Raw genomic sequence first — 142,569 nt, forward strand, 5'->3', positions numbered from 1 at the left:
CCGAGCTGGACAAAGACATCAAGACAGATCTCACACATTTTCACCTCCCCCCAAAACACGGGACGGTGCTTCTCACCTATTTGGTCTTCAGGAATGAGGGATTCGATTGGAGGATCGAGTTCGGAGCTTTGGGACAGATAGTTCTTGACTTGGGTCATGAATTGACGAATTGTTTGCAGCATATCGGTGCTGGAAACGTGGCACTCCTTGTTTTCTTGGAGAAAGCTGACATAGTCCTGCACTAAGCACCCAAAATAGGTTCTTTTGTCCCGGGACATCTCTGCAATTCTCTTAATCATCCTCTTCTCGGGGGTCATGAAAGAACTGAAAACGCCGCTGACTTTCCGCAGCTGAGATTTGACTATCTTGGGGAGAACAAACGAACTGCTTCTCTTCTTCTTGGGCTTCAGCGGGGGTGCCATGCTCTCCTGGTCGCTCTCCGCCTCCAGGTCCTCCAGGCTGCTGTTGGTGTCGCCCTCGTAGCCGAAGAGCGGCATGCTGCGCTCCAAGTCCAGCGAGTCGGAGGAGGAGGTGGAGATGCTCATGTCGCTGAGGCGCTGGCGGCGCTGGCCCCAGCGCGCCGCGGGGCTGGGCTGGCCGGGGGCAGGGGGCTGCGCCGCATCCCAGGGGCTGTGTGACTCCCGGGGGGCGGCGGGCAGGGCCGCGCTGCCGCCCGCCTCGGGGCACAGCGCCCGCTTCTTCAGCCGCGGAGGCGGGATCGGGGCGGGCTTGCTGCGCAGCACATCCCAGCCGCTCTCCTGCCCCCGGCCGCCCGTTTCTGGCATGCTCGCCCGCTGCTTTAGCGTGCCGGCGGCCTGCGGGCTCGCCGGGCTGTTATTAACAGCAGGGGGAGGCGGCCGCGGCGGCGGGGAGCGAGGCCTCGCTGCGCCGTTCGCCTCCGCGGCTCTCGGGCTCTGCCTTTTCAGACTTCCACTGACATCCTGGCTGTGCACTTTCAGGAAGAGGGGGTTAATGAAACACAGCGCTCCGTTGGTCTGGCTGCACTCCAGCTCTGAAGGCGTCCTGGTTCGTATGGAATGCACCCCATTGATAAGGCAGAGCTGGCGTGAGTCTCGGCGAGCGCTGTCCAGAGGCACAGGCCTACAAGGAGGTGAAGGATCCGGGGGTTTGCTGTTAGCCAGGGAGCTCCAAAAGTCTGAAAATCATCATTGCGTTAACGTAAGAATGCAAAACGGCATGCACATGGCTTGCAGAACATTCAGCCCGACAACACCGGTCTAAGTAATAAAGTATCAAAAAATTCAGGCAGGATTTTTATTAATTCAAAGGGGAAAAGAACCCCAAGTGAACCTCATAAGGCACCACCAGACTTAATTGCATGATGCATTCCTGGGGCTGCTCTTACTCATTTATAAATACCATGACCCATGCATAGCTTCCCGTCAGCCCACTATGCTTAAAATTAAACTGAGAATCAAAGAAAGGAATGGAGACTGTAACAGAATACTTCTTACTGCCTTGAGACTGAAATGACACAAACTGCTGCTAGCATCTCACTCAGGAGAAATAAAGCAAAAATCTCAGCTGGTATCAATAAGCTCACTTCATTAAGGACAATAGTTAAGCTGATTTACACCAGCTAGAGGCCACTTATGGAAACTGTCCAAGTATCATGGTTGGGCTCCTTTTCATAGTGAAGCCATGAAAATACACATGAAAAGGCAGCCCGCATTGTGGGTGGTGGATGCACACATCCCCTTTAGCTGTGCACACCAAGGGTTCAAGTGCCCAGAAAGGGCACTGGCCTGAGAACACAGACACATGAACAGACCCAGTGACTTTCTGGTGTTCTCTTCTGCATGCGGGCACCTAAAGCTTCATCAAAATAGCAACTTTGCTGCCTGGAAACTGTGATCTCAATCTGGTGTATATCAGGTAATTGATCCCAAATACAGCAACCACACAGCCACTGATCCATCCATCTCCTCCTCAGCCTTCCAGTGTAGTAGCTAAAAAAGAACCACACAGAATGCAGAGAGCAAGACTATTTCTGCAGCAAGCAGGCCACAGTGCTCTGGGGTGGGTACTGCTGACAAGTGCAGTTTTTCTGGAGAGCCTGATCAATATTATTACCATTATAGTCTCCTCTGCAGAGACTGCATCCCAGGCAGACCTTTTACTTTCTTTTTGCCATCTGAACATTGACCTCAGTAGTACTGTATTTGCCTCTATTTCCATGGTAATCCACAGTTTCACCTGACTACTTAAACTTGCAGGCAAGCAGTGCAGAAGTAATTTCTCTCCTCTCTAAAACAAACCCTTTAATTGCATTGCTACTGCAGCCAAACAAAGTGCAAAGCACTCCAATACCTCCCTGGGCATGGCTTTACCAAGTCCCACCACACAGTTCAAGAGATCCTCATGCTAACACTGATTTAGAGAAAAAAAATCAAAGAGATAATTTAAAAAATCTACTGCAACAAAGAATGCTGACAGTCAACCTTCCCTTCCTGGAGAAGGAAATGAGGCCACCACTCAGCACTTTGCTCAGTGTGGAGTTGCTCAATGATTCATCTGGGTGGTGCCCAGCTTTCAAATGCCACCAGGCTTTGCATCCATCTCCTCTGAGCTCCAGGTGTGTTTTACAATGAGCCTGTGTTTGGCTGTAGCAGCTGAGCAATGCAGGGACATGTCCTCGTGTCGTCTTTGGCTATTTTAATATTTTGCCTAACCCCTGCCTGTGGGTACAACCTACACATCCTACCTACACACTCCTCGTTTTCTAAATATGCCACTTCACTGAGGTATTGGTCTCAAAACTCACCATTTTGTGTTTGCATGTCAATCTGAACAGAAGTTTTATTACCAGGGGACCTCTGTTCCTGCACTCTGCTGACAATAAATTATAAAGCCAGTGCCTGCTATGGGAACATGCACATAGCAGGTCTTGCAGCAGAAGCCACATCCACCTCTGTGTGTGGGGACTGTGAGATTTGCTTTGCCCAAGGGCTGCCCAGAGAGGGGAGATGAGGGGAGGAAGAAACAGCACTAACAAAAAGATCAGAGAAGGCACAGAAGGAAGGAAGAGCACAACTGCTTGGGCAGAAGAAGGTCTGGCCTTCCCAATATGAGAAGCTGCTTTTCTAAATGGAATGTGTATCATCACTAACCAACACCAACTATTTACTGATACAGCCTATTTTTCCAGTGTTACAGGAGAGCTACAGGGAAGGAATCTATGCAGAGAGCTACTTACTCAGTCCAAGCTGAGCAATCTCTTCCAGTTCAGCTTCTGTCTTTGCTGCAGCAATTGCATGAGGCAACTTCAGTGTGAATGGAAGGACATCCCTGTTTCCAAAGAGAAAAACCATTATGCTTTTCAGCAACAGCCATAGTTTTAAAAGCTTTTTTTTTTTTTTTTTTTTTGAACACTGGCAGTGAGTGATCTCTGATTATTTTCTTCTTGAGCTGTGTCAAGTTAAACACAGAGCATAGTTAAACATTGCATTATCAACCCTAGGGCTGCTCTACACTGCAGAGTGTAGGGTCAATGACAGTCCAGTGCTCAGGACATTCCCCAGGATCATTTCCACAGAGCATCCAAACTTGTTACCTGCCCCTAACAGAGACACTTGCTTCCAAGGCTACCCAGGAATATTTTCAGATTGGCAACATAAGTATCATGCTGAACCAAGTCCTCAAAACTCAAATTTTGATTTGGAACACAGCACCATCTTACCTGCTAATACAGTAGAAAGCAATGAGTCTGAACAAATCAGCAAAACTTATCCCAGAGCCCTCCAAGGAAAATGCTGCAAAGGAAGTTATGAGAAAGAATCACACATTAATCCACTGCTTCCTAAAACAGTTTAATAAAACACATCCTAGATTTTTAGCATTAAGAAGTTTTCACCTTAAAACTAGCTACTCTTTGGTTAAGAGAAAACAACTCTGTAGAGGAGTACATATCCCTGCTGAAGGCATTTTCAAGAATACACTGATAATCTTGGTGGCAGGTTTGCTTTTGCATCCCAAGCATATGGTCTAATTCCTGTAAAACAGATTTAGTGTGGTGAGGCCTGCACAATGTTTTGCTGATAGACAACAAACCAGTAACTGAGGCTTTGTTTGCCCAGTGTACTAATACAGCTGATTTTGAATCTATTTCCTCCTCTTGAATTCTATTCTGCTCACTTGAGCAGAATACATTTTCTTGGAGATGATACATTTTCCTTCACTCCAAGAAAACTTTTTAACCTGAAAACCCTTAAAAGCTCTGCCAATTCTGCTGCATGTCATTGCCTTGCACGAGGAGAGAGGAAAACATGAGCAGTGCCTTTCCCTTTTCCCCACTGTTTCTTATTGACACAAATACTTGTTCTCAGTAATAATGCCATTTACCTCAGGCTCTCTCTGATGCCAGTAGCAAATCTCACCCAATGACTACACAGATCAAGCAGAAGCAGCTCCTAGAGTCAAACAATCCACATCTTTTGCCTCTGGTCTAAAACCTCAGCTGTGACAAATGGCTGAAACTATCAGTAAACACTTCCCCCTTGTGGAAGAATGCTGCTCATAAAAGACAGCATGTAATTATTTTCTAGATGGGAATTTATTAGTAGAACAAGTCTATAAACACAGCCATAGACCACACTTAGATCAACTATTACTGACAACTTTCTCTTTTCTTTGCCTTGCCTTGCTTAAAACCAGACACACAGAATTTAACTTTTGTTCCTGGGTGCAGGGGAGGGAGAGATGAAAGAGGAAAAACTCAACTAAAATTATGTCAGTTTACAAACAGAAATAAAAGTTAACTACGGACTCTCTGTTTCAGGGATGTTTAACTGAAATTGCTGGTAATTTTCTCCATTTTTCTCTTTCTTGTTAAAATTAAATATTTGCTCCACTTGCAGTTTCAGCACCACATACACTCACCAGCTGCAGCTTCCTTTGTTCATTCCTAAATCTCAAACTTATTTTTCACACCCTCCCTTCTAAAGATATGAGGGGCATTATTGGTTCAAAACAATAACATTCACTCATTTCTACTAAAAAAAAGAAAGAACAAATATATTTGAATTAAAAAAAGAAATCATTGATCTTGCAACAGAAACAGTTCTAAAGGGTTAAAATCCATTTAGGTACTATACAAAGAAACCCAAAACCTAACAACAAAAATAAACCCAACAGCCCATCCCACACCTAAAGTGCAGACAGAGAGAGCTCATGGCAAAGCTGCATCCAGGAACAGTCCCTAGAGTGCAAGGAAATGCAAGCACATTCCATTGAAGGCAGGCAGGATCTCAGACTGTGTTTCTGCAAAAGACACACAAGTTCCTGAGAGGATAACTACCCATGAAAATAAATGAATCCTGGATTCAGCAAGGTACACAATGGAAACATCCCATTTGTGGGCAGCAGCCCAAAGTCTTTCTGTATATCTGTATTTCCCTACAGGGAAAATGTACCTTAGGAGCATCATAAAACTGCATCACTCACAACTTACTGTATGTACTTTCTTTTATGGCAAATTCTTTCAGGCAGGACCCAGAGTCACTGGACAGACGCAGGGAGATGACTTTCTTCTGCAGCCTTGCAGATTTCCTAACCAGAAATATCTGTTGTGGAGAAGACACAAGGACATGGTTTTAGCTTTATCCCCCATGCCACAATAAATACAGATCATATACAAAGAGGAATCAGAACAACATCATGATGTCTGCCCTAAAACATACCATAGTTTTACTTGGTCATTACTGTACTGGCTCCAAAACCTGGCAGCACAACATTTGGGAAAAGCATGTCCCCAAAGAACCTGAGATTCTTCTTACCCCAGGAGGCTGTGTCTGCAAAATTTCCATGGCTTCAGCATCATTCAGACCAAGCTGCAGCCACACAGGGTGAGTATGCAGCAGCTTGTCCAGTATGCTGAGCTTGTTGGACAGGCTGTCATAGCCAGAGTCCCTGGGGCAGCTCTTCACATCATTCTTCTCAGGAGAGACATTATCCATATCCTTTATCAGGCTGTGAAACATTCAGAGAAAAAATCAATTAGACATGCTAACCTCCTATGAACAATCACTCTCTTCAGAATTAGCACAAAGCTCATGGCTCTGCTGACACTCTGGGCTGGTACTTCTGCTGAGAATTCTTCTATTTAGCATACACAAAAATTCTCTTTAAAGGTTCTCAATTCAAAGCCAGCTTGAAGATCAGCCTTAGCATTCTTCTGTGAGGTTGGAGAAATTCAGCCATCACTTCAGGTGCAATTTCTGTAAATCCAACAGCCCCAGTGCTGTCCCACGTGCTCCTGGGCTGCCACTGCCTGCAGAAGCTCTGGGGAAAAGGCCAGGCACCAAAAAAGTGGGATACTGAAACAGTCCCTCTTAAAACATATTTTTGCTAGGCTTTTTTTTTTTTTTTTTTTTCCTGATTTTCACATATTTACAAGCCAAAGTGCTAAGCCCTTGAATCATTCCTGATACTACTTGGGCCATATATATTAAAAGGAAAGATGAGCCCAAAATAAAGGAGTATATAAGGTGAGGAATATAAATCTCAAAGTCACCACACAAGCACCAAAAACTCCCACACCACAATGCCAAGGTTGCAGATATGTAACTTCATTTTTCTGAATTCAGCTGAGAACTCTGCAACTGCTGCCTTTCCAGAACTGCTCTGTGGATACCTGCTAAGGTGGAAACAGACTGAGGAAAATGGACATTCCACTGAGCTCAAATTTTCCCAGGTGCAAACCCAAAGGTCATATCAAGACAGCAACTTCTGAACACCAGAACACACAGTAAGAAGAGCAAACTACCTTAATTGCCAAGATTAAATTAACTTCAAAGAAATAAAGTTATTACAGTAAACACAGCCTTGTGAGGTGTCTAATTTGAACAAGAACTCTGTAAAAACTTTGTTGAAATTACTATAATCTTGCTCTTCAGCTCTATAATAAAAAAAAGGTGTCAGTGCATAACTAAATTACATCATTTATACCAATTTTGATACAACTTCTTCCTTACATAGAAGCATGCAGCTCAGAATATTGTAGTCACAATAGGTTTGACTTTAGCTCATTTATTCTGACTTCATATTTCACATTATCACCTTGAAGTGACAGAAAATAATTTTTTTGATGGCTGTAATATTTTTCATGGCAATTGCATTATTCACCTTTTTATGTTAGGTTTACTTGACATATCTTAAACCAAAATATATTTTGCAGTCAAGATTAACAAGTTAAGATTAAAAATCCTTTTTAAAAAATGGGTAAAAACCTCAAGATCTGTAAAATGGGGAGGTTTAGCTGACTGTTTCCAGCTCAGTGCTTCCAGCAAGATTTTAGAATCAGTACACCTTAGCCTTTCCTGCACATGATGTATTCAAAGAAACAAGAAACCCTTTCTTAACTGAGAAGTAGCTGATGATCTCTGAAGTAAATTAGCTGAATTCACAAAATGAACAAACTATTCTTTCTACTCCTCTCAAAGAGCTGTGCTCTCAAAAGCTTTAAAAATTGAGTGATGTTCAACCAGGGCAATAGTCAAGGACTAAATTAGTTCAATTGTCTGACATTCTTTATCACTTGGGCAACAAAGCTGCTGCTGCTTAATATTTTTGCAAATAAGCTAAATGTGCTTTGTAGCAAGTTCTAGCACATTTCAAGAGAATTCATCGGAAGAAAAAGAGCTAAAAATCATGGATGCAATTCTAAAATCAATTTTCCACTTTTTAACTCACTGCTAGAAGAACAAAGCCCACCAGCTCCAGGGCTGGCCAGGAGCACCTACATTGGCTGCACTCCCCCTGCAACAACAAATACTTCTACTAAGTCCATAAATATGAATGTGTTCTGTTGTTAACACAAGTAAAATGCTTGTTAACACAACCAAAATATTGATTGTTCTCCAGATGTCAATTTAGCAGATGTTACTATTCAGGAAAAACCAAAATGCAGGGGTCCCATCCTGCCTACTTCAAGGTACAAGGTATAACTTTTTTTTTTTTTTAATGCCCAAGTTACTCATATATAAATTAACTTAAATACACAACCCACATATGCATCAGCTCCTAGCAGCCAATATTTTACTTCCTAACCTCAGAGCATAAATAAATGATGCTCTTGTATCTCAAATCTTCAAAGTGCCTCCTGAAGCAATGGACATTTTGTCTTTATGAAAGCAAAGCTGTGCCACAGACAATGGTAATAATATCATTAGTTTCCAGCTTTGGACATCCATCAGTATCCAAGGTTTTTAACAAGGAAGTAGGGGTGAAGCTCAGCTGCAATCAGAAGATATTAAGGCAAATATACCAAACAACAAAATTCCCTGGATCAAGAGCAATGATCCAAAAATCTTTTATGCTGCCAGGGAGACAAGTGCTAGGACATAAACCAGCCAAGAATAAACACAATGAAAACATTCCTGCCGTGGCAGATCCTCCAGAACCAGGAGATAAACACTGTCATCACCTCTGCCAATCTGCAGCTTCATCTTCCACTGTCAGATCTGGCTGCACCATCTCCTGTTTCAGTTCTCCGATTTCCGAGGCAATTGTGTCAATGAGCTGGGAAAACACAAAAACAGTGTGACATCAAGAGAGTGCAAGAGGCGTGGAAAAGAAGCCAGGGCAAGTTTAGTCACCAGAGATTACAAACTTTTCCTTTTTTTTGTAAAATTGCATCCTACTTGGACTTCCCCTTGCAAAGGAACAATTGAGGGTTGGGGCCACATATGGAGTTCTCAGAGGAAGAGTCTACTAAAACTAAATCCTGTTCTGTACCAGTGCAAAACCATCCAGTTTGGCTGGCAGCTAGCCTTTTAATTTCAATGGATTAAATGTGCAGCCTCTGTGTATTATACAATATCCTACAACAACTGAATTATTTAACTGTTCTCTTAGCATTTACCTTCTCAAAAAAAAAAAAAAAAAAAGTGACTGTAAGCCAGCATTATGATATGGTGGAGGGTGAAAGGCAATGAGGCCAGAAGGGAGTGGGTGGCTGCTTTCCACATCAGGTTTTGGATTCCACCTGAACACAACAAGTCAATTAAAAAAGAATTGCCTTGCAACCCTTCAGCTCAGGTAGAACAACCCTTTGTTGCAACAGACTTGAAATAAACACAGCAAGAGACAACTTTCAAAGGAAAACGGAACTGAAGTGGATGTTTACATTTTTCAGAAATCACTGTCAGTGTAAAACAGCATAAGTGAGCCCAAAAACTTAAAAAGCAATCAGAAGAAATCTGCTGGGGACTGTTTAGGTCTGTGAAATAAATACTACCATGCTATGCTATAGAAAGAGGAAGTATTTGGAAGTATGACATCTTCTCAGGTGGCTAATTAATCAGTATTTCTTAAAAAACAAAAATAAAATGAGATCTTACATAACATGATAAACCAGCTATTTTTATATGTAATGACTTTCCTTTGGAATTGATTTCCAATAAAGCACTGATCTGTAAATTCAAAAGACACTCCAGTATAACCACTGTAAACCCAAACAATAATTATGACTCAGGCAACATGAATTCACATAGCAGCCCAGTACAGTGTTGCCTAATCAAACCTATCCTAAACATGAGATTGCCAAACACCCATGTACTAACTGTTTCCATTCCTAGCATCCATGAACCAAATAATGAAATGCAAACATCTTAAACCACAGCTGACATCACTGCTGTGCACCAGGGAAAGCACCAGACACAGACAGTGCCTCTCCCAGAAGCCCAGCACATCTACAGCTCTCTCTTGACTCAAAGAGTTTGCTGTTCCCAAGAAGAAGACAGGTGGTTTTCATTTGATGTCTGTTCCCAGATATTTTTAGAAAAAAAGAAAAAAAAAAAAAGCCTGACAACTGAACTTCTGCTTTTTGTGTTGGAATGTCAAATAAGGTTGTGTACAGAGAATTAACAAAACTGCCATCATTCTGAGAAGGAACTGAGAGGGTCAGCCAAGATGAGCACTGCAGGATGTTCCCAAGCCCTGGGATTCACCAGGGCTCAGGAGGAAAAGGTAAGATGGGTGCTGCTACTCTGGCAAGGGCACAGGGGCTGAAGACAGAGATCAGTATCAGCCTGGACAAACAGCCCCAGCACTCAGCACTCCCCCTTCCTGCCAGCATCTCATTTTTCATTCTTTCTGGAGACCTGCATCCTCTTTGGCATCCCATCTTTTCCTTCCTGTTTTGATAAGCAGAACGTGGCAGCCCTCACAGAGAGCCCTGTGTGATGGGGTGGCCAGGAGCCAGAGAGGAGCCTGACTGGGAACTGCTTCTGGACTGGGACAAGCCTCTGAACACAATCCAGGACTGGAGACAAGGCTGCAGATCCTGGTTCTTCTGCACAGTGAGCCACCAACGCTCAGGGCCACTGACACTGTTCACTGCCTTACTCATCAGGAACAAACCTTTACCCCATGCTTGGGCTTGGAACAGGAAAGCTTCGCTGGTGTAAAAACTCTCTTCAGTTCAGTAAACACCAGAACATTGTGATGAGGAGGAGGACAATTCAGATACTCAGCCCCTTGCCTTACCAGAGACTCTCTCTGTAACCACTGGCAATCTATTCAGTCCCAGAATTATCCAAGACTAACCTCATCTTTGTCTCATTCTTACTGCATGCTGCCTCTGAAGAGACCACAGAATTTAGCCTCTAAAACTAGACTTCTGCTCTGAAATGGGGATAACACTGTTTTCCTTGTGTGCTAACAGTCAAAGAATAGCCATTAAAAAAATAAGAGACTGTTAGAAGCTGCAACAATGAGAACTACTTAAGAGCCAGAAAAAAAAAACGAAAGATAAAGTTGGAATTTCCCAACTGGTATTTGTCAGCGATTTTTCTGGCAAATGTTGCTGAGTATGGTAAGACACTTCCTTAAAAAGATTTAAGTGCCCTGAGAATCTGCCTACCAGCGTGGTAAAGGTTTCTTAGGCAACTGCAAATTAGCAAGCACAACGTGAGAGCCACATGCAAGTCCAGAGGAGAGCACTCTGAAGAACAGATTAGCAGGGATAAAAGGCCATTATCTTGGTTACTAAACACAGGCAGACAAGGCAAATTAAAATAACACTAACTCCAAAATCTAATGTGCCAAGTAAGCAAACAAATGCAACTGTTGTCACAATTCTGCTCACGTGGCAGAGGGAGGGAAAAATAAGGTGATTCCACTGTACAGACACAAGGTACCAGGTGCACTGCACACAGGCTGGGCATAGAGCTCCCAATGCCTCACTCTGTGCTCAGAACCATGGCACAACAGTGCAGCTTCCCAGGGATGGGGAGAGCTCTGGAAAAGCAGATTGGAGGCATCTGTTTCCCTGCAGCATGTCCTTAAGAGAATTTAGGACCTTAGCTGTCTAATTGACAATGCTTCTTGAAATTGCCTGGCAGACTGCATTTCTACCTATTTAGAGTGTATCCCCATCACCATGAACAAAACAGCTGCTCCAGCATCTATTTTCAACCTGAGAGTTACACAAGGAGATCCCCAAAGACTGCAGAAAATGACTGGCTGCTTGCTTACAGTCCCATCTGGCATCAGGATGGGAGTGCAAACCTTCAGCATACACCCAAGAGACAACCTAGAGATGTTTCTTTGGAAAATAGGGCTGTTCTCCCTGCTTGGCTGTGCAGTGCTGTCAGCAAGGCTGATGTCTGCACTCGTGAGTGAAGAGAGGCAGCTGAAGCTGGAGTGGCAGAACTGAGAGGTGGCTCCTGTCACTGCATGACCGGATATTTGCTGGGCTCTGAACTGCTGGGGAAGACAAAAGGAAAACACGATGGGACACTGAGCACTGACCCTTCAACTCCTAAAGATCGTCCTAAGGGAAACTGCTGCCCCAGGGGAAGAGAAAGAATGGAAACAGAAGCACCCCAAGATCGAAGGCATTAGCATCTTTCACTGGGAGAAGCTGCAGTAGGCCATGAACACCCTAAGGATACAATTCAGTGCTCAGAAGACCCGTAAATTTACTTTTTTTAAAGCAAAACCCTGCCCATCAAGGCAGCCATTGCCATTCTGGCAAGTAGTTTAGGACTCAGTCATCTTTTGAAAACAGCAGCCTGGCTTTTTGGGATGCCAATTGTTCTCAAAATAGGCAAGGAAGTTAAAGCCATTTTCAATCCAGTAATGGAAATCACAAACCACAACCTTAAGGGACACAAATACAGTTTATGAAGGCTCCAATAATTTTATGCCTGTTTATAATAAAGCTTATGTTCTCAGCATTAGCAGCAAAGAAAGCCCTGACCTATTTTACACAAAACATTCTATTCCACGTAGAGAAAAAATAAACATGTGAAATACTGGGGGGCAATCTAGTCAATGTAAAAAGAAATGCTCAGTGAGTACTTCCCACTTTACAGAAAAGGCTCACTATGTATCACAGGGAGTACTGCACATTCTGTGCTCCTTTCACATGAAGCTACATACTTTATGCTCTGTCTAAATATCCCATTTACCTTAAAGAAACTCCCTCTTTTGTCCACACAACGGGTTTTCATTGTCACAGACATCTTCCCTGAGCAGACTCCGCCGATCTCCTAGAAGCAGACACATATTTGTGATGGTTAGTCCAGTCTGTAGGAAATTCCTCTGCAATTCTAAGCCACAGAAACAGTCACAACAAGCCTTCTGCCAAGCCCTTTCCATCAACAACATCGTGCCGTTTATTTCCTACCAGAAATATCTCTTCAGTCCAATATTTTTCCATAAATTGCTTCCAAAACACAGTGCTACTCAGAGTTCTGTATCTCTCCCTTCTTTTCACAGCTGATCCTGTAGCTGTGACTAGATTTTAATGTGCTCATTAAAAAAGAACGCTAAAACATAATGATTGCTTTCTTTGTTTACTTGACCTCAGTCTGCAGTACAAACAGAACAAAATGTTAGATGTCATTACAATCCACTCTCAAATATTACAGTATTTACAGGAGGGATGGAGGGGAAAAAACAGTTTAAAATCACTCAGAAGGGAGAAAACACTCTGCCAGCAAAGTAAAAACCAAGGAAAAACAACAACAAAAAGCATTTTCTGCTGCCAGGTAAAAACCTGATTTTTACACCTACACCACACCAAACACACGCCTGCTTCTGCTTCCCTCTAATGCCTTAGGAATAAAAACTGACACAGGTAAGGAAGACCAAGGCAGGAGGAGCAGCTAAAATGAAAAAAAGGGTTAAATAAAAAACCCTGGCAAGCAAAAGCACATGAGAAAACTGAGAGGTACAAGCAGGGAAAAAGAAACATTTTAGTTTTAACATGTAGCAGGAAGCTTTAAATAGTTCTGCCCTGTTTCCAGAGGTCCCACCACAAGAGCTCTAGAAAAGGTTCTATTTTTCCACTTGGATTCTGGTTAAAAAGCAGCCATGCCAGGAGGCTCAGGAACATGCCTGTTTTCCAGGCAGGGTTTGCACACCTTGAAGGCTGAAAGAAAAATCTTGAATTCTGCATTGTTGTGAAAACCAAACACTAGGGGATGAGCAAGACAGAACAAAAAAACAGTGCTGGGAAAAAAAAGAAAAATAAAAAATTCCAACTTTCTTCCTAAATCAGAATATTTAAAGAATACACTCCTGGTGAAGCTCTAAGAATTGTGGAGTGTATTTCTTTACCTACAAGTGTGTCTAAATAACCTGACTGTACTAATCCCACAAGAGATGATGCTCAGTGAAGTGTGTGGTTTTGCAGGTGAGTTGAGTTCTGTCTCTTCATTTCCCACATACATAAGAGTACAGAGCAGTTCTTCCCCTCTAGGGAGCATAAGAAATTGTATTAAAAAAAAAAACCCAGTCTTCTTTAAATCAATTCTGGAAAGAAAATTCGCACCTGAGAGTGTTAAGGCAGAGGGAGACCCAAGAAACAAACAAGCAAAACAATTAGAACAAGCAAAAAATTTCCAAGGTGATCCTATTCCCTTGATGGCAACACCAAATTAAATGACACAGGGAAAAAACCCGGAGATTTTAAAGGAGTTACATCGGAGGGTTATGAGCAAGATCCTGCAGTTGTGTGTACATCTTTAGTCTCAGTCATGAATCACTCTATTTGCAAACAACCTCTTCACAGGAAATCTCATGGGTTTTAATTATTGATTTTTTTTTTCTCAATTTGACCACAAGGATGTCTGCATGCAATCCTATTACCAAAAAGACCATTCTGGGATTTCTACATCTCCACTCAAACATAGAGAGGAAGGAAAGCACACAAATACACAGGAGAAAGCTCAAATAACACCCACTGCTTATTTCACTTGGGAGAGGTTCTGCAGCTCTAAACTTCTATTACTGTCACTATTTGTACAACATCAGTGCTACCTGCAGAACCTGAACTCTGAGCCCTTCTCAGCTCCACACAGACACCTTTTGTGCTTACCACAGAAATTGCTGACAGCAAGCCTCCTTCCAGGAACACAGATACAACTGAGCACAGTATCACTTTGAAAATCTATCAAACGAGACCTTCAGTCTGCAAACTAGCACTGGTGCCAGGATCTGGCAGATCTCTCAGCTCAAATGTTGCATTGTGTTAACACAGCTGTATCCACAAGAAAAATGTGAGGGGATTATGTACAAAGAAATTCTAATTTCCATCATTCTTCTGGCTGCAGAAAGGGTTTAGTCTTTTTTTTTTTTTTTTTTTTTTTTTTAATTCAAGTAATGGAAGGGCACATTACTTTTAGAATAAAAGTACGACATACAGCAAAAATGGCAAGTCACTTTTTACACACTGGTGGATTTCTGTATTTTGCCAATTTACAGAGAGTTTAAAAAATACTTGAAAGTATTAAAAATCCCTCAGCATCCTTTTCCTTCAAGCACTCTTTATACTTTTATCTTTGCTAGCTGAACATAAAGTGTTTGTGTGAGCTGCTCCCCTGAAGAAAGCCTCTGGCATGATGTCAGTGAGTGCTTGGCAGTCAGTAATTGTGCTCCCCATGTAAAAACATCTTACAAAGACAGCCATTCCCTCCCAGCACAGGCAGAAGGGCCGAGCTGCTGCCATCTCTTCAGGAAACAATGGACTGCAAAGCAAACGCCCATAGCAGCACTCCCAGCTTTTCAAAGGCAATGAGGGCTCCCAGGTAAACTGCAGGGACGCTGCTCATCTCGCTTAACACAACAAGGCTGTCAAAGGACAGCAGCTCTGCCAGGACACACATGAGCCACCAAGCACCAGCCAGTGCTCAGCGAAGTGTCACCGGGACAGGCTGGACCTCCAGGGCTGCGATTAGATCGGGTTCCAGGGCTGCGAGCCAGTCTGTGCTTCAGTCATGGCATAATCATCAGCCTAAAGTGGGACCATCATGCCAGACTTACCCACCCATCTTCCTACATCTGCTTTCAGCCACTCATCACTCCTGCCTCAACTCATCTTTTGCCTGCAGGCTTATTTTTTCCTCTCGCTTCCAGATCCTATTTGCTGGCAGCCTTTTCTGAGACTAAAGGATAAAGAGGAGTTATGACTTTGAACTTGTTTTAGCACAGCATTCCCAGGAGAGGTTTTGGGCAGATCCACCGTCTCGCGTACCCACTCCTTTTATCTAAGAAGCCATAAATTCAGGAAGGAAAGGTGTGAAAATGCCATCTGCAAGGGTGGCCAGAGCAGCCACGGCATCACAGTTTCCAGCAGCAGCATGCACCATGCAGACACTGAAGCCAGCAAAGGCACTCCTGGGGCTCTGCAGAGTTCTGCTGCTGCACCCCTGCCCGAGCTGCTTCTTCCTCTCTCCCACCAAACAACCTCTTCCTGCCTGCTCCCATGGCATACTTTCCACATTACTGAAAAGGAATAAAACCCCAAGTCACTTCCTCTGGCACAGCATTTAGTCATGGAGGATACTGTCCAGTGACTTATAAGAGAGTGATTGTTTGTTGATACATTCATGTCTTGTTATGCCTCTGGAAATGTCAGAGAAGAGACTGACTTTGATTTGGATAACCTTTCAGAAGGTTTTTATTCTTCCCTAATTCCCTGGCCTAGATACCTCACAAAAACTAGTGTTTCTTGCAGTATTTCTGTCATTTCCAATGATTATTCCTGCAAAAACCACTCAATAATAAAAACTAAAATATTCACAAGTGTTTTCAAATGTCTTACCAAGTCTAACATAGAGCTGCACTTCCCGGAAGAAGCAAGAAAAAGTAATCGCTTTAATTACAATATTAGCTTCAGTCTAGAATCCATAGTGACACTTGAATGCAAAGGGACAGGGGGCTCAGAACCTGCATCCAGAGGGACATGGACAGGAAAAGCAGCTCTCCCCTGTGTTGGCAGAGCATTATGTGCATCAAAGCTTGTGCTCACTTTGCTCCATGCTTCCAGAAAAGCTTCAGCTGATTTCCAGTAAGAGCAACTTTTTCGATAAATTATTCTTCACACAATTCATTCCAAATTATTGCATTTGTTTACCTCAAGCAACACACAAATGGGAAAAAAAAAGGCAGACAGATGTAAAAATTGTTTGACCGTAAGAGTAAATACGAGACATGGATTGTGAGACAGAAAAGTGATCTTAAAAGAATGGCAAAAGCTGTAACTTTTTTAAAACCCTAAAAATCTTTCAGGCTCTTTACTACCACTACAAAAAAAGTTAAACAGTTTCTACACCATGAACAATGACAATAATATAGCTTCTTTTAATTCTAACACAATTGTACTTTTAGTTGTGTTTGTTGCATAACCAACAGACTTAATAGGTAATAAAATACCTCCTTAAAATAGCAAGCAATGGTTTCATTATTCCCTATGAAACGTTTTGCAAAGCAAACTGTTGTTCAGGAGGCAGTCAATGGAACCAACAAAAACATTTCCACTGATGGCCATAATTACTGGAATGAGTCTGGCACAGCACACTAAATGGTGTTTAAGATCAGGAGACCCTCAGGCTGATATTCCAAACTCCAATCAAAAGCGGGTGCTCCTCAGATTAATCAGGGAGCAAACATCCCTCTCTTTATTCCAGTGTTAACCTTGTGCTCAATTGTCCTCGGGATACATTAGAATGATAATATGCAAATTGTGCCACTAATTTAATGGTTGAGCTATTAACTAAGGAACTAGATTATCAGAAATGCATTGCACCGCTTAGCACCTTGTTTTTTGGAGAGCTCCCGTGAGAGCAGCTGCTCATTTCCAGCACAAAGGCTGCTCTTCCTCTGAGCCTAAGTAAAATAAATACAGAGCACTTTATTTCAGCTGAGTCCGTGGTAAAGGCTAACACCTGAATACCTTCATCAAAACTGCGAAGATGCAATCACCTGGGACACTCCTCAGTTTAGCCCTTAGCGTTAGTTAGCACAACTGTTAACTTATCTACCACTGGAAAAGCTTTAAACACACCCTGGGCAGCTCACTTAGTAAGTGATATTCATCCAAGTTTAAACCAATGGGGGGAAATTGCAGTGACTGAACCTGATTTTTCTCCCCCTAAAGCAAGTGCACCAAGAGTGTGAAGCCACTGAAAATGCTTGAAAGGATCCATTTCCACGCTGCCTGTTCGGTAATGCAAAGCAGCCCACACGCTGAACCACACCAGGTCAGCACCAAGTGACACTCCAGCTGCAGCAGTGGCTTTTGCTTTCTGTTCATGACAATTATATCTGCATGTCATTAGCTGTATTTGCACTGGTGCCTTCTGACCAAGAGGTTCATGCAATCCAACAGACTGTATGAGGAAGATCACATGCGAGTTTTTGTGGTTGCACTGTTTATTTTAAACAGCTGGACATCAGACATGATGGACAGTTTGCTTCTTTATTCACTCAGCACTCACTACTGCTTATTGAAGAATGCTGTTGATTGCTTCAAGAAGCAATTCTTGCAGCAATCTCCAGTGTGCTTCCCCACCCTCGGGGGTGCACAAACACTGCAAACCACGAACCTGAGCACCAAGCACAATATTTATTCCTCAATTAACAACAGATAATATTTCCACTAGAAAAACTTGACGCCTTCTGCAGCACCAGGGCACAGCAGCGCTCACCTGTGTTATGGAGAGGGAAAGGCAGTGCTGGGCTCCGAATGTGCCACTTGCTCCTGAGGCACACTGGCACTGGAATATCAACAGAGGCTGGAAAAAGCAGGCTGAGGCAGCACTGTGTGCCAGCACAGCAAGGACACAAGCACAGCACTCCCTGCCACTGTCCTGCCAGCTGTGCCACACTCACCATGGGGCTGGAATGCCTAGACAAAGTGCCTGCACTTATCTTGTCTTACCAGGAGGTTAAAAACCAAAACAAAACTGTTCTAGAAAATCCATGCACAACTTGGACCGTTTATGCCCTGAAATATTAAATTTTCTTTTTATTTTTTCATACAACTACTGAACTACTGCTTATCTGTGGGACTGGGGAAATGGAGAGATTCACCCTGGAGATGTTTTCTTTTTGAGGGACGAGAGAGTTCCAAATATTCAAGTATTTAGAATCTACAATTTAGTTTCTAAATATATGTTCACCAAACAAAAGTGAAAAATCAGTCATAAGACTCTGATAAACAGTGTTAAATGTTTCTTCTTCCATCTTATTTCTTTATGGAAAAAAAATATTAAATAGTTCAAAACAAGGTTATGACACACAGCAATGAAACCCAGGAAATTCAAAACTGATGACTGTTGAAATATCTGCCTCAAGTCAATTCCATTCTTCCTGTTTTCTATACATTCACCATGGGACTGGCAATGTCAGCCTCAGCCAAACTTCCTGGCTCGGGTCCCAGCCTGTGCAACTTCAAAGTCACAGGAAGGAGCACAGCTTCAAGCCTCTCCCAAGTCTTTTTCCACACTAGGAGGAATGAAGCTCCTCCCTAGGTGTTGGGATGAGCACTTTTCCTTCCTCTAACTTCATTTTGATCCTCCAGGTGAATGGGGGGGATCATCAAAACCAAACTTTCCTTGCTCAGCAGCATCAGCAGTCATGTCAAGACCCGTTCAATTAGAAGTAAAAAGTTTCTCCTTACTCACTAGATTAATGAGTTCATAGAAACTCCTAGCAGGGGAACTCCTGAAGAAAGAAGCGTGGGTGTCTAGTTCTTCTCTGGTAGTTTGCTTGTGTAAACAATTTGTTTTCTCTCTCCTGGGACCACACTGTGTTTTGAAATACGCTTTTTAGAAGGCAATAAACAATCTCATTGCTTGAAATGGTGAAACTGGGTCCAAGTACTGCCAAAAGCAGAGCATTCCAAACATATTGGTGACTCCAACATTTACTGCACTGGGTGAGAGAGAGATTGTTGGTGTCACCTTTTTCTTTCAGACCAGAACCAAATGCAATCAAACCCAGGAAGAAAGGCAGCAGTCAGGTGACAGGCTGCTCCCTAGGTTTAATTCTTGCTGACACACTGGTACCAAAAGATTCCCATGACTGCCAATAACAACAAGATTGCCATGATTGGCAACAAACATTGGCAACCACTGTGTATGGGGAGCTGCCACTAAGCGTAGTGAGATACATCTTATACTCAGTCCTTTCAAAAATAAAACAATTAATTGTTCAACAGCTACTGAATCCCATCACTCTCATTCTGCAGATAATAAAGAGGAAGCTGCCAATAGGTGAAAATACCTCTTAGATTACATAGCACAGTTTCAAGACTTAACACAGCATCAGTTTATTGCTTCTACATCTGGTGCCAGTTATTTTTATACAGCTTCTCTGTATAACTTCAACAACACGCAAAAAAAACCCCTTCCAGGTCTATCAACCACTCTTAAAATAAACACCAACAGTCCATCTCTGTCTTCTGTACCTCAGCTATGACATATCCCTGCACAAACACGAACCCATGTCCCTGGGGAGTCACAAATCTCTTGAGTAACTTGACCTGCCGTGACTGAGCTAGGGGAACTCAGCCCAGCCCTAAAATTCATCTTTTTGTTCCCAGTCAGTCTGCCTTTGTTCCAAACCCACAGCTCCAAAGGGCAAATCGAGGAGAAAACAAAACGTTTTCCACAGTTTGTGGAGCATGACCTCGAGTGGCCAGGACTGCATTCCTGCTTCTTTTCCTACCTGCAAACTCCTATTCCTGCACACTGGAGAAGGAGAACATGAACAATGGCCAGCAAGGAGCTGCAATCAGCCTCCCCCTCTGCTCTCTCCATCCTTAGATTAAGCTTCCAGCCACTGCTCCTGTGCACACGGGCTACCCCCGTGCCACCAGCACTGCAGAATTCTGCACAGGACCTCCTTGTTTGAAACCTGCATGTTCACTGAACCTCTGGCAATTTCTGATTGTTAACTGCTTGATAGAAATGGATTCCAAGCCCAGCAGCACTTTCAAACAGCTGTCATGTCTCTTAGCACCTGGCCACACAAAAGCACCTCCCTCCAACCTCCTAAAACCTCCTATTTAAAAGGCTGAATTTAGACATGGCTCTCAGGGTGCCATACTAAAAAGGAGAGAAAAAGTAGCTGCATCCTCCAGCTCACTGTGGGGTAGTAAAGCCGTAGTTCCCTGTGACATGGCAAACAGAAGGGCCCAGGAAGGTGCCAAGTGTGTGTGTCAGGAGAGAACATCACTCCAGCAAGGATCAAATCCCTGTGCACACAGGAACACACAGCAAGGATCAAATCACACAGCATCCAGCTAAAACACTTCTCTGGCTTCCAGAGCTGTTGCAAACAGCTATCATGGTGTATCACCATGAGTTATAGCTAACATATGCCCAGGCATTCATGAAATACCAAGGGATGAAAAAATATTTTTCATATAAAGATCAAGAAATGAACCTGTGCTATAACAAACCAAATATTTACTTTGGCAGATCATATCTTCTAGCAAAAAACTTTGCAATAAAGTTAAACATTTAAAGAGACATACTGCAAAACAGATGCTGGAAATATCTTTGTAGTGCTTCCTGCCAAAGTGGAGGAACAGTGCATCTATCAGTGCAACAAACATGAACCAAGAATTTTTATGGAACTGCTAAATAGAAGCTTTGAACTATCCAGAGGAAAGATGGCTGCTTGCTTGATGGTGAACTCATTTCTTCCTCTGCTAAAAATTCCAAGCTAAACAGTTTGCAGACCATACACTACATAAATGAAGAACACCAACACAAGTTAGAACCGAGCATTTCTAACTCCCCAAAGACAATTTCCTCAAGTTCCAGTTACTTAAAAGCAGCAATACTTCAGCAGCAATTCCCAGATCCAACACACACTCAGAGAAACACTTCAGGATGAGTTTTACTGCACCTACTGTCTAAGTCAATCGAGTTCAAGTTACCAACACATTTTGTACTTCCACCTTCCAAAACAATCATCACTTTAACAGCTGTATGTAGGCAGATCTAGTAAAACCAAAGTAAAAATGCAGGGATATGCTGTGGTACTGATGCATACACAGTTTAACCTAGAGCAGCCTAAAGGTTCCCAGCCATGCTTTCAGACAGTTGTGGCCCTTAGCAAACACACCACATGAACCCTGCTTCCTTCTCCCAAGATATTCAGTGTCCAAAGTCTGATTTCTATTCATGCATTAACTATCAAGAACACTGTAAATTATTCTTTTTTTAAATCCCCAGCTGTAGCTAAAATAGCTTATTACAACATTTACTGAGGGCTGACATTTGACAGTTGCCAATATCTAACTGCTTTCCTAAGAAATGACAGTCTCAGCAAGTTATGCAGCATAAAGCATGCCAAGGCCCCAGCTGGCACAAGGATGCATGTTTATTTTTGTGAAGATTATGGTTTGGGTTTGTGGCTGCATTGAAAAGAAAAAAAAGATCAGTTTAAAAACTTAGCTGGGGAATTCAAAATGGCCTGTACTGAGGCTTGGGATGCCTGCTGCCAGTTCTGCTACATATCCACGGTCAAGTTAAGAAAGGAATGTCAGCATATGCAATGCACAACATGCATGAAAGCAAAACCAGCCAGGTTTTGGGTTATTTTCACATTGCAAGTGTGTATGTTTCAGCAAAGTCAGCACTGAGGAGCCCTGGAGTTCATTCCTGGGAAGCAGAGATTTGTATTTAGCAAATGTAAGTATAAAGTCAAAAGCATAATTTTTGATTTAAAAAAAAAAAACAAAGTGCATAAGAACCATTTAAAAGCCAGAAGAGTGTCTGGCTATTGTGGTTTCTTCCTTTTCCTGTACAAGCCACTTGTGAGACCTTGTTTAGAGCACTGTATTTAGTCCTGGGCATCTGGCCAGATGGCAGTCACATTCTGGAGCTGGTGGAGTGAGGAAAAAATCGTTTTGGGGTATTTCTGAGAAAGCTCCCTCAGAAAAGAGTTGTGTCTCCTTCAAGCATGTATACCTGAGGCTGGGGAGGTGATTTAATATCTCTCACCAGAGCCACTCTGCAGTGCTCTGTTGGCTGTCATGGAGCAACAGCAATTTGCAGCAAAAGCTTTGTCCTTTAGTTTCTGAATACTGCACAAAAGGATCCAGTGCTTTCAGACTTTTCAGGACTCAGAAACACAACACCTGCTTATGTGCAAAGCAGGGCTTTTACTCTTCAAAGACATGTTATAGATAAGACCTCTTCCAAGAACATTCATTTACAAGGCTGTCTTGAAAACCCTGTTCCAAGATTAGGAGGAAAATTCCCTTTTCTCATCCTACCCTCTCATTACACACAGTGTTCACAGACCAGAATCCTTCATTACCTGTTTTCTCACACAACACCCAACACAAATGGCTGCACTAATTCCAAAGAGTATGTGATGATTACATGTCACAAAATACTGTTATTCCTGCCAGAGGACGGGTAGGACTCCAGGAATTCCCTTTTGCTACTTCCACTCTACCATGGTGAGATCCCCATACTCCTCTCCCACATTCATGCTGATGGCAGAATCCTTACCAGCTCCAAAGGAAACACTATAGCATTAATGCACAACCATTCCCAACTGAGATAATTGTCTAGATCAAAATTTCCAAAAAACAAGAATGAACCTAATGACAGAACATGAGTACAGCTCCACAATTTCTTTTCCTTTATGTGTAATTTTGATCTGCTGATCTGAAGGCAGAAATACAGCTTTAGCCATTCAAAAAAAAATTTTCAATTTTACTTAGAAAAGTAAACAATAGGTTCTATGTATGCAGGCTCATAAAATCCATATAAGGCAACCAAAAGTTACATAGATAGGTCTGATTCAGCACTCACAACAACATAAATTCAGAAGCTACTCCCCTGAAGTCAATAAAGCATAAAGCATACTGTCAACAGAGCAGAACTAGGGCCACCCTCTTTTGACTAGAGAATGATCCTGCTACATTATCCAGCACAACAGCCCGGTGAGAGCTGTGCTTCCACACTGCTCAAACCTCTGCCTGGCCAGTCACATCATCAGCTGGAACAGGGGATGGGGAAAAGCAGGCAGCCACCGACTGCTGGGTGCCCCTGGCAGCTCCTTCACCACCTTCCAGCTCTGCAGAAGCCTTGTAGAACAAGGAGGCAGAGAAAGGACTGTGTTTGCCTTGGTCTAAGCACACAAAGGGTCCTTGAAGCCAAATAAACACAGGCTGGGTAATGGCACAGCATATCTCCCCTGCCAGGTAAGGATCACACACGGCCCAGACCAAAATCAGGAGCAGACCACAGAAACACTTCAGACTCTGCAGCAAGAATGCAAAGCAGCAGCAGCTGTCCTTCCACAAACCAAACATGTCATGGCTCACAGCAGCTGAGACAAAGAGAATTCCATGTCCCTGCCAGCTCCTTCTCCTTGTCCTGCTCTAGCTGCAAATGCTCAGGACTCCTGAATACGTATGGCAAGGTGAACCAGAGCACCTCAGCACAGGGAACTGCAGACTATCAGCTACCAGCAATGTCCACAGCAGTCCTACTCTGCATCCTCTAGCTGCCTGTAATGTGCTCCATAAGAAGACATGGGATAACTGTATTGCATTAACTGTCTTGATGCAGCATTTAAAGTGTCAGGAGAAATTTATTTTCAGTGTTCTGAAGTAAGACATGTATTGGAAAAATAGAGCATCATACCCATCTAATTCATACTACATCATCTCTGTGTCTTGCTAGACAGTGATTCAGTTTAATGCAGGGTACTGAATATTCAGTTTCACTCCCAACCCCTCTCCTGATAGGCACTACCAATTAAATGATAAGTGACTTCTGTGCATGCCCTCTTCTAAGTGCCAATTAAGGCAAAACCTGTACAATGACCCAAACAAAAAGGAAGGTAACTGGCACCCTGACTCTGCCCAGCATTGTCTCCACAGCAACTCTGCACTGAGCAATTTTAGAGGGTTTTTTTTTGACACATCTTGAGAAATCTCCAGTTGCACATTAGAGGTACCTAAAGCCTCTTACTCTCTTAAACCTCTTTACTCTGGAGATCTGTATGGTATGCCAAGTATTTATTACAGCCACAGGCAAGAGCTACACAACCACAGAGCCTGCAATACATTTGACCACAGAACCAGTTTTCTATGTATTGCTCCACCTGTGTTAGAAATTACCTTGTGTCAGCTGCTCCTTTTTCTGCTCCTAATGCAGAGTCTCTGGGAGATCCTACAGCAACAATAAACTGTGGCTGTGGTTTACCGAGACGTTAAGAAAAGACCCGAGTCCATATCTACTTGATACAGTAGCTCCATCAATCCCCTGCTGCTGATGGCAGATGAATTACCTCGCTTATCGCTGCGCTGTCACAGCCACGTTATTCTTGCACCAACAGCAGCTCTTTAACTGCTATAGGAACGGCGCTGCTCTTTTCTTTTTCAAGGCACTAGGTCCCTTCTGAAAGAAATGTAGTCATCCTGCTGTTCATTCAGTCTCTCGGTAAGCACTGCTTGAACTAGCTTTAAAAACAACTGAAAAATGCCCCGATAGTTAAGCAGAAGAGCCAGTCCAGACCAAGAGCAAGAGGAGCCCGGTCCTGTCAGCTACACACCAGAACACCTGCCCAGCTGCCCACTCACCACAGGAACAGTTTCACAAAGACACCACAACCACTTTCCCAGAGGCGGGGTGAGAGACACGGAGCCGGCCGGGAGAGCAGCAGGGTGACAGAGTGATCCAGCAGGGTCACCCCCAAGACACTGCATCCAGCTGTGCCAGCAGCGTGGGCTGCCAGCAGACCCCTGGCCACAGCAGCCTGGTGCCACCTCCTCCTGCTGACCTAATGAAATGGCCGAGTGCTGAGGAATCCCACGGGACTTCTGGAGCTGAACGAAGCTGACCAACCGTAATACAGATCTGGCCTGAGGAAAGTGAAGGGCTTGGGTGCATGGCTCTACTGGCAAACTTTCACCACAACAAAGCACAGAATTACTCATGGAACCAGCGCAGACACAGCAGAACTAAACACAGAGCTGCTGTGGAGCAGCAGTCACGGCTGCTGAGCCCTTGCCTTTCCGAGCACTGCCCTATTCACCCCCGGGCTGTCTGCTGTCATGCAAATACCTGGTGGGAATTCTGTTCTGCTCACTCCTCATCAACTCAGCTGGGCTGGCAAAGGCACATAAAGCCGTTCCTTACTCAATAAGGCTTTTTGGGAAATCAGCGAATACAACAAACGAGAGGTGAATAGCCTGGAAAGACGGGAAGGTGAGCTCACAAAGTATACCATCACAGCGTATACCATCTGTTCCTCTACCCCTACCGAATCACACCTGATCGATCTACAGCAAACATTGACGCGATATTTACAAGTAAACATGGCAGAGGAGGACGCAGCCAGCCACAGCCCGCACCCGCGTGTCGGGCCCCGCCTGAGGCGGCACGGGGAGCGTGCCCGGACCGAGGGCTGCCCGCAGCGCTCCCCTCAGCCCGAGGGACACCGGCAGGCTCCGGGCCGGCCCCCTCGGCTGGGAAAGGGGCAGAGCCTGCGGAGGGCGAGGCGAGAACAACGCTGCCCCGCGGCAGCGCCGGCTGCCGGGGCTCGGCTGGGCCCGGCCCTCCCGCTCCCGCGGCGCTTTCCCGGGGCCGCTTTCCATCGAGCCCCGCGACCCCGCGCTGCCGGCGCCTCTCCCCCACTCACCTCGCTCCGCTTCGCCTCGCCGGGCAGGCAGTCGGAGCCGCCCCGGCCGGCCGGGCCGGGCGGAGGCGCGGGGAGGAGCCGCCTGTGCGCCGCCGCTCCGCCGCCGCCGGGCCCGCACCGCGCAGGCGCCGCTCCCGCCCCGGGGCGCCGGGCCGGGGCCGTGGGGGCACCGGGGCCGTGAGGGCACCGGGACCCTCGCCACGGGTGCAGTTCAGTCACTCGGCGCAAAGAAATAAACGGGTTAACACTCACAGCCTGGGCGCTGTTAGGTGCGTGTTTCCGCAGCTCTTTCCATGTATATTTCAGTGTAAGTTACCTCAGTAACAAAACGATGAGAGCGGCGTTTCCCTTCCGTTCTGGCAGCTCCCAGCAGTGTCTGTTTAAGGAATGCCAGAGACCACAGTGAGGAGCAGCTCGTGTCAGACCCGCTTACAAACACTTCACACACAACACAGCGGCAAAATCTGCTTCAAGGGGGTGCAGACAATTCCAAAATCCAGACTGTTAAAATGAAAGGGGAGTGCTTAGCTGGCTGTGAGGAGGAAGAGCAAATGCTGCCTCATGACCGAGAGGATGATTTTTATATTAATTTACGGTTTCCCTGGAAGTTCCCATTTATCCTCAGCCCCGGAGCCCTGTCTGGCCCTGCTGAGCAGCTCCTGTTGCTCCTGTCCACGCAATGTATTGGTGCCTTTTGAGCGGGGTCTGCCAGCCACTGAGGAAAACAAGAACCGAAAGGGCAGAAAACAAGAGGCAGGTCAGGACAGAGCCGGCCCGGCCAAAACAGAGCAGAACTGGGCTCTAAGGACTGGGAAAAAAATCACTGGAAAAGCCTTTGCCTTTGAAGAATCTGAGATACGGCATCCAGTTTCATGGCTCGTGTTTCTTATTTATCTCTGAGAGCCCTCCCCTCAATCCAGCTGTGAGGTGGGCTTGGCATGGCTTCCCGTACATCCAGTAAACCTGGAGAACAGCAGGTTGGGTTCTTTTTCCAAGCCCTGGGTGGCTGGGGCTGTATTCCTCATCACACAGGTGTGGGTCAGAGAGCATAGTGTGGGTTTAAGGATGCCCTGAGCACCTGACTAGTCTGGACAGGACAGGCACACAGCCTTCCCCAGGCTGTGTTACAAACCATGGAGAGGTGAGGGAAGCTTTCCCATGGAATTTGGGGTTGGCTGGGCCAGGGCAGATGTACTTTAGCTATAAAAATCATGTCCTGAGTAGGAAGGAAAAGCGTGTTACTGGGATGGATCTCCAGTGTCCTGAGCAGAGATTTGCTTATCCATTGTCACACCGTGGCAGCTGCAGCAAGGAGCAGAAACTGTTAATGCCTTTGGCTAGTTGCTCTGTTCTGTTGCCCCCCAATGCACAGTGAGGCAGAATCTCTCCTTGTTCCACCTCTTCCCTTTCTCTCAGCCTTGTCCCATGAAGGCAGATCTGGCCAGGAGCTTTCCAACGCTCCCTCACACCAACCCAGATCTCCATGGTGAGGTTCTGATGAGAGCTGACAACAGCTGAACTTCCTGGCCAGCCAGGAAATGAAAAAGTGGAAAAGCCTCATAACTGTATTTCCCACTCAGCAGCACTTACTTTTTGCATTCCCTCTCTCTGAATTCCAAGATTTTTTTGACAACAGTACTCAAACAAAATGTGTACTTATACAGGGATGTGTAAACACTTGGACATCTTAGCTCCCAAAAACGGTGTGCAGCAGAGTCAGAGCAACACAGAAACACCACACACATCCTGCCCTCTCTGAGCACGGTGTGAGGAAGATGAGAGAGCCAAGGCAAATGATCCAGCTCCTCACCAGCAGCCTCACTGCCTCGGGAAGCAAGAAGGGAGGTGCAATAATGAGCCTCCAGCTGCCAGTGAACGCTCATTCCAGCTGTGTGTTTGCCAAAACTTATTCCTTTCTCCACAGTCCGAGCCAAAGAAACAGGGCAGGAGTGATGAGAGCTCTGTCAAGGGAGATGATGACTGCCAGACACTAGCTGTGAATAAAGCTCAGGAACTGGGAATGATCAGAGCCATATTCTGACCCCACCACTGAACGTGTATCTTTATTTTAGGTGGCACTGTGTGGCTAGGGGAGAAGCAGTGGCAGGACCTGTGTTAGAGCAAGGACTTCTTCCCTGAGTTCCATCCCTGATGCTGTCTCTGACCCACCACAGCAAGTTGGGTTGATCCAAGGTAGGACTTGGAAGTGCCATCTGCTGATGGAGTCCTGGCAAAAACCAGCATGCTCTCATCACCTTCAAAAAAACCAGGCTGGTATTTCCAGTCTCTCACAGCTGTCTTAACTTGCAGGAAAGTGATGATTGCGATGCATCCTTTTATCCTTACACTGAAGAGGGAAAACCACAGCCTGTTTGTAGCCTGGCTTTAAAACTGTTTTCTAAATAAAGCCATCTGTGCTGCAGATCTCCAGTTATAGTGAGTGACACACACCATACCAATTTACTGGGCAACAGATTATTAGGGAGAACTGTGATGAACCAATTGTCACTCCAGCATCGTGTTTAGACAGTGCACTGTTGAACTAGATGTTACAAAGAATTAATTAGTAATGTGCTTTTTGCTTCTTAATTAATACTATTAACATCTAACCCTTCCCCAGCCTTGGAGTGCCCACAGACAATGCTGTTCTAAGGAGGCAGCAGGCATTTGCTTTATTACCTCTAGGCAGAACCTGGGGGAGAATCAGGCCCCCTCAGCACTCAGAAAGCAACAAGACTGCCATTATTCCAGGGGAGGGGAAAGAATTCCTGCAGCTACATTAAAAGCTCTGGTGTTTATTGGTGAAAGCACTAACATTTCCCAGTATGCTTTCAAATGGGAGTCAAGTATTTTGCCTTTGGCTTGAAGCTGCTTGTGAAAACATGAAAGTCAGACGAGGCCAGTAACTTGAGGATGCTCAGCTGCAAGTGCAACTCTCACAGGTTGTTACCTTGTGTTTGGCACTTCATCTTCAGCCTGGAGAGAGCATCAGGACAGGCTGTGACCCAGGGTGTGCTCAGCTAGCACAGAGCAGCACTCCAGAGCAGCCTGGCCTCAGCAGCACAGTAAGGAGCTCTGAGTGAGGATGGCAAGATCTGGCCTGTTAGGTTTAATATTTTAATCTGCTGCCCAAGTGGACTGCAGCTCTAGTCACAGCCAGGGCGGATTCCTTGAGTAGCTGGAGATTAGAGACCATCAATAATCCCTGCTGAGCTGCACGGATGAAAGCTACCGAGAGGATTTAAGGGGGAAATAAGGTATATCCAGAAATCCATTATATTTCAGTTGGGACAAAACAATCCACTGATAGCTGACACTGAGCATCGTCCAGAAAAAATGGAAGCAGATACTGAAAATGAGCAAATTTCAACAGGCCTAATGCAGATGTGATGAACCAGCTGTAAGTATTAAATCCAGCCAGCTCTGTCACTAAGGATGGATAGCGTGGTAAATGTAAGGCTCTGTGCCCTAGATGGCATTGCTCTGCAACATTAGAAAATACACTTCCAAAATCCAAGCTCTCCCTGCAGCCAGCACAAAAGAATTTCAGGCAGGACAAGCGTTGATTTAAATTCACACACAAAGGAGACTTCTCTTTTTAAAATGTTACTTGAGACATTTGCACTGCAGCTGATACATTCATTATGCTACTTTTTCTTTTCCCCAGTTATTTTTTAAAGGCTCGCTTGTAAAATCTTCTTGTGTGCAGAGTTTAAAGTGGTTTCACTGCACCTGCTCTCTCCAGGCTGTGGCATTCAATTGTTTTTATTCTGTGCTGCTCTTCTCTAGCCATTTGCTTGGCACAGTAAAGAGAGTGCTGTTTGTTCCCCACAGCCAGGGGCTGAAGATCAGCCTCCTCCTCCTCTCTGAATGCTGCAGCCTGCTCAGGGCAGCTGGAGGGGAAGTGAGCAGATGCTCAGCTGTGCCAGAGGGCTGATCCCTGCTGCAGCAAGGGAGAACAGCCACAAAAACCAACATACCTGCAGCTCATCCCCAGCCCTGTGTCTCCACACTGCTCTCACACTGCCTCTGCTTCAGCTTTCCAGCAGAAACAGGAGTGGGAGCAGCCACTGCATCCCTGCGCCTCCCAGCAGGGACCCACAGGCTGCCCAGCTCTAGGCAGCAGAACAATTCCAATTTGGCACTTTTTTTTTTTTTAACAAAGCAATGAAACCCTCGTTTTCCAGGCTGTGGTTGGCATGTCCCTGTCCTGGCATGCCCGTGCAAAGATGGGGAGAAGCCTCAGGTGGGAATTCTCACCTGGAGCTGGGAGGTGAGCACAGAGCTGTGTGGAAATGCCCCAGCAATTTACAGAGAACAGATCTCTTATCTCTGCAAGTATTATTTCAAAGCAGCTTCTGAGATGGCAAAGACACAGGTCAGGCCTCTAAAGCAAGGTAGGAGTGGCCTCCAAAGGGGAGAAAAACTGGATTTGTGCTCTGGTTTTGCATATTTAAGGTAGTCATGTGGGAGAGGAGGGTTAGTTCTCTTTTAACCAGTCTGTACTTTCGCTCTGATGCTTCATATTTTTTTTTTTTCCATACTAAGAATTCACATTTTTGCTTAGTCAGCGTTTGTGATGGTTGAAGAATAACTGTAAAGCCAACAAAGGAACAGCTTCTAAAAAAGCAAAAGCAAATACGTGAATACGAATACACATTCATCTGTACCTACTCCACTGAAAGCACTGATGGCTTGCCTTCACACCCTGATTTTCCTAATTTCAATGAAAATGGTCAGAAATTCAATTACTCACCTGCTGTCTGAAAAGCAGTTTCTAACCTTGCAGGCTGTAAGCTACATAAAACTTTCCCAAGTGAAGCAATCACAGGGCAGAATCAAGAGATGCTCACTTGGCACATCACATGTGGCAGGATGTGAGAGCATCTTCAGAGACCCAGAGCCAGCTGGAGCTGCACCAAGTTGTGAGATGGAGAAGCAAGATTATCTCTGAACCAGAAAACCAGTCATGGGAAATACCCAGAGAGATGGAGCATCTGCATGGATTCCTACATATGCTTTGGGCTGCAAGCACTCAGAGATTAGCTAAGGCCAGGGCAGTCATTCCAGGGCTGTGCTGCTGGACAAGAGCACAATTTCACTCTCCATGTAAGAACAAATAAAGTTCCCAGAGTGTTTGTTCCTGCAGAGATTCCTGTGTGTGCTGGATTACTTCTAAAGGAGCTGCTGTGGTGCACAAACCTTCACAAAAAACACATGTATTCAGTGGCACAGGTAATACTAAGTATAAAAACTCTCTTTTCTTCTTCCTTCACTCCCTAATCCAGTGCTCAGGTCAAATCAGGGGTATAAAGTACTCTGGAAATTAAGCCAAAAGTTAATAATTCATTGGGATTGTAACCTACAGGGGTGCTCTAGTCCTATGTCCAAGCACACCCTGAAATGTTAAGTTAGTACAAAGAAAGGATATTTTTATTGATAAACATTATATTGTCTTAGTGTAGATGTCTGACACATTATTAAATCAATTGACAAAACATTTAAAGTAATTAATTCTAATAAAACTTTTTGATATTCCATAGACAACAGCGCTGTGAATTTTGTTTATAGTATAACACATTAAAAACACAGAAATACAAGTTTCTAATTTCATAGGTTACCAGCAAACAGAGAAAAATGCATGCTTTCATTTCTGTTAGATTTGTAACTTACACAGGCAAGTGGAACAGCTATGCATAGGAGACTACTCTACAGTAAGTTGTAAAAACATACAGAAAGGCTGACCTATAACACTTGTACAAGGATGACAAAACCATTGCAACTCATTTCAAAAGGTAACAAACGTTTTGTCTGTGGCTCCACCATTTCAACACTTTTAATCCGATTAATAGAAAGCTATTCTGAGTAGAATTGTACTACCAGAAACCACTGCTTGTTTGGCTTTCTGGCTGGTTGTAAATGAACATCCATTATGTGTACATTTGCAGGTCTGTCTGCTCACCCTGCTGCTCTGTGGAATCCTGCTTTGCCTGAGCCTCCACTGCCACTGTCCATTCTGCTGCTTGTCCCACACCCACTGAATGCCTCTCCTGCCCTCCCACACCTCCCCCTGGATGAAGCTCTGGAATGCACCAGCAAGAGGAACACCCAAAACATGGCCAGACCTTGCCAGGAGGGTTTGTATTGCACAGGACTTCGACAGACAAAAAAAAAAAAACAAAAAACAAAACAAAACCACCCCAAAACAAAAAACTAAACCAAACCAAAAAACCCCAAACCCCCCAAACTGTTACAAATATCTTCCTAGTAGGGTTTCAGTCTTAAAAGCAAAGATTTGATGCAGGATGAATGTCACATCCCATTAGTAACCTCACACAAATACTGCCTGCACAGCAGGGATTCTCAGCTTTCCAGGGGGGCACAGCAAGGTCAGCCACACTGCTCCTCAGGGCAATGCTAACTAGAATTTATCCCTGAATCTCCAATGCAAAGTTCCCTGCACAGGGAACTCTCAGGTACACAGACTGTGCAGCCAGGGTAAGAGCTGCAGATGGTGGGTTAGGCATCTCTCTCCCTTCTCCCTAGAAAGGGACAAAGCACTTCTCACCTTTCCTGAGCAAAGATGAAGGGTTGCCAAGATCAAGCAGCATCCAGGAAAACCATCATGTGAATGTGACCCCTGTGAAACTTGCCAGTATCTGAATTACAGACAATTTTTTGTGATGCTGTACTATTTTTGTCTCCACTGGTGCTGTATGATTACAGATTCCCACTTTGTTCCTTTGCTTCTGGCACCCATTTTAAAAAAACCCTGCTTCAGGATGAAGCCACTACACAAACATCTTGCTTTGGCTTCTTCCAAAAACCTGTTGTGGCTCAATCTCAGCTTGCTCACTTCACCTACAAGCAATTTCACAAGGCAGTTCCATGATAGAGAAAGGCATGTCACACTTAGAGCTCCTGACTCAGCAGTGAGAAACGTGAGAGAAAAAGCTTCTTCTTGTTTCTTAGAACCAAGGATGGACAACTCAGCTGAACTCCATGCTTGGCAGAACATGGAAAAGTGGAACATTACACAGACTCTGAGAGACTGAGGCTGAACTTTGTGCACACAGCTGGCACAGGACACCTGCTCTAGGGGGATCTTCATGTTTAACCAGAGCCGACCACTGACTGTTGAAAGAACTGGGGAAAACAAGCCAAAGGAGGATTGCTCCCTTAATGAAAAGGGGGGACAAAAAACCCTCTAAAAAACAGTAATTAAAAAAAAAATCTAGTTGTAGGTAGCTTATGAAATGAGAGTTTTGGTTATTGCAAGTGGTAACCTCGTGACAGTGATATTGCAAGTATTTAAAGTGCAAGCAATATTTACTATTTACCTATTTCTACTCTGCTGCAGAAGCATCTTTGGATCTCCCAGCATTTCCCATCTTCTCTAATAGAAGTTGCAAGAACCATTTGAGAAGGTCTCATCCCTTTTTGTGGCCACTTAAAAGGATGGAACAATGCTTTAAATAGCTTAGTCTGCTTGGCACCTGATCCAGGGAAACCTGGCATTAGCTTTAGAAGGGACCTGAAATAAGGTTCCTAAATCTTCCGCCAGCATGGGGAAGTGTTTTCTTGGACCAGGGGCTCAGCATTCTGTGTTTGATAAATAAATAAATAAAATGCATAAATACTGCAGTGCAGAACTTTCTGACCTCCTCAATGTCTCACACATGCTCTTTGTTTTTTTTTCCCCTGAAGCTGACTTTCCATTCAGCAACAGAACTGGAATTTCAAATGACTAACAATAATTAGAAATACTACTGAATGTACACAATGTATTACAGATAGGAAACTGCCAGGCACCACTCACAATACCTTGCTAAAACAACTAAAAACTTTGCTTGAGCTCATAAATAGGTATGTGTAAGACTGTCTGAAATACTCATACACCTATAACATCTTAGCACTTGCCATGGCAAGAATTTATTCCTATGCAGAAAACAGCTGGTTACCACATGGCTTCAATTTAGCAACAGTTAACACAAATACTGTACTAGGCAAAGTGTATATATATGTATAAATACTGTATTTTGCTTGAATACAAACCTATGTTCATACATTTTAAAAAACCCAAACCAGTAAAAACCTGTCAGTGAGTTATTTGAATTTGTGACTGAGCCCCTCAGCAGAACTCCCATAGTATAATCTGGTTTAATCACAAGTGTAAAGGGCCCAGGTCAGATCTAGAATCCCTTAATTAGATCAACTACATTTACTGTATAATGCATGTCTTTGCAGTGGGTACACAATTCCCCTGGGGGGGGGGGTCTCTGAAAACACAGAAATATCCCCATTCCTGAGCAGTGCCTGATTATCCCAGGGCTTGGGCAATTCCCAGGCAGCAGCTGGTGCTGTCCTTGCATTCTCTGCCACCAGCTCACTGCACCAAAACCTGCACACACTGTTTGTGCTGGCCACAAACATCAGGCACACAGCCTTGCACTGCTCCTCAGCTGGCAGGGAAATGTTCTCTTGAGTGGCTGCTGTGAAATCATCCCCTTGGCTTTGGGCACTGCTCAAATCCCACCTGGCAGACAAAGATTACACTGCCATGATTTCTGGTGTGGAGGGTCTCAAACTCCTTCTGGGAGTCTTATTAGAAAAAGAAACTGATCTAAAAAATGCCACAATAAAGCCACAATTTTGCTGGATAAATACATTTTAAAATATGTTGCTTGAAACAATCTGTGCTTTTTTTAGAAGCCTTCCTGAAATTAGGTGCTTCTACCCAAACTTGGATAACTTGGTTTAGATGTCAGACTGTTTAAAATAGGCCAGAAAATCCTCAATTTCACAGCCAGTTTAGATCCCCAGGGCACAATTAAACAGAGTGCCATTTCTTACCCTATTGCTTTCCCAGAAACAAAGTGAACTTCTCCAAAAGGCAGGGACCAACTCCTCAGCAGAGCCTGATTCTGCAGATTCAGCCAGACAAGTTTGGGCAGAAAGTAGATGCTTTTGGGAACTGTGCTTCAGATTTGAGGCCACTAAGTGCTAACAGAGTATTCATATAAATTCCCTTAAAGGTGCTTGCTCTTATTAATTAATAGTCATTTATCTATTCAGGTAAGAAAATAAAAAAAACCACAGTGTGCCCTTTCCAGGACTCATTGCTACAAACCCATCACTGACCCTACAACAGTCACAGGGGCTCTGCCCCCGAGTTCACTCGAGTCATGGAGCATGGTCCAATGAGTTTGATTTTTAAAATCTATTTTAAAACAAGTTTAAAGCCCCAGTAGTGTATCTTTGAAACAGATAAACCTCGCACTATTGCGTCTCTGTGAACTTCAATTGAAAGGATTAGGGTTTCAAAAAAATCTTAATATAAGAAACATTTGTCAATCAGCAGAAAGCTATGGTTTTCTAAAAGGTTTTTCAACAATATGAATGTACATTTTATCTCACAAGTATCAATTGGAAAAAACATATAAAAATCCCTGTTCTGGCAGCAGGGTGTTTATTTAGTGTTACCTTCAGGTTGCTCCACCTGCCTTGAGTGCTGTTTTTTTCTAAAGCTTGACTGCCATTCTAGCTGCTTTGTTTTGTCAAGGAAAAAAAATCCAGTCCTGCACTCGTTCTCCATGAGCACCACCATCACCAATCCAAAGCTAAGCAATTGATTTCAGTGACACAGCTGAGGACAGAGAGCTGGAAAATAAGCATGCAAGGGGCATCACAGCAAAGCCAATAAACTGTGCAAGTGAAAATCTCTCATGCACACATTTCATATTGGTGTTATTATCACAGAAAAAAATCTACTAAAAAGTGCAGCGCATGAAAAACAAAAATTTTAAAAAAAGAGGGGAAAAAAAGGCAAGTAAAAAGTTCACCTTTGGTAGGGAGAAAAGCAGATTTCCCAGCACATCCTGAGACCATCTCTCATCACACCCTCTCCTATCCCTGTCAAAGGAAGGCCATCCGTGTCAAGCAGATCTGAAGCCAGCCAAGGATCACATATTTAAGTCAGTCAGAACTGCAGTGAAGCCTCTCCACGGAGGAAAAGCCTCTTTAATCTCCCTTTGAAACACTCCTTGAAGATCCTCTGGAATTGCAAGGAATGGAAACAAAAACACTTGGCTGGCCCAAGCACCAGATCAGCCTCGCTGGCGAAGGTGACCCTTGCTTAGAGAAATGAAAACTGCAAATGAAACCACAGCCACACTAAGACAGCCCAGAGAGCCCAGCTCCCCCTGCAGCCCCCAGCTGGGCTCAGAGCCCCCCAGCTGCCTCCTTGCCCTGCAGCCCCCTGGCAGCAGCATTGCTGTGGGATGTGCTATCGAGCCATCAGTGGCACAGGGGACAGCAGTTCCAGGGACTGCTCGCTTCTGCTTACAGCAAGCTGCTTGCACAACCTTCTGGCAACACACACAAGTGTCAAAGCAAGGTATTTCGGGTTTTACACACGACACAAAGCTACAAGTACTACAGTATTTAATGCACACCAGTAGGAAAAGTTCCTAAAAAAATACTCGTGCAGTTTTTGTGCCATGGGATAGGTAACGGCTATTTCGCAGAAATAGATCCAACTGGCTCCATTGGAGCAGCAGTATAAATATTCAAAATAGAAGAAATAACAGGCCCTGATATGAAACTTCTTTTTTTCCTTCCCCTGATCAGCAAGGAACCACTCTGCTTAGGAGCAACTGCATCTCGCTATGAAGTGGAGCTGAGTGTTTGTGGGGTGCCTGTAGTGACACATCTCTGCAAACATCACTTGATTAAAGGAAGTATTTTAGGCATTTTAGTGGTTGTAATTATCATTATTCACCTCATTTACAACAACAACAGAAGGAACAAAAACCCAACAAGAGGAAGGTACAGTGGGCTTCCTAAAGCAGCAGCATGTCCCGTGGGCACAGGTACCAGAAGGCTGCTCAAACCTCAGAGCTCAAGCAGTGACACGATTGCTTTCCAGGATCAGAAGTGGTGATGCAGGCATGCCATCCCCTCTCTCTGCACTGTCTGTCCCTGGACCCCTTCCTCCTGCTTGCCAGGGATCCAGCAGCACACACGTGTTCCCCAGGTGAGGCCAGTGGGATGTGGATTCTTGCACAGGGCTTGGCTGCCAGAGCTGGGTGTGTTTGGTGAAACAGACACAGAGAAGCAGCTGCTGACATGAAGGGAAACCACAGCCTGCCAATCTTTTCACTTACAACATTCTGCCCAAAGAGAAGCAGATTGAAAAAATCAATTCCAAAAGTGCAAATGAAATTTAAAAAATTGGCTTTTTGTCTGTGAACAGAACATGGCTCTCTTCTTTTTTTCTTTTAAACTGGAGCTCTTTTCTTTTCCTGCTATAGTTTAGGGATTTCTTCCTTTCTTTCTGCTACATTGGGTTTGCTGTACCTTTACTGTTTGTACCATAGACAAAAACATTCATCTAGCTGGTAGTCTCTTAATACATTTCATAGCAGAACAAATACAAGAGGAAAAAAACATACCAAATGGATCAGAAGTGATCAGTGCTTAAAGTAAATACAAGAGTGGCCAGAACCCACAGCATCAATACATACAAATGAAGCAGTGATGGTGTTTCTTGGGGTGGAATCTGCCTGCATATTAATACAGAATTATACAAAATCTAGCAGGGATATTGGAACAATGAACAGCTAAACTTTCACAATAACTTAAGATCCGTGAGCGAGTCTGCATTGAAGGTATTCCACATTTTAAAATGTGCCACCTCTGTGTCTTCCTCTCTCCCAAAAGGAGGGGTGATGAACCCACATGGTCTGTCAGCAGGTGAGTTCAACTGCTTAAGATGACAAATATCTCACCAGGTCCAGTGTATTCTTTAAAGAATGGCAAATTATGACTTCAGTAACTAGGTCTGTGCAAAATATGCCTCCTTCCTCTTAAAGAAACCAGTGTCTGTAACTCATTTGGAAAAGTTTTCACGTGTACTTAAGTCCTCCGCAGAACGAGTAAGACATGAACTACTGAATCCCCCCAAAAGAAGAAATCTGATGAAGCAGAGACAGTTCTGACCTTCCACTTCCACGTGCAGACCATTAAAAAACCAGGAGACCTCCTTGGTAGCCCTCCTGGGCTGGCAATCAAACTATTGCTTGGAAATAACAAACACTGTAGTAATAAAACTCCAACATTCATAGTAAAATGGTAGCAGTGTTTACCCTTTGAATCCACATTGCATTCTTTAACAAACCTGTACAAGGTTAACTGTTTATAGTAAAAAGCCATCAGTTTTTTCCTTGACAATCTTCTTTTATCCATTCTTGTGCTGAGTACCTTGGATTGCATTTCCATTTTACACTGCCCTGTGGCCTTTGGATTGTTATAGGAGACCCAGCACTCAGGAGGAGAAGATGCAAGAGAGAACGTTGATCTCTGGCAAGTTAAAAAAAAAAGAAAAGAACAAAAACAACACCCCCCACCCCCGAACAAACAAAAAAAACCTGCAAACCCAAAACTAAAAGCTAAAAACAAACAAAAAACACTGTCCACAACAAAAAAAAAAAATTCCCACGATTCTCCTTGGAAGTCAACCTCCAAACGACGTGCCCTCTTCTGCAATTGCAGCAATAGTCTTAAGTCATAAATTAATTAGTCTTCCATCAAATAACTTAAAAAAAAGAAGGAATTGTAGCAGACCAGTTTTGACTGGCTTAATGCCAGTTAGCAGCCAGTTCATCTCGAGTCCCAGTTCACACTGTTCAGAATCTGAGCTAGGAAATCACAGGGATTGTTGGAAACCACTCTTGGCATGGATGCAGGATTGTTGCAGGCGGTGGGGCCAGGGAGAGGAGGGGCCACAGGTCCTGTGAACAGCGAACAGGAGATTTCTGGGGCACCACCTGGTGCTGCTCTGCATCCAGCTCCTATTGCACAGGTAAAGGGGAGGCTCCTGCTGCCACTGCATCAGTGATCTCTGCACATGGGCAAGTTCACAAAGGTGAAAACATTGAATTCTGTCATGATGGAGAAACACAGGAAGATGCCGTAAAGGGAAAGGCACACACACCCTAGCTTCTTATCCAGTTTCCATTTGTTCATGTGGACACCAAAGACCTACAATAGACACAGAGTAAGCCACCACAGCAGGAACATTTGGAACAAAGTGGTAAATCCCCTCCTCAGCTACAGGAGACAAAAGAGGGCTGTCCCCTTACTGATGATAAACAATCACAAACTGCACCAAGTGAGCTGGAAAGCACAGCTCAAGGGAATCAGAGCAGCATCACCCTGAGTTACATCACCTCACCTTAGGTTTCTGCAGTGAATTTCATTCTGGCAAGAGCCATCCCATTTAATTCAATCAGAAATGGATTTAAAGGCCGGGTTCCTTGTTTTTTATTTTTTTTCTTTTTCAACTCAAAATGCTTCATGTGCTCCTCTGCATCTCAATCTGCAGCCACACAGTCTAAGACTGCTTAACTTTGCATGGTTTGCTCCCACCAAAGATTAAAGTCTTATTTAGGTGGGAATTGTGTGCATTGCACAGGATGCCCCCATCTCAAGATTTGGAAGATGTCACATCATTTCCCTCCTATCATTTCTGGGAAAGGTCAAAGGTGCAGATGAAGCTTGCAACAGCAGGGAGCATCCCTATCCTGCAAAAACACACTTGGCACCACTGTTTCAGCTGGAGGGGAGAAAGGAGCACGAAGAAAATGTCTATAAACATCCCTCTTTTGGAAAAAAAAAAGAACAAAAGACTATATACATACTGTGACAAAAACTGATGCCAGCAGGAGACCAACAGAATAGATAAGTCCTCTGCTGTTTAACCGAATCTGTAAAAGAAGGAAGTTTATCAAACCATCTCACAATTTCAACAGCAATACTCCTCTCTGCTTACACTGCCACAATCCAACACTGCTGAGCTGCTAAACAATGGCATGCAAGCTGTAAATGCCAAGTCAGACCATTACACCAAAGATAACTTTGCCTGCTCCCTGTTTTGCCAAAGGAGTGTCATTGGAGGAGCATCCTCAGGACCTGACAGCATTTCACAGTGTTCCACTCCCACGTGACCTTTGCCATCCCTTGCACTATTGTATCATCACATTTTCTAGCTCTTACATGAGTCCTATAAGAACAAATGGGAAATTTTGCATTCAGTCACCAATTAATGCTTCACAGTGGGGGAAAATAAACAAGGACACACACAAGTGCCTGATTTCTTCCCTGATCCCCCCTCTTGGTGAAGGGAACAAGTCAGTAATCTCAAAACCAGAGCTTCAGGTGCTGAAAAATTGGTCTGTATCAATGCATCATGGCACACTAACACAGAATGGACATGATTTAGCACTGGGGCAGGTCAGACAAGGAGACAACTTACAGCCTGCAGGGCTGTGTACCAGGCACAGCACAGTCACAGTCACTAAGACCCCAAATACTTTCTAAAACACGATTTTTGTGAGACATAAACCTACCATTACAAAGGAAGGCTACAGGGAGTAAAGGCATCTCTCCAATCCTCAGCTAGGACCACACTCCTTGGTTTCCCAGCCTCCTCTTGGGGAACTTAACCATTACCCTTTGGGCATTTTTATCTGACCTCCAACAGCATCAGCTGCAGCATCATCAGGAGATGATGCTCAGTGGAGTCTCTCAAGGGACTTCCCCAGGAGCTACTGTGTGGAGGGAACATCCTCCCAGGGAAGGTTGGATTCTCAGTGCTCCCATCCTTCGAGTTAGATTGTAAAGAATCCCATTTCCAGAGAAGTGGGTACTGCTAATGTGACAAGCAGCATGGAATGTTAAAAATGCAGGAATGCTGACAGACCGGTGCCATCTTGCACCACCAGCCAGGAAATCCTTTTCATGCCACTACCAGCTCACACAAACAGCACATTTCCCTTCCCTACTGATTGCTGACACCATAAACAAGGCTACAGCCAGGATGATCATTTTGTCTGAAAGGCACTGGAAGATTTCTTTAGGATGAATGTGCTGTAAGGGTGTGGATGCACAGCAGGACCATCACATTGCTATGGCCACTCCATGTTAAATACAATTTTCTCATCAGACAGCTGAAAGAAATGGGGGATTTGGATTGCTCCAGGGCATGAAGACTGATTTTGGGACTGTCTGCATAACTGAAGATGAGAAATGTCCCGATCCCTCTGTTAAGGTAAACTTCAGAGATGGAGCAGCCTGCTGTGCTTCAGTCATTCCTGTGCATCCACTGCCCTCCTGCTTCCACCCACATGTACCAGCTAACCTGCATCTGCATTATTATACAGTGCAAAGAATCCCTGCACCCACTCTGTGTGCTGAAACTAAAATCCATATTCATCCATATTATACCTTCCCTGCTATCCCAAATGAACAGCAGCTGGCTAGGAAAGAGATACAATAAATTCCTGCCTGGATTTTGGTCAGGAATTTTGTTTGATCAGCGCCAATATCTGTAAAAACTGTCAGCATAAAATGTATCAATTGGAAAGGGATCTACAGGAAAAGGAAGCAAATGAAGAAGTTGGGATTATTTTAGCATGGAAAATGTCTGAATTTAACCTTAAGTGCAGACACTGCTTCTCCATAAAACCTGCAGAGGGTTCCAAAGGCCTCTGTGTCTGATTTACTGAGGACAGAGAGGTGTTTGGGGCTGCTTTCTGACCTGCAAGGCTCCTCCTTGGAGGTCGTTTAGGGGAATAGAAGATGCCATAGGTATGAAAATGCATGGTAATTATTTACAGCAGCTTTACAGCTCTCCCAGAGGCTGCTGAGTGAGCCAGCTGTGCCCCTGCCTCCCCCTGCAGTGCTCCTGCAAGCCAAACCCATGTCTGGAATGATGTGCACAGGGAGCCCCACAGTTTGGGATTACACAGGCACCACCCATGGGCTCCATCCCCCAGTCACCCCAGAGTGAGCTTGGCAGCAGCTTTACAAAGCACCCACTTGCTCCAGCCGTCCTTCTGTTGTTTTATAGTCGTTTGGTAGCTCAGTTTGTGGTTTCTGTCCTTTTCTGCTCCTTTTCTGCCTGCTCCATGGCAGGGAGGTGCCATGCACACATCACCTCCTCAGCCTCAGCACAAGCACCTGGAGTTCTTCACACCTTTTCCACAACTTTGAGCTCACCAGCAGCATTTTTTTACTCCAACACTTGCACTTCTTCTTCCAGAATTTCCAGCTGTGATGTGTATCTAATTCAGCCAAATGAGCTTCCTGACAAACCCTTTCTTTTCCTGAATCTGATTTTTGACTCCTGTTTCACACATTTCTCATCAGTCTACAGCTCTGGAAATGTGGATTTAACTGATTCCTGACTCCTCTGGTAATCACTACCCTACCCCATTTCTTATCATGACTTTTGACTATGAGCAAAGAAGCCCAGAAGATTTTGAAATTTGAAACAAAAGCTTTTGAAAAATGTGTCCTTAATCTGTCAAATTAGGGCAGAAATCAGCCCTCTCATGAGACCAGTGGCATTTCCTGCAAGAGGGAATGGAATACATTTCCTTGGGATATGTGAAAATGTGCAAGTTCATGGAAAACAAGGGCAGCAAAACATTCAAAACTCACAGTAAGGGAAGAGACAATTTAAGGTTTTGGCAAAAAGCAGAACAAGAATCTCAGCTGGAGTCATCTTAATTGTATAAGGAAAAGCCCAGTGCTGGCTGCCACCAGCTCCAGCCATTCCCATACTGCTGTGGCAACCAAGGCTGAGCTAAACAGCAGAGAAAAAAACAATGGAAATAAAAGTTGTTCTATTCTTAAGCTATTTTCTGGCAGCTGCTTAAGGGAAAACAAGGAGCTACTGCCAAAAGCCACACTGGTTTTGCTTCAGGGCCCAAATATGACAGAAATTACCCCAGTAAGGAATTTCAGAAGGGCTGTGCTTTGTTTCCAGTCCCTCAGATGAAAAAGCTGCAGGTCTTCTCTATGTCTGGGGATCCTTCTCCTTCAGTGTCTCTGCCTGGCAGTGGAAATTCAGTCCAAATCCTGCATTCCCAAGGTCTTGCCATGAGACAGCAGTCTCAGCAAACTGGAACTTCAAACACTCATGCATTCCTGCACGTTTAAATGGAATTTCCCTCTTAAACCTGTTTTTAGACTCCTAGGAAAGGCTCCCTGTTGTGCTCTGTACCTACCTGGAGAGCTGCTGGGATCCCACAGGAGCTGTGGCTGCAGAGAACTCCTGCAAACTGGAGGCTTGGCTGGGACACCCCTGCTCTGCTACAGCACAATCCCCCCAACAATGCCACAAAGGCAGGGAGCCAGCTTTGTCCTGACCCACACTGACCCTGGGGCCCTGGAATCAAAGCACTGAAAACCAAAGGGTGAGTGAGGAGCAAAGCAGAGATGGTTCCCATCTCCACGTGTGCTCTGCAAGCACCTGCTTCCCTCTGGATTCTCTGATGCCCAAACACCATTGCACTGGGATTATTCCTGCTGTCTCAAGCTGCTTGTTTGCATGGAAGGAATGTCAGATTTCTCTGACTTCTAATGCACTGTCAAATTTTGCTGAAACTGGCTGAAGTTATCAGGCAGAGGAGCAAATTGGACTGACATGATTATACTCCCAACCTGCCTCTTTATCCTTAGGCTAAAATTCCTCCTCTCTAAAATACTGCTGGATGATGTCTGATGTACATGCAAAAAAAAAAAAAAATATATTCCAGAGGGAAGCAAGTGGATGAAAGACATGGAGCAAACATCCTTCCACTCTGCATATGCCTGGTGCACTGGGGAAGGAAGGATGCTCACTGGATTAGAGTCAGCAGCATGTCCAGGATTCTAGTCTGGAAGAGAGGGGAAAGTGAACTTTGCCAGAAGACTCTCAAGGCCCAGAGGGATGCTGCTTTTCCTCCAAAAGCCCTGCTGGCCTGCCAGATTAGCTGTGCACACAACAGAAGGCCAGGGCTGCTGCAGGAGGGTGGCCAAGTCAGCAGTGGAGATGGAAGCTCCAGTGGGAAGCACAGAGGAAGGCAGAACATTAATGAGTGCTCAGAAACAAGGACCCCTAAAATAATAAACACATGGTTGGGTTAAAGACTTGGCATTGTGAAAACAGAAGGGATCTGATGTGGAAAGTTTAATCCTGAATAGATCTGCCTTTTGATGGGGAAAGGGTCATGCCTTGGTCCAAGCCAGGAATTCTGGAACTGGCACCTGAGCTGAAGGCAAAGGGTGAGGCACTTGCAGCATAACCACATCCTAGGGGAAAATGTTTCATTCAAAGCAGGAACACAGAAGGAAAACCTCCTTTTCTAAATCAGCTGGCAGATGCTGAGAATCCTAAGATGGTTTTCCTTTCCCTTCTTGTAACGAGGAAGGAAGAATAAAATAAATACCAAGCTAAAGCATCCACTGGCCATGGGGCTGGGGAAGGGGCAGTCAGAAGAGAGACACTCAATCAAAATGCAGTTTAGCAGCCCAGCACAGGAGGTGTCTCCAGACATGCACAGCTATTCCCAGTTCTGCCATTCACCCACCCTGACTCCAGCCAGCCCATCTGTCTCTCTGACAGGACCCTCTCCTCTTTTCCTGCCTCATCCTGTTAGATCACAAAGCTGCCTTTCCCCCCTCAGACACTCTGCCATGGAGTAATTTCTTTACTCAACAAGTCCTGCATGTGAAGGCACTTGAGCAAAAGGCTGAGAAAGAGCTGAATGCCACGATCACAGGCACCAGGCTGCCCCACACACAGCATCAGCAAGGGGCACATCTCCTTTTCTGCACAGTGACAGGGGACAACTCCTTACAGCAGGAGAAACAGGGGGAAAAATCTGCTCACGAGGAACTGTGAGGCAGGCAGCCTGGAACAGCACATGTATGCACAGATTTTATGGATATATGAGATGTGACATTAGGGACACACATACCACACTCTGGAGAAAGCCCTGAGTGTTTGGAATCCCAAAAAGGAAGGCTGCACAGGGCTCCTAGGAGGCTCTTCTGCATTAAAGTCTACCTTTAAATACACAGCTTCCACAGAAGTTATTACAGCTTGTTTATTAAAATGTGTATGCTTTCAGCAGGAGCTTAACTTTGCCACAGCCCACTTAACACTCAACATTCTAGGGAGGCAGTCATGGTTTTGGACCACATGCCAAAGTAACCATGATCCAGCAATCATGCATCCAGCAGCACTAAATCCTGTGCTGTCACCTCAGAAATCACCTAGAACCTCTGACTCTCAGTGATGCTCAGTGGACAGCCAGGCTGTCCCACCAGCCCTGGTGCTCCTGGAATAACAACCAGCACCCTGGAGCTCTGGCACTGTCACCAAGGTACTCCTGACCCAGCCAATGCCAGCCTTTACTGGCCAGTAATACTGCAAAAATTAATTGCTAATAACAGAGTGGTGGAAGGGGGGCTGCTTTGTTATACTGCAAAAATTAATTGCTAATAACAGAGTGGTGGAAGGGGGGCCTGCTTTGTTTTAAAGTCCAATTACCCAAGGATTTGGAGAGAAATTCAGGAATAGGAAGTGAAAACGAAGAAAACTCTTTTGTTAATTGTGGGGCTGTGGCACACAATTGTGGCACACAGCTTTCAATGCAGAAATCCCATTACCATACAAGAATGCCTCTGACTGTGAGAGTGTTAAACAACAGGGCAGGCTGCTGAGAGTGGCTGTGCAGATCCATCCTTGGAGGCACCCAAGGCCAAACAGGACAAGCATTCTGCTCCAGCTGACCCAGTGTCATGGTCATTCTTACCTGGAATACATTCAAGAGTATGAAAATCCAGTGCACTCTAGTAAACTATCTAATTTCGGCACAGACTACTGTCCTCAAGGAAGAAATGGAAGTACTTGTCCTCAAAAGGATGGGAAATGTCCAGTGACAATTATTTTTTGCTTCTCCCATATCGTAACTGAGAAAATTACTTGTTTTTTCAAATAAAATCCACATAATTTGTGACTTTTTTTTTTTTCCCTAGATAGATCCGTCTTATTAAAAATAAATAAGTAAATATTAAACAACAATAATGTGAACAAATGCAGGACTTACATATGATCCATAATTCACTGCTAGGGTCTGCAGAGCCCATGGCAGGCCTAGGCCAATTAAAATATCAAAAACATTGCTTCCAATGGAGTTGGACACGGCCATGTCCCCCATTCCTGCAGGGATGGAAACCACACACACTCAGAAAACTCCTGCAGATTTAATCTGAGCTAACCCAGGCAATTTCTACTGATTAAGGACAAGAGTTATGGAAGATGCCACTCACTCCCACCCTTCCCTTTGCCCCCCCTCAATACAAAGCCAGCAGATGTAAAGGGGCTTAATCCTCCTTCCAGGACCATCTGAGAATTCCCTCCACTAGCCCTGTGCTGCTGAGGGGAGCTGCTGTGTGGCTGTGACCTGCCAGCCCTCTGGTGCCATGTTCAGGGGGGCTTTTGATGCTTTACTGTGCCCATGACACATGAGATTCTGTGCTGGACTGATTGCAAGAGGTCTCTGAGTTGTCTCTGCTTATGTCAGTGAGGAGACACTTGTTTGGCTCTCCACAGCAGTACTTGCTTTTTCCTCTTAACACACTTGTTGTTTTCCTTAAAAACAGTAGTACCTTCCAGTCCCTATGACTGAAGAAAAGCTGGAAGGTGACCTGAAGGATTCTTATGCCATTAAAAAGTTCTATACCACTGATACTCAGACCAAGAAAATTGCTGTGATTACTGAGGAAGGCTACAAGTTGACAATACTGCCAGAACTTGCTCCACTCTGCTGCTGAGAACCTGTGACAAGAATCTTGTGACAAGAGCTCTGTGTATTCTCCTGCTGAAGAAGCACCTGTGCTACCTGAAGAGGAGGAGGATGTCAGGACACACCTGCACAGCAGGATGACCCACCTTGCCTGGCCACAATCAGGCTTGCCATGCAGTCTGGCACGCTGGTTCCTGCTGCCAAGAAGGTGATGCCCATGATCACATCTGGAATTCCCAGTGTGTACCCAATGATTGTCACCTAAGGAGAGGAAATCAACTGTCAAGCTCTGTACAAGAAGTAAGACCTGAGACCAGCTTGGCCTAAATCTCCAGGACTGGGATTCATTCCACTGCTGGAGCTGGAAGTGTTGCCCAAGGTAAAGATCTGGATGAAATGCCAGCCCTAAATTGAGTTCAAAGGCCATGGCTACTGGCCCCAAACTTTCTTCTCTGAGTGTGGACAGGTCCAATAGAAATAGAAGCAAATCTAAGGGTTCTCACCTGAAAATTCAGGTATGCAGAACTCCCTATGCATCTCTCTAGACCGACACACCCCCTCCTGTTGCTCCTCCCAGGCAGTGGTTTGTGGGTTAGCTGTACCTACCATCCACACCATCATGTAAGAAAAAGCTGCAATCCACAGGGTTGAAGAAGCAAAGGTGACCATGAACCATTTTTCCAAGTGGGGCTTGTTACAGTTGGGCACAGTGAAGTACAGGACAAAACTCAAGGGCCATGTGAGGACCCACTTCAACATTTCCATCTTGCCAGCTGCCAAACAAAACAAAGGGGAACAATCACAAGTCATGTCTGCTGTATTTCAGAATGCTTTTATTTTGTTAGCATGTGCAAGGAAGATGCCAGCAACACCTCAGCCTGTTATGCCAACATGCCATTGCTTGCTCAGATTAGGATGTGATGGCAGATAGGAGGGCAGAGACAGGCACAGGGGGGGTGTGAAGTCCCTCCCTGAGTAATGGGTCAGACTACATGTGCTCCCCCTCCTCTCTGGTCAAGTTCTTACAGGAATCACATAAAATCCAAGTCCAAGGAAGAGTTCTGATCCACTTTCTATCACCTAACAGAAGGGAATAGAAAAGATGGAGGCAGGCCCTTCACATGGGAATTGCAAAATTCCTTGCACAAGAGCCAATGGATTCAACCTGCAGTCAGGGAAGTTCAGAACAGATGCTACATTAAGTTGTGCATTTTCTCTTTTTTCCCTGCTGCAGGGGTGGCCAAACACGGGAACAGGTACCCAAAAGTCTGTGGGATGTCTGTCCTTATAGAAAATCAAAACTCAACTGGACACAGGCACAGGACATACAACTACTCTCTTTAAGGCTCAGGTCTTTTCCTCACTCAAACTAAAAAATGCTGTCTGAGTGAGACCTGAACAGGAGCTGCCAAAATTGCTGCAGCAGAGGTGTGCCCAAGCCCAGGAGAGCTCCCTGCTGGTTCCTAGTCCCCCATTTCTTTCACATGCCACCAGGACCTGCCTGCAAAGCGAAATCTGACGGAAGCTCTCAGAGACACCCCAGATGTCTGCAGTGCCCTCCAGCACACCCACACTGAACCCCAGAAACGCAGGAGCTCCTTACTGGGCAGCTCAAAAGGTGTGTATGGCCCCTCGTGCTCCTCCTCCTCCTCCTCCTCCTCCTCCTCCTCCTCCTCGTTGTTGCCAGTGCCGGTCTCGGCTGCGTCCTCGTCCCGCCGCGCGCCGCCCGCCGCCCTCCCGGGGCCCGTCCCGTTCTCCACCACCTGCTTGCTGGGCATCCTGAGGGCCACTTCTGACTCACTGCTGCTGTACGTCCTGCTGCTGATCAGCCTCTGCCTCTGCAACCAAAGGAAAAGCCTGGATGAACCGTGAGACCTTTTCAAAGTGGAGTTTTTATAAGCAGAAGAAATCATCTTCCACAAGATGTCACTTGCAGACCACTAGATAAATCTGACATGTACAACCTTTACAACAGAAGGTCCAGGGGCTGTGGAATTGACTCCAGGAATACTCCAAGAGCAGTGACACACTGAGTGCAGTCTCGGGGTAGTACCATATTATTAAACAGATCCATAGTATTAAAGAGATCCATGCAAGGGGCACCTCCTGTGAGCAACAGCTGCATGTCACATAATGACATATCAACCTCTGCTAAAACCTCCACGGGGACAGAGAGCAAGTGAAGCCACTGTCACAAGGATAAAACCTGGGAGAGCACTACACAAGACCAGGGTTGCATTTCAAGGCAAACAGCCAGAGGGAAAGGGAAGTGAGGAGGGCAGGGGGGGAGACAGAAGCCCCACCTCATTGATGAGCATGCGGCTGGCCATGGACAGACGTGTTCTGGGGGGGAAGTGGCTGGTGATCATGATCCGCAGCCCGGCCTCGGAGAAGGAAAGCTGGTGTGGGTAGGCAGAGAGCAGCTCATCAACCATGATCACCGAGGCTTTACGGTGCAAGTTTCCTGCTGCAAGGAACACAAACAAGGTGAGGCTTCTTCCAGCACTCTCTGCATCTGCTCCAAGGAGAATAAACCCGTGGGGGCCAGAAGTTCTCTGTAAGAACCATTCCTTCAGCTACACCATTCAGAACAGGCCTCATCTGTCCTTAACTGCTACACACCTTATATTCCTGGTTTTAAATAAACTGCCAACGTGGTATCACCACTGAGATATAAATCTGCTCTGCACAGTTCAGCAGCCATCCCAGCAAGGCAGACATTCCCACCTGTAACCTGCACTTCTGTGAGGATGCTGCCCTCACCCACCACTACCTGTGACCCTGCAAGGTACCAACACAAATGACAAGAAGGTTCCTGCACCCTGGGCTGGCTGGGAAGTGCCACCAGACTGGGGCACAGTGCTGATGCCCACTGCCTCTGGGGTTCATCCTCCCTGCACCTGGATGGCACCTTGGGCTGGGAATTCTGTGCCAGGACTGGCAGCAGGGAAACCTGAGGCTTTACCCAGCACACTTCTGAACAGGTTTATTAAAGCCAGTGTTAAACACTGGGAAATGTAATGGCATTACCATTTGTAACCAACACTGTTAGTCTTATAAAAGACTTTATGTTACTTTTTTTTCCCTACTGAGGCTTTCATGGAATAGGGTAGATATGTGAGCTCCTCCATATTAAAAAAAAAAAAAAAAAATAAAAAATTACAAACAAACAACAAAAACCAACCAGACAGCTTTTCCTTGTGAGTTTTTCCACACTGGCACTTGTTGAATGGCACCTGGAAGAACTGCCAAACACAGAAATCTTTCTGTTTCAGACTTTTTGGTCTGAAACCCCAGGCATCCTATTGCAGCAGGTGCTGCTGGTGGCCCTGTGCCACCAGCTGGGACACAAAGCAGCATCACTTGCCTTTCCAGGCCTCCCATGGCCCAGTGCCAAAAAACACAGGAACAATCTGCAAGAAGATGAAGCAATCCTTTCCTCTTCCTTCCCTGGCCAGTGTGAGTAACCACAAGTGTCCAAATCAAAAAGTTACAAACAAATCCACTGTGAATACAGTTTAGGACATCCTTGCAAATGCAGACATTGAACTACTGCTGCTGAGTTATGGGATGGGGGAATTTTTTTTAAGCTGAAGAAATACAACCACTTTTACACATGATCATGACTAAAGTCAAACTGGAACAGATTTCAGCTGAAGTGAAACACCCTTAAAGACCACTTACATGGAAAAGTTGGGCATGGGGAAGCCAGCACGTGCAGTAAGAGCACAGTACCCAATACAGAGTCCCTGCCCTCCCTTCTCTGGGGGTGAAGTGCACACTGATCTTTTTTCTTGCTCAGTTGATGTCCCTTTGGAGTGGAATTAAATTGAACTGGAGATGCTGTAAATGGGCAACTCCAGTGCAGAGTAACAGTGCCCACAGGAGCACTTAGAATGGCTGGGACAGCCCCCCTGGGCTTGGGGGATCCTCAAAGTCACTTGTCCAGCAGCAAAAATCAGCCCCAGGAGGCCCCAAGAGGCTCCTGCAGTGGCACAGCTGCAGAGGCTGGGACCACCACAGCGTGCCCTCCATCTGGGACAGGGCTTCCAAAGGGCCACACGTCCCCTCCTATCTCATGGCCAACGAGGCAGCAGCACTTCTCACTGTGTGAGCAGGGACAGAGCACCCAGAATGATGCAAGAGAGAGGATGACTTACTGGAACAGTTACCTTTCTTTAGTAACACCACTGTGGCATCACAGTTGCTGTTGTCATCCATCTCTGTGTTACTTGCTAAACCGTTCACCATGTTTGCAGAGTTTTTTGTCTTCCTCTCAAAGCAGTGATGAATGGTTGAGTTGTACCTGCACGAATGAAACAAACTCAGGATGTACCTTTGCTTCTTGCCAGGCTTCCTTTCCTAGCCTTGTATCCTGTGGAACACAGCTAAGGGAGGGAAGAAAACTCCTCTGGTTTCAGGGAGAATCCCAGAGCTCCAGCTAAACTGTACATCACACAATCTGTCTTTACCCAGGTGGTGATGAAAGATGGAAGCATGGACCTTGAATGGCATGCATGTTTATGTGTTAGGTGTCATGAATATTCTGTATTGTGAGTCATTTTTGCTTGTCATCATGCATTTTTTATCACATACTCTCACCTGAGTATCAGCACTGTTTTACTGGGAGGACTCAACAAAGAAACACAGCACCTTATGCTAAATTCAGCTCAGCTTTGGCAGGAGTGGGGAATAATCCTGGATTCTTGGAGCATCTGGGAACTGACACAAATATGAGCCCAGATTCTCCCTGTGATATTCAAAGGCAAGGGCACAACCCTATAAACACCTGGCAGAGGTCCCTGACTGGGGTGACAACCTTTAAAGCTGATCCAATCAGGTCTGAAGAGCCTGCTCACATTACAACGCTGTTTTTAGAAAAAAAAAAATTGCACACATTACAACTGTCTTGCAGTTAATAGTTCCAAGAGTGAAGCTACCCTCCATGTCAAAATTTCTAATTATTAGATGAATTCTGACTTGTGTTCCCTTCAGCCAGCCTGTGTATTTTGCTGTTCTCACTGAGAATGCCTCTCACAATATTGACTCTTTTCATCATTTCAAAACAAATCTCTAGTTTAACTTGTGGAGACAAGGCCACTGGTGTGCTTGGCAGCTGCTAGGTTTTGTTGAATGTTCCAGTTTGAATCTGGGTTTCCTTTCCACAGGCTTTTGAAAACAAGGCAGGGAGGAGGGGAACCACAGCAGAACAGAGCAGTTTTATAGCAAGAACCTGTGTGGAAGAAGTCAGATGCTCAGCAAATCACTGCTGACTGTGCTGGAGTTTGTCTCCAGGCAAGCAAGAACTGCTGCAGAGCTTCCCACCCATGAAAAGCAGAGTGGAATCTCACTCCTGCTTATTTCTGTAGGGATGCTGAAGTGAAGTCAGAAGATGCTGTTTTGGTGGCACTTGAGGATGGATCCAGGTCTGTGCTCTGTCACAGGTTTGCTGCACTAGCCTTGGTCAGTTATCACAGGATGGGATCCATCCAGCACAGATTCAGAGGATATTTCAGGCTGGAAAAAACCTCCACACTCAGCAAGTCCAGTGTTAATGGACTGAGGGCACATTTGACTTACTTCATTATAAAGATGTAGATGATGTACATCATCACTAAGACCAAGGACTCCCACCTGGAAACGAGAACAACACAAACACATGAGAGCAGTGGCCCCTGCTCAGCCATCCCCATCTGCCAAGCCACAAAAGAAAGGTCTGACCCTCCTGGGCTGCCTCTGTAAAAAAGAGCAAGTTCAAACTGCTCATTAGATACCGACAGGTTTTTTTTTTTCCCTCTGCTGTTTCAGTGTCAAACTCGTGGAATAATGAAATTTGTATGAAAACAAATTACAACATGACTTTTAGAGCCTGTTCCTAGGTAATCTTTTTCACTGTCCAAAATGCTGTATTCTGCTTAGTTCCCCATGGCAGACTGCTAGTGGAAATTATCCATTATCTGTATGTTAAACTCATGGAACATTTTCTCCACAAGGATTTTTGAGATATTGCACTAACTATATCAAAATCTAATTCCCTGCTTCTGAAGATCCAATACTCAGTTTCTGTGTTATGCTTTTTTTTTTTTTTTTTTTTAAGAGCACAGTTAAACACAACTGGCCCTCGAGTGAATTTTAGTTTAAGAATCCCACACAAAAAAAATCAACAAAGAAAACCAGACCATTGCCAAGAATGGGGGTTTGAAAGGGAAAACAGCAGCACGAGCAGCCTGATGCTCCCTAGTGCTTGTAATCCAAATGACACCACAGCTCACAGTGTCACCTCCAGATGTCACCACATCACCTCTGGGACGTGCTGGAAACAAAACCATGAGACCAAAGCAACTGAAAAGTATCTGCAGTATCTCTAAGACTGATTATGGTACAACCAGAAAAAGTGAAAAGAAAATGGATTCGCTTACCAGGAAACTCTTTCATCGTAAATGAACTGTGGAGAAAAAGATGCAAAAATAACGTGTTACACACAAAGCCACAGCTGAAAACAGCTCATCACCTGGGGCAGGGACAGAGTAAGGCAAGCCAGGGCTGGTGGCAATGGCTTTAAGCTCAGGTGTGTTCTGGCTCTTGCCCAGCCTATGAACTTCTCAACCCTAAATCACTCTCACCTAGTCCAGGCAAGCAGGTTCTGCTTCCCCAAAGCCACGAAGTGACACTGCTCACTGGAAGAAAACATGAGCACAAAACCTCCTAAATTGCTAAAGCTCCCAGTCAGCCTGATCTGATCTGACAAGGCCTGTTTCAGGTTAAAATGTTTGGGTGTGATGGGATGTGAGAGTGTGTGCACTGACTGCTGTGACCACAAACAGCACCCAGCTCTATTCTGCCACTAATGACTCTGACCATGTCCCTTCAAGCTAAGATACACAGGCATCTTCTTCCTTTCAAGAGAATAAGGAGTAAGTTTTGCCCAGCTCTACAAGAAGACAAGGTTGTTCTGTAATATCATTATAAAGTTTAAAAAAGGCATAGGGCTGAATCAAGATGAATTAAGTACAATAAATGTGGTTTATCCACTTCTATCCTCTGTGGTTTAGAGTTCACTCTCTCTCATCAAATGGCCTGGAGGAGCAAACAGGTGAGTCTATTTTTCACAACAGCACTGAACTTCCTTCTCTAGTTCAAATGGAAACAAAGTCATATTGATTTATCCAGCACAACATCAAGCTTTTTTAAAAATTGCTGTGTCTCAGCATTGGAAGGAATATATTTATTTCCCCTCAGGTGTATTTATGATTAGTAAAGACACCAGTGGAGTGAAACCTTTAGCACAGCACCACAGGCAGTTGTTTAAACCACCATGAGAACCAACTTCTACAAACAATATAATTCTTCAAGACTGATGACTCTATTCCAGCTGCAGAGAAGTCTCAATGCCCTCATATGGAAAAATTATCCCTGTATACAAAGTGCTGAAGTGTCTTCCAAAAGGAGCAGACAAATCTGATTAAGGGCAACCACAGGCAGGCTGTGCTCTGCAGAGAGCCCCTGGCTCAACCCCCACCTGGGGGACTGCAGAGCAGAATGAGAGGAACAATGTCCCACCACCTCAGTTTGACTCTGCCTTAAAGGACAGGAAAAATTAGAGACTCTGGGAGGCCTGGGTGAGTGAGGGGAAGGAGAAACTTCTTCAAATAAAGCAGTGTTTGACCTGAAAGGAGAAATTCTCATGTGCTGTCAGCAATACTGCATACAAAAGGGGTGGCACATCAGCTACTGGGAACATGAACCTTCAACACTTCAAATGTTTTCCCTTCCACCTTCCTCTGCTCCTCCCCTGTTTAAGTCATTTGCAATGCTTGTTATGGAGTAACAGCAGAAGACCTGGGATGAGCTCCACCTCTCCCGAGCCAAATTAGCCAGGTAGTGCTGCAAGACTGGAATCAAAATTCTGTCAGTGCCTGCAAGCCTCCACTCCTGCCTGGAGCTGCCTGGAGGGCCTTGAGCTCCACCACTGACAAAATGAGCAGGAGAGTGGGCACACCCCAGGCCAGCACAACCAAGGACACCCCAGGCAGTTTGCAGAAATGCCCCTGAGGGCTGGGGCTGGGACCTCAGGCTGTGATGGCACAGACAGGGGCTCCCTGATGAAGAGAATTCCAAGCTTACCACGATGAGAGCAACCACAGACAGCGTGTAGTAGATGGAATCTCTCAGCAGACTCCAGGACGACAGTGCAACCACCTGGGGAGAAGGGCAGAGAGAGGCAGTGAGGGCAGCAGGCTGTGCCAGGGTCTGCCTGCCCCTCTGGGGTGTCCCCACGCTCAGGGAGAGACCACCAGCCCAAACACCTGCTGTGCTGCCCAGGGAGCAGCTGCAGGGAGCACACCTGTGCTTCAGATGCCAAAAGGTGAAAGAACAGCATGTGCAGGTGACATCTTCAATATGAATCTACTTTCTGCAAGCTTCTCCAATCTGTATTTCCCATTTCTGGGGTGCATTTCAAACACTCTGGGTCACATCCTCCAAAGGTGTCAAGTTGAAGGAGGAAGATGGGAGATGGCTCATTCACACTGATTTGAATCTGAACATATACGTGAATTTTCTGTGCCCTCTACTCATGCTTGTGCATGAATTCAGTCACATGAACAGTAACTTCAGTTCTATTTCAGTGTTAGCAAAAATAGTTTCCCAAATTTATCTTCTTATTAATTCTTACAAAATTGGAATTTTCCAAAATTGCTAATGAAACAAATGCTGTAAAAAGATACTGCCCACTATATCCAATAAAATCTCTACACTCCCTTAGTAGCATGGCTTTCTAAAAAATTGATGTAATTTATGCCCAGTGTAAAGCCTCTTTATGCAACCATTTACCTCTTATAAACTCCTACCTGAAGCAAAAAAGCAGGCTCTTAAAGCCCTTGGTCAAACCAGATTTCTGCCAGCTGACAATACATTTCAAGGCACACAGACATAAATGAATGGAGATGCTTTCTGATGGGAATTTCCAAAAGCAGGAACGTGGAGTTGGGTTCATAATTCTATTCAGAGATCCTCAATTAAATCTCACATTTTACATCAGTGTGCCCCCCTTCATTCTGATTGAGCAAATTTTGCAGGAGAGTTTACAGAACAATTTGACATTTTTCCACCCAGCTTTCAGGATGCTGCTTGAGGTCTCCTGCACTTGGCTCAGCATGGATTTTACAGCTGTAAACTTCAGCTCTGCACACAGAGCCACGTTTGAGAGGCAAAGGACAGACCCCACAGGTCTCATAACCTCTGTCCCTGCCTAAGGGGTGTCACCATGCACAGCACAGCACACCTGTGAAAGCCCAGGGAGTCAGGGTAGTCTCCTCCTGTTCTCTGATATCCTGCAATGAAGGTGCAGGGTAATATTTTCCCAAGAACAGGGTAATATTTTCCCAAGAACAGGGTAATATTTTGCTAAGACACCTGAAGAAGCACAGCTGAGCACAAGCTGTAGAACCACTCTAGTGACATTTCCCCCTTTTCCAGCAAGTGCCTGAAATTCAGACCCCAGACAAGTGCTGCCCTTGACCACTCGGTGGGGACTGAACCAGCTCTGGAGAGTTTTCCAGTCAAGGCTTGGATGAGAGCATCCCCTGCTGGCTCCAGCAAGACACACCAACCTGCTCCTGCATGCCACAGATCACTCCTGGGGGCAAACTCACCCAGAACAGACACCTGCCTTCTCACGGGTCAACCTTCACCTGCAAAATCCTACATGTGACATTTACTGCTCATTTACTTCCCTTTTTGATGGGCTGGGGACCAGAAAAATCGAGATTTTCTCAGTTCTGGTTTGATTTCTGAGGTTTGCAAGCCCTGAAGCCACGGTCCCATGCAGCACACACTATCTCCACTAAGCATTCCTGTGGAGATCAGAGGTAAAATCCCCCAAAATCAGACCCTGGTGTCTGCTGCCAGTAGCACTGAAGTTGGCTCAGGGCACCGAGGACCTATGGCAATGTGCCCCATGCCTGATCCTAGAACATCACCATTTATCCTCTGTAAAACTGATCCATTCCTCTTCCAAATTTCTGTGCTCCTAGCAGTGTGGAAGCTCTTCTCCCATCCAGGAGGTGCCCATCACCAGAGTCCTCCCAGCTGCTGTTTTCCAGCCTGCCCTAGGTCTGAGATGAAATATGAGTGGCAGAACAGGGCTGCTGGTCTCTCAGAAGGATGTCTGTGCTCCTGCTGGTTTCTCTGGCACAGAATTTTAGATTTTTAGGTATTAAGAGCTAATAACCCGGGTTCCTGGAGGCACTTTTGACACATCCCTGATTCAGACACAAAATCAGCCCAGCAGGTCCAACAGGTTGCCAGAGGTGCCACCTCCCAGCACAGCAGGATGTCCCAGTGACATTCCCTCTATACCCCAGGGATCCTGTCCAAATATCCCAGGACACTGTGAGTACCCAGCTCAGTCTCCAGACCAGAATTTTGGCCACAGACCCCAGCATGCAGCATCTGGACTTGCTTGAGACTTTGACCAATACTGACCACAACTCCCAGCCTCAGCACAAGTCAGGCCTAAGTAAAATCCAGGCCTTAAAACATCCATCTCTGCCAGACAGTTAAAGCATCCATGATCTCTGAGGAAAGCCTCCTTCCAAGCAGCAGCCCCTCATTTCACCTCTGCTTTGCCATTCTCTGCAGAGCTCAGTTGGCACTCTGGCTCCCAGTCTGTACACTGCACCAACTCCATCTATTCCCATCACTTCCCCAGGAATATTTGCTTTTCTAAGCCTCTCTTGATATTTTCATCACTGCTGCAGCAATCTGTGTGACATTCTCAGAATGGAAACAGTGGACACTCTCCAAACCTCAGGACAAAGCCAGAAATATTTCCCTGCTCAACTGGTAGTCATAATCATCCATGAGTTATTTGGACCAGCGTGTCTCTTGAGCTCAGATTCCCACAGTGCTGAGGCAGCAGGACCCCAAAGCCTCTGCTGGACCACAAGATGCACAGCAGAATTCAAGGATAGCTGTGGATGGGAAGGTGTGCACAGAGGAAACATCTCTTCAGACTGGCCAGTCCTTGCTAGAAGCAAAAGATTTTATAATCTCCCTTGCATTTACACAATAAATGATTTGAGAAAAAAATCCTACAAATTGTACATCCACAGTACTGATCTGTGTGTCAATTATGAAAGAGAAAACTTAACCTAAAACAGTGATGGTGTCTTGTGGCAATTAGGAAGTAGCCTTGGTTTGATGCTGACAGGAATCTATTTGCAACTCTTCTGCCAGCACCAAACCCCACTGTGCCCTGGGCTGTGACAGCAGTGAACAGCCCCCAAAGCTGGAACTGAATTCTCCTTCCCCAGAGTTTTACTTGTTTTCCACCAATGGTCATAGGCCAATGAAGAAAAAGCAGCAGCATTCCAACTGTCCCATTTTAAAACTACTCCATAGCTGAGGAGAAGAAAAAGAAGCTCGTGAATGCAATCATAAAGCCCCAAGTCAGTAAGGGCTGCAGTCTGAGTTGTAAGTGAAATTAAAGCTTAAAAGATTAAGAGGCATGCAAGCTGGCTGAATGGCAGAAGTGGGGTAAAACAGATTACAGAAGTCCCAGTTGCTTCATTAAGAAATGTTCTACCAGGTTATTAAACTCTGTTTAGTGTCCTTGTCAATACACCTTACACTATTTTTCAGGCCCATTTTCCACTGACATAACCCATGGCAGCTGATAATTCCCAGAGGTGCCTCGGCTGGCACAAGGGTTCCATGACCTGCACAGAGGAGAGCCTGCTGAATTTAGTTTCCTTCCTGAAGTAAAAGAATCCCACTGGAAAAGGAGGCAGCCAGCCTGTCAGGGCAGTCCCTTTCTGCTCCAGAATGCTGAGGAATGACCACCCAGCAGATCCCTTGACAGAATCAACAGCTGGAAGAACTTCCTGGCACAGCCCAGCATTGCTGGTCCCCTGCTCCACCCAGAGAGGCCTGTCTCTTTCTGGGGAAAGGTAAAACAGAGAAACTCAGACTCAACTGAACAACAGAGCAGTTAAATACTGATTAACAAATCAAGCCATGCACATCCAAAATGTCATGGCAATGCTGGAGTGACCTGCACCCCACGGTCACGCTGCTGCTCTCTCAGAAGCACTTCCCACCCTCCTCTGCAACGCTGCAGATGCTGTGGGTCACTGCTGGGAGCAGCAGAGCTGCAGAAAACAAGATGAATGTGGAAGGGGGATGTCCCAGAGTGAACAAACTGCGGCTGTGCTGGCCTGGATGAGAGCTGAACCAAGCAAGGGCTGCCCCGAGAACGCGGCGTCCTCGCGCCAAGGACGGGGAGAGGGCAGGGGAGGAGGGGACAGCTGGACAAGCACAAACACGAGCATGGGACAAGGCAGGACACAGCAGCCAAGGCCTGGTCCAGCTCCCCACACAGAGCTGCCTTGCAAGGATGGAAAAAGCCCGTGCAATCCATCAGTGTGCACTGCAGCCTCCTCGCTGTGGTGCAGCCCGTGTGTCCATCCTCCCCCTCTGCCCCTCACCTCTCACCTTTGGCCAGAAGGGAGCAAAGCAGGCACAGCAGCTAAAAAACACTTGGGCTGTGTGCCTTAGGAGCTGCCTACCTGCAAGGAGACCTGCTGGTGTCCCAGGGGCAGGGACTCAGGAGGGAGCACTGCAGACACAGCCAACCTGCACTGCACAGGCAGGTGGGGAACGAGGACAGCTCCTTACACACTCCCATATACTGAAACCATCTGCAGCTGAGAACTTGCATCTACCACCTGGATGAAACAAGAGAAATCTTCCTCTGGGTGTGAGTGCTGTGCAGAATATTTCAACAGGCTGCAAGAAGGAAGCAGGAGGAGCTTCTAAGGCTCACTGCCACAGGCACATGGGCAGCATTCACTATCCAGGGAAAACTTGGGCCCTCTCTCCAAACATGCCTTGGTTAAACACCTCAGCACACACCAGATGTGAAGTTTTTCTGCTTCTGCAGAGGCCCAGTTTAAGGTACATTTGAAAACTCGATTTTCAGAGTGTGGATGCCAGTTTAGAAAATCCAGCCCTTGGGGGATGGCTCTCATCTGGCCATCAAACACACAGGCAGCCTCCATGCACTGTCACTGCTTTAATCCCTCCAGTCCAAAATCTCTGCAGCATGAAACAGGGGAAAACACCATTTCCCTGGCTGCAGAGCAGACTCCTGTACCTCAAGAGGTGCCTCCCTGGCATGGCTAACATTAGCCAGGAGAAGTCAGGCCCAGGAGACATAGAGCAGAGGAGTGGGGGGAGGAGAAGGGATCAAAAGCACTGTAAGAAAGCTGAAAAGGTGGCTATGGGTGGGTGAATGCAATCTGCTGAAAGCTTCTCTCTCAGGACTCAAGAGCTGGAGGGGAGTGATGACAAGGAAGAGCAGCCACCAAATGCTAGGATATGTAGTTAAGTCACCTGCTTAGTCCAAGAACAGCCCTAGGGGTGAGGGCAGGGCTCAGGACAGAGGAATCCTCCGTGGTGCCCTGAGGAAGGAAGCTGGAGTGAGGAGGAGGAGGAGAAGAGGGGCTCATATGGCTCAAGAAGCTGAATACTCCCAAGGAGAGACTGGCATGGCCACTCAAAGCAAGGCCAGCCCAGCAGGGAAAGCCCTGAGGAGCAGAGGGACAGCACCTGGAGCCACCAGCATGCCACAGAGTGCTGTGCACCCAGGGAAAAGAGCAGGGCTGTGCCAGCTCTAATTGGCCCCTAAAACGACAAGTTACTCTTTTTATTTAATCTCTCTGTGCTTTGTTTCCCCATCTTTAAATCACCCCCTCATCTCACAGAGGTTTGGGGAAAATTAATTAACTGCTCATCAAGTGCTCAGATACAATAGCGACGAGATGGGCAGAAGTTCAAGAGGAAATTAATAATTCTGCCTCTGGAACAGGGCTTGAATAGAGCCTGGTAAATAAGGCAGAAGGGCACAGAGTGAACAATAAGAGAAAACAAAATCCTGAATAGCTGCTCATTAAGTGAGCAAAGTCCATTCTGTGTGCAGAGGGATGCAGGGAGCCCATAGAGATCCCAGCAAGGGATCCCCAATTAAAGCCTGGATAATAATGCACATGCACCAGGGGGGGAAATTAAGGGTGCACAGGGAACCCTCACACTGCTATTTACTGACTTTTCAGTGCTTGACTTTCCCCCCTCAGTGCTCCTCCAGTGCCTTTTTAGGTGTGCAGTATCATGCAGAGGTGTAGGCACACTTCCCTGTCCCAGCAGTGGGATGCTTGCTCTGATTTGTCCTGGAAAGTGTGCACACACAGCCAGGAAAGCCTTGGGAGAATAAACACTTAGGGCTGCTGCTCAAATGCATCCTAGCTCTCTGGGGCTCTGCATTTGTTTCTTTTTCTAAACACGGTGCACATAACCAAACCCAGTGTTTGCTTAGGCCAAAGAACAATACACCCAACACAGCACACACAAACTACAACCCCATTTTAAAATAAAACTTGTCCTGGAGAGAGCTGGACAGCATTTTACAATTCGACTGTTTACCAGTAAAAAAAACAACAAAAAGCACAAAATAAAAAAAAAAAAACCAAAAAAAAAAAAAAACCAAAAGAATACTTTTATAAAAGAGAAAGTCTTTTCTGGAAAAGCAGCAGAAGGCATCTGAAGGACTGATCTCTGGGATTCCCAGCCTAGGGCAATACACTGAAAATCTGAGGGCTCCAGCTGCTCAGTGCACAGGTCTGAGCCCAAAGGAAAAGCACAGCAAGCAGCTTTGACTCAGGCTCACCTGGAAACTCACTGCTGAGATCCCAGCAGAACAGAAACCTCACCAACAACCAAATTTACCACCTCTGTAGAGGCACTGCTGACAATAAAACCAAATTCCTATTCATGCTAACACAAAAGAAATGATGAATCACTAAAAGGGAATGACTTCTTGGTGAAAGGCTGGGAGTGTGAAACAATGAAAAGCATAAATTGATCCAGGGTTTTATCTAAAACATTGGGATTATTGACACTGAAATGTCTTATTTGCTCCCTAAAATCACAGTTCCACATGGTGATGTCAATCACTGCAGTGCTCACCCACCCTCTGAAGGTTAGACAAAGCAAAAGAGAGGTGATAAGACTTGACAAAACCACACAGAAATCACCAGCAGAGTCTCAAGGAAAACAAAGATGGGGCAAAGCAGCCAAAATCTCAATTAGTGGCTTGAAAGAGACTCACAGACCATGCTTAGGATGACCTGAACTTCTGAGAGCTACCATGGCTGGAAGGCTGAAGATGTTCCACAAGAGCATTTTGGCTGTGATTTATTCTCTTAAACAAGGATCTCACTCCTGTAAAACACCTCTGAAGAAGAGTGACATCCTCTGTCCAGCCCTGAACTCCAGCATGCCTTTTCCACCAAAAGTTGTGGTTTGTAGCCATTTCTAGGTTTGAGGCATGCAATCAATACTGTGCAGAGCAAAAATCAGAACTGGCTCCTCTGCCATCATTAGCTAATCACCTTCATTTGCATGAAAAAGCAGCCTGGGAAGGAAGTCCTGCTGATGACAAGAGAGCACCTCTGGGGAACACAGCCTCCTGCCCTGGGAATGCTTTGGCCATTAAAAATTCACCTCAATTACCTGGGTTTTCACAGCCAGAGTTGCAGCAGAGCCACTGGCACATGGAGCATCTGTGGCTGCCAGCAACACGAGGGTGGTTTAAATGCCCTGAGGCTTCCTCACACTGGAAATGTCCATCCTCAGCCTGTGGAAGTTCACTAATGGAAACAGAACTGGATCCCAAGGAAGATCCCCTCTCCCTGCCTGCTTTCCCAGGCTCTTCTCCTCAGCTCCTCTTCCACTGCCCTGTGCTGCCAACACCTCCCTTCCTCTTCACAAATAATTCTGCACAGCAGCACCTCAAAGAACATTCATGAGACTGCAAAAATCCCTGGCATGTTGGCAAGTGCCGAGCTAAATGCAGATCCAGGTGTTTAATTATACAGTCAATCATGTCTGCAATTCAGACAGCAGCTCAGATCTCACAACTTAATTGCTTTAATTTCAGATGAATGGCTGTGACACGCCGGAGAACTGTCTGCAAACAAGCAGTGTGTGTTCCTCTGCCCACCCACACACCTTGGGCAGCTCACAACGCCCCAGCTGACCTTTGCTGCTCTGCTTTTCTTTTCAAATGTGCAGGAGGAGCAGCTCAGGGCCCTATTAAAAACAACAAAACCAGAGAAATCCGCGGCAAGGCGGCGAGCCCGGCGTGTGATTCGGCAGCACAGCCAAGGCACAGGGTGAAGCAAGAGCTGCAAGGGATCATTCAATGCTCTTACCTGCCCTGCAAAAAGCAAGAGCTGTAAGGGATCATTAAATGCTCTTACCTGCCCTGCAAAAAGCCCACACACACCAATAATACAGAGGATGTTGAATACAGCCGAGCCCACGATGGTTCCGACGCCTACGTCTCCTTTTGTGATAAAAACACCTGAAAAACAAGTTCAAGGGAAGCTGTGTCAATGGGAAAGAGCTGGCTTTTCCCACATAAAGGCAGGTACCAGTTCTGCCACTTTTCCTCGTATTTAATGCACAAACTGCAGAGTTGCTTCCTGAGGGGACGTGGATGGATTGTGTGATGGACACCAAGCACCTCAGACACTACAAGTCACTAATTTCCTGGTCCTGGGACCCAACACTATGGCAATACACACCACAGAACACTGCAAGCTCGTGGCAGCAGCTGGTGGGACACAAATCCACAGGAAACTGTCTCCCATAAGATATTCCCAGTACTCTGCTCCTTCCCACATCCCCATCCCAGCTGGCTTCAGCAGGGATGAAGCTTCAGTAGCAGCTAGAGATGACCCAGAGCTGTCTGGCCACAGCTCACAAGCCAAGTGACACCTCTCAGGATGAGTTATGGGGCTTTATTCAGAGCCCTTCTGTCAAATTTGGTTAAAATTGGCCAATGAGGTTAATGGTGAGGGAGATGAACTGACAGGCACATGCATCATGGTGCTGCACAAAGTCCTTTCCTTAGGAAGGCAGCCTAAAAATAACACTCCATCTCCTGCTAGCTGTCAGTCTGTTTAAATTCACCACTTGCTTTTAAGCTTCCAACACTATTTATCTGGCCAGTGCAGTTTCTGTATTTTTTCCAACTTCATCCTTTGTTTCAGAAACACAGAAGCACTCACCTGCCAAGTGAAACAGGGCACCTGGTGGGTTACACCACAGCAGGAAAATGATCTGATGACCATCAGGGCTTCTCTAGGCTGCCTGAAGGAATGTGGTTTTATTTGCATCCTGGTACTGCACTACCCTCAAGCAAAGGACAATCCCAACTTGGTTCAATTTAAGTTCCCAAATGCTTTGCTTGTGCAATCAGAGCTCTCTGCACAGCACACAGCTGGGTGTGAATTAACTGCTGCTCTGCATCTGGCAGCTGTGACTGAGAGACTGAGACTCCTGGAGAAAGTATCTGAGCTGAGAACTAATCCTGTTAGAGATGGAGAGCCCTGTGCAGCCTGCCAGCTGCATCCCCTGCCAAGGGAGATGTGTGTGAGTCAGACTGCAGCAGCACCTCACCCTCCTGGCCTGCTTAGCTGGAGCATCACTCTAACACTGGCTCTGCACACTTAGGGACAGCTGAATCCCTTCACCACACTTCCCACACGTGGAGAGCTGCTTTGGAAGTGTGATGCTCTGACCAACCTGTTGCTGTGAGAAACCAATTCAAATCCTCCTCTCCTTCCCACTGTGGCTTTTCCAGGGAAAGGTGGTGCTGGCAGAGTAAGCAGAGACCCTGCTGCTGAGGACATGGACAGTGTGTCAGGGCACCAACCAGAGAGGCTGGGGGAAGGAAATCCTTTCCCACTGAGCCCTGGAGCTGATGGGGCAGGAGAGGACAAGGCTGTAGGTGCAGCTGTGCCCCTGGTCCTGGCTTGGCCACATCCAGCCCTGCTGTGAGACAATGGCACTCCCAGAGTCACATCACCTGGCAGGGCCATGTGTGCCAGCAGGGAGTGTAACAACCCTGCAGACTGGCAGCAATCCCATTCCAGCTGTGCCCACAGCCAGGGAGACGTGCAGCTTTGGGCAGCAGCAGCAGCAGCAGGCTCCTTACCTATGACAGATGTGAAGAGCTCAGGAGCAGAGCTGCCTGCTGCCATGAAGGTTGCCCCAGCCACATCTTCACTGAGGTGCAAACGCTGCAGGGAAACACAGAGTCACTGAGCAGCTGCAGAATCCCACCCCAGAGCTGGACTGCCTGCTGAGAGCAGTGCCTGCAAAGCTTTGTGGAAGCCAAGCTCAAGCACAGGGGAAAAGTCACCACAGGCACTGCTACTGAAGTCAGCAGGGCCTGGCAGACAGGGCAGCTGATGCCAGTGACACCTTTAGAGAGGAGGGAAAGGCCAGCAAATTAAGCCCTGGTTTACTCTCTCCTTACCCCTTGCTCCCAGACTACATCACTCACCTCCTCAGCAGGACTGTCTAAAACATGAGGCTTCTGGACAGGAAAGAACCCACTATTCTATGGAAACTGCATCAGCATATGCTGCTTCCAAAGATCCCCTTGGCTAATTACACCCTCCCTGCTGTCTGCACTCCCCCTGCTCCATCTGCACCAGTTGCTGCTCAGCAGATGCCACAAGGCACCTTCCCCTGCTGAAGGAAACCACCAGCCCCTGCCATACAGGCACCTCCCCGAGCTGTCACTGCACTCAAGGCAGCAGCTGCCACCGTGGGAGCACAGGGAAGGCAGCCCAGGGTGCTGGGAAGTGTCCCTGTCCCTGCTTGTGAGGCAGCCCCCAGCCTAGCAGGACACAGCAAACCTCCCTCTGTCCCCATTCCACTGCTTCACCCTTGCCAAAGTGCCTTTGGCAGAGACAGGAGAGCAGAAATCCTCCCAGCAGCCTTTTCTGAAGATTCCACAGGGGATATTCCCAGCCCTCTGCCCATCCACAGGTAACAACCTTCATACGTTACAAACATAGGCTATGGGACAAGGGAAAAGGAGAGGATGTGCCCTCTCAGGGAATGCCTTTGAGGCAGAAGGCCACAACAGCACTGCTGGAGTGCCCTAAAGCTTAGGGACCCTACATAATAGAGATTTATGGAAAACCATTTCCTCTGCCAGGTTCATTGCCTGGGAGAGGGGAGGCCACAGAACTCAGCATGTCTACATTCCCCAGCAGCCCCTATCCCCACACCAATGTTCCCTCTCCTGAACCCTGCCAGGGGGTTCCCAGATTCAGCCCCACTGACTTGGCAGGACAGAAGCTCCTGCCTTGTGCTGTTACCTTTCAGTTACCTCTACACTTAAGCACCAAAAAGTGGAATTTCCCGGGGCATTGTTTTCCCTTGATGATGAAAAAAAGCAGGGTGCTGAAATTCCAATATCAGGTTAGTTTAGAGACAGCTGACCTGGCTGTCCCTGCTGCTTTACAGCTCACACCCAGCACAAGGCACAACAGCCACGACTGGGAGAGCAGGGTACCAGAGCTGGGGAAAACCAGCAGAGGTTTTAATTTGTGCCTGTGCTGGGCCACCTGCACAGGCACAGGGAGGAGAGGCAGCAGCAAGCAGCACAGTGTGAGCTCCTGTCCTGCCAGGGGACAGGCAGCCCAGGGCTCTGCAGAGCTGCTGGGGGACAGCACAGCACCATCCACCCCTCCTGTGACACTCACTTCGCAGATCTTCTCCAGAGAGGGCACGAAGAAATCGTCACAGACAATGGCCAGGGCGTAGAACATGTACACAGCCTGCAGGGAGAGGAGAGGGGCTGAGCCTGGAGCCAGCACACACCCAACAGCAGCACCCAACACACCCCACACACACCTCCCAACAAATGAAATGCCCTTGCAAGAACAATTCATACAGCTGGCTGGGGTTTCATTGTGCAGTATTTATCTTCACTGTAAACACTGGGGTTTTTTTTGGTTTTTTTATTTTTAATTCTCTGGACATTGCTAAGCCACACCGAAGTATTTTTGCCCTCCTTTTTTTCCCCACCATGCAGTGCAAGGCTTTTTTATCACTGTGTTCTGTCTAAACCCTGGAGGAGTCATTTTTGAAATCTAGTGCTCTGGAAAAGGGGAAAGGAGCTTGTTTTCCTGGACTGAGGCAGCCTGCCATGTCACCTGGGTCCCAGGTAAAGCCTGTTGGACTTCACACTGCCCACTCCCCACCTCACACGATGGGAAAACCCCACTGGCATAGGGGGAAAGCACAGCAGGCACCACAGAGCCCAGGCAGGCTGAGTCTGCCTCCCAGCCCCTCTGCTTTTCTGCCATGCACACACCCTAGACCTGCTGCAGGGCTCAAAAACAGCTCCACATTTTGGTGACACCTCCAAGCACCAGCACAGAGCTATTTGCAGGAGCAGTGCAGCTCCAGTGATCAGCTACAGCTGAGGGAAGTGGCCAATATTTGTAGAAAAACAGTGTATTAATCCTAGGGATTAATCACAGTTCCAAGCACATCCTCTGGCTTTGCTTGCTGTTGAAGCCCCACAGAAACTCAGGTGATGGGAGGAGACCTGAGCATTTTTTTCTGGAGAGAAAGCAGCAAGAAAAATGGCCCCCAGGTTTTTGTTCTTGTTTTGATTTTCCAGGAACAGGTTTAAATCCCCCAAAACCACAGCTTCTAATTCCCCAGAATTACAGCTTTGCTGCAAAAAGCCAGTAATTACTGTACATCTCAGCCACCAAAACTTTTGGAGCTCCAAAATAATTCAAGTGCATTTCCTTTTACAGGATTGGAGATGGGAATTTCACCATAACAAATGATTGTGACAGAACAGGTACTAGGCTGTCACTTGGACAGTTTCTGTGTTTCTTTGCTCATCACCATAAACATGAGTGAGTGTAGCTCCAGCTTTTTGAATCTTAGACTGCAAAACAGCCCTGAGGACCACAAGTAAGCAAAATTCCAGATCTCCACCTGTGCTGGGTGCAGCAAAGAACCTGATCTTGCCAAGGGAGCAGCAGCTGCTGACACACTGCCAGCTGTGTGAACAGAGAGAAAACAGCTCATGGGCTCTCAGGACAGGGATCAGAAAGGGCTCCAGAGGGATGTGGCCAAACTGCACTGAAACACAAGGGACAGCAGGTGCCTGACTTGAGGCTGGACTGTTGATCTGCTAATGATATTAATGTGCAGAGGGTAATGCCCAAGCACCCAGTGATGCCTTCAAGAACACCCATCAGTGTGATCCCTGCCCGTGCCCACAGGGCTCAGCAATCTGCTCCATGGCACGGGCAAGAGCAGCAGGGAGCAGAGAGCCAGGGGCAGCACAGCACAGGCTGGGGCACTCAGCACCCACACTCACCCCTGCTGCCCACAAAGGACATGAAAAATGGGGGAAATGCAATGGCCCTGCATAAAAGGATTACAAATGGCAGATTAAGTACCACATCAGGACTGATTTTAAAACGACCATTCTAACAGACAAACATGTAATCTCTGCATCAAAGGTGATTAAGCATCTTACTCAAAATACCTGTTCCAGTGCACAGGACAGGAATGGTCATTTTTCATGTTTGCCCAGCTGTCCTTTGAGCTTCCCATGAGTCTCCATACTCCAACTAAACCTCGCCTCACTGAGCTAAAGCAGCTTTTCCCAGGAGAGCATAATGCTGTAGGAGCAGCAATCCCTGGAGCCCAGCCTCCCTTCCAGAGGCTGGGAAGGGCCAGGGGACTGTCCCTGGCCTGGGGGCAGGACTGGCAAGGGGACTGAGACCACAACAGGCAAGCACAGGGCTTTCTTCAACTCTGACTGCTTTACAAACACACCTCAAATGCCACTGCTGCAGGGAAATGAAAAAAAAAAACCAACCAAAGGTGGAAGCCAGAGAGGATGGGCTGACTCAGCTTGTGCACCATGATGTGCCCAGCAGCACTCCCAGAGCAGCATGGATGGCCATGGTGCTGGAGAACAAGAGACAGCTCAGTGCTGCAGAAATGAGATGTGTGTGGGCATTGACCCCATGCAGAAATGGAGACAGGACCTGTCCAGACTGACCCACATTGGCTGAGATCACAGGAGAGAGGCAGGAGCTGCCAGAGCCCTGCTCCCTTGGCTACAGGAAACAGGAAAGGCAGGAACAGCAGGGGTGGATGAGCACACACTGCTCCTGCAGCCTGGAGCAGGGATGGAGGGATGGATGGATGGATGGATGGATGGATGGATGGATGGATGGATGGATGGATGGAGGGATGGATGGATGATGGATGGATGATGGATGGATGGATGGATGGATGGATGGATGGATGGATGGATGGATGGATGATGGATGGATGGATGGATGGATGGATGGATGGATGGATGATGGATGGATGGATGGATGGATGGATGGATGGATGGATGGATGGATGGATGGATCAGCACACACACTGCTCCTGCAACCTGGAGCAGGAGGGATGGATGGGAGTTGGAACTGGATAATGTCTAAGGCTCCTTCCAATCCAGCCCAGCCTATGACTCTTAAGAACATTTTAATGTAGCAAAAGAATCCCTTGGGTGCTGGGGAGCTCCCAGGCTGCAGGATCAGCACCAGACTTAAAATCCAGAGCTTGTCCCCTCAAAACTGAACATCCCAGACCAGTGATTTAGTGGAGAATTACTCAGCAGCTCAGCCTCTTCTCAGAGGGGACATGGCAATAATGGATGGCAGTGAAGCAGTCAGCTGCTGAGCTCCAAAAAAAGTAACCAAGAGAAATTATCCAGCATGACTCCAACCTGTAATATGCCCTCAGTGGCCCACTTTCAGAAACCAAAGTATTTTCAGTTCAGACCTAACATTATTGCTGACCTGCCCAGTTTCTCCTAGATTTTTCAAGTCTTTAGGGATTAACTTTGATGTTTGTGAAGGATCAGATTGTGTTCAGTAACTCACACAGCCCCACTGAGGAGATTTGCTGGGGTCTTTTTCCCCTTTTATTTATGCAATAGGGAGGAGATGTCCTGGGCAGCCTCCTGCACTCCCCCAAGGTCCCAGTGACAGTTTCTGTCCCATTCCTCTGGCTTCTGGAAAACCAGCTTTGCCTTCACATCCTCTAGAAATAAACATGAGAGTACTGGCAAAGGGGAGGAGGAGAGAACAACATTTTTACTGAAATGAACAGAAACTGTTTAAGGGGAGGTCACTGACAGGAGAAGCATGGTGATGACCTCTGATCATCACTGCAGAGCCCTTTGACAGGCCAACTTCCTCAAAGCCATGAAAAACCTCAAAGAAGACAATGAAACTCTGTGTCTGCATCCTCCCCCCCCCAAAAAAAAAGCATTTCTGCTTCTGCTCTGATTTCATCACACGTTTGGTAACTGCATTTCTGGGAGGTAGAAAACAGAACTGGAGGTTCATTACCCCTGACAGCTCCCTGTTCTCTCTGGGTTTTGTTATGAGATTTGGATCCAGCCACCCCTGCACCCCACAGGACAAAGAGGGGCCAGCAAATCTTCCCAATTTCACAAAACTGCTGGAGAGAACAGGAGGGTTGGGGGAGCTGCTTGTGTTTGCCAGCAGGGAAGGAACCGAGCACATTTCTGCTGGGACAGTGCATGCTTTTCCACTTCTCATTAAAAACAGATTTTTTTCTTTCTGCTCTGAAGTAGACAGTTCAGTCCTCCAGACTTCCTTTTGACACGTTAAAGGCACATTCAGAACCCAATTCATACATTAATTTTTAGGAGAATTCTTGCTGGTGATACAAAATCCGGCTCTGGGTCCAGTGCTCAGTTTCCAAAACATTTCAAAGCTCAACGTTCCCATGGAAACTTGGGATTCTTGAACTTGCCAGCCATGGTCAATAGCAACGTTACTCAACAAATTTCTGTGGCTATTTAGCCAAAATAAAGTCCTAGCACAGAGGGCTCACATTAAAACACACAATGCAATCTAATTTATACTCAAAAAGAAATCATGAATCACTTCTCACAGCTAATGGTGACTGCTCATTTCAGCTGACCAAAAAATTGTTAAAAGCATTCATTAGGAGCAGGTATAAAGAAAACACGAAATGAATTAGAACCATCCTTCCATTGTTGACTCCTCTTTATCAGAAGATCCCAAGAACAAAAATCTGTCCCATATCTGACTTGGCAGTCCATACTGAGATGAAAAGCAGAGAGAAGAACCTCAGCCAGAGCTCTGGAGCAACCAGGCAGGAGAGGCAAAGTCACAGCACTTACACAGAGGACGTGCAGGACCACAGCTCCGTGTCTCCTGTCCTGGTTGGTGAAGATGTCACTGGGGAACTCGTGGAGAGCTGCAAAAAGCAGGGAGGGGGAGAGAAAGCTCAGATGTTTATTCAGCTCCTCACAGGCAGCCCACAGGAGAGGGGCACAGCAGGCACTGCACAACTGGAAATCAACTCCCTCCCTTTGCTCAAAGGCTTTATTACTGCTCTGGGTGCTAATTGGGCTATGAAGCCCCTAAGGACAGGCTGCCAATTAGGCTGCAGGAATGGCTTTGGGCTACAGACCACAAAGCCAGCGTGAAGATGATGCTCCAGCATTCAAGTGCTTCTCAGTAATTCCAGATTTTGAAACGGCAGCTTTCTGCTAATGGTCAGTTCTTCACATTCAGCCATCAGCTGGGAGAAAACCAAACTGCCTTCCACATCTTTTGCAGGTTCTTTCTGCCTTTAACATCTTTAGCATTAATAAAGCTCCAGCAATAGGAACTTAATTAGCAATTGCACAGAAGATTAAATGGAAAAACAATCCAGCTCACTCTCCCAGTTTTGCTGTCTCTGAAGCAATAACTGAGCAAAAGGCAGCTGCATTTTCATTCTGCTCCTCATGCCAGCAACAGCTCTACCCAGGCACTGCCCCTGAGGAGGAAAACATTCTTTTTTACAAACAGCCTTTTCCCAAAGGCTCAGGTTATTACTGTTAATTGCATTCCTATGAATTGGTAAATTCTATAATGAATCCTAACAAACTGAAGCAGTACAGATGGCATCTTGAACACCCCCATAACAGAGGAACACAGCAATACCCTTCCCATTTATGAGAACCAGTGATCCTGGTTTTTTACCACCAGCCAGGACTCTCCTGCCAGCAGCTGTGGCTACTCCAGGGCTTCCTTCAGAGGCAGAACCAGCCCTGCCAGGCTGGCCTCCCCTCACCCCAGCACTGTGCTGTGCCAGAGCTCCAAAAGCTGCCAGGAGCACCCCCAGGTCTGCAGCCTAAGGGAGGCACCAGCACTAGGAAACCACCCAGGCTCCCACCCCAGAGAACCCCCTCCTTCCCACAGAAAACCCAAGTGTCCACCAGCACATCCTCCACAAACGTGCTCAGTGGGCTGCACTTGGGGCATGCAATCACAAACTAATGCATGCAAATCTGAAATCTGCTGCATTTTTATTAGCTGCATCAGGTGCAGATGAGTACAGACAAGAGGGGAGCTTTGCAAAACACAGGAGCTCCTTTCCAAGAAGAAATAAAGGGTGCTGCTGGAACACCACTCCAACAGCAGCTGCCCTATTTAGTGGGTTATAAAAGCTCAGACAGTTTGTTGCTTTGCTAACAGAGTCCCCAGCCTTTGTACAGAAAGTAGGTGCAGATTTTGCCAGGTTGGTTTTGACTGCACAGAAAAGACCTCAGCCACCCTGCCAATGAACCTAAACTCAAAGAATAAAGAGATTTCTGCCTGATAAAATCCACTCTGGTGCTGCAGAGCTGCAGAAGGGCAGGATGTGCACAGAGCTCAGCAACTCCCCAGTCACCTCCTGGCAGTTCTGGGAGCAGCCAGCCCATTCCCAGGGGCTTCCAGCCCTTGGACATACCCAACCCAGTCCCAGTTTTCAGCTCCTGAGGGTCACATCCCCAGAAAAATGAGGGCTGCAGTCTGCAGCTCAACACAACACTCCTTCCAGGGCTGCAGCTCCACCTTGCACTGGGGAAACTCGTAGAAAGATGAGTGAATATTAGGATTATCTGCATTTGCAAGTAACTGGAATTGGATGGCCAATAGCAAGGAATGGCTTTGGAAAGGGGGCTAAACATTACAGGAACAGGTGAGCACTGGGTGTGAGCAGCTGTGCCCTTCTCACTGGACTCCAGCTGTTCTGACAAGGGTGTGGCCATGTTCCCACCTCTCCAAAAGGATTACTGTCCAAAAAACCCAGCACTGCCCTGGATCAGTAATTCCAAATGCTGCAACACCCACTGATTTTTATTTTTAAGAAATCTTTATATTGCCAGCCAGTGCATCTGCCCTGGGGACAAGAAACCCCTTGGGAATTCTCCCACAGCTTCAAGAGACAAAAGATGCTCAGCCTGGCAATGAGTTACCAGCACAGAAAACTCCCAAATTCACAGCCCAGGCTCATTTCTCATGCCCTGCTCCCAGGGGAGCAACCTTAAATCACACAGGCTGAGCTGAACAGGTACCTGCTCTCCACCTGGGGAAGGAAAGCCCTGAAGAACAAACCCTGCACACCAGCAGAGCCCTAGTGAAGTCAGAAAGGCTCTGCCTTGGCTTCAGTGCAAGAGTCTCCTGCAAGATCAGAGGCGTGCTGAGATCCAAGGACAACAAGCAAATACATCTCAACATAAACGGGGGAGAACTCAGAAATAATAAATAATATGCAGCAGCATATGGTTCAGAGAGAGTTTAAGTCAAATAACAGCGGCAAGTGACCTTTAAAGAGGAGGTTGTAACTTTCTTTTGTACAGTACAAGAACTAATTTCTGTCACAGCAAGAACCTGGCAATTGTTCCCCAGGATCTTTGAGCTCTTATATTGTTTCACTTGTTAAGCTGCTTAAATATATATATATGTATGCTTAAAGTGGCAGACACTTCCCTGACAAATGCAATGCCTCTGCAAAGTGACCCATCATCAGGCACACTCTGGAAGAGCTGGCACAGGGAGGATCTCAGCAAAACCACAGCAAGAAGAGAACAAATCCCTGCCTGGCTCCTGTCCTCACACCGACTGCCAGAAATTCCTAATAATTTACTGGCTTAATTACAGCTGTTCTGGAGTTCCCAGACTCCTTTAGATTTGGAGCAGAACACAGCCCCTCTTTCACTAGCTTTATTTTGGGGAACAAATATTTATGTTGTGTTCATATCCACGAGCAGACTAACCAAAAAAGGCAACTTTACAAGAAGCACTTCCATAAAGGCACCTGAAGAGGAGGAGATGCTGCTGTCACCTCTCTTCTTGTCCTGGGGGAGAAGGGAGGGACCTTTTCATCCCTCAGCATCCCAAGGACTCTGCTCCCAGCCCCGAGCCTGCCCTGGCTCTGCCTCCCAGCAGCAGGGCAGGGATTTGCTGCCTGCAGATGAATCCCAGCATTTCCACTGCCCAGCCTCATCTGCAGAGCAGCTCTAATACACTGTAAGCTCCCCTGAACGTACAAATGCTCAAAGCTATTACAATCCCTTTGTTATTTTACGTTAGGCATCCCATTAACTGTTTTCTTACTTGGGTATAATCAGTGTTTGCCATCATTTGGGGATTAATTCTGGGTAATGAGGGCAGGTGGGCTGTGTCTTCTGGAAAGGCAGGGCAGCCCTGCCATGGCAGGAGCCTGGGAGCACAGCACAGCACCCAGAGCCTGCAGCATCTTCCATCCCAGCTCACCTGACACACAACAGGGGATCTGGCCCCTTCCCCTCCCAGCCACAACAAAGAAATCCTCCCCATTCCCATTCCCATCCCAACACAAGGTGCTTAAAGTGCTCAGGCACTTAAATCTCATGTGAATGATATTTAACAAATCAGAGAGAGCCCCACGCTCCAGACATCCATCATTTTCCTCTTTGCATATAAAACTGGCAGGGAAAATTTCCATTCCAAGGAGCTGCAAGGTTAAAATGCTACACCCACCCGCAGCACCTGTAAAAGGGAAATCAGAGCAATCCTTTCCTTGGATGGAGCAATGAAAGCACATTAGGAGGGAATTCTTGGGGGTGTGAATGTGAGCAGGGGAGGGGTTCCAGGTGACAAAGCAGCAGGGCTCTCAGGGTGACAGCCAGCCTTTTCCAAGGCATCCCAGCACAAAAACCAACCAAATCCTGGCTGGGAGCAGCCACAAGCCCAGCCCCAGCTGCAGCCAGCTGGAGCCCACAGCACAGAGCACTTGTGCCCTGTGAGCATCATCACACCTCCTTTTCCAGCCCCTTTTTCAGCTCATTGGGACTCCAGTGGGATTCCACCCTGCTCCTCTGCACAGCTCCCCAGTCACCTGCTATGGGCTGCCCATCACTGAATCCAACCCTGCAGCTCCTGCACTGTCAAGTCCATCCTGTCCTGGCTCAGCTGCTGCTTCCCAGCCCTGCCACCAGCAATTCCCACACTCCAGGCCGAGATCTCACCACTTTTCTGTTCCATGCATCCATCACACACTTGGCAATGACCATCTCCAAGAAGACTGAGAAGTGTGCTGTCCCCAGAAAAGGGATGGATCACATCATTCCTAAAAACAGGGCACCCCATTCTGCTGGGGAGAGTCAGCTGGGAGCTGGGGATGGCTGTGGAAAGGAGAGGATGCAGCAAGCAAGGGAACCACCCCAGCCCTGTCTAAACAAACAAACTGCTCTCCAGCCAGAGAACAAGCTCCACCAGGGTCCAGATCTTTGCAAAGCCCATCCCCAGGCCCTGCTCATGGCAGAGCTCCCTCTCCTCTGGGATCCCACTGGCAGATCCCAGTCCTGCCTTGCCCCAGTTTATCCTGTGACTGTGGGGAGAAGCGAGCAGGCAGCACATGCAGATGAAGGTCCCTCTGCAGTTTTGCATTTTGCTTCATGGTGACAGGCAGGCTTGGAGCCCAATCTGCAGCATCAAAATCACATCAATCAATGTCAACACGCTGCTCATACATCAGAAAGGCAACACTGGCTTTAAATAGGCAGCAGTGCTGGCAGAAGACAAGGCACTTGCAGAGCTCCATCTCCAGAGTGCCTTTCATCTCACCCAGGAACTGAAAGCCCCTAAATATAGGAGTCCTGTTAAAAATTCATGAGCCTCAGCAGCTATTTATCAAAGTCGTGGAAACAGGATATTTTCATGGTGTGAATGGCTTGACATTCATTACTAATAAGCAAATTCATCACCATTCTGGGACAGAGCTCTGATAGCCAAGGAGAGCAGCACCACCAGCCTGGCAGGACCAAGCACAATGCACAAGGGGAAGAACAGCTCCTCTCTGGCATGGTTCAAGTTTTTAATGTGTTTTATATGTGCAAACTTCCATAACTTTCTGTGCTGACGTGGAAGAAGCATCCACTGCTGTCTGCTGGGAGAAAGGAGAAGCAAACAGGAAGGAGGAATCCCCAGATGGCAGGAGAAAGCTGGACACAAAAAAGGGCTGGTTTGATTCCAGTGGATCCCCCAGAATTTGCTGTCCCCATCAATCAGAGGCAGCTCCAAGGGCAGCTGTAATTACATCTAAATCCCCAGACAGGCAGGACTCGTTCTCATGTGGCTGGAGAAAGGACCATCTGCTTTATGAAGGTACTGCTAGGCTCTTTTTTCATTTTCTTTTTCATCCCAATTATATTCTTTTCCTCCCCTTCCTCCCTAAATGGAAGCATTGCCTTGGTAATATCCAGAGTCTTAAAACAAGATTATGTTTTCAGATGAGAGAGCCCCTAAAGTGGGATTATACCTTACAACAGCAAACTAGTCTTTCAATCAATTCCAGAGGATACACTTAAATTTCATTACTCTGCAAGAGCCCACATTTACCAGGCCACAGATGAGAAGCATTTAGAGGAAATGCCTCAGCCCCTCCTCTGCTGAGCAATCCATCCCACACAGCTTAGCAGGGATGTTCATTAACCTGAGCAGCACTGGGGGGGACACTGCTGGAACTTGTGAGCACCCAGGGACACTGAGGGGACACTCCAGAGCCAGCCCAGTCCCTTCCAGAGTCATCATCCCACACCACAGGCAGAAGGGAACATCACAAGGCTGAGACAGAGCTGCTGGAAGGGCTGTGGCACTCCAAGGAGCACACACCATGAGCTGGGTTAGTGACAGGCTTTGCTCAGAGCTGCCATCTCCACAAAAACCCTTCAAACCAGGTTTTAGGGGACCCAAACCTCACAGCTTTAATGGAAAACTAAGGGATTTTTGTTGAGTGCCTCCAAAAGTCCTGATTTTATTCAGCTCTTCCTACCATAATTTGGCTCAGCCAGAGAAAATCAAAACCATGCACTTCCCCAGAGTTTCCTGGGAGGTTTGCTCTTTTTAACTCCAAGATTTCCCCTCTTCCCCATTGCTCCTGTTCTTGCTGCCAAGCTGGAACACCATTTAAAGTGAAGTGGGGAGGTCTGCAAGGGATCAGTGGAGCTTCAGCTGTTCCCATGCCAGGGACAGGGTGAGCAGCCTGGCTGGAAGGTCTCTGACAGCTCCAGGTGTGTCTCAGACAGGACAGCCAAGCTCCCCAGCACTGAAATTCCCATTCCCAGAGTTTCAGTGCTTCCCCAGGAGGCTTTACCTGAGCTGGCCTTGCTGCTCTCCCTGGCACCAGCCCGTGCAGGGAGTGCCCAGACTCTGCCAGGGTCCCAAAAAAGCCACCCTGGGATTGCAGAGATGCTAACTCTCATTATGTTGGTGCTGGATTTCTGTGGACTGCACAGACCAGGGGCTTAGACCAACTCCTGGCAGACAGGTCCTGTCAGACCTGATCCTGTTTCCAACACCACCTCAAAGTTTGTGTTTCACCTCCACCCCAGCAGCTGCTAGCAGCTCTCACTGTTTGCCCTGGTGTTTATCCAAAAACAGCACAAGGTGCCCAACCAGGACGTGTCAGGAGCAGGCAGCAGGACAATACCAGCAGGCAGGTCACTGGAAGTTTAGTGGCTGGGAGCCAAGCAGATAATGATCTGCAAGCTGTTCCTCAACACGTGGGTGAGCACATGGGAGAAGGCAAAAGTTGTGTTTTTTCTAGGAGCTGAAGAGGTGCCTGCACAGCCAGGGGGTCACTGAGGCTGTGCTCAGCTTTGTGGCTCATCAAACACAAGGGTCTGCAATCTCACACTGTGAAGAATTTTAAATTTAGTTTGCACAAGGTAACCACAAGCATAAAACAAGATAAAGGATTTTAAGTACTGCTTCCTTTCTGTGTTCTTCTCCATAATTTCAAGTAGCAGTTTCCAGTTAAACAATTAGCACTGCACTACGAATCACAAAAGCTCAATTATTAACTCAAAAGTATAAATAAGTGTTAAATCTCTATTAAACTGTTTAAAAACCTTGTAACTGAGTTCATCCCCATTTACTTGCTTTTGTAAAAATATTACAAAACTCCCTACCAGAGGGAGTGATTTATTGCCTCTGGTTTTCCCAGGAGCCTGGGCTCACCCTGTGCATCCCTCCAACACCACTGAGGATGCACAAACTGCAGGAAAACCCACCTGGCTCCTCACCAAGGCACTCCTTGGAAAAACAGTATGCTGTACCTGGACTCTAATGATATCAAGTAAAAAAAGGGGGAGGTTTGCTCATTTTTTTTCCTTAAAATAATCATTGTCTTTCATACACAATTACAGGTAAAAAACAAACAGATGAGGAGATTAACTCTCCAGAGGCAGACAAATGCCATCTGGTTCATGAATCACATTCTAGGTATGATACTCTTCTGGCAGATGATACATCTCTTGACGTACACAAATGTGTTTTGCTAGAACAAACAAACAAATAAATAGATTTAAACAATGCTTAAAAGCTGCCTTCCCTCAGGTAACACTCCATAAACCCCCAAAGCTGCAACAGAACCCTCCAGATCTGAGTCCCTGCCCCACTTTTCGTGCTGCAGGCAAGAATTGCTCTCCAGCCCAGGGAATCCTAGAGCTGGCTCACCTCTCACTGCTGGGAATGTTCCCAGCAGGAATGCTGAGTCAGGAACCCCAAGTCCGGAGCAGCTGTGGCTAAAAACAAATCCTTCATCTTTCAAGGCTCTCTCTGTGTTATCTGCCCTGCTATTACATTATTTCCAAATTTCCCACAGGGAGCTGCAGTCCTGAATGTGCCACAAAAACACCAAGTGACACTGAACAGAAAACCACGGGGCATTTTCCTCAAGTTCACACACAAGGAAAGTTCCTGAGCAGAACAACTGACACAAACAGCTGCCAGGAAATTATTACAGATACCTGGAAGCAAGATGAAGCTTTTTCTCTTGCTCCAAGCACAAAACCCTTGGCTCAGCCACAGGAACATTTATAAAGGTGGGTGTGAGTGGCTGTGCCCCAGCCCAGGGGTCCTGCTGTCCCCAGAACTTCCCCAAGATCACCAAAAGCCACTGCTGCCACTGCCAGCCACTTTGGGATTGGGGTGTTTGGCCTCTCTAAAAATTTAATTCAGCTAAGACCCTGAATGCTGATTAGATCCAAGCCCCAGCCCAACCCCTCCGAAGTTATGCAATCCCTGAAATCCAAAAAGCCTTGAAAAGCTTAAATGTGACAGTGCTGGTGATGTCATGCTGCTGAAAGGTTTCCATGGAAACCCCTCCTCCCTCTGCCATATGCCTGTGGCTCTGGGACAGCAGCATCCCCTGCACCACAGCTGGGAGGAAACACAGCCCAGGTGTGCCTGCTCCCCCCCTGCCACTGAGCAGCAGCCAAAAACCACCACTGCCCTGGGGATGTCCCCACCAGACCCCAAATCCAGCCCTAAATGATCTCCCCACCAGACCCCAAATCCAGCCCTAAATGATCTCCCCATCACAGCCCCAAATCCAGCCCTAAATGATCTCCCCACCAGACCCCAAATCCACCCGAAATTATCTCCCCATCAGAGCCCCAAAACCATCCCTAAATGATCTCCCCATCAGACCCCAAATCCAGCCCCTCAATGATCTCCCCATCAGATCCCCAAAAACAGTCCTAAATGATCTCCCCATCAGACCCCAAATCCAGCCCAAAATGATCTCCCCATCACAGCCCCAGATCCAGCCCTAAATGATCTCCCCATCACAGCCCCAAATCCAGCCCTAAATGATCTCCCCATCAGATCCCCAAAACCATCCCTAAATGATCTCCCCATCAGACCCCAAATCCAGCCCCTCAATGATCTCCCCATCAGAGCCCCAAATCCAGCCCTAAATGATCTCCCCATCACAGAGCCCCAAATCCAGCCCTAAATGATCTCCCCATCACAGCCCCAAATCCAGCACTAAATGATCTCCCCATCAGATCCCCAAAACCATCCCTAAATGATCTCCCCATCAGACCCCAAATCCAGCCCGAAATGATCTCCCCATCACAGCCCCAGATCCAGCCCTAAATGATCTCCCCATCACAGAGCCCCAAATCCAGCCCTAAATGATCTCCCCATCACAGCCCCAAATCCAGCCCTAAATGATCTCCCCATCAGATCCCCAAAACCATCCCTAAATGATCTCCCCATCAGACCCCAAATCCAGCCCCTCAATGATCTCCCCATCAGAGCCCCAAATCCAGCCCTAAATGATCTCCCCATCACAGAGCCCCAAATCCATCCCTAAATGATCTCCCCATCAGAGCCCCAAATCCAGCCCCTAAATGATCTCCCCATCAGACCCCAAATCCAGCCCCTCAACGATCTCCCCATCAGTTCCCCAAAACCATCCCTAAATGATCTCCCCATCAGACCCCAAATCCAGCCCGAAATGATCTCCCCATCAGAGCCCCAAATCCAGCCCTAAATGATCTCCCCATCACAGCCCCAAATCCAGCCCTAAATGATCTCCCCACCAGACCCCAAATCCAGCCCCTCAATGATCTCCCCATCAGAGCCCCAAAACCATCCCTAAATGATCTCCCCACCAGACCCCAAATCCAGCCCCTCAATGATCTCCCCATCAGAGCCCCAAAACCATCCCTAAATGATCTCCCCACCAGACCCCAAATCCAGCCCCTCAATGATCTCCCCATCAGACCCCAAATCCAGCCCTAAATGATCTCCCCATCACACAGAGCCCCAAATCCAGCCCTAAATGATCTCCCCATCAGAGCCCCAAAACCATCCCTAAATGATCTCCCCATCAGACCCCAAATCCAGCCCCTCAATGATCTCCCCATCAGAGCCCCAAATCCAGCCCTAAATGTTCTCCCCATCACACAGAGCCCCAAATCCAGCCCTAAATGATCTCCCCATCAGAGCCCCAAATCCAGCCCTAAATGATCTCCCCATCACACAGAGCCCCAAATCCAGCCCTAAATGATCTCCCCATCAGAGCCCCAAAACCATCCCTAAATGATCTCCCCATCAGACCCCAAATCCAGCCCCTCAATGATCTCCCCATCAGAGCCCCAAATCCAGCCCTAAATGATCTCCCCATCACAGCCCCAAACCCAGCCCTAAATGTTCTCCCCATCACACAGAGCCCCAAATCCAGCCCTAAATGATCTCCCGACCAGCTCTGCACAAAGGCAGCTGTAAGGCTGTGGGGTTTTTTTAAGGAGCAGAGCTCAGTGTTCTGACGCACCTCAGCCTGAGCTCACCCCGCCCAGACCGAAATTAAACCCGGGGTTAATTCAGGATGGGCTCCTACGGCCTCATTTCCCCCCAGGAATTGGGAAACCCCCCTGTTGGAGGGCTCTGCATCCTTAATCATCCTGCCCTGCTGCAGGCACGCCCTTATGTAAGGGCTGGAAGGAATTCCGGGTGCTTGGGGACAATTGTGTGTGTGCAGTGACAATTCTGTGTGTCAGGGACAATTCTGTGTGTGCAGGACAATTCTCTGTGTGCAGGGACAATCCTGTGTGTGCAGGGACAATTCTGTGTGTGCAGGGACAATCCTGTCTGCTTGGGGACAATTCTGTGTGTGCAGGGACAATCCTGTGTGCCATCTCCCATGCAACCCCTGCCACAAGCCTGTAGCTCACTTCAACAAAGCCAAACTGCAATTGTACCATTTTTAACGAAGTGCTGAGTCCCTATTGCTGAGCTCAGCAGGATTCCCTTTTTTGGCACTCCCAATTTTTAGCACTCAGACCCACATTCCAGCTTAGCTACCCCCACAGCATTATCCAAACATGCTGTGGGCAAACCAACCCTCCTGCTTCAGCCCTCAGTTGCTGTGAGCTCCTGCAGCCCTTCCAGGAACAGGGAATCCCACTCTGCCAACACATGGAATTGCTCCAGGATTTAATGCTTCTCCAGACCTGCTTGCTGCAGCCAAAGTTAGAAACACAAGTGTTTCTATCCAAAAACTGCAGCTTGCTGCCAGCCTCCTGAGACACTCCAGGCTGGGAAGGGGATGCACAAACCAGAGAGCTCCTCACTGAAACATCAACATGAGGGCATCTAGTATTGTCACCCAGAAATTAAAGAGCAGGTGAAGCTGTTCTGTTCAAATTTGGAGTGATCAAACCAGCATTACACAGGAGATGTGAAGTGTTGTTTAAAAAGAGAATGAACAAGGCCATTTTTTATTATTTATTATGAGCTGATCCTGACTCTCCTGTGAGTAATCTCAGCCCCAGGAGCAGTGCCCAGCCATGCCAGGCTGTGTCTGCCTGTGTCAGCACTCTGTCCCCCTGTGCCTGCTGCTCAGCACGTCAGGAGCTGCAGGGGGATTGGCCCTGACAGCCACACCTGGGGCTCTGCAGCACCTCCCAGCTCTGCCTGTCCCAAATCTCAGGTGACCTCATTCCTGCAGCCTGGCAGAGGCTGCACCAGCCCCCAGCCTGTCCCTGCTCTCCATGCCACATCCTTGGAGCAGCTCCCTCAGTCCTTGGAGCTCTACAGATAAAGTTCCAAGCATGTGCTGCTTCTGCTGCTCCTGGGGCAGCACATTTAGCCTGGTTTGCTTGCAAACCTCCCTCTGAACCTGGGCAACAGGCTCTGCCTCAGCCCCAGGCTCCAGCAGTTTGTGGGAGAAGGGGATGGGGTCCCTGTCCCCAGAGTGGCACCCAGGACCACCATCCCTGGGGCTGGGAAAAGGGGGAAAGCAGCAGGACTTGCTCTAGCTGCACTGGCTGCAGGCAAGTCTGCTCCTCCACTGGGAACAGTCATGCATCTGCAAAATCAGAACAGGATGGGAACTGATAGCACACACCCCTACAAGGCCATCCCATCCTGATTTACAGGCTCAGAGCAGCAGGGAATTTCCTACAAGGGAAAAGCTGCCAGGGGAAGCATCAATCCTGTCTTCAGCTGCAAACCAGAGCCAGGTGCTCACAGCAGGGATGCACACACCAAGCTCTGCCCCAAACACCAGCAGGAGCTCCAAGGGAGCTGCCCCCAGGCACAGGAGTAGCAGTGCCTCAGTGGAACTTTCCACCTCCCAGCCCAAGCCTTTGTCAGCTCCTGCATCCTGATTAAATCTGCAATCCTGGTGAGCAGGGATGGGGGACAAGGTGAGGTTCAGCACCACCCACAAGGGCCTGGTCCAAGGCATGGCTGGGGGACAGAATCCCCCTGAGCGGCCCTGTCCAGCCCTGGGGGCTGCACAAAGGGTCTGGCAGCACAGCTAGACACAGCTGGACAGTGCAGGGGTCACTGCACAGCCCTCCCAGCCCAGGGATGCCTGCACTCACCAGCACATCCCAGCTGTTGCCATGGCTACAGCACAGCTGCTGCATCCCTGCATCACAAGGGTCCTGGCAGCACCCAGGGCCCTGCAGGACATCCTGCGGCCCTCAGGAGGGGCTCTGGTGCTCCCAAAAATCCATCCCCTCCTTCCTTCCCCTCTCCCATCCCTGCAGGGTGACAGAGCTCCCTGTGCCCCAGGGATCCATCCCTGCAGGGCTCCCTGTGCTCCAGGGATCCATCCCTGCAGAGCTCCCTGTGCTCCAGGGATCCATCCCTGCAGGGCTCCCTGTGCCCAATGGATCCACCCCTGCAGGGCTCCCTGTGCCCAATGGATCCATCCCTGCAGAGCTCCCTGTGCTCCAGGGATCCATCCCTGCAGAGCTCCCTGTGCTCCAGGGATCCATCCCTGCAGGGCTCCCTGTGCCCAATGGATCCATCCCTGCAGGGCTCCCTGTGCCCAATGGATCCATCCCTGCAGGGCTCCCTGTGCCCAATGGATCCATCCCTGCAGGGCTCCCTGTGCTCCAGGGATCCTTCTTGAAGCATCTCTGGATCCTTGGGAACTAAACACACCCCTCACCTCTCCATTTCCTGGCAGCAGCAGCAGGGAGATGCCAAAGGACCTGCACATCTGGGCACCCAGTACCTAATCTGGGATAGCTTTTAATGCAGCCCACAGCAAAAGGGCATTTCAATTAAATACTTTTATTTTACCCACTGCTGGGCACTAAATCAAACTGCTCCAGCATTAATACGTGAGACCATTATTCTGAGCATCCCTAAGTGAATTTATGCACATGTCTGTATATAAAAACTATACAATTAAGCACTGCTTAAAATGCAGATGGGCAGATGATAAAGCTCCATCCTGACTGTATTAAAACCTGACTTGGGATGTTGCATTTGATTCCTGGTTGTTTAAATTTTGTGTAAATGCAGTGAAGTCAATGAGGCCAGCAATAATTTACACTCGTGGAAAATCTGGACCTTTTGATTTTTAACTACTAACTACTGGCAAGAACTGAAAAACAAGCAACAAGAACACAGTTTGCAACGTGGGGCCAGATGTTATTTTTCTTCCCTTTGCAGTAATAGCTCCAAAATACCAAATTTAAAACAGAACTCTAAGAAAAGCCTGTCCTGGATCTTAGAGCTGAAACTTCAATTAGTGCTTGAGGCCCCTGTTTACAAAGTGATGTTCAATCTGTGCAATACTACAGACACACCAAAATTTAATGCAGGTGCTGGTAACTTGCTCTGATTTCCTTCATTGTCAAGCTCTCCCCTTCCAGCAGCACAGAGAAACTTCCAAAATAGCTGAGGAAGGACAGAGCCATTCATGTGATCTGACCAGGAGCCTCACACTCTGTCCCAACAAAAACAAGCCACAAATTTTACATGGCCTGGGGTCAGCAGGCACTGAGGCAGATGACCTCATTCCCAGATTTCTTGGTACTAAAAATTTTTTTAACAACCAAAAATTTACAGCAGCACGGATTTTCCTGGAGAGAATCAGGACATTTTACAAGAATTCAGGTGTGCAAAAACAAAAAAAAAAAAAAAAAAAAAAGAGAAAGAAGCAAGTCTGACTCAACAATTTTTTTTTTTTTTTTTTTTTTTTTTTTTTTTTTTTTTTTTACTGCCTGCTTAGAAATTCAGGTCACAGGCTTCATGGAAGACTTCTCAGATTACCAGAGTGATGCACAGCAGCAGCCTGGCATCCTCAAGTGTCAGGCAAGTCAAACCCAGCTCAGAGAGGCACAATGTGATATTTATTCACTTGGTTGCTCTACACCTTTGAAATGCAAAGGGCATTGAAAGGTTTGGAGGCAAGGGTATTTTCAGTACTTTTTTAAAAATACTTTTCAGTATTTGAAGCCTCTCTGCTGCCTCTTGCACAAGGCACAATAAGCAAAGGAGGAACCCAAGCTGGCTCAGAGGTCAAGGCAGCAAACCTCATCCCTCTAGATAGAAAGAACAAACAAAAGAGCAAGGGAGGCAAAAAGCCAAAACAAATCCACAGCCCAGGAAAATTTCTGGGCGTTTTAAAGTGACTCCAGAGGGGAAGGAATAATCACAGGAGAGGAGAGAGGGTTTCCCCACTCCAGCACTGGAGAGCTACCCTGAGATGGGGCTGCAGACTCCCCTCACCCTCCTGTGCCTCTGGCAGCTCCTTCTCTGGTCCCACGGGTGCAGCACCACCAAAATTCTGCTTTTCTGACTCTCTGGGGCTGAGGCTGACAAGCAGAAGCAGAGTGTGGGAGTTCAGGCACATTCCTGTCCAATTCACCCAACTTATAGCTCAGTGAGAGAGGAACATCTTTTCTTGCAATTCCTCCAGGACATTTTCCTACTAAACTTACAGCAATTTATTTTTCTAACGCTCCCTCAAGTGAAAGCAAGGTTTGGCAACCTGCAAGGCAGGAACAAATTTCTCCTTTTCCTTTTGCTGGGATAAAATTAATTTTGCTTGAGGGATAGGCGACTTTGTTTTTCAATTGGCTTGAGGTTCAAAGAGGAAAAGGGGGTAAAAAGGAGAACAAAACACAGAAATCACTCTTCACATAGCATGCTCCATAAGGGAGCAGAGCTTTGCTGAATTCTGCAGCTCCCTGCACTTCACCCTGGCCACAACCCAGCAGAACTCAGAGCACATGAAGCCCAGAAATCCACAAGGCAGAGAGAGATGGGAGAGCTCAGCTCCCCCAGGGGGGTTTGGTGCCAAAGGGGATCCCAGGACGTGCCACGAGCAGCCTGGGCTGCCAAACCATCAGCTGTGACTATCAGAAACACTGAGAAAGGAGAAAGCTGCTTCTGAAACAGGGAACACACAAAATAATTGCACAAAAACCTCTTGGGCTGTTTAATTTAAGCACTTCTGTGCCTCGGGGTGTAAATGAACACAGGGAGATCTTTTTGTTCCTGCAGCAATCTAGTATTTCCTGCCATTACTGATAGTGGCTGTAAACCAGCACACTTAGGCAGGGCTGCTGGTTTATTCCCAGCCTTTCTGAGGATTCAGGCTCCTCAGAGCTCCACGTGCCCCTGACCCTCCAGACACAGGGACACCCAGAGCCTGTGTCCTCCTGGCAGGTGACAAACCCAAACCAAACCCACAAAACCACTGTTACTTTTCATTTCCTTTCTGCAGCTTCTGCCAGGCAATGTCACATCGTGACAGCTTCAAGAGGAAACTGTAATTTCACACGTCCAGGCATTTCTGCTTTCTCTCTCGTGAGAAAACACGAGGTAGTTACTGCTTTTCTTTCTGAAAAAAGGCAGAGGGGGAACCCACACGCCACAAATAAAACCTACAGACCCCTGTGTTGGTGAGAGCAGCAGGAACAGCTGCAAGGGTGAGACAGCAGATGCTGGAAATGTTACTGCCAGGGCTGACTGAGGTGTGAGACTGGGTCTGCACTGTGCCACAGTCATGCACACAAGGCAAAACTCAGAAGAACTTTTGCACCAGTTTTTGCTGTCTAAAAGAGACCATGATCATCCATCTGTGCAGAAATGTTATTAATGATTACAGCAGAGATAAAAATACAGGGAGAGAAGTGCAGCAAGAGCTGTATTTGTTAGAATTCCTTTTGGGCACATAACTTATGTGAGTCCTGAAGAACAGAGAAAACCCTTCCCCTCCTCTGCCCAAAACTCAGGGAAATGATACCCAAGCTCTGCTGTGAAGGGCAGAGTTTATGGAGTTAAAAATGAGTGAGTACAGGTGTGAGTGAGCAGGATGAGGAGCTAGGGGCACTGTTCATTAATTAACTCATTAATTATTTCATTAATTCCTTGGCCCATACCTGGCTCAGTGCAGTTCCTGACGTAGAGCTGCCCCCCTGGCTGGCTCCCATTGTGCTCACAGCACAGGTGTGAGTGAGCAGGATGAGGAGCTTGGGGCACTGTTCATTCATTCATTAATTAATTCAATTAATTAACTCATTAATTCCTTGGCTCATACCTGGCTCAGTGCAGTTCCTGACGTAGAGCTGCCCCCCTGACACACCACTCCTGTTGTGCTCACAGTACAGGTGTGAGTGAGCAGGATGAGAAGCTAGGGGCACTGTTCATTCATTCATTCGTTAATTCAATTAATTAATTGATTAATTCCTTGGCTCATACCTGGCTCAGTGCAGTTCCTGACGTAGAGCTGCCCCCCTGACACACCACTCCTGTTGTGCTCACAGTACAGGTGTGAGTGAGCAGGATGAGGAGCTAGGGGCACTGTTCATTCATTCATTCGTTAATTCAATTAATTAATTGATTAATTCCTTGGCTCATACCTGGCTCAGTGCAGTTCCTGACGTAGAGCTGCCCCCCTGACACACCACTCCTGTTGTGCTCACAGTACAGGTGTGAGTGAGCAGGATGAGGAGCTAGGGGCACTGTTCATTCATTCATTAGTTAATTCAATTAATTAATTGATTAATTCCTTGGCTCATACCTGGCTCAGTGCAGTTCCTGACGTAGAGCTGCCCCCCTGACACACCACTCCTGTTGTGCTCACAGTACAGGTGTGAGTGAGCAGGATGAGGAGCTAGGGGCACTGTTCATTCATTCATTCGTTAATTCAATTAATTAATTGATTAATTCCTTGGCTCATACCTGGCTCAGTGCAGTTCCTGACGTAGAGCTGCCCCCCTGACACACCACTCCTGTTGTGCTCACAGTACAGGTGTGAGTGAGCAGGATGAGGAGCTAGGGGCACTGTTCATTCATTCATTAGTTAATTCAATTAATTAATTGATTAATTCCTTGGCCCATACCTGGCTCAGTGCAGTTCCTGACATAGAGCTGCCCCCCTGGCTGGCTCCCGTTGTGCTCACAGTACAGGTGTGAGTGAGCAGGATGAGGAGCTAGGGGCACTGTTCATTAATTAACTCATTAATTATTTCATTAATTCCTTGGCTCATACCTGGCTCAGTGCAGTTCCTGACGTAGAGCTGCCCCCCTGGCTGGCTCCCGTTGTGCTCCTGTGCTTGCAGCAGCCGCCGCCCGCTGCGCTCACCATCCTCCACTGCAGAGCTCAGGGCATCCTCACCTGGGGGAAGAGCAGCAGCCACATCAGCACAGGCCACCCCAGCCCTGCCCCTGAGCCCTGACCCTGCCAAAACAGCATTTCCAGGTTCAGCAGTGTCTGAAAATCAGCCCTCTAGCAATGGACACATTGCAGCCCTCAGGTAACAGTTGAGAGGGATTTCCTCTCTCCCACCATCCTGAGCATGGGCTCCCTCACAAGCACTTCTGCATTATTCCCAATTTTAACTTTGGAAACAGATCACAGGCAAGAAAGCAGCAGGATAGAGATTCAATTATTGGGCCAAAGCCTCAGAGGGTGATTAGGGACAGGAGAAGGTTCCCTGGCACACCCAGGTGAGAGAGCTGCCAGACCATGCTCTGCTCAGGCCACTCTGTGTCCAGCAGCAAGGAGGGAATGCTTGGGAAGCATTCCTGGGAATGCGAGCCCAGTGCTCCCAGGATCTGGGGGAAGAGCTGCAGCTGTACAGGCAGCCTGGAGCAACCCTGGTTTCTCAGCAAAAAACAACCTTCACCTTGCCTAACCCAATGCCATCATTTAAAGCTTATAGCATCTTGTCCTTTCAATGCTTCCCAAACACCAGAGGATGGAATTTGCCGTCAGTTTAGTCCCTGGGCACCAGCAAGATCAAGCTGATGGAAGCAGACTGGATCTCCAGGAAGGAGCATCAGGGATCTCCCCTAAGAACAAACCCTGTGGCAGCCTGAGCACAGCAGCTCCAGTTCCACACAGAAACTGCTTCCCAAGCAGGCAAGGCTCCTCTGTGCCACAGGGGAGGGGGACACAGGGGCTGCCAAGCCCCAGAGCTCTGCTCCCTCTGTGGCAAACTCTTCCAGGCAAGGAACAAAGTCAGCTAAGGTGACTTTGGAAGGGGAAAAGCTTCATTTGGCACTGGGAGTGTTTATCAAGGCTGCATGCAGCCCTGGCAGAAATCAGGGTCAATACTGACAGAGCTGCTCCAAGCCTGAGCTCAATGGGAAAAGCTCTCCTGGGGCACCTCCACTCTAAAATACATTTCACTCCACAGGGCAACAGAAAATGGAAATGAGAGATGAACCTCTCCCAAAGCTTCCAAGGATTTCCCTGTGAGAACAGGGACATATTGAGGTTTTAACCTTGCTGGGTGACACAAAATGGGGTCCCTGGGGCTTCCCCAGGTGCTGGGGGCTGCTCAAGGCCTGCCCTGCTTTAGGTGCTGGCAGGAGCACCAGGGACATCACCCCAGGCACAGCATCCCACAGCACGGCTGACAGGCCACCCCCACCATGGCCACACTCTCCTTCCCAAGGAAAAGAGGCAAACCTGCCAAAAAGAGAGCTAACAGCTCCCTTTCTCAACTGGAGCTATTCAGGATTGGATCATTTTTAATGGGAGCCACGACAAAAGAGGTTTTTTTGATTTTCTCAGCAGAGGTAAAGACTGCTAAACATCCCTCCTCAGCTGCAGTGCCGTTTTGGGCAAGCCAGACAGAACACTTTTCTTATTAATGTCCTAGCTGCTGGCTTTATACATCCTCTGAAGCCCTGGTACAGCCAAGAGTTTTGCCAAAGTTCTGCACCATTTCAAAGTGAGTGGATTATTTCTCCAAGCACCATCACCACGAGGTATTTCCCCAGCCCCAGTTTTACATGACACACTCAGAACCCGAGCTCTGCTCTCAGAAATTCCCATGGACAAGGAGCACATGAGTCATTCTCCCGTCTTGGTGCCTGCATTTGCCAACAGAGCTGAGACAATGCAGGCAGCTGGCAGGGGCTGTGTCCCTTGGCAGAGTGGGAGCCCTGTCCCTGCCAGGCTGGGCTGCTCACCTGCCCCAGTCATGAGGCTCAAAGTGAGGTGGAGTGGCAGCAGAAGTGATCCCAGACTCCTGGAAAGGCTCAGTGTGTGACCCACATGGGGACTCAGGAGCTCCTGATGCAGCTCCAGATGGAACAGCTCTGGAGTTTACAACTCTCAGTGCTGCAGAAACAGCCAAAGGCATCCTGGCTGCACTCCCCAGCCTGAGGAGCACCACCTTAGAGGGCTGAACAACACCCCCACCTTCCCACTGCACCCTGATCCCACAGGAGCATTCACTGCCAGCAGCAAGGAGCAGGAACCCCAAAAAAACAGAACAGCAGCACCCCAAGCAGACACCCAGCTCCTGCAGGGACAGAGCAGGCTGGTGGGCAGATGGGGACCCATGGGAGCATTACCAGAGGAAATGAGACAAGAGCAACCAAACCCAGAGCTGGAAGAGGAGAAATATCCACTGCAGTGGAGGGCTTGGGCAACAATGCTGGGGTGAGGAATGGCAGCAAAGGGAAGGAATGATAAAGGGCAGGGGATGGAGTGGGGAGAGATAAAGGGCAGGGGATGGAGCTGGGAAGGAATGATGGGCTGGGGACGGAGCAGGGAAGGAATGATGGGCAGGGGATGGAGCTGGGGAGAGATAAAGGGCAGGGGATGGAGCTGGGCAGAGATAAAGGGCAGGGGATGGAGCTGGGCAGAGATAAAGGGCAGGGGATGGAGCTGGGCAGAGATAAAGGGCAGGGGATGGAGCTGGGCAGAGATAAAGGGCAGGGGATGGAGCTGGGGAGAGATAAAGGGCAGGGGATGGAGCTGGGCAGAGATAAAGGGCAGGGGATGGAGCTGGGGAGAGATAAAGGGCAGGGGATGGAGCAGGAAAGGAATGATGGGCAGGGGATGGAGCAGGGCAGAGATAAAGGGCAGGGGATGGAGCTGGGAAGGAATGATGGGCAGGGGATGGAGCTGGGAAGGAATGATGGGCAGGGGATGGAGCTGGGCAGGGGATGGAGCAGGGAAGGAATGATGGGCTGGGGATGGAGCGGGGCAGAGATAAAGGGCAGGGGATGGAGCTGGGCAGAGATAAAGGGCAGAGGATGGAGCTGGGCAGAGATAAAGGGCAGAGGATGGAGCTGGGCAGAGATAAAGGGCAGAGGATGGAGCTGGGCAGAGATAAAGGGCAGGGGATGGAGCAGGGAAGGAATGATGGGCTGGGGATGGAGCAGGAAAGGAATGCTGGGCAGGGGATGGAGCAGGGCAGGGGATGGAGCAGGGAAGGAATGATGGGCTGGGGATGGAGCAGGGCAGAGATAAAGGGCAGGGGATGGAGCAAGGGAGAGATAAAGGGCAGGGGATGGAGCAGGGCAGAGATAAAGGGCAGGGCATGGAGCAGGGCATGGAGCAGGGCATGGAGCAGGGCATGGAGCAGGGCATGGAGCAGGGCATGGAGCAGGGCAGAGATAAAGGGCAGGGGATGGAGCAGGGAAGGAATGATGGGCTGGGGATGGAACAGGGGATGGAGCAGGGAAGGAATGATGGGCAGGAAATAGAGCAGGGGAGGGCTGACAGGCAGGGACTGGCCCAGAAGAAGGGACAGCTCTGTCACCAGTGCCTGTGCCTGGCACAAAGCTGTGCTGCACAGGCAGGGCTCTGAGAGCTGGCAGGTATCCACAGCTCTCTGACAATAAACTACTTTCTATGCACACTGCTGGATGGAGCCAAAAGCAGCAGAGCTTTTCCCAAAGATGCCTGCCCTTCCTCCTCCCTGTCTGTCCCTTTCATCCATTGTTCTCCCAGTGCTGGCTCTGGGTTTGGAGGGCTGATTCCACAACCAGCTGAACTATCTCCATCTCCCTGAACCCTTCCTGCAGTTAAGATACCAGGGGATATTCTGGAGGGAGAAAAGGAGCACTCCCTGAAGGTCCAGCAACAGCTCCACGCTCTCATGGCAACAGCAAAATGTGCCTTGTGGTTTGTTTTAGCTCTGAAAGGCTGCCCACCCTCTGCAGGCTCACCACTGAGACACTAAACTTGTTCCTGGGTGTTCCAAGCATTGCTCATTACCAGCTTGGGCAGAAATTCACATTTTCTGTAGCATTCATACCAGCCTGACCATTACTGACCATTGGGTTTGGGTCACAGGAAATGTTTTAGTGGAATAAAATACTTTATGTTGGTTTGCTCTCTCTTACACTTCTAGCTAAAATGTAATTATGCAGAATTAAATTATCTGAAAACTACCATAAAAATGTGCTGGGGAAAGAAACACAGCAGCTCTTCTACCCAAAAAAAAAATTTAAAAAAAAGAAGGGAAAAAAAAATGGGAAGGGAACCATGGAAGGAGCACTAAAAACAAGGCACCCATCCCAGGAAATAAAGGAAAAAAAGCCTGTCACAAGCCCTGGCTCCCACTCTGGTATCTCTGATGATAGAAACATCACAAAAGAGAGATTTTTTTTTTTTTATGCTTTTCTCCACAAAAGATGAAGAAAAAAAACCTGGGTCTTGGAGTAAAAGCAAACAAGCATGAGGGGAAAGGGAGCTCCAATGCCAAATTTCAATACCAATATAGTTTTCAAGGTAACAAGACTACAGTGGGACAAGGACAGGGATAAAACAGTGGGACTGGAGTGTGCAGAGCTGGGACAGGTGTGAGCCCAGGCTTGGCACAGGAATTAAGCAGCAATTCCCCTTTTCCTGCTCAGAAAGCCCCTGGGATGGTTTTTGTCAGTTCTGAGTGACAGCACACAGTGTTTTCCCTCAGGTACCTACTTAATTAAATATTGAAAGAGCTATTACCTTTCAGGGATGCCAGTGCACTGGCTGTGTCCATTATTTATAACATAATGTATTTATCATGCATTTTATCCCATGCTCCTATCTGCTGATCTCATAACAGGCCCTTAAACACAATTTTAGAGCAATTAATCCCACCTTAATTACATACAAATACATATAGAGAAGCCTCAGGACATCTCTTGCTCATATTTACTAGAGGTAAGCAAACAAATGTAAAAATCAATCTGGCACTCAGGGAGCAGAGGGATGTGGCCAAGGGGAATCACAGAGCAGAGCTGTGGATGCAATCCCTGCCCAGAGTGGCACCTGCACCCTGTCCTCCCACCTGGGGACTGTCCCCTACCTGCTGGAAAAGGGGCACAGAGGCAGCAGGTGCCAGGCCTGGGGAGGGAAGCCAGCCTGGAATGCTCCACAGTGCTTCTAGGAAATAAATAACACTACAGAGAAAAAAAAAAAAAAAAAAAACAAGCCAAGAGGTGCAGAGGAATTCCTCCTTTACCCCAAGGGAGACTCTGCAGAGCTGGGTCTGACCCTGCCCTGCTGCTGGCCCCAGAGGTGACCTTGCAGAGGCTGTGCTGTCCAGATTCCCAGCTGGTGTCAGCTGGCACTGTGCCCCCACAGCCAATTCCAACATGGGAGCTGCCAGCCCCGAGCCCCCAGCTCCTCTGCCAGCCCAGAGACACAGGGCTCTCAAAAATGGAACAAAAAACCCAGCCTGCTATTGGGGGAGTTTTTAAAAACCCTCATTTAGAGCAGCTTCTTTCCTCAGCAGCACACAAATCACCCAGCAGGCAGAGAAGTGCAGAGCAGGTCCTGGCAGAGGAAAAAGCCATGTCCATGTAAGGCTTGTTTCTGCCCCTGCTTTAGGCTAAAGGATGTTCTGGCCTTCTTAGGGAAAAGCCAGCTGAGTTTACCCCTGAATGAGGATGATTTCAGCAGCAGACCCTTCAGCTGTTTGCAGCTCACTCAGCATGTTTTTGGCCTGAATATCAGAAATATTCATCTCCTGGACTTGAGCAGGCTCCCACCCAAGGGAGCCACAGAAACCTGTTAGCAGATCTCCTAGAGAGATGATGCCTGATGCTGGGAAAGGAGAGGAGCCCTGGGACAGCAAAATGTTCCATTTGGGACATAAACCTGCAAACCCAGCCCTGTGACCCTGTCACACACACACACAGCCCCGTGCCCCTGTCACACACACACACACACACAGCCCCGTGCCCCTGTCACACACACACACACACAGCCCCGTGCCCCTGTCACACACACACACACAGCCCCGTGCCCCTGCCACACACACACACACACCCCCGTGCCCCTGTCACACACACACACAGCCCCGTGCCCCTGTCACACATACACACACACAGCCCCGTGCCCCTGTCACACACACACACACAGCCCCGTGCCCCTGTCACACACACACACACAGCCCCGTGCCCCTGTCACACACACACACAGCCCCGTGCCCCTGTCACACATACACACACACAGCCCCGTGCCCCTGTCACACACACACACACAGCCCCGTGCCCGTCACACACACACACACAGCCCCGTGCCCCTGTCACACACACACACAGCCCCGTGCCCCTGTCACACACACACACACAGCCCCGTGCCCCTGTCACACACACACACAGCCCCGTGCCCCTGTCACACACACACACACAGCCCCGTGCCCCTGTCACACACACACACAGCCCCGTGCCCCTGTCACACACACACACAGCCCCGTGCCCCTGTCACACACACACAGCCCCGTGCCCCTGTCACACACACACACACAGCCCCGTGCCCCTGTCACACACACACACACAGCCCCGTGCCCCTGTCACACACACACACACACAGCCCCGTGCCCCTGTCACACACACACACACAGCCCCGTGCCCCTGTCACACACACACACACACACACAGCCCCGTGCCCCTGTCACACACACACAGCCCCGTGCCCCTGTCACACACACACAGCCCCGTGCCCGTCACACACACACACACAGCCCCGTGCCCCTGTCACACACACACACAGCCCCGTGCCCCTGTCACACACACACACACAGCCCCGTGCCCCTGTCACACACACACACACAGCCCCGTGCCCCTGTCACACACACACACACACAGCCCCGTGCCCCTGTCACACATACACACACACAGCCCCGTGCCCCTGTCACACACACACACACACAGCCCCGTGCCCCTGTCACACACACACACAGCCCCGTGCCCCTGTCACACACACACACAGCCCCGTGCCCCTGTCACACACACACACACAGCCCCGTGCCCCTGTCACACACACACACACAGCCCCGTGCCCCTGTCACACATACACACACACACACAGCCCCGTGCCCCTGTCACACATACACACACACACACAGCCCCGTGCCCCTGTCACACACACACACACACACAGCCCCGTGCCCCTGTCACACACACACAGCCCCGTGCCCCTGTCACACACACACACACAGCCCCGTGCCCCTGTCACACACACACACACACAGCCCCGTGCCCCTGTCACACACACACACACAGCCCCGTGCCCCTGTCACACACACACACACAGCCCCGTGCCCCTGTCACACACACACAGCCCCGTGCCCCTGTCACACACACACACACACAGCCCCGTGCCCCTGTCACACATACACACACACACACAGCCCCGTGCCCCCTGTCACACACACACACACACACACACACACAGCCCCGTGCCCCTGTCACACACACACAGCCCCGTGCCCCTGTCACACACACACACACAGCCCCGTGCCCGTCACACACACACACACAGCCCCGTGCCCCTGTCACACACACACACAGCCCCGTGCCCCTGTCACACACACACACACAGCCCCGTGCCCCTGTCACACACACACACACAGCCCCGTGCCCCTGTCACACACACACACACAGCCCCGTGCCCCTGTCACACACACACACACAGCCCCGTGCCCCTGTCACACACACACACAGCCCCGTGCCCCTGTCACACACACACACACAGCCCCGTGCCCCTGTCACACACACACACAGCCCCGTGCCCTGTCACACATACACACACACAGCCCCGTGCCCCTGTCACACACACACACACAGCCCCGTGCCCGTCACACACACACACACAGCCCCGTGCCCCTGTCACACACACACACAGCCCCGTGCCCCTGTCACACACACACACACAGCCCCGTGCCCCTGTCACACACACACACACACAGCCCCGTGCCCCTGTCACACACACACACACACACAGCCCCGTGCCCCTGTCACACACACACACACAGCCCCGTGCCTCTGTCACACACACACACACACACACAGCCCCGTGCCCCTGTCACACACACACAGCCCCGTGCCCCTGTCACACACACACACACAGCCCCGTGCCCCTGTCACACACACACAGCCCCGTGCCCCTGTCACACACACACACACACACAGCCCCGTGCCCGTCACACACACACACACAGCCCCGTGCCCCTGTCACACACACACACACAGCCCCGTGCCCCTGTCACACACACACACACAGCCCCGTGCCCCTGTCACACACACACACACACAGCCCCGTGCCCCTGTCACACATACACAGCCCCGTGCCCCTGTCACACACACACACACACACACAGCCCCGTGCCCCTGTCACACACACACACACAGCCCCGTGCCCCTGTCACACACACACACAGCCCCGTGCCCCTGTCACACACACACACACAGCCCCGTGCCCCTGTCACACACACACACACAGCCCCGTGCCCCTGTCACACACACACACAGCCCCGTGCCCCTGTCACAGACACACACACAGCCCCGTGCCCGTCACACACACACACACAGCCCCGTGCCCCTGTCACACATACACAGCCCCGTGCCCCTGTCACACACACACACACAGCCCCGTGCCCCTGTCACAGACACACACACAGCCCCGTGCCCGTCACACACACACACACAGCCCCGTGCCCCTGTCACACATACACAGCCCCGTGCCCCTGTCACACACACACACACAGCCCCGTGCCCCTGTCACACATACACAGCCCCGTGCCCCTGTCACACACACACACACACAGCCCCGTGCCCCTGTCACACACACACAGCCCCGTGCCCCTGTCACACACACACACACAGCCCCGTGCCCCTGTCACACATACACAGCCCCGTGCCCCTGTCACACACACACACACACAGCCCCGTGCCCCTGTCACACACACACAGCCCCGTGCCCCTGTCACACACACACACACAGCCCCGTGCCCCTGTCACACACACACACACACAGCCCCGTGCCCCTGTCACACACACACACACAGCCCCGTGCCCCTGACACACACACACACACAGCCCCGTGCCCCTGTCACACACACACACACAGCCCCGTGCCCCTGTCACACACACACACACAGCCCCGTGCCCCTGTCACACACACACACAGCCCCGTGCCCCTGTCACACACACACACACAGCCCCGTGCCCCTGTCACACACACACACACAGCCCCGTGCCCCTGTCACACACACACACAGCCCCGTGCCCCTGTCACACATACACACACACAGCCCCGTGCCCCTGTCACACACACACACAGAGCCCCGTGCCCCTGTCACACACACACACAGCCCCGTGCCCCTGTCACACACACACACACAGCCCCGTGCCCCTGTCACACACACACACACAGCCCCGTGCCCGTCACACACACACACACAGCCCCGTGCCCCTGTCACACATACACACACACAGCCCCGTGCCCCTGTCACACACACACAGCCCCGTGCCCCTGTCACACACACACACAGCCCCGTGCCCCTGTCACACACACACACACACACACAGCCCCGTGCCCCTGTCACAGACACACACACAGCCCCGTGCCCCTGTCACACACACACACACAGCCCCGTGCCCGTCACACACACACACACAGCCCCGTGCCCCTGTCACACATACACAGCCCCGTGCCCCTGTCACACACACACACAGCCCCGTGCCCCTGTCACACACACACACACAGCCCCGTGCCCCTGTCACACACACACACACACAGCCCCGTGCCCCTGTCACACATACACAGCCCCGTGCCCCTGTCACACACACACACACAGCCCCGTGCCCCTGTCACACACACACACACAGCCCCGTGCCCCTGTCACACACACACACACAGCCCCGTGCCCCTGTCACACACACACACACAGCCCCGTGCCCCTGTCACACACACACACAGCCCCGTGCCCCTGTCACACACACACACACAGCCCCGTGCCCCTGTCACACACACACACACAGCCCCGTGCCCCTGTCACACACACACACAGCCCCGTGCCCCTGTCACACACACACACACAGCCCCGTGCCCCTGTCACACACACCACACCACACACACAGCCCCGTGCCCCTGTCACACACACAGCCCCGTGCCCCTGTCACACACACACAGCCCCGTGCCCCTGTCACACACACACACACAGCCCCGTGCCCCTGTCACACACACACACACACAGCCCCGTGCCCCTGTCACACACACACACACACAGCCCCGTGCCCCTGTCACACATACACAGCCCCGTGCCCCTGTCACACACACACACACAGCCCCGTGCCCCTGTCACACACACACACACACACAGCCCCGTGCCCCTGTCACACATACACAGCCCCGTGCCCCTGTCACACACACACAGCCCCGTGCCCCTGTCACACACACACACACACACACAGCCCCGTGCCCCTGTCACACACACAGCCCCGTGCCCCTGTCAGACACACACAGCCCCGTGCCCCTGTCACACACACACACACACACACAGCCCCGTGCCCCTGTCACACACACACAGCCCCGTGCCCCTGTCACACACACACACACAGCCCCGTGCCCCTGTCACACACACACACACACAGCCCCGTGCCCCTGTCACACACACACACACAGCCCTGCCCTGTGTCCTGCACACCCTGTTGTACCAGCTCTACATCCCAGCCACCTCACACACCTGAGCACAGGACACCCAATACCCAAACCCAGCCTCCAATCTCCTCCTGACACTCCTTGGTGCCCAGGAGGTTTTTCCCTACTAAAGGAAGGTGTTTCCCCTTCCCCACACACTCCCATCCACAGGACCTGGAAGCTGAGCAGGACAGTGTGGGGCACAGCTGCAGACACTCCCTGCTCCCCTCTCCTCCAGGACCTGGGGACCATCTGCTTCCCACAAGCAAGGCTTGTAGGCAGATGACATTGCATGCTATCCAAAAAAGCCATAAAAGGCGAATAAAGTCCCAGCAAGAGCTGTCTCACACAGCTTTCTCCCTGGACACCACATCTGGACTCCTCTTCAATGCTTCCCTTTTTCCAGAAGAACAAGACCCAGGACCTTTCCCTGGAGTCCTTGCTACAATGCTCCTAGTCCCAAGAACACAAAAAAACCAGCCACACCCCACCAAAAAAAACAAAAAAAAAAAACCCGAAAAACAGTAACAAAACACCAAACCTAAAAAAGAAAAACAAACCCAAAAGAAATACAGCAAGAAAAACCCAGCTTAAACATCTCCAGTTCACATCAAGCCTCAGTTTTTTATCCAGCCTGGAGTCCAGTCCCTTCTGCTGGATGCAATATCCTGTCCCACTCCCTTCCCTTCTTTTACCCCTACAATCAGACACACTGAGAAATCCTGGTATTTACAGTCTTCCATAGAAAAGCTTGGCACCTGGGATGAGGGTACCAGGCACTCCTGGCATGGTCTGACTGGGCTCCAGCTGAGAAAACCCAGGGCAAACAGACCTTTTGAACATCCCCAGTGCTCTCCAAAGCCCCAGGGACTGCTTTAGAGAAGGGCAAGGAAGGCAAGTCTAGGAAAAGAATAAACTTTAAAGTGTCTAATTAGTTTTTAGCTGCACATCTGCCTGGCTCTGCATCCTAAGGGGCATCCCTCAGACCCTGCACTCCTGCAAGCCCCATGTGGTTTGCATTCCAAAACACACAACTCTCAAGTCTCCAGGCACAGAAACCTGGCTGTTTTATTCAGGTTTTATATTAGGGAAGGCTCTATGAAAACTGAATTTCCTATGGAAATGCAGAAGGGGTGACTTGAACCTCTCCAAAGGAACAGAAACCAGGAAAACCCCAGTGATCTTCCTACCCACCAGGCAGCTGCCACCAATTCAAGGAACAGAGATAAAACAGAGAAAAGAGCCCTGGGACAGGCTAACACACCTGGAAGCAGGTCAGGTCCAGGGTGAGGGGAGTTTTCCAACTGCAGGGCTGGATGCTGATCTCCTAAATGAGCTCAATACCTGTTATGAGATCAGCAGAAAGAGCATGGATAAAATGCATGATGAATACATTAGGTTATAAATAATGGACACAGATTTTATGTCCCCACGAGAGGGGGGCAGGCACAAACACCTGCCACATGGATACCTGACAGGCTCAGCTGACTCTTTTGGGGATCTCTGACCAGAAATGGACAGTGTGACCAGCTGCCTTCTCTAGGTATGGACTATTTGAGACCAGCAGCAGGAGGGAAGTGCTAAAGCCAACCATGCCCACCTGCCCATGAGCTCTGCTGTCCCACACACAGCCACCACCCAAGGGCTCTGCTGGGCCAAAGGAACATCCTGAGGATGCTGAGGATGCTTCTGAACTGCTGAGCCTCCTGCAGCTCTCCCAGCCTGGAGTTCTCTCTGCTGCTGAGCAGCTGGGGCAGCCAGCAGTGCTCTGCCCTCACACCCTGCTGGAGCCAGAGCTGCTGAGCTTCCTGCATCCTCATCCAGGGCATGCCAAACCCTCATCCTGAGCATCCTGCATCCCAAGCACCCTGCATCCTGATCCTGAGCATCCCAAATCCTCATCCTGAGCATCCTCATCCAGAGCATCCTGCATCCCAAGCACCCTGCATCCTGATCATCCTCATCCTGAGCATCCCAAATCCTCATCCTGAGCATCCTGCGTCCTGATCCCAAGCATCCTGAGTATCCCAAATCCTCATCCAGAGCATCCTGCATCCCAAGCACCCTGCATCCTGATCATCCTCATCCTGAGCATCCCAAATCCTCATCCTGAGCATCCTGCGTCCTGATCCCAAGCATCCTGAGTATCCCAAATCCTCATCCAGAGCATCCTGCATCCCAAGCACCCTGCATTCTGATCCTGAGCATCCCAAATCCTCATCCTGAGGATCCTGCATCCCAAGCACCCTGCATTCTGATCCTGAGCATCCCAAATCCTCATCCAGGGCATGCCAAATCCTCATCCTGAGGATCCTGCATCCCGATCCTGAACATCCTCATCCTGAGCATCCTGCATCCCGATCCCAAGCATTCTGAGCATCCTGAGCATCCCAAATCCTCATCCAGAGCATCCTACATCCCAAGCACCCTGATCCTGAGCATCCTGCATCCCAAGCACCCTGCATTCTGATCCTGAGCATCCTGAACATCCTCATCCAGGGCATCCCAAATCCTCATCCTGAGTATCCTGCATCCCAAGCACCCTGAGCATCCTGATCCCAAGCACCCTGAGCATCCTCATCCTGAGCATCCCAAATCCTCATCCTGAGCATCCCAAATCCTCATCCTGAGCATCCCAAATCCTCATCCTGAGCATCCTGACCTCAAGCATCCCTAATCCTCATTCTGAGCACCCTCATCCCAAGGACCCCAAATCCTCACCCTGAGCACCTTGCATCCTGATCCTGAGCATCCTGAACATCCTCATCACGAGCATCCCAAACCCTCATCCTCAACATCCTGATCCCGAGCATCCTCATCCTGAGCATCCCAAATCCTCATCCTGAGCACCCTCATCCCAAGGACCCCAAATCCTCACCCTGAGCACCTTGCATCCTGATCCTGAGCATCCTAAATCCTCATTCCAAGCACCCCAAATCCTCATCCTCTCTCTGCCAGGGAGCCCCACCCCTGCTCCCCACACGGGGCCCAGCCTCAGCCAGCTGTGGGTGCAGGACCTTGAGTGAGCATTGAATAAATGATCCAGTCACTTCCTGCAAGGCCAAACACTCTCCCTGCCAAAGGGGTCACATACCACACTCTGGCTGCTGCCTCCCCCGAGTTTGTGAGGGTAAATTCCCACATCCAGGGCTCCAGCAGCACCTCTGGGCTGGGATTGCTCACTGCTGCAGAGGTGAGGAAAACAACTGTTCTGGTGCTTTGATTGAGTGACCTCCAGAGCTCTGGGCTCCTCGGCTCACACAAACCAAAACATCCCGGTGAAAGCAGGGAGTTTGGGCTCCAGCCCCCAGCTAGAGGATGGGGATCTGTCCCACCACAGCTCCTGAGGGCTGTTTGGGCAGTCAGGAGATGTGCAAAGAAAAGCCCTGTGAGGCAGGGCTGGTGACAGAGCAGTCAGGGGAGAGCAGCCTGCCTGGGTCATTCCATCCCACCTGGCCCATTCCAGCCCAAGCTCCTCCAACAGGCCCTGCTCCACCATCCTCAACACTCCACTCCCATCCAGTTAAAACAAGACTCAAAACTAACCCAAATCCTCCCCACCTGAATCACCACCTGCTGGGATGAGTCCCTCCCCATGAGTAAGGGCTGCAGAATCAGAGCCAGCCTTTCCTCACCACCCTGCCAAAGTCAGACACAAAGAAGAGAAAAACCCCACTGACTGATGCCCCTGACTCAGAAGCCTCTCTTGAAAAACCTGAATCATTACAATTTAGAGGATGGTCTCACATAATGAAGTCTCCACTCCTCCCTCTCTTTAGAATAGGGAATTCGAGTCATACTGATGAGGGGGATAAAGAAGGGGTGAAAAAAATAAATCCAACGTCACACTTTGAGCCTTTCTGCATGGGTGGCAGCTGGATTGGGGTCTGCAGGGCTGTGTTTGGGCTCAGTTACACCTCTCACTTAGCAGGGTGACCTCCCTAAAGCCAGAGCCCAAACACAGACTCAGTGAGACAAGGGCACCCCAGCCGTGGGACCATCACCCAGACAAACCCTGTGCACTTGGATTTCCCCCCAGCACCGCCCCTATTTCCCAGAGCTTGACCCTAGTGGGATACAGGGATCACAGGAGTGAGCCTCACAGAGCAGCACGGTGTTTAAACACTTTGTTACCAAACATCAGGAGATCCCAGACTGGCTTCACCCGTGCTCGGGACCCAGCCAAAGGAGACACGGAGGGATGTGATGAAAGCCCTCAGAAGAGCAGGGGGAGCCAGCAGAGCAGAGCCCCAGACTGCTGCCCTGTCCCCGAGCCTGCTCCAGGTGGTTTATTGGTTACCTGCTCTCCAGAGGGGCTGCAGCCTGTTCCCTGCAGGACGTGCCAGCACACACACCTCACACCAGAACCTGGCCCCGACACCCAGGCCAGCAGTGACACAAAAAGCCAAAAAGCACAGCCCCTCCAGAACCAGGGCAGGCTGAAACGGTGCCTGAGGGCAGGGGGACTGACACAGAAACCTGCAGCACTCAGCTGGACCACACCAAGGCTCTGCAGGGGCAGCAGGCACCGCAGCATCCCTGTGCGTGGCACCCTCTGCCATTCAGGATGCAAAGTTTGTGTGGGATCCTGAACACTGCAATTTTATATGGGAAAAACACTGCAGCAGCCCCACAGAAATGCACCTCCCCAGCTCCTGGGCACAACTCCAAGTGATGCTGGAGAGCAGCAGGCTGCAGCCCCACAGAGCCCACCCGGTGTGGGCAATCCCCTCTTATGACCCGACTGCTCTCCCCATCACCCTGCACAGCACACTCCACACTGAAATTAACACTGATCACAGCCAGACAGGCTCCCAGACTGAAGCACAGCAGCTTCCCAGACCCGGCTCTGCTGCTGGGGAGCACCAGCACACCTGTGGCAGCAGCCTTTACAGCAGGTGGAGCTCCTCTGCACAGGCAGGCACCCCAAAACCTGCCGTGGGACCAGCACACCCTGTGCCCTTCTAAAGCACGTGTGGAAACCACCCTTGCCACATCTACTGATATTTTGTGTGCAAAGGCAGCAGCATGCAGCCAGCCCTCCTGCTGATGGGAACAGAGCACAGCCCTGCTGCCGGCAGCTCTGAGCTCAGGTGCAGGAGGGATGGATGGATATCGGGGTCACACACCGCATCTTCACGCAAGCAGGCTTGAACACAGCTCAGCACATGCATAAACTCCTGTTTACTTACAACGACGCTGAGGTTTTTCCTGAAAGCAACCACCACGTTTATGAGAAAAAGCGTAATGTTAGGAGACATGAATTGAAAAAAAAACCACAAAAAAACCAAAACAGAACAAAGACAATTGGACCAAATCGAAGGCGCAAAAGTCTCGAATCCTAAAAACGCATCCCAACATCGTCACACTCCACGAGAAACCCCGCGTCCAAGCCGTAGCTGGTGTTTGTGCTCTTCCCCGAACATGAGAGCATTCCTCACACCATGCTGGACACCGTGAAACCCTTCAGACACGTCTGTTTATTCAAAAAGCAAATTCGAGTCACGGAGGCGTACGCTCCTCTGCTCTTAAAGGCGAATAAGCCTCGCCTAGACCCTGCTTACATCCGCGAACCAACAGCGAGAACGGCTTCCGACCGAGCGCCGCGGCCCCAGCACGGCTCGGCTCCGAGACCGGGGCTCCGAGCTCCATTCTCCGAGCTCCGGGCCCCAGACCCCGTACTCCATCCTCCGAGCTCCGGGCCCCGTGCTCGCGACTCCATGCTCTGAGCTCCGAGCTCGGGGCTCCGGGCTCCATTCTCCGAGCTCCGTGCTTCATTCCCCATGCTCCGTGCTCCGGGCTGCAGGCTGCGTACCCCGAGCTCCGAGCTCCATTCCCTATTCTCCGAGCTCCGTGCTCCGAGCTCTGTGCTCCGGGCTGCGGGCTCCATCCTCCGAGCTCGGGGCTGCGGGCTCCATTCTCCGAGCTCGGGGCTGCGGGCTCCATTCTCCGAGCTCGGGGCTGCGGGCTCCATTCTCCGAGCTCGGGGCTGCGGGCTCCACGCTCCATTCTCCCTGCTCCGAGCCCCCTGCTCGGAGCTGCGGGCCCCTCACCCGCGGGCCCCGCTCCTCCCCGCCGCTCCCCCGTCCCCGCCGCGTTCCGCGCCGCCCCAGCCGGCAGGGCCCCTGTCGCCGCCGCTCGCCCCGCACTCACCGCCGCGTCCCGCCGCGCAGGCGGCCAGCAGCAGGGCCAGCGCGGCCAGCGCGCACAGCTGCGCCCGCAGCACCTGCCCCCGCCGCCGCCGCGGCCGCCGCTCCGCCGCCGAGCCCGGGGCGCCCATCGCGGCCGCTCCGCTGCGCTCCGACCGCTCCCCGCGCCGCGCCGAGCCCCGCCGAGCCCGCAGCGCCGCCTCCGCCCGCCCTGCGGGGCGGCACCGGCCCCTCCTCACCGGCGCCACGAGCGGGCACGGAACCGGCCCTGCGCCGTGTTACTGGGCTGGCCGGGCATCGCTCCTTCGCTGGGCATCGCCCGGGCTGGCTGCCTCCCCTGCGCTATACCGTGAGCATCATCAGCACAGCAACGACCCTCACCTGTGCTGCACTGACCAGCATCATCACAGTACCGACCCTCACCTGTGCTGCACTGACCAGCATCATCACACTACCGATCCTCACCTGTGCTGCACTGACCAGCATCATCACAGCAATGACCCTCACCTGTGCTGCACTGACCAGCATCATCACAGTACCGACCCTCACCTGTGCCGCACTGACCAGCATCATCACAGTACCGATCCTCACCTGTGCTGCACTGACCAGCATCATCACAGTACCGACCCTCACCTGTGCTGCACTGACCAGCATCATCACAGTACCGACCCTCACCTGTGCTGCACTGACCAGCATCATCACAGCAATGACCCTCACCTGTGCTGCACTGACCAGCATCATCACAGCAATGACCCTCACCTGTGCTGCACTGACCAGCATCATCACAGTACCGACCCTCACCTGTGCTGCACTGACCAGCATCATCATCACAGTACCGATCCTCACCTGTGCTGCACTGACCAGCATCATCACAGCAATGACCCTCACCTGTGCTGCACTGACCAGCATCATCACAGTACCGACCCTCACCTGTGCTGTACTGAGCAGCCCCAGCACTAAGGGGGTTCCTAAGGTCCAGCGGTTCCCCAAGACCTCCCTGGCTCGCTGGACACAGACTGAAGTGAAATCAAACATCCTTGTCAGTGTTCCTGGTTGGTTCCCTAGCTTTCTCAATAAAGACAGTCTCAGTCTGGGGGCAGCAATGTGCACCCTCCCTCTCCTGAAACAGTTTCTGCCAGTTCTGAACTTGACCAGGATGTCGGTTTCCAACATTCCCAAGTTTCCAGCTCTTACACATTTACTGCTTGTGCTCCCGCACACGACTGTAGCAATGTTGGCCTGGGGCAGGCAGAGCCAGCTCCCACTCGGGCAGTAACTGGAGCTGTCAGCTGGCCTAGGATGTAACTATGGAAGAGGTGTTCTGTTTTGGTTTGTGTTTTTTCCGGGTAGGGCACACTCCCTTCCCTCTGGCAGGGCAGATTTTATCCCATGGTAAACAACTCTGGCGCTGTCAAACGCTACAGCGAGTCACTGCAGCTGAGGACAGAGATCCCGAGATCCCGAGATCCTGACTGTGCCACTGCTGGCTCAGGCTGATGCCATGGGAGAGCAGCCAACTCACTGAGGGGCGAGAGGGGCTTGGGCTGAAAGCCCCATTGCTGACACCACACAGCACTGTGCTCGAGGAACTCCCTTTGAATTGAAATGTCCCTTTGAAGCCTGTAACTCCTTGAGAATGTGGCCCTGAGTGTCACTGCAGAGTCATTTCACCTCCATCACAAAGCTCTGGTCCCATTGCAGGGCTGCTTGTGCCAGGTGGGAGCTCCCTGCCTTGGGAACGGCGGCTGGGGCTACATGGGAATCCCGAATCCAGAACCACAGGGCAGGGTAGGGAATGCCTTTAGTGTGGTGAGTACGAGCTCCTGAGACATCTCAGCTTCAGGGGAGCGTGAGACAGGAGAATTCCCCTTCCCTCCCACGATAAGCCGGAGTGTGGGCGGGACAGGCTCCGAGCGACTCCGTCTGCCGGTGGAAGCAGAAGGGAGGGAATCGCCGTGGATGCCACTCTGTGAAAGAAACACTCTATATTTGTCTTCTACAGGAGTCTTCTGCACGAAAAAACCACCTGCTGGGGGCCAGATGTGACTAACACGGGGCTGGGGTTTGCTCTGGAGAGAAGCGTTTGGGATTCAGGCGGAGCCCAAGTGATGCACATCGGCCGGGAAGAATCCCCGAGCCCGTTCCAAGGGCTGAAACCCTGCTGCCAGGTGGAGCTGCCCATGGAACGAGCTGGTTTCAGCCCATCCCTGTGCCCTGAGGCAGGCAGGAGCAGTGTGCACACCGGGATGTGTCTCTGCTGAAGGAGTGATGCTTTTGGCCAGCCCCCGGCAGTGACAAACCTCCTCTGGTCACACACCAGGGGCAGGGTGGCTCACAAGGCTGCCCAGCTGATGTGGTTTTCATGTACAAGCAGTTTGCAGCAGCTCAGGCTACTCCTGGTCCCATTTTATTTAAGAGCATTTAAATAAGTTTGCATCTGCTGAGGTAGAGCAGCTTAAGGTGGCAGCCTTGGATAAAGCTGGGTGAGGGCTGGCAGCTCTCCCCTCTCCCTGAAAAGATGAGAAAAGTGTCTGCATTGCCAGGCTTGTGGTGAGCTCAGGATTTGGGGAGGCCTGTTGTACAGGAGGAGCAGAGGGGACACAGTGTCCGTGTTCCAGCTTGGAAAACAAGCTGGGCTGGCACAGGGCTGGCTTCTGGCTCGGCCTCTGCCAGAGGCTCTGGGGTCTTGGGTGGCTAAAGGAAGGCAGCAGCACCCACCTTCCTTGTCCTTTCCTGGTCTGCAGCCTTCACTGGACAGAATTTCTTCCCTCCTTGATTCACAGCTGGACACACACACGAGCAAACAGACCAGAGAAGCAGTACACACTGCATTTGTGCATTTGTGCCTTTTTCAGGCTGTTTCTCCTGCAGCCCTGTTTCAGGGGGCAGTGGGGGTGGGAGCAGAGAGGCAGGATGGGGCAGGACAGCCCTTCCCTGCTGGAGCTGCCTGTGCTGCCAGTTAACCCTCTGCTGCTGCTCAGCCCTGGGGACACCTGGTGTTTCGGTGGCCACGAGAAGCAATCACCAAATTGAGCAGGCAGTGCGTAAGAGCCAGCCAGGGTTCTTTCTGGATGAAAGAGGCAATAAAATCGCTGGTATTTATAGAAAAATATTTATTACTTCATGGGCTATCAGGGCTTCCTGTGGTTTGAGGCTGTGCCTCGCATAGCTCATTGCTGAATGCCTCGGGATGACTCTTGCCTTTTTTTTTCTTTTTTTTTTTTTTTTCTTTCAGCAGCAGCTTGTTTGCTCTCAAATCAACGATCAGGTTTACAAACAGGGTGATTCTGTGTCCCCTTATGGGCCGTGCCTCCTTCTGTGGGCACAGGGCAGGCTGCTGGGGTGTGTGTGTGTGTGTGTGTGTGTGTGCATCCCACCTTGGGGACAGTCCAGGGAATAACAACTGCAGCCCTTCCACCTGCCTGATGACACTGGAAAACAGCAACATTTAATAAAATTAAAGGGCAGACAACTACAAAAAAAATGCAAATGAAACCCTGTTACGTGCTGTGAAATTGCCCTGGAGAACCCTTTGCCACGAGAAGATGTTTCTGAAGCCAAGAGAGATTCAGAAATGCAGAAGGATGGGCAACTGTGTAAATATTGAAAATAGCAGTGTCAGAAGGAATCCTAACATTGGCATATCCAGAGGTCACAGTTTACAGCTTGGAAAAGTCAGAGAAAACAAAAAAAAAAAGACGGTGAAATGTAATATAAATCTTGGTCACCACCAATGCTGGAGCCCTCCCCAGCTGCCTCCTGTGAGAGAGGCTGTTCCCCAAAAAGCTCCATTGCTCTGGGCTGGGAAGGGAGCTGTTTGTTCCCTCCTCCCTGGCAGGACCTGAGCACATCCCTGAGGTCCCTGGCACTGTCCCTGGGTGCCCATCTGAAAGCAGCTCACCAGCACTTGACAGAGCTGGTGCAATCTGCAGGCTGCAGCCCCAGCAGATAATTCACAATTACCAGAGAAGTGCTGCTGCTTGGCTGAGTGAGCTGAACTGGCTGGCCCAGCCACAGCAGCTTGATTAAAGCCACTGGAAGGAAGCTGTGGCCAGAGCTGTGAGCAGAGATAGGCTCTGCTGCTCACCATTTCTCTGCCCCCTTTGCAGATGCGGGAGGAGATGCAGGAGCTGTTTGTGTGGGAAGTTTTGCTGGTGTCCCAAACCGTGGGTGGAACCTCCCTGGGCTGACAGAAGACCCAGAGAGTTCATTGGGATGTTTCCCAGCTCCAAGCCGGCCCCAGCCCAGGGTTTATCTGCCGTGGATCCGGCAGCACCTGCTCCTGGAGACATCTAGTGAGGTGTCAGCGAAATGCAAACCAGCCCAGCCTCCCAAAAACATCCTGTGGGGAGGGAACTGCTGCACAGCGCTGGGGAGGCAGCACCATGGCTCCTGCTGGCTGGGAACAGCACTCAGACACTGCAGAGAGGAAGAGAAGAGAAGAGAAGAGAAGAGAAGAGAAGAGAAGAGAAGAGAAGAGAAGAGAAGAGAAGAGAAAAAGAGAAAGAGAAGAGAAGAAAGAGAAGAGAAGAAGAGAAGAGAAGAAGAGAAGAGAAAGAGAGAAGAGAAGAGAAGAGAAGAGAAGAGAAGAGAAGAGAAGAGAAGAGAAGAGAAGATAAGAGAGAAGAGAAGAGAGAAGAGAAAGAGAAGAAGATAAAGAGAGAGAGGAGATAGAAAACAGAAGAGAAAGAGAGAAAGAGAAGAAGAAAAAGAAAAAAGAAAGAAAGAAAGAAAGAAAGAAAGAAAGAAAAAAGAAAGAAAGAAGAAGAAAGAAAGAAAGAAAGAAAGAAAGAAAGAAAGAAGAAAGAGAAAGAAAGAAGAAGAAGAAAGAGAAAAGAGAAGAAAGAAGAAAGAGAGAGAAAGAGAAGAAAAGAAAAGAGAGAGAAAAGAAAGGAGAAAAGAGAGAAAGAAGAAAGAAAAAGAGAGAAGAATGAAAGAAAAAGAGAGAGAAATAAAGAAATGAGAGAGAGAGAAGAAAGATAGCAAGAAAGAAAGAAGAGAGAGAAAGAAAGAAGAGAGAGAAAGCAAGAGACAAAGAAAGGAGAAAGAGAGAAAAACAGAGAGACAAAAAGAGAGAAAGAGAGAGAGAGAGAGAAAGAAAGAAAGAAAGAAAGAGAGAGAGAGAAAGAAAGAAAGAAGCTCCTTGCTGTCTCATCAGTGACACCTCATGTAGCCAGAATATTTGCCCAGGTTCTGACACACCATGTGCTTTGGGTGTTGGCAGGTGACACTTGGAGCAGCCCTTTGTCACTTTGAAAGGGCATGGCCTGCCCTGCATTAAACAATGGCAGGAGCCCCACACTCTGACACAGGTCCCTGTTTGGTTTAACTAGACTGGCACCAGCTCTCAGGCATAAATGTCATTCAGCCACACTTATTTCAAATCTTCATTGTCAAATTAAGTGGCATTCCCAGTGTCTCTCAGGAGTCAATATCCAAGTGCAGAAGTTCTGCTCTGTTTCCAAGAGTGCCTGTGGCCAGCACGTTTCCAGCATTTTCAGCCCCAAGGAGGAGATGTGCCAGAAATGTGAATTCTGTCCCCATCTTTAAACCAGCTGGGCAATCATCTTTATCTTCCCACAGCCCATCTTCCCTCCAGCAGATATCTCCTGTTCATGGCCACTGAGTCCCAGTGCATGGCTGATAAAATTCCATCATCCCACTGGGAGATGCTCCAGCCAGGGCAGGAGCCAAGCCTTTCCTACCCAGAGAAAAACTGAGATTTGGGACACCAAGGCACCTTCTTCCCACTGGACTCCAGAGGAAAAACAGACCCTTCCATATCATCAAACCAGGACATTCCCCAAATAATACATATTTTGTGTTTAATTTCACACTTTGGAAGCCAGCACTGTGAACTGTGTGTGTGGATTTAATGCTGCTGGTGGCACTCTGCTCCAGCTCCAGGTCTTACCTAGACAGACTTGCTCAGGAAAAATAATCTAAATTAAGTCACTGCTTGCCTTTAAGTGGATTAGTTAAAATGCATTCAATCCCTCAATTCAAGTCCTTCTTCAGAAGCAAAATGACCTAAATTTGATTTACCTCCAGTCATTTCCAAACTTAAATAATATTAACGCAGCTTTCAATCAGAGAGGACTGACCCTGTGTATGTTAAATTCAGTTTAAGCAATCCACTTACACAGACAAAAGCAACAGAACTAAACAAGGACCAAAACAAAGCAAGAAAATATTCCCAGGCTCCAGGCAGCAACCTGCTAATTGCTGGGGCTGCTTTTCTGTGAGTTCAGCAGTTCATGGTGGCTCTGAGCAGGAGTGTGGCTCAGGGTGAGGAACTGGAGCCCAGATCATTCCTTTGTCTGGGACAGGGAAGATGGAGCAATTACCAAATTTGGGTCTGGCCGAACTGCTTGCTGCTGTATTTTCTCAAATAAATGATGAGCGCTGCAGAAATCTAAACATGACTTTTTATAGTCACTCCTCCAGGCACACAGCTACTAAATGCTGAGCTGCCAGCCCCAGCCATGCAGAAATTATGACTCAAGCCCCCCAAATCCTGGAGGGCTGCGAGATTCACAGAGCAGAACTCATTCCTCATGTTCTGCAAGCTCCAGAGGCGCTGAGGGATGGGGATAAGGGCTCAAAAGCAAAGAATGGATCCAGGAAAGGAGCTGTGCTGTGCTGTGATCCCCCTCCCCTGCCCCACTTGCCACGAACAAAGGCACGTGTGGCTACAGGAAAATCTGATGTGTTTTTCCATGGCCAGCAGGCACGGCTGGCAAAGCACACGGATCAAAGGGACGGGCTCAGGAAGGAGAGGATGAAAAAAACCACATTTCCACTGCTTGGGAACACGGGGAGCAGCCCAGATAAGTGAAGGGATCCGTGTGCCAGCCACAGGAGGGGAATTCTGCACAGCTCCACATTTCTGTGTGCTGGCCCCTCGTTTCACCCCAGCCATCCCTCCTGGCACAACCTGGGGCCATCTCCCCTTTCCCTGCCGCTGTAATCACCCAGGAGAAGAGGCTGAGATGGAGAAGGTCTCCCAGTGTTGGGAAAAAATCAGGGAATTTGCTCTTGAGCCCTCCACAAGCCTCATTCCAGCCCCTCGCTGTCCTTTTGTTCGTCAGCTCCTCCTTGCGCTGCACAACTGCCCCAGGCGAGATCCCAACCCATCCCATTCTTCCCCTGCCCACAATAAAGCTCGGAGACAGCAGCAGCGTCTCGTTTGGGAGCTGTGCTGAGGAGGAATGTGATCTCCCAGGAGCAGAGTGGTGTCAGAAAAGGAGCAAACAGCGCAGCGCTGCGAGCTCGGAGCTGCCCAGGCGGGCACGGGCTCAGCGGAACGGGAAAGTGCCACTGCCAGAAATGTGCCCGGCACTGCGGGACCAGGTTTGGACACTCCAATATCAGATTTGGACATTCCAATATCAGATTTGAACACTCCGGGAGCAGGTTTGGACACTCCAATATCAGATTTGAACATTCCAATATCAGATTTTAACACTCCGGGAGCTTATTTGGACACTCCAGGAGCAGGTTTGAACACTCCGGGAGCAGGGCTGGACATTCCAATATCAGATTTGAACATTCCAATATCAGATTTTAACACTCCAGGAGCAGATTTAGACACTCCAGGAGCAGATTTTGACACTCCAATATCAGATTTGAACATTCCAATATCAGATTTGAACACTCCAGGAGCAGATTTTGACATTCCAATATCAGATTTTGACACTCCAGGAGCAGATTTGGACACTCCAGGAGCAGGTTTGGACACTCCAATATCAGATTTGAACATTCCAATATCAGATTTTAACACTCCGGGAGCAGATTTTGACATTCCAATATCAGATTTGAACATTTCAATATCAGATTTTGACACTCCAGGAGCAGATTTGGACATTCCAATATCAGATTCTAACACTCCGAGAGCAGATTTTGACATTCCAGGAGCAGATTTTAACACTCCAATATCAGATTTTATCATCCCGGGAGCAGATTTTGACACTCCAGGAGCAGATTTTAGCACTCCAAGAGCAGATTTGAACATTCCAAGAGCAAATTTTAACTTCCCAGGAGCAGATTTTAACATTCCAAGCGAAGATTTTAGCGTTCCAGAAGCGGATTTTAACATTTCAGGAGGAGATTTTAGCAGTCCAGGAACAGATTTTAACATTCCAAGAGCAAAGTTTAACACTCCAACAGGAGATTTTAACATTCCAATATCAGATTTTAACACTCCAGGAGCAGATTTGAACATTCCAAGACCAAATTTTAACTTCCCAGGAGCAGATTTTAACATTTCAGGAGGAGATTTTAGCAGTCCAGGAGTAGATTTTACCATTCCAAGAGCAGATTTCACCATTCCAATATCAGATTTTACCACTCCAGGAGCAGATTTCACCATTCCAGGAGCAGATTTTAACATTCCAATATCAGATTTCACCATTCCAGGAGCAGATTTCACCATTCCAATATCAGATTTCGCCATTCCAGGAGCAGATTTTAACATTCCAATATCAGATTTCACCATTCCAGGAGCAGATTTCACCATTCCAATATCAGATTTCACCATTCCAATATCAGATTTCACCATTCCAGGAGCAGATTTTAACATTCCAATATCAGATTTCACCATTCCAATATCAGATTTCACCATTCCAGGAGCAGATTTTACCATTCCAATATCAGATTTCACCATTCCAGGAGCAGATTTCACCATTCCAATATCAGATTTCACCATTCCAATATCAGATTTCACCATTCCAGGAGCAGATCTCCAGGCTGCCCACACTGGGAGGCATCAGCTCTGGAAATCCCTCAGGAAAAACCCAATGGGAGAGGCTGGGAGTGCCAGGACCATCCCTGTGCTCCAAGGATGCCACTGAACCTGCCAAATCCAAAACCTCTCCACGGACAATTTTACAGAATTAAGGATTGCTTTGTTCTGGCCAGGAACCAGTTCCCCCACACATTGCCCTGGCTGTGCAGGGAAAATCATTCCCTCCCACAGAAATTTTACTGGATCCTTCTTATCCTCACACAGCCTGAACCCAGATGCTCCCTCCTCACAAACCATTGCAGCAGGCATCCAAAATCCCTCCAAAAACCTCTGCAATCCAACTTCCACTTATTCCCAGTGCAGGAAAATGCCAGTGATGGGCAGGAGGGAGGGAAAGGAGGCAGCCTGGAATTTGGGCAGGCAACAGGGAGCTGGGTGGCTCCAGAGTGTGGCAAGAGGAACAATTGGGGCAGCAGTCAGAGCAGCATCTTTTCTTCATGCTGTCCCACCCTTAAATTCCTGATTTTGGGAGCAAAGTGCCCCTTCAATTCAGCACCAAAAGGTTTGTGAGATACTGACTGAGCAGGATTTTTTACTGGTAGGATTATTTTCTCATCTATGAAAACCTGCAGCACATTTTAACAGGACCCCAACATCATCTCTGGTTAGCAGGGAGATTTCCTCAGGGAATTTTCTGTTGAGAAAATAAAAACAGTTTTTAGAGAAAGCTACAGTAAATTGCTCCAGCATGGAATGTGAATTTCAATAGCAGGAATTGGCAGCCACTCCATGAGTTCACTGGGATTTTGGAATTGTGTTCACTGGAGTTAGGGAATGTGTTCACTGGGGTTTGGGAATGTGTTCACTGGAATTTTGGGAATGTGTTCACTGGAGTTTTGGAATGTGTTCACTGGGGTTTGGGGATGTGTTCATTGGGATTTGGGATTGTGTTCAGTGGAGTTTGGGAATGTGTTCACTGGGGTTTGGAATGTGTTCACTGGGATTTTGGGATTGTGTTCACTGGGATTTTGGGACTGTGTTCATTGGAGTTTGGGGATGTGTTCATTGGGATTTGGGAATGTGTTCACTGGAGTTTGGGATTGTGTTCACTGGAGTTTGGGGATGTGTTCAGTGGAGTTTGGGAATGTGTTCACTGGGATTTTGGGAATGTGTTCACTGGGATTTTGGGATTGTGTTCACTGGAGTTTGGGATGTGTTCACTGGGATTTTGGGAATGTGTTCACTGGAGTTTGGGAATCTGTTCAGTGGAGTTTGGGAATGTGTTCACTGGGGTTTTGGGGAATGTGTTCACTGGGGTTTGGGAATGTGTTCACTGGAGTTTGGGAGTGTGTTCACTGGAATTTTGGGATTGTGTTCACTGGGGTTTGGGAATGTGTTCTCAGGAGTTGGGATGCTCCTACAGGCACCAGAACAAGGATTATTCTCTGCTCCCTTCTTTCCCAAAGACACCCCTTGTACCTGGAGGTGAAATTCCATGAGCTGCACACAAGCTGAGCTGCAGGCACTGGGGCAGGTGTGAAATGCTGCCAGTGGCCAAATCCAGGATGAAATTAACCCTTCACAGCCCACTGCAGCCTCCCAGAGCTTTGCTTGCATTCCAGTGCATTAAAAACCTGGGGCAGGGTGGCTGTGAACCCTCCTGTGAATGACCCCGTGTAAAACCAGGGATCCCCCTGTGGAAAACCAGGAATGCCCCTGTGGAAAACCAGAAAACCCATCTCTGAGTGCCAGGGAGGGTTTAAAGGGAATAAAGGATAAAATCCCCAGCAGCTCTGAGGGCAGGGTTTGCTGCTGGGCTGTGCAAAGCACAGGAGGAACAGTTCAAGCCCAAAGGATGCCAGGGGCAGGAATTGCTTCCAAAAGGAAAAGGCTGCAGTTATCCACTGCCCAACATCACACTCAGGCACCTGAGGGACACAAATTCAGGGCACCCAGGATTTCCAATGGTTCTGAAAGCAGCAGTGCTGGAACACCCCCGGGGCTGGAACATGAGCATGAACATTCCCAGGAGCTCCCAAATTGCTCTGATGAGCACTAGGCTGTTTGCTGCAGGCTTGCTGAGCTTCTGACATGAGTCATCTGGCAGAACTGAGGCCACATGAGGGAACCAAGAAGTGAAAATGCACGGGCATCATTAGCAAAAAAAAAAAAAAAAAAAAAAAAAAAAAAAAAAAAAAAAAAGGGAAAAGGAGGATGGTTTGCTTTCACCACTTCTGGGGGCTGCCAGACTTTGAAAAGAGGTTGAAATTTGGATTTGGTTGCAGTTCCTTTCCCCACTCTGAAACTCTTTGCAGGGGCTTGGCATCCCAAACACAAAAATTGAACAGACAGAAACCACCAAGACCTGCATCAGCTGTGTATCAGCAGCACATTAACAACTTAGGTGGAGTTGGAAAGGCAATACCTGTCTGCACAGAAACGCTCTCATTTCACCCTAAAAAATGTCCAAAGCACATTAGAGAGAAACAGGAGGGGGGATTAAGTGTTCTCCTGTAATGCTCCTGTGCTGTGTTTGCTTAGATTGCTGGATTAACAAGGGAACTGGATTTCATTGCATGCATGAGAAAATTAATGCAAAATTAAATTAATGCCATTATTTGTATTACTGAAATGGAGCAAAATGCAGCATTTTTAAATGATAAAAGGGCAATGTATTCCTTCTTCAAATACAGAAAGTGATTGAGTTAGGGAACCACTTAAATTGGAAAAGACATGGAAGACCACAGAGTCCAACTGTTAACCCAGCAATGAAGCTAAAAATAAATCATGTGAGATTGCCTTTAAATGAAACTCACATAAGCCCTGAGAAGGAACAAGCACGTTTATTCCCTGCCCACGACCTGTGGCAACCTCAACAGAGATTGTCCTGGACTCTGAAACGCCCGATTTTTGTGTGAAGGAGTTTTCCAGTTCCCAAGAGGTTTTTGGGGGAGCAGTGGCCAGCCCAACATCTGCTGTAAATAAGAAGTTTCATCAATAGCACACACACAGGGGGGAAACACAGATGCATGAATTGATCCATTCAACAATTTCCATGAAGAACAAACGTGGCCAACTCACACTGGAGCAATAATCAGGCTCCCAGTGAAAGTTCCCCACTCAGGAACATTTTAATTTTTTCCCTCTCTGTAATTTTGTAGTTGCCCTTGTTTTCTGACATTTGTGATTGGTTTTCACTCTGTGATTCCCTGAGCCTCCCACAGAAAGAATGCTTGATCACTTCTTCTAAAAAGCACCAATAAGAAAATTAAATCCCTTTGGCATCACTGCACAGGGGAGTTGCATAACAAACCCAGTATATATAGAAATTGCTTTCCAAGTGTTTACATAAGAGCTTGGAATAACACAGATGTAAAAAAAAAAACAAAAATCCAACTCAATTTCCAAACCAGCCCTGCAGTGCTTTTGTGTCTGATAACGTGGAGGGAGTGAATCAGCTTACCAGTGGCACACAGGGAATATTAGTCTGCTGCTATTTACATAACTGGGAAAGAAAGATTAAAATGGGGCAGACAAGTGTGTATAAAAGGGTGATTTGCTTATCTTGGACAAGATCCTCTGTCTGGCCAGAGAGGCTGGCACAGAATCTGGTGCTTTTAAATACTCCAATACAGAATCTCCTCTGGTTTCCTCATGCAAGCCAGGCTTGCTCTTCCCACCTCTCTAAAGATGGAGCAGCACAATCACTTCTCTCCAACGTGTTCCCCTGGCTCAGGTTCTGGGGCTTGGAGCATGCTGGGCACCCAGCAGTCATCCAGCCACATGTGAAATGCTCTGGTGAGTAGAATGGCTCCTCTGGAGAACATTCAGACTTTGGGCTCAGCCTAAGGGTCAGTGCAGCACTCACTGCTGCTGGTTTTAGCTGAGCTGCACCTTGGGTGAGTTCCACTGATGTCACCCAAACCTCAGCCCTCTAAAACCCAGCTTTCCTTCTCCTGATCTCTCCCTCTGCAGCATCTGGATCTGAACAGAATGGAATAGAATTCAGAATTTAATAGGATTTAATTTATTTCCTTCTGGACAGTAATGGAGCAAACGAACCAGCAGAGTTCAGTTCAGACTTCTATTACTGAACATGCATTAAACATTAGAGCTGCTGTACTCCTCCTGGTAGGGACATGAAAAATGCTCAGAACATTCCCCATTTCAATTCCATAATTATCCATAATGCTCTCAAAGGTTTCTGTTCTTTTAGGACATCACCATGTCACTGTCCTGAGAAACCTCATGAACCTCTCCCTCTTCCCTTTCTGACTGGCTGCTTCTCAGTGGGAGCAAATTCCTCACAAAACAGACAGATCCCACCATTCCCAGCCTCCCCCAGACGGGAAGAATCAAAAATCATCCTGGGCAGAGCTGGGCACTACCTGGGCATTCCCAGAGGGAGCCCTTGTGTCCAGAGGGATTTGCCCCGGGACACAGGTAGGAAAAAAAACCCCAAGTTGCCCCCTGGCCCCCAGGCAGGCTCCAGAGGCTCCCACCCACCCAGGGCTCAGCTCCCCCTGAGGAAGGACATTTTCCACACCAGCTCCTGGGATTTATCTCCCCTCTGAGCCCTTGTGCAGCAGATAAACCACCCACTAATGGAGCACAACTTCCAGGCACAGAGGAGTGTTTATCTTCTCTCAAGTGCAGCATTTTATTGACTGATGGTATCTACACAAGTGGAACAGCACAAACACTTCAGATCCTTCACCAGGGAGGGTGATTTTTGTCAAAGTGGATGAACAGGCAGCTTCACAAAAGGGAGTGTGCAGAGCAGAGTCAGGAAATCAAAAATGTGCTCCCTAAAACCCAAGGGCAGCCTGTGAACTCACTGATTTCCAGACCCCAAAACACTTTAGGCTGTGCCACACAAGCTCCAGAGCATAAAACCTGTTTGTTCCTTACTTAGTGATGGAGCCAGCCCTCTGTTAAACAATTCCATGAACAAATCTGGTGTGAAACAGCTGTCCCAGAATAAATCCATCCTAAACCCCAAGCAACCTTCCCCTTGCCCACCCCATGGACCCTCCTCTGCCAGCAGCAGAGAGTGAGCTGATCACCTTTCCCCTGCACTAATCCACCTCCTGTTCCCTCCTGCACATGAAAAGCTGGATTTTGCCTGATCCAAAAGTGTGCCACACTCCCAAAGCCCCTTGGGGGCTGCAGGAATGAGGCAAAGGGACATAAACCAGATGGGCAGGGATATCTCAGCATCAAATCAGAGTTTGGAGAGGAGTCAGCCAGCAGGGCACAAAGCACTGAGCCCCAGGATGGTTTGGGTGGGAAGGGACTTTGAACTCATCCAGTGCCACCCTGCCATGGCAGGGACACTCCCACTGTCCCAGCTGCTCCAGCCCCAGTGTCCAGCCAGGTTTGGGCACTGCCAGGGATCCAGCCACAGCTGCCCTGTTCCTTCCCAGGGAACAATTCCTCCTTTTACAGTTCTGCAATGTGAAGTCTGAGTGAGGGCAAACCTGCTGCAGATCCCTGGAAAACTGAGCCCCACTGCTGAGCTTGGCTTCCCTGTTCTGGAAGTGTTCATTAACAAGGTTAATGCTGAAAGTGCTCAAAAACACTTGAGGTTTGTGCTTGGTGTAGCAGGGCCATGAGTCTGGGCAAGGGCTTCTGCAGTGTGGGGTGTCTGGCACAAAGCTGCTGCTTCATGTGCCTCTCACATTCCAAGGAAAAAGAGCAAAAACCCGTGTCTGCTCTCACTCCTGGAGTAATGCTCCAGCCCAGGAATCACAGCAGCAGACATGCTCTGCTCTGCTTGCTTGGAATGAAAACCTCCTGTTTGGCCTCTGCAAGATGGGCTTGAAACAGGAGGGTGGAGGGAGAGGAATGAGGTGGGAACAGGGCTGTGGAAGGAGAAATCCATTAAACCCCTGAGTCTCACCAGTGCTCCAAAGGGGAACAGCTGGAATCATGGAATGGCTGGAAAGTTCAGGGATGGTGGCTGGAACATTCAGGGATGATGGCTGGAGACCTCTCTCACTGAACACAGCAGACCTGCTGCCCTGCACATTTGTGTGCTTGAGCAGTGCTGGGAGAGGCTGTGGGAGCCTTGGACAGGGCCTTGTGCTCAGAGAGGTCAGTGCCCAGTTCTCCCAGTTCTCCTGTCACTGGTGGAGCTGCAGACCCTGCCCTGCTCCCAGGACCCCTCCCTCAGCTGATGGGCACCCACAGGACTGCTAAAGGGAATCAACCCCAGATGGTGATGCCTTCCACACAAAATCCATCCAAAGCCAGCAGTACTAAAACTCTCCAAAGACATTTATTCATCAATAATGAAAATACTGTACAGTGGCCCAGGAAAGGGCTGGGAGAAGGCAAGGTGTCAGGTCTGGCTTTCATCAATGTCCTTGTCAGGATCCATGGCTGCAGCCTCGCTCTCCTGCTGCTGCTTCTTCCAGAGCTTTGCCATAGCCAGCAGTTTGAGGTTGGGCTGGTTGGCAGTGTCTTCTGGGAAAATATAATCATAGTACTCCTCCCATCCAGCATCAGACTAGAGACAAGAACACCACAGAGAGAGTTTAGTTTGCATGTTAGCACTGGCTATTAGGGGGTGGAAGTAAGGAAGAGAAATCCTTCTAATAAAGAAATCAGAGAAACAACAGAAAATCCAAGCTGCCACCACCCCTCCTTACCCCATCCTCAGCCTGCAGCTTCCTCCTCTTCTTGATTTTCTCGGGCATCAGCTTGTCTATCCTCTCCTTGGTGGCTTCAGTGCCAAACTCCTCCTCGAAGCTCCTCCAGGACTCGAGCAGCATCACCCTCTCCTCCTTCTCCTCGCAGCTGCGCATGGCCCTGTTGGCCTCCTCATAGACCTGGCGGCAGCGGGGCAGCCGCTCCTGCTGGCCAGCTGAGAGCTCAAACTGGGCCAGGCTGATCCACACCTGTGGGCACAGCAGCACCCAGGGTGACAACAGCAGCACCCAGCCCTGCTCCAGCCTCTGCTCCTGCCACCAGAGAGGGCATGGGGCAGGAAAAACAGAGCAGCACAAACACAGCACATGGCAGAACAGCAGCCGCTCCTGCTGGCCAGCTGAGAGCTCAAACTGGGCCAGGCTGATCCACACCTGTGGGCACAGCAGCACCCAGGGTGACAACAGCAGCACCCAGCCCTGCTCCAGCCTCTGCTCCATGAAAATAGAGCAGCAAAACCACAGCTCCAACCTCTGTCCAGCCACCATGGACAGGGCACAGGGTGAAAACAACGGAGCAGCAAAGAACCAGCACATGGCAGTGCCAGCAGCTGCCCAGAAAACCTGTTGGTTTCACAGGAGTGAGATTTGCCCTGCTTCAGCAGGACACAGTGTAAGGCACATGGACTCTTGTGGCTGCTCCAAGCCATGAGAAATCTGTGAATTCAGTCAATGACAGCACCAAGCTACACTGGAAAGTCACAGCGTTCCCTGCAGTGTTTTAGCAAGCAGGATCCCAGAGCTGCCAGGAAACACTTCCACCCAAGACAGGCCTGTTGTAGGAACTGAGGAGCCCCCCTCCCCCTGCAGAGCCCAGGCACAGGCTGGCTGAGCCCAGGGAGCCCAGGGGCAGGGCTGGCTGTGTCCCACACTCACCTTGACGTGCTGGGTGCGCTGCAGCAGCCGCCGGTACAGGCTCCTGGTCCTCTCATACTCCTCCTGCTCCATCTCAAAGTCAATGTAGGATTTCCAAAGCACCTGCAACAGGGAAGCCTCTCACCATGGTCACTCTGAGCACAGAGGAGAAATTTCCCTGAGGAAAGGCTCAGGGGTCAGTGTGCTCTGGCAGCAGGGCTGGGGTCAGGGCTGAGCAGCACAAGCCCATCAGCTCTCCCTGCTCACCTCGGGCATGTCCAGCCTGGGCTGCCCAATGGCCAGCTCATAGATGGCCCTGGCACGGTCAGTGTCCCCCAGGATGGTCTCCAGCTCAGCAAACTTGATCCAGGACGTGCAGTTTTCTGGGGCAAACTCCAGGAACTTCTCGTACAGCTTCCGGCAGCGGTCAAACTCGCGCAGCTGCAGCTCCAGCTCGATGTACCCTTTGAACAGTTTGTTTTTTGGACATTTACCTATGGAAGTGCCCTGGTATAAAACAACAAAACAAACCCTTAGGGATATTGCAGGAAAAGAAAAGCCCCACTCGGTTTTCTAAGTGTTTAAACTACAAGTTTTTTTGCACTGTTTATTCAGCTTGTTCAGTGTTTGCAGAACAGATGTGCATCCATGAACACCAAGAGCCTGGGAAGCAGAAAACATCCCTCACTTGTCATTCTTTTACACAATGTGTGAGTGGAACCTAGCCTGGCTCATCAGGGAGCAGCTGAAGGAAGCACAGTACCAGTCTGTGCCAGCCTGCCAGGCAAGTAGCTCCCAAGCATCTGATGGAACAAAAGATACCAAACAACCCACACTGCTCCTCCTGGCAGCAATGGACAGCTGGAGATGATGTCTTTGCAAAGTATTTTCTTTCTGATATCCCTCAGGCTCTGAAGAAAACTGCCCTGAGCCAAGCTGTGAGAGGCAATTCTGGATTCTTAGTTTGGGAATCTCTTAAAATAAGAGTTAAGAAAGGGCACACCTGAGGCAGGCTGCAGTGAACCTGGCCCTGGAGTCACCTCTAAAGGCAAGTACTGTTCACTGAGCAATGTAGCTTCTGCTCCCTCAGGCCAATGAGAGGCAATTTGAGATGGAATTCCCTCACCACAGTTCTCCTGCACTATGTTCCTGTATGTTCAGTACCTTGGAATTTATGAAAAATGCAGGAGACCACCACTTGGGGTTATCAGTGTGGTCACCACTAAGGCCCTGCAGCTCTGCAGATGCCACTGCTATTTCAGAATATGCTCACTCCTTCCCCACATGCCTTCACTGTTTGGGTGGAAACCCCATCAGTTTGCACCTCAACTGCTACCAACACTGCTTTTCTCCCAAAGTGCCTGATGCTATCCCAGAGCTTACTGAGAACACCTGAATTGAAAGGAAAGCAAGTTTTTCCTTTCAAAAGATGCCATTCCTTGCTGCCCCATCACACCCTGGCTGTGCTGAAGGCCACGGAGTGAACCTGCTGGCAGCTCCAGAGCCTGCTCCAGCCCCTGTGACTGCTTCTGTCAGCAGCAGGGACTGGCACCCAGCTTGGCAGCCCTAATTTCCCATGCTCAAACCTCCCATTCATCTGCAATGCCTGTTAAAAGGCTATTGTTGGAACAAGTATCACTGCAAGCCATCAGCAGCAGCTAAGAACTTGTAAGAGCACTGAGCTGATGTGGGTGCCCTGAATTCAGAGCAGAGCTTTGTCTCTCCTGCCTGGGGCTAATTCATCAGAACAAGCTGCATGGCTTTTTAAATCATACATGACAGTAAATGCTGGCCCCTGCAGACTTCTCTGATGCTTTATTTTAAGTGGATTAAATCAGCAATTTGAAAAGGACAATTTAAGATCTTTTAATGCCATTCCTGTGCTCCTATTTGTTAGTGAAGTCAATTATGGCTCTGACAAAAGCTTACCAAAGCCCTTCTGGCAAGGGGGAGGTTTTTCTGACGAATTTCAAACTGGGCATACAGCAGCCACATTTTGGCAAATGTAAACTGGAAGAAAAAGAACAAAGCACTGTTTAGGTTGGGAAGTCAGTAGATAATACTGTACACATTGCTTAAAAAGAAATAAGTATTCTGTCTATACATGAGTGCTACTGCAGGTAATCTCAATTGATCTCAGTGTTTTCCTGCTGAAAGGTTTAGGGTTCATTATGTGAAACAACCACTATGACAGGCCAATATATTGGAGTGAAAGGAAAAATGGCCAGGACAGAAGTCTTTTAAATAGGAGAAAACAGTTTTTTAACCAACCATCAGTTGGAAAAACATCAGCTACTGCTGAATCAGGTCTTAACAACTAGAGATTAATCTGACACTCAGATGACACAACAGATGACAAAGAACATGGACAGGGATTTTCTGACATTCCAGGACAATGCAGTTGTAAAGCTTTGGCCCCAGGGATATTTCAGTTAAAATCCATCACAGGCAAAGAAAACCCCCACAAAACCCCAGCCAATCAGCCTGCAAGAGGATTGCAGTGGGGAAGACAGACCTGAAATCTGTTTTGTTCAAACACAGCTCCCCAGGGGTGACCACGGGGGCCAGGGGATGCTATAAAAGGTGTTAACCCAGAAACTGAGCTGTGAGCAGCTGCAAACACTCCTGTCCGAGGAGGAATGCAAGCAACCAAAAACTCAGTGGCCTTCCTTATTTTCTGACTGTGTTTAATTCCATCTTCTTACAGTCTTCTTAGCAACTACTTAGTATTTGCAAACACTGGAAAAACCCTGGTGTGTATGGGGAAACCCTGACACCAGTGCTTGCCCTGCAGCTTCTCTGTGATGCAAATTACAGACATCTTGCACTCTGGCTGGAAAGCCTCCCCCATCATTTTGGAAGGTGGATGTTTTTAAAAACTGGAAGGGATACTTGAGGTTTTAAGCAAAGCCTTCATGAACCCCCTAGCAGGTGTTTGGAGCTGCTTACACCCCTGAATACTGAGGAGGAAGAGAACTAAAGGATCTTATCTAGGGCACTTTAACCCAAAACCGAAGCCAGGAGGAGCCATACCTTCTTGTGGGGCAGGAGCTCAAGGCATGCCTGGTACACCTGCCTGGTTCGTTCTGCATCCTGTAAGAACAGGCAGCATTAAACACTTTGTTTGAATCTGCAGTGACTGCAAAACTGCAGAGCAGTACCTAAGGCAAGCTGGTTAGAATCAGGAGTGCTTATCTCCTTAGTGTGCACAATTCAGAGGTGCTAGCTCCTGAATCAGCAAGACTCAGCTTTTCAAAGCAAGGTGCAGTGCTAGGAAGCAATAAAACAAGGAGTGTCCCAGTTGTGGGAGGGAAAATATGTCTTTTCCTTTAGCAGACACTGAACAGCTGACATGTGCTCAGAGCAGCTCTTATGTTCCACAAACAGAATGAATACTTGCACAGCCCCAAAGGCCATACAGCAACAACGTGGCTGCTTTTCATCACTTATAAAACTATTTCATGAGTGCAGGCAACAGTCTGCCATGGGCAGTTCAGCCTGTGAAATGGGTGGATGGATGGATGGATGATGGATGGATGGATAGATGGGTGGATAGATGGATGGATGGATGAATGGATGGATAAATAGACAGATAGATAGATGGATGGATGGATAGATAGATGGATGGACAGATGGATGGACAGATGGACGGACAGATGGATAGATAGATAGATAGATAGATAGATAGATAGATAGATAGATAGATAGATAGATAGATGGATAGACAGATCCATTCCTGCTTTTGTTACCAGTGTGTCTTAATGAATTAAGAGAGTAAAACAAGTGTGGCTTTTTCCCTCCCATATGCACAGGAGGCAAAACCAGAACAGGAAAAACTTCTCTATGTTTGAGCAGCAACTGCTGCCGCATGCTACACAAACCCAGAGAACAGCCAGTTCCTCTTCTCCCGTGAACATCAGCAGCTATCTACCCCAGCAAAAGGGACTTGCCTTTGCCTCCAGCTCCTCGTAGAGGGCGTAGTTGATCCAGAGGTAGATGTACCTCTTCCAGTGGCGCTTCTCCTGCAGCGGGGGCACGTTGGCGATGGCTCTCTCGTACACCTCGCGCACGCTCTCGGCGCCCGCGTCGCTCTCCACCAGCCGCAGGTAATCGAACCACGCGTCGTAGTTGTGGGGGTTTGCCTGCCAGCACAGCCACGCTGCAGGGACTGCAGGGACTGCAGGCAGCACTGCAGGGACTGCAGCCAACACCCTCTGCTCAGGCAGGAGCCCCCCCTCTCAAGCACACCACTGGAATAAAACGCTGTCAGGCTTGGCGGTGCTTATGGCAGAGGTTTGGGGTGAGAAGGACTCAGTGCAGTGTGGGCTGAACTGCAGAGAGTTGTGGCACAGCTGTTTTCTCACAAAAAGGGGTTTGTGCACAGGTGAGGTGTCCTGTAATGGCTGTGCTCTAACTACAAGCTAAACTGCATTATCCCTGAGGGTACCAAGCCTGCGGTTCAATCCAAAACCCTCGCCTGCACAACCTAGATCAGACAGCAGAAACAAAAAAAGCAGTGACTGCAGATATCATTCTCTTCCCCAGGGATGGAGTTCTGGCTCTAAAATGAACATTCCCTCCGTGGTTTTTTGGACTTACTTTCCAGGGTAATGTGAAGCTCATCAGCCTTGTAACCACAAAGTACTCGTGCCCCTTAAGCACCAGCTGGCTGCACAGTGAGTCTGTCCCACTTACCTTCACCTCCTCCTCATACTGGAATCTCCTCTTGCTGACAATGATGTCCTCAATGCCCCTCCTGTCTCCAAACTTCTTCTCAAAGATGGTGTAATTCTTGAAGAGATTCTGGGCATCCTGCTTTGGAATTCTATCCAAGGCGTACTTGTAGATAACTCTCACCCTTTCAAACTGAAAATATTCATTTCAACAATATTTACAAAGCAGTTTCTGTCCTCCCCCACAGTTTTTCAATGAGCTTTTGACAATATTTAGTAGAAATAGAACTGTGGGACTAACACAGATCTCCCTGAAGAGTGAACTTCGATGGGGGAAAATTAAACCTGAAAATGTCAGCCCCCATAATCTCTTATCCACTTACAGCTTTAGAATATTTAAACCAATTCAAGAGGTTGTGCTTTGGGGTTCATGGAACGTTTTCAATTTCTTAGTAGCCTGGGGACCTTAGGGATTGTGAAAAACATCTGGAGCAATCCAGATTTTTATCATGCAGCCCTATAACCTCTCAGAACCTCTCCAGTCTGAGGATACAGTTTTGAGCCAATGCTGCTGCTCTTGGCAGATCTCTCCTGGAGCAATTTTACTGATGTCACCAAAAGTCAACTAGAGATGAACAAAAACCCATCTCCTTAACTCAGACTACAATCACGAGTATTGCAGTGGAGATTAAACACTTCAAGCTTTGACACTCGAGGAGAAGCCTTGGCACCACTCAGATGCCCACTCACCTCTTTCTGGTTCTCCTCAAACTTGGCAAAAGCCACGTAGAGGTGCTCATCCATGTGCTCCTCCCCAAAGAACTCCACAGCCCTCTCATACACCTTCCTGGCGTGGGCAAAGTAGCTGTGCTTCTCCTCGAAGCGCGCGTACTTGATCCAGTTCTTCACCTCGGGGTGAACCAGCACGAGTGCAGCTCTTGCTAAGGAAACTACAGCACCAAACAGGCCAGGATGGAGCCACTCCTGCAGCTGGGAAGGGGGCACTGCTGGGTCTAGGCATGCAAGGGTTTGTGCTTCACTGAGAGCTTGAAAAGGGATGAGGGTCAGGGAAAATCCGAAACGATGGCTATGAAAGAGCTGGGTGCATCAGCAGCACTGCTGCAGCAGGAGGATTTCCCTGAACATGCTCCTGATTACTCCCAGAGAAAAGGAGCACAGGGGCATTGCTGGACATGGAAAACTTGGGAAGGACATAAAAATTGAGCCCTTAGCCCAGGCAGGAGTGACAAGGCTTTGAGAAGGATATATCTCTCATAAATGCTGCGTGCTCTGTCCACCTCCTTGTATCTGAGCTCGAAGTTGATGTAGGAGTGCCAGGCCTGCTCCTCTGGCTGCCACTCCATCCAGCGCTCGAACACCTGCCGTGAGCCAGCCACGTTCCCCAGCATCTCCTCCATGTACGTGTACTTGTACCTGGGGGAGGAGACAGCTTCTGCAACCCCACACTCAACACACTCAGGGATTTCTGCATCCCTCCCCTGTTTCCCCCCACCCCAGAAACTCCAGCAGGCACAGCAGTGAGTGGCAGCATCCAGGCACACACACACACCTTTCCCTCCCACGGCTCTTGCCACTCAAAATGTACAAAACCTTCCTTTCCACGCTAGCCTGAAGGTTTGGAGAGACAGGACACCGTGGCCAGCTGTCCCTGCTGAGGCACCCTACCAGAACTGGTTGACCCTGGGCAGGGTGGTGATGGCCCTGTCCCAGATGTTGCGGGCGTGGTTGACCTGGCGGTTCTTCATCTCCATCTCGGCGTACTTCAGCCACAGGGTGACATTCCTGTAGTCCACATCCAGGGCACGCTCGTAAATGGAACGGGCTCTGCAAGACACCAGCACGGGCAGGCTCAGCTGTGTCCCCCCTGACCTGGGGCAGTGCCCCAAGAGGCTCCTGAGAGAGCCCCTGCACCCTCCTCACCTCTGGATCTCCTTCAGGCTTTCCTCCCATTGTGCGTACTTGATCCAGTTACTGATGACAGTCCTGTTCTTTCTTATGTTATCTTCAAAGGTCTGAGGAGAAAATCACATCTGTCGGTCAGAAATCCTCCTGCAGACCATCCACATCAAGGCTGGCTTATGGGCTATTATTATAATATAACCATCAGAATGTGCTGGCTTCACTTAGGCATTTTCAAAGCAAAAGCCACGGGTAAATCTGCACACCAATTATTTTAAAAGACTTATAACTTATCATTACTCTAACATCACTTACTTTCTTCGCTTATGTTCTTTTATAGTCGCTAGTCAGATACTGATAGTCATGGAAAAAATTGTTAATTGAGTAAGTAATTCCCTTTCAGTGTTCTGAATGTGGGCATGGGGGAGATACTGCTTGCTAGCAGATTTTGTCAAGCAACACCATTTGTAAATTACAGGTTCTGTTACAAGGTAGCAAGAAAAAGGACCTAGAAAATACGCAAGGAACACGGACCGCATCTAGTTTAAGTTAAAAACGGTGGAATTTTAGTACTTTATGTGAGCGTCAAGATTAAACCTGGGGTGTTTTTTTTTTTACCGTACCTTCCTCTTCCGGAGTTTATAGTCGTTTAACTCCTCAACATCTGTGATCTTCTGCTGCGGGGGCGGCGGGAGAAGCTCGAGCTCCCTCTCCTTGGCCTCTCTCAGCAGCTGCTCCGCAGTGATCTGAACCTCGGCGGGCGCCTTGTTCTTCACCTGCAAGGCAAGCGCAGGGGGGGCTGGCTGCCGCTGCCGCTGCCGCTCCCGCGCCGCGGGCAGGGCCGCAGCGCGCCGGGACCCGCCGGGACCCGCGGGGGGAGCGAGAGGGGACCGGGACAGCACCGCGGGGTGCCGGGGCCGCTCCCGGGGGGTGCCCGCCGCCCACCTTGGCCACTTTGGGGATCCGCTGCTTCCCGGCCGCCGTAGACGCCATCTTGCCGCCGCCGCGCGCAGGCCACGCCCCCTCCCCCCGCGCTCACGCAGCCCCGCCCCAGCGTCGTTGCCGCGGCCACGGGGACGCGTCTCCCCAGCGACGGCGGCGCTGGGACCGACCGTGGGACAGTCTGGTCTGTTTCGTCCGTGCGCTCATCGGCTCCATCTGCCCGTCCGTCCGTCTGCCTGTCCGGTCCTTGGGGCGCTCCGCCCGGTCCTTGGTGGGGCAGAGCGGGTCGGGGCGGGTGAGCGCGCGCTCCCGGCGGGGCGCCCCCTGGCGGCTGGGGCGGCGCGGGTCCGTCCGCGCGCGGGGGCGTGGCCCACACACCTGAGGGGGGTCGCTCGCGCCCGGGGGCGGCCACGGACAGCGCGAGTGTCCAGCCCCGTGTCCAGTCCCTGTGTCCATCCCTGTGTCCAGCCCGTGTCCAGCTCTGTATCCAGCCCTGTGTCCATCCCTGTGTCCAGCCCCGGTGTCGAACCCCCGCCCCGGTACCGCCCCCCGCCCCAGCCCACCGGGGTTACCCCTCAGGAGCCGCCCGCAGCCCCTCACAGCGCTCCCGGCTAGGTACCTACGCGTCCGCTGCGTTTCGGGCCGCAAACGGCAAAAAACCGCCTGGAACCGAACTTGTGCTTCGAGAGAGCGTGAGTTTTATTACCTCGGCTTTAAGAGAGCGTTTGTGAGGAGGCGGGAGGGAGCGCCTTGTTCTGTTTATTCTGAGGTGCTGCTCTGTGGGACGAATGCGGGAGTTGTGGCAGGAGCAGCGCGTTTCCTCACGACAATAGCACATTTTTACTGTGTAAGTGCTGCTTTCGCTCCCTGCAGGCTGCGGGAGTGTTTGGGGGGGGGCTGGAGGAGACGGGGTGTATTTTATTTTTGCATTAAGTTGCACAGTGGCGAACATTGAACCCCCTTATCGGCGGGCCCCAGGCCGTGCTGTGAGCTCCGGGCTCTGACACTGACGCGGCTCTGGGGATGTGTTACTGCTTTGGTTAATTTCAGCACCTCGCTGCCCCCGGAACGTTTGTTGTGTGTGAAAGATAATAACTGTAACTTGAACTGTCTTCTAAAGTGGCGAAAATCTGCCTTTCTTCCGCTTTTCCTTCTTACTTGGGGAATTTCTGCCTCATACCCTTTGGGGTTGGAGTCACTGTTAGGAGTGGCTCTTGTCTTGGACACTGGTGAAATTGCTCCGCTGGTTTAGGTGTGTTGGCTTAGACTTTTACAATATTTTATTTCTACAGTTAGTGGTGCTGTATTTTGCACATATCTTTAAGAAAACTTTATTTCACGTGGTTGTTTGCTGGGTGGCACAGGCTGCAGTAGTGAGCAGACACACGCAGCTGAAAGGTGTTAGAGATGAGGGGATGGCACAGGAGCTGCTGCCCCGTGTGTTCTCAAGTTGTGCCTGGCACATTTTGACAACGCGGAACCACAAAAAAACCCCCCACTTTTAATACTTTTAAATTTTTAATTTTTTTTTTTCTGCATAGCCAGAATAGCCGCATAACTTTGAGTTCACTCTGAAATTTAAACCCTGCTGTTGACCTCGAAAGAAAGTCGAGGAGCAGTTTTGGCCAATATACATTTAATTCACCTGCAGCTGCTGTTTAATTGGGCTGTCGTTGCCCTGATTGTTTGCAGTTGAGCTGGTTAGCATGCAGATGAGTAAATTGGAAAGCAGCTGTAGCCTGTTGAAAGCATTGATTTCCTCAGCAAGATGCAGCCGATGCATTTCAGGTGTGCACCGCACAGGCGGTCCCTCTCCCTGTGGGCTATGCAGGAGGCACAAAACCCACGGGAGCTGCCCCGGTTTGGGGTTGTTTGGAAAAGCCACAGAGGGTTTTCCTTGGTTCTCGGTGCAGCCTGGGATGGCCACGGTCACCTCGGGGAGGGGAATTACCCAGGTGGTCGCTGCCAGAAGGACAGAGCCCCGCGATGTCCCAGCCATTACCGCCCTCTTCAGCCCCGACACAGAAGACCTCTTCGGAAGGATCGATGTCGCTCACCTTTTGTAAGTAATGGTCTTCTAGTTATCACCCTTCAGGCAACTGTACTTAAAATGGCAGAAAACATTCTGAGACGTGGTGTGACATAATGGCTTGTTGTGCTGTTTCTAAAAAGGGAAATAAAATGTACTTTTGTGTTTGTCACAAAGAGTACTCTGAGAAGAGTAGCACCTGATAAAACTCAGCAGACAGGCTGTGTTACAGACAGGTACTGGTGGGTCACTTGTGTTTTTTTTCCCTTAATGGCAAAAATCCTGGATAACAGCTGTTTGGGGGAAAAAAGAGATGTGTGGAGAAACACACAAAGGGTAGGGAATGTGTAATTGTTGCAAATTTACTGTTGTGTTTGGTGATTTCAAAATCCACCTAAGTTTTTATAATGTTAGAACATAAATATGTGGGACTGAAGCAGCAATACCAAGTTAGCATGGGGATGACGAAGTTTTATTGAGGTCTGATCCTGAGAACCCTTAAATTGTTTTCATAGAGAATTATCAAATCTTGCTTTGACACTCTGCAATGAGAAGAATGAGATTTTAGCTCATGCTGCCTTTCTGGACTATCCAAATTGGAGTATCACTGATCAGGCTGAATGGGAACCATTCCTGCATAAAAACTACCCTGACAATAAGTGCACTGTAAGTAAATGGTGTGATTGTGGTTGAGTTCTCACTTAAGGCTCAGGTATGGAAACAGATGTGGCACCTACAGAGTGTTTGTGGGAAATTAGAAGTGTTCAGGTTGCAGAAGGTGATGGATTCCCTGTGAAACCCCAGTGCTGACACGGGTGTCCTAGTCCTGCAGTGAGTTGTGTGCTGCTGCTGAGGATTCTGCTGCTCTTGCTTTGTGCAAGTTCAGCACTCAGCTGGGAACTGGACCCTGCGGTTGTTGGGAAATAGAGAAAAAAGTCAAACCCCGAGCACTGTTAGGGTGGGCAGCACACACCATAATAGGGAGTTGGCAGTGCTGCAGTTATCTCTGGGCTTTTTATTCATCAGCTCCCAGGGTCTTCTGCCACGTGAAGCACTTGGAGATAAACTGGAGATAAACTGTTGAAAATGTGTGCTGGTAAAGGGAGCACCATCAGTACAGGCAAAGGGAGTGTGAAAAAGCACCTGTGATTCCCTTTGTTTGTCCCTGAGTGGCACTTTGTGGGCAGGCGCAGCACTTCATTCAGGGCACAGCTGCAGCTGCTCTGGGGCTGGTGGCTCTGCAGAGAAAAGACCAGAAAAATAAATTACTGCTCTGAAAAACACCTTGAAACAGGCAGCAGAGCTCTTGTTTTTCTAGAATGGAGTTTATTTGCTAAAGATTCAGTGGTTTATGCTTCTTCATTGGCAGAAGCTCTGAACATTTTCTGGGGCATAACTTGATCAGATGTCATTGGTAAACTGCAGGTAAATCCATGCAGGTGTGCTTTTAAGAACTGAACATAGGATTTCTGTGAAGCCTAGTTGACTGTGTTTTTCCTAGAGCACAGAAATAATTTCAGGGTCAGGATTGACTTGTGAAGATGCTTTATGGGATTGGCTGGTTGGCAGCACTGTTCAAAAAGTGAAGAGTCCAAGTCTGGTTTACTCAGTGTCCTCTGGGACCTCAAATATATATATATATATATTTTGTTTTTAATTTCTTCCCTTTGCTTCTAAAAAGCAAACAAACAGCCTGATTTTTGGGGGTGTCTTTTGATGTTTGCTACAATAGATTGTCATTCTGATGCTGGTATTGCAGCCTCTGTTGAAATCACTGTTGCCCTTAAATTGCTGAAGTTTATTGGTGCCTCTAGCTACGGTGTTGTAATAGACTATAATGCTATTCAGAAGATCTCAGGTGTTCCATTTCAGGTATTTTTATCTACAGGCAGCCCTTCACTGCCCAGCAGTTGTAATTAAGATGCCAGGGAACAGCTGGTTTAATAGCCCTTGCCATTCCATCCCAGGGGTTGTCCATCTTCACTGGAGGTGCACAACATAAAGGTGTCTGTTAATCTGCCCTCTTGCTGCCTGGTATTTGTCTGTCTCATGATGTCATCTTAAAATTTGTCCATTTTCTTACTACCTTTAAAGAAAAAACACTTTGTGATTATGAGAAGCATGTGAACTTTGGGTATAAGTGGTTTTTTTTTAAACCTAAGAAGAGTATCCTTGTCAGACACTTGAATGTTTAACGTGGTTGAATGTTAATACTGTTCAATGTGAAATATACAGTGTATATTGCAGTCAAACTGTAGCAAACTGAGCCCAAAGAAGAAAAATGTTGCAGAAGCACCAAATGATATCAAGTATTTTATTCACTTTTACCCACACATTCTTTGAAGTCATGTATATTTTGGTGCTCCTTGAGTGCAGAGCATGTATGTTGGAAATGTTTATGGGCTAATGCTTGGTGGAATTAATGTGAGCTGCATGGTGTGTGGACTTGGACTCCTCATTTTGTAGCCTCTGAACACACTCTTCGTGCATCTCTTTGTGGCCAAGGAAGAATATGCAGCTGGATGTTGCCAAGAAATTATTAGGTGAGTGTCTGTATAACCCTGGGTAGTGAAACATGTGTCCTCTCCTGCTGTCAAGTTTTGTTTCTTAAATATTTCACCACTGGGAATCTGCTATAAAAAAGAGAATGTTTGAAATGTAAAGACTGGGAAATTTCAAACAGTAAGGTAGGAGAAACCAATCAAAATTACCCAGGATGAATTTCACATGATATTGTTTGTCAGAAATATTTTAATTGTTGAGCCATGTGGGCTTATGAAGGAAGGTTAGAGACACTGGAGAGAAAAGAATGTATGTGTTAATAAATTAGCTGCTGTCTGTCATTGCTGGGTGTGATGATCAAAGACTGAATGTGTCTGTTGTTTGTCCAGGAGTGCTTTCATCTTACTACCACAACTGCAATATGTACTTCTCTTTATTCCACCTGAGGAGTGGTTAGGTAAGAATTTAATACTGTTTTATTCTTGAAGTGAGAGCAATTGCAAACCTAATTAATATGGACTGTGAGCTCATTGTGGTGTTCTTTTTTTTTTTTTGATATTGAGAACAGTTATCAGTTTCTAGACATGTGGAAAACATAATCTAAAAGTATCTTCTTGTGAAGATGCCATGTGCAAGAGGTACCTGTGGTTCCATGCTCACTCCAGCAGCCATTCAGCAGTCTGTCCATTCCCTGCAATCTTTAAATTTGCCAGAAACAGGACATCAGAAAGGAGTAAAGATCTCAAAAATCAATTCCTACAAGTTTTGTGAAGATTGCTGAGTGAATAGAGCCAAGAGATTTGAAATTGGGCACTTTCTCTTAGTTAACCAAGCCAATACAGGTTGGAACATCACACTCTGGTGAGACTCTGAGGGGCTGCTGGGGCATGGGAGCAAACTCTGATTATTTTCTTTAGAACAGAGGTACAAAGGTGGAGAATACACATGTTAATCAGAGAACAGCACCAGACTTGGGATTTTGGTCCTGAATTCAGACTAATAAAGCAAGCATGTACTTAATTGAGCTGAGAAGGGAGCTGGAACTTTTCTATCTGCCAGCTCTTAGATATGTTGGTTCCAAGTCACTGAAAGACTGCAGTAGTGTGTCAAGTACAAAAAACAGGGTTGAATGAAGGGTTTTGTCAAATCCTTCCTGGCAACCAACACCAGCTTGCCTTCAGCATTGTGATCCTGAGCCTCTCCAGAGGCATAGAGAATTGGCTGTATTAGTTTTATAGGGATTGGATTCTACCAGTTTCTGATTGCTTTGAAGCTTATTCAGATTTGGAATGCTGGATTAGTTAAATGACTTCGGTGATGATTCTCACATGTTAGTACTGCTGTCCTTTCAGCCTCATTGCCTAACTTTAAAAGACTTGGAGCACTTTACTATCTGGTTTAAGTTTGAAACTCCGTTTTCCTCAGGCAGATTTGCTGCTGATTTAAAACTTGCATAACGAAGTTTGTGTGTTGGCCCTGCTAGGTGTCAGTGCCTCAGAGCTGGACATGGGGGATGTCTTTGAAAGGATGCTGCCTGCTGCAGGCTCTGCCATGGAGAGAGGTTTCTCCCTGCTGGCGTGCCCCAGGCGTCGCTGCCACCCCCAGCTGCGCGTGCGCCAGGCGAGGTAACATCTGTGCACATCTGCCTGGCCAGCTGCACATGGTCCTCCTGGCCTGGCACATCAGTGCCTCTTCTGTCATAACCACAACTGCCGCTGCTAGGAATATGCTGGGTTGTTCTGTTGCATCTCAAGATGTGGTTTGTGTCTGTGATATTTATTCTATGATCCACTGGCTGGGTTAGATCACTGTGTGTTTTAGGGAGTGCATGTGGTTTGCTGGTTTCTTGAAGCCTCTTCCAAATTGTTTTTAGTTTTCTCATTATCTCATGCTGAACAGTCAAGCTATGCTTGAGTAGGAAGGCATGTTACCAAAAAGAAGTAAATAAGACCAGAGAATCCCTACTTCGAGTAGTCTTTCAGACATGAATCTGCAGTTTGTGCTCTTCCTGTTGCTTGACTTTTGAACATTTTAAGGAAAAGGCCTGAGACTGACCTCTGATACTTCACATCCTCCTGCTGTAGCTCTGGATGTTTCAATATTTCTAAGCTCTTTCATACTAGTTCAATGTACAATTGTTGGGCTTTTTGAGTGTTTCTTGTGAGTTGTCTGCCACTTATCATGAAGTGAATGGACTTTTATGCAGAGAAGGTGTCAGTAGGTGAGTTAGGGACTGGAGATATCAAGTGTTTCCATCCTTCAGCCTTGTCCATCAGTAGATAAGGTGAGGCCAGTTTGTGTTTGCAGAGGAGCTCTGCCTTTCCCTTGGTCTGCATTCACCTCTGTGCTGCAGTGCCATCCACAGTAATAGTGAGGAGCCCTTGGAGACTCCCCTGTGGATGTGGTCTGCAGCCACCTGCCTAGCAAAGTGTTCTGGGCAGCAGAGATTAGGGTCAAGTGCGTCCTTCCCCTGCTTACAGAGTGGAAAAGCAGCTGTGAACTGACACTTTAACTGTCCCTTTGGCCTCTACAATGGGAGGTGTCAGGGTGTGCCAGAATGCAGCCTGCTAAACTTTGTCTTGTCTTTGTCTTGTCATTATTGAGTTTGTGCCCTGTAGGCAAGAGTCGAATTTGCAGCCCTGTGCTTGTGCTCACAGTAGAGGAATTTTGTTGCATTTTTGCATTGGAAAGCTTACTGGCTTTTGGAGGGTTTCTTTTCTTATTGAAAGGCTGTAGTACTGGTGGAAGGTGCAAAAAGCAGAATAAAGAAGTTAAAATGGTTATGCTGCTACAGAGTAGCAGGCAGGGAGCTGAACGGGTGTGTGCAGAGTCCCATTGACTGTCACAGGGTCAGCCTGCAGGAGCTGCCATCTGCACCTTTGTGTGTGGCCTTGTCCTGTGTACCACTGGGCACTTGGAGCATCTGATACAGCATTCCATTTGGAGGAGGGGTGTGTCTGTTATGGACCCCACGAAATAACAGGGTTCAATTAGGATATAGTCTCATTCTGTTACCCCTCCATGTTTGAGGTTTGATAGCTTATTAACAGATTTGCTGTACTAATTAATTGTGCTGAGGTGGTGATGTTCTGATAATAGAAAACCTCACTTCAGATTTTGCCTTGGGATACTTGCTGCTAAGGAGGTGAGACTATAAAGAAGGAGTTACGGTGAGTTTTTACAGAGTTTTCATTGTTACTGGAGCCAAATTTCAGTTAAGGAGAAAAAAAAGCAGGAACAAGGTCAGAATACCTGGGGTCCCTAGCCTTGGTCACACATGTGGTCCCACACATAGGTCACATCCATCCCGGTGTACAGGAGAAGCAAAAGTATCCAAAGACCCCCTGAGATCGTTTCCTGTGCTGCAGTCAGGCAGTGCTTGGGAACTCAGGCAGTATTGATGAAAAGAGAAACAGAACAACTTCTACCCAGATGTGATGCCTTTAAGGCTCCTGCTAAATACAGAAACATGTACAGGAGGAACAGGAGATAAGTCCATCCCAGGTGAAGGAGCTGTGGGTCAGTCCCAGTTCCTGTAAAGGAGGAGGAGGTTTGTACATCCCAGGCAGGTGAAGGAGCTGTGGGTCAGTCCCAGTTCCTGTGCAGGAGGAGGTTTGTCCATCCCAGGCAGGTGAAGGAGCTGTGGGTCAGTCCCAGTTCCTGTGCAGGAGGAGGTTTGTCCATCCCAGGCAGGTGAAGGATCTCTGGGTCAGTGCCAGTTCCTGTGCAGGAGGAGGTTTGTCCATCCCAGGCAGGTGAAGGAGCTGTGGGTCAGTCCCAGATCCTCTGCAGGAGGAGGTTTGTCCATCCCAGGTGAAGGAGCTGTGGGTCAGTCCCAGTTACTGTGCAGGAGGAGGTTTGTCCATCCCAGGTGAAGGAGCTGGGGGTCAGTCCCAGTTCCTGTGCAGGAGGAGGTTTGTCCATCCCAGGCAGGTGAAGGAGCTGTGTGTCAGTCCCAGTTTCTGTGCAGGAGGAGGTTTGTCCATCCCAGGTGAAGGAGCTGTGGGTCAGTCCCAGTTCCTGTGCAGGAGGAGGTTTGTCCATCCCAGGTGAAGGAGCTGTGGGTCAGTCCCAGTTCCTGTGCAGGAGGAGGTTTGTCCATCCCAGGCAGGTGAAGGAGCTGTGGGTCAGTCCCAGTTCCTGTGCAGGAGGAGGTTTGTCCATCTCAGGTGAAGGAGCTGTGGGTCAGTCCCAGTTACTGTGCAGGAGGAGGTTTGTCCATCCCAGGTGAAGGAGCTGTGGGTCAGTCCCAGTTACTGTGCAGGAGGAGGTTTGTCCATCCCAGGCAGGTGAAGGAGCTGTGGGTCAGTCCCAGTTTCTGTGCAGGAGGAGGTTTGTCCATCCCAGGTGAAGGAGCTGTGGGTCAGTCCCAATTCCTGTGCAGGAGGAGGAGGTTTCTCCATCCCAGGCAGGTGAAGGAGCTGTGGGTCAGTCCCTGTTCCTGTGCAGGAGGAGGTTTGTCCATCCCAGGTGAAGGAGCTGTGGGTCAGTCCCAGTTCCTGTGCAGGAGGAGGTTTGTCCATCCCAGGCAGGTGAAGGAGCTGTGGGTCAGTCCCAGTTCCTGTGCAGGAGGAGGTTTGTCCATCCCAGGCAGGTGAAGGATCTGTGGGTCAGTGCCAGTTCCTGTGCAGGAGGAGGTTTGTCCATCCCAGGCAGGTGAAGGAGCTGTGGGTCAGTCCCAGATCCTCTGCAGGAGGAGGTTTGTCCATCCCAGGTGAAGGAGCTGTGGGTCAGTCCCAGTTACTGTGCAGGAGGAGGTTTATCCATCCAGGTGAAGGAGCTGGGGGTCAGTCCCAGTTTCCTGTGCAGGAGGAGGTTTGTCCATCCCAGGCAGGTGAAGGAGCTGTGTGTCAGTCCCAGTTTCTGTGCAGGAGGAGGTTTGTCCATCCCAGGTGAAGGAGCTGTGGGTCAGTCCCAGTTCCTGTGCAGGAGGAGGTTTGTCCATCCCAGGTGAAGGAGCTGTGGGTCAGTCCCAGTTCCTGTGCAGGAGGAGGTTTGTCCATCCCAGGTGAAGGAGCTGTGGGTCAGTCCCAGTTCCTGTGCAGGAGGAGGTTTGTCCATCCCAGGTGAAGGAGCTGTGGGTCAGTCCCAGTTACTGTGCAGGAGGAGGTTTGTCCATCCCAGGTGAAGGAGCTGTGGGTCAGTCCCAGTTACTGTGCAGGAGGAGGTTTGTCCATCCCAGGCAGGTGAAGGAGCTGTGTGTCAGTCCCAGTTTCTGTGCAGGAGGAGGTTTGTCCATCCCAGGTGAAGGAGCTGTGGGTCAGTCCCAATTCCTGTGCAGGAGGAGGAGGTTTCTCCATCCCAGGCAGGTGAAGGAGCTGTGGGTCAGTCCCTGTTCCTGTGCAGGAGGAGGTTTGTCCGTCCCAGACAGGTGAAGGAGCTGTGGGTCAGTCCCAGTTCCTGTGCAGGAGGAGGTTTGTCCATCCCAGGCAGGTGAAGGAGCTGTGGGTCAGTCCCAATTCCTGTGCAGGAGGAGAAGGTTTGTCCATCCCAGGCCGGTGAAAGAGCTGTGGGTCAGTCCCAGTTCCTGTGCAGGAGGAGGAGGTTTGTCCATCCCAGGCAGGTGAAGGAGCTGTGGGTCAGTCCCTGTTTCTGTGCTGGAGGAGGTTTGTCCATCCCAGGGGAAGGAGCTGTGGGTCAGTCCTTGTTCCTGGCAGGAGGAGGTTTGTCCATCCCAGGTGAAGGAGCTGTGGGTCAGTCCCAATTCCTGTGCAGGAGGAGGTTTGTCCATCCCAGGCAGGTGAAGGAGCTGTGGGTCAGTCCCAGTTCCTGTGCAGGAGGAGGTTTGTCCATCCCAGGTGAAGGAGCTGTGGGTCAATCCCAGTTGCTGTGCAGGTTGAGGTTTGTCCATCCCAGGCAGGTGAAGGAGCTGTGGGTCAGTCCCAGTTCCTGTGCAGGAGGTGGTTTGTCCATCCCAGGCAGGTGAAGGAGCTGTGGGTCAGTCCCAGTTTCTGTGCAGGAGGAGGTTTGTCCATCCCAGGTGAAGGAGCTGTGGGTCAGTCCCAGTTCCTGAGCAGGAGGTTTGTCCATCCCAGGTGAAGGAGCTGTGGGTCAGTCCCAGTTCCTGTACAGGAGGAGGTTTGTCCATCCCAGGCAGGTGAAGGAGCTGTGGGTCAGTCCCAGTTCCTGTGCAGGAGGAGGTTTGTCCATCCCAGGTGAAGGAGCTGTGGGTCAGTCCCAGTTCCTGAGCAGGAGGTTTGTCCATCCCAGGTGAAGGAGCTGTGGGTCAGTCCCAGTTCCTGTGCAGGAGGAGGTTTGTCCATCCCAGGCAGGTGAAGGAGCTGTGGGTCAGTACCAGTTCCTGTGCAGGAGGAGGAGGTTTGTCCATCCCAGGTGAAGGAGCTGTGGGTCAGTCCCAGTTCCTGTGCAGGAGGAGGTTTGTCCATCCCAGGCAGGTGAAGGAGCTGTGGGTCAGTCCCAGTTCCTGTGCAGGAGGAGGTTTGTCCATCCCAGGCAGGTGAAGGAGCTGTGGGTCAGTCCCAGTTCCTGTGCAGGTTGAGGTTTGTCCATCCCAGGTGAAGGAGCTGTGGGTCAGTCCCAGTTCCTGTGCAGGAGGTTTGTCCATCCCAGGTGAAGGAACTGTGGGTCAGTCCCAGTTCCAGTGCAGGAGGAGGAGGTTTGTCCATCCCAGGTGAAGGAGCTGTGGGTCAGTCCCAGTTCCTGTGCAGGAGGAGGTTTGTCCATCCCAGGTGAAGGAGCTGTGGGCCAGTCCCTGTTCCTGTGCAGGAGGAGGTTTGTCCGTCCCAGACAGGTGAAGGAGCTGTGGGTCAGTCCCAATTCCTGTGCAGGAGGAGTAGGTTTGTCCATCCCAGGCAGGTGAAGGAGCTGTGGGTCAGTCCCAGTTCCTGTGCAGGAGGAGGTTTGTCCATCCCAGGCAGGTGAAGGAGCTGTGGGTTAATCCCAGTTCCTGTGCAGGAGGAGGTTTGTCCATCCCAGGTGAAGGAGCTGTGGGTCAGTCCCAATTCCTGTGCAGGAGGAGGAGGTTTGTCCATCCCAGGTGAAGGAGCTGTGGGTCAGTCCCAGTTCCTGTGCAGTAGGAGGAGGTTTGTCCATCCCAGGCAGGTGAAGGAGCTGTGGGTCAGTCCCAGTTCCTGTGCAGGTTGAGGTTTGTCCATCCCAGGTGAAGGAGCTGTGGGTCAGTCCCAGTTTCTGTGCAGGAGGAGGTTTGTCCATCCCAGGTGAAGGAGCTGTGGGTCAGTCCCAGTTCCTGTGCAGGAGGAGGTTTGTCCATCCCAGGCAGGTGAAGGAGCTGTGGGTCATTCCCAGTTCCTGTGTAGGAGGTGGAGGTTTGTCCATCCCAGGTGAAGGAGCTGTGGGTCAGTCCCAGTTTCTGTGCAGGAGGAGGTTTGTCCATCCCAGGTGAAGGAGCTGTGGGTCAGTCCCAGTTCCTGTGCAGGAGGAGGTTTGTCCATCCCAGGTGAAGGAGCTGTGGGTCAGTCCCAGTTCCTGTGCAGGAGGAGGTTTGTCCATCCCAGGTGAAGGAGCTGTGGGTCAGTCCCAGTTCCTGTGCAGGAGGAGGTTTGTCCATCCCAGGCAGGTGAAGGAGCTGTGGGTCAGTCCCAGTTCCTGTGCAGGAGGAGGTTTGTCCATCCCAGGCAGGTGAAGGAGCTGTGGGTCAGTCCCAGTTCCTGTGCAGGAGGAGGTTTGTCCATCCCAGGCAGGTGAAGGAGCTGTGGGTCAGTCCCAGTTCCTGTGCAGGAGGAGGTTTGTCTATCCCAGGTGAAGGAGCTCTGGGTCAATCCCAGTTGCTGTGCAGGTTGAGGTTTGTCCATCCCAGGCAGGTGAAGGAGCTGTGGGTCAGTCCCAGTTCCTGTGCAGGAGGTGGTTTGTCCATCCCAGGCAGGTGAAGGAGCTGTGGGTCAGTCCCAGTTTCTGTGCAGGAGGAGGTTTGTCCATCCCAGGTGAAGGAGCTGTGGGTCAGTCCCTGTTCCTGTGCAGGAGGAGGAGGTTTCTCCATGCCCGGCAGGTGAAGGAGCTGTGGGTCAGTCCCAGTTCCTGTGCAGGAGGAGGTTTGTCCATCTCAGGCAGGTGAAGGAGCTGTGGGTCAGTCCCAGTTCCTGTGCAGGAGGTTTGTCCATCCCAGGTGAAGGAGCTGTGGGTCAGTCCCAGTTCCTGTACAGGAGGAGGTTTGTCCATCCCAGGCAGGTGAAGGAGCTGTGGGTCAGTCCCAGTTCCTGTGCAGGAGGAGGTTTGTCCATCCAGGTGAAGGAGCTGTGGGTCAGTCCCAGTTCCTGTGCAGGAGGAGGTTTGTCCATCCCAGGTGAAGGAGCTGTGGGTCAGTCCCAGTTCCTGAGCAGGAGGTTTGTCCATCCCAGGTGAAGGAGCTGTGGGTCAGTCCCAGTTCCTGTGCAGGAGGAGGTTTGTCCATCCCAGGCAGGTGAAGATCTGTGGGTCAGTGCAGTTCCTGTCAGGAGGAGGTTTGTCCATCCCAGGCAGGTGAAGGAGCTGTGGGTCAGTCCCAGATCCTCTGCAGGAGGAGGTTTGTCCATCCCAGGTGAAGGAGCTGTGGGTCAGTCCCAGTTCCTGTAAAGGAGGAGGAGGTTTGTACATCCCAGGCAGGTGAAGGAGCTGTGGGTCAGTCCCAGTTCCTGAGCAGGAGGTTTGTCCATCCCAGGTGAAGGAGCTGTGGGTCAGTCCCAGTTACTGTGCAGGAGGAGGTTTGTCCATCCCAGGTGAAGGAACTGGGGGTCAGTCCCAGTTCCTGTGCAGGAGGAGGTTTGTCCATCCCAGGCAGGTGAAGGAGCTGTGTGTCAGTCCCAGTTTCTGTGCAGGAGGAGGTTTTGTCCATCCAGGTGAAGGAGCTGTGGGTCAGTCCCAGTTCCTGTGCAGGAGGAGGTTTGTCCATCCCAGGTGAAGGAGCTGTGGGTCAGTCCCAGTTCCTGTGCAGGTTGAGGTTTGTCCATCCCAGGTGAAGGAGCTGTAGGTCAGTCCCAGTTCCTGTGCAGGAGGAGGTTTGTCCATCCCAGGCAGGTGAAGGAGCTGTGTGTCAGTCCCAGTTTCTGTGCAGGAGGATGTTTGTCCATCCCAGGTGAAGGAGCTGTGGGTCAGTCCCAATTCCTGTGCAGGAGGAGGAGGTTTCTCCATCCCAGGCAGGTGAAGGAGCTGTGGGTCAGTCCCAGTTCCTGTGCAGGAGGAGGTGTGTCCATCCCAGGTGAAGGAGCTGTGGGTCAGTCCCAGTTCCTGTGCAGGAGGAGGTTGGTCCAGTCCCAGGTGAAGGAGCTGTGGGTCAGTCCGCAGTTTCCTGTGCAAGGAGGGAGGAGGTTTTGTCCATCCCAGGCAGGGTGAAGGGAGCTGTGGGTCAGTCCCTGTTTCGGTGCTGCGAGGGGTTTGTCCCTACCCAGGGAAGGAGCTGTTGGTGCAGTCCTTGTTCCTGGCAGGAGGAGGGTTGTCCATCCCAGGTGAAGGAGCTTGTGGGTCGTCCAATTCCTGTGCAGGAGGAGAAGGTTTGTGTCCATCCCAGG

At 48.9% G+C, this 142,569-nt stretch overlaps 4 protein-coding genes across 7 annotated transcripts in view; 1 reads left to right on the plus strand and 3 right to left on the minus strand.

The window, feature by feature from the left end:
* Positions 1 to 26,026, minus strand: part of RIN2 (Ras and Rab interactor 2) — a 36,577-nt gene extending 10,551 nt beyond the window's left edge. The window contains exons 1-8 of one of the 3 annotated variants that reach the window (XM_079297800.1): positions 25,891 to 26,026; positions 12,435 to 12,515; positions 8,444 to 8,538; positions 5,796 to 5,988; positions 5,471 to 5,582; positions 3,701 to 3,773; positions 3,218 to 3,309; positions 77 to 1,156 (exon numbers count right to left, since the gene is read on the minus strand). In XM_079297800.1, the coding sequence (XP_079153926.1) occupies positions 77 to 1,156; positions 3,218 to 3,309; positions 3,701 to 3,773; positions 5,471 to 5,582; positions 5,796 to 5,988; positions 8,444 to 8,538; positions 12,435 to 12,488 (1,699 nt within the window). In that variant the 5' untranslated portion in view covers positions 12,489 to 12,515; positions 25,891 to 26,026. Of the gene's footprint in view, positions 1 to 76; positions 1,157 to 3,217; positions 3,310 to 3,700; positions 3,774 to 5,470; positions 5,583 to 5,795; positions 5,989 to 8,443; positions 8,539 to 12,434; positions 12,516 to 12,652; positions 12,701 to 25,890 lie in introns of those variants that run through there. The other 2 variants (XM_079297801.1, XM_079297799.1) reach the window with 2 other exon arrangements.
* A 12,757-nt stretch (positions 26,027 to 38,783) lies between these two features.
* On the minus strand, positions 38,784 to 104,910 carry SLC24A3 (solute carrier family 24 member 3). Of its 2 annotated transcripts, XM_079297803.1 has the most exons (17): positions 104,736 to 104,910; positions 87,912 to 88,037; positions 70,699 to 70,775; positions 66,194 to 66,268; positions 64,630 to 64,714; positions 62,888 to 62,991; positions 54,693 to 54,767; positions 52,988 to 53,013; positions 52,149 to 52,202; positions 50,729 to 50,874; positions 48,872 to 49,032; positions 48,172 to 48,406; positions 47,175 to 47,341; positions 46,715 to 46,829; positions 45,870 to 45,982; positions 39,630 to 39,695; positions 38,784 to 38,970 (listed from the first exon to the last, which is right to left on the minus strand). In XM_079297803.1, the coding sequence occupies exons 1-17, from the start codon at positions 104,860 to 104,862 to the stop codon at positions 38,821 to 38,823; spliced, it is 1,902 nt and encodes a 633-aa protein (XP_079153929.1). In that variant the 5' UTR covers positions 104,863 to 104,910; the 3' UTR covers positions 38,784 to 38,820. The 2 variants fall into 2 exon arrangements, with proteins under 2 accessions (XP_079153929.1, XP_079153930.1); XM_079297804.1 differs by lacking the exons at positions 87,912 to 88,037; positions 104,736 to 104,910 and adding an exon at positions 86,800 to 86,835.
* A 14,825-nt stretch (positions 104,911 to 119,735) lies between these two features.
* Positions 119,736 to 128,813, minus strand: CRNKL1 (crooked neck pre-mRNA splicing factor 1). The gene is made up of 14 exons (XM_079329168.1): positions 128,581 to 128,813; positions 128,259 to 128,411; positions 127,657 to 127,748; positions 127,402 to 127,560; positions 126,983 to 127,149; positions 126,466 to 126,644; positions 125,738 to 125,908; positions 124,993 to 125,184; positions 124,076 to 124,135; positions 122,972 to 123,052; positions 121,310 to 121,549; positions 121,064 to 121,165; positions 120,131 to 120,379; positions 119,736 to 119,988 (listed from the first exon to the last, which is right to left on the minus strand). Exons 1-14 carry the CDS (start codon positions 128,626 to 128,628, stop codon positions 119,821 to 119,823), a joined length of 2,061 nt encoding a protein of 686 aa, XP_079185294.1. The 5' UTR covers positions 128,629 to 128,813; the 3' UTR covers positions 119,736 to 119,820.
* A 1,634-nt stretch (positions 128,814 to 130,447) lies between these two features.
* LOC306798754 (cilia- and flagella-associated protein 61-like) lies at positions 130,448 to 134,733 on the plus strand (the record flags this gene model as incomplete). Its single annotated transcript, XM_079298958.1, has 5 exons — positions 130,448 to 130,639; positions 131,122 to 131,272; positions 133,073 to 133,149; positions 133,498 to 133,565; positions 134,592 to 134,733. Coding segments are annotated over exons 1-5 (581 nt in total), but the record flags the coding sequence as incomplete, so codon positions are not given.
* Between the last annotated feature and the right edge of the window lie 7,836 nt (positions 134,734 to 142,569).

This window comes from Erithacus rubecula (assembly GCF_903797595.1).
Source record: "Erithacus rubecula genome assembly, chromosome: 2".
Lineage (NCBI taxonomy): Eukaryota > Metazoa > Chordata > Aves > Passeriformes > Muscicapidae > Erithacus > Erithacus rubecula.

Excerpts from the sequence above, each read along its gene's own strand:
- SLC24A3 (XM_079297803.1), bottom strand. The coding sequence starts at position 104,862 with ATGGGCGCCCCGGGCTCGGCGGCGGAGCGGCGGCCGCGGCGGCGGCGG. Across the intron at positions 88,038-104,735 it reads CTGCGCGGCGGGACGCGGCG|GTGAGGATGCCCTGAGCTCT; the intron begins GTGAGTGCGGGG and ends CTCTTCCCCCAG. Across the intron at positions 53,014-54,692 it reads CTGTGGTTGCTCTCATCGTG|TTCATTTACGATGAAAGAGT; the intron begins GTAAGCTTGGAA and ends TTTTCTCCACAG.
- CRNKL1 (XM_079329168.1), bottom strand. The coding sequence starts at position 128,628 with ATGGCGTCTACGGCGGCCGGGAAGCAGCGGATCCCCAAAGTGGCCAAG. Across the intron at positions 128,412-128,580 it reads GGATCCCCAAAGTGGCCAAG|GTGAAGAACAAGGCGCCCGC; the intron begins GTGGGCGGCGGG and ends CTTGCCTTGCAG. Across the intron at positions 125,909-126,465 it reads TTGAGGAGAACCAGAAAGAG|TTTGAAAGGGTGAGAGTTAT; the intron begins GTGAGTGGGCAT and ends GAATATTTTCAG.